The sequence below is a fragment of the Notolabrus celidotus genome, chromosome 1 (assembly GCF_009762535.1).
Source record: "Notolabrus celidotus isolate fNotCel1 chromosome 1, fNotCel1.pri, whole genome shotgun sequence".
Classification (NCBI taxonomy): domain Eukaryota; kingdom Metazoa; phylum Chordata; class Actinopteri; order Labriformes; family Labridae; genus Notolabrus; species Notolabrus celidotus.
Window position 1 is genome coordinate 38543503 of NC_048272.1, and position 144179 is coordinate 38687681.

The 144179-nt window shown below is 40.4% G+C and overlaps 6 protein-coding genes across 10 annotated transcripts; 4 read left to right on the forward strand and 2 right to left on the reverse strand.

The window, feature by feature from the left end:
- The first annotated feature begins 2329 nt into the window (after positions 1–2329).
- On the forward strand, positions 2330–12155 carry ift52 (intraflagellar transport 52 homolog (Chlamydomonas)). 2 transcript variants are annotated; one of them, XM_034683976.1, is made up of 14 exons: positions 2330–2450; positions 2708–2889; positions 3877–3964; positions 5160–5289; positions 5373–5448; positions 5545–5616; positions 5702–5828; positions 7776–7859; positions 8183–8251; positions 8337–8491; positions 11235–11322; positions 11471–11579; positions 11682–11827; positions 11915–12155. In XM_034683976.1, the coding sequence occupies exons 2-14, from the start codon at positions 2768–2770 to the stop codon at positions 11966–11968; spliced, it is 1320 nt and encodes a 439-aa protein (XP_034539867.1). In that variant the 5' UTR covers positions 2330–2450; positions 2708–2767; the 3' UTR covers positions 11969–12155. The 2 variants fall into 2 exon arrangements, with proteins under 2 accessions (XP_034539867.1, XP_034539858.1); XM_034683967.1 differs by having other exon boundaries at positions 2403–2558.
- A 3496-nt stretch (positions 12156–15651) lies between these two features.
- Positions 15652–28008, forward strand: mybl2b (v-myb avian myeloblastosis viral oncogene homolog-like 2b). The gene is made up of 15 exons (XM_034686806.1): positions 15652–15957; positions 18771–18867; positions 18967–19038; positions 19142–19234; positions 19322–19542; positions 20646–20778; positions 20860–20919; positions 21005–21217; positions 21405–21677; positions 21763–21905; positions 22200–22299; positions 22394–22504; positions 23982–24092; positions 24174–24305; positions 26992–28008. The coding sequence occupies exons 1-15, from the start codon at positions 15938–15940 to the stop codon at positions 27118–27120; spliced, it is 1908 nt and encodes a 635-aa protein (XP_034542697.1). The 5' UTR covers positions 15652–15937; the 3' UTR covers positions 27121–28008.
- A 1982-nt stretch (positions 28009–29990) lies between these two features.
- On the forward strand, positions 29991–43890 carry rpn2 (ribophorin II). Its single transcript, XM_034685228.1, has 17 exons — positions 29991–30097; positions 30425–30615; positions 32876–32971; positions 33181–33356; positions 33466–33541; positions 33672–33806; positions 33887–34063; positions 34152–34270; positions 35588–35693; positions 35893–35984; positions 36791–36905; positions 36985–37179; positions 37293–37379; positions 37501–37596; positions 38032–38107; positions 39520–39649; positions 43271–43890. Exons 1-17 carry the CDS (start codon positions 30085–30087, stop codon positions 43284–43286), a joined length of 1896 nt encoding a protein of 631 aa, XP_034541119.1. The 5' UTR covers positions 29991–30084; the 3' UTR covers positions 43287–43890.
- Positions 43891–46428: 2538 nt separating this feature from the next.
- Positions 46429–57453, reverse strand: ghrh (growth hormone releasing hormone). Of its 4 annotated transcripts, none has more exons than XM_034682466.1 (6): positions 57290–57453; positions 52016–52099; positions 51694–51784; positions 49960–50064; positions 46893–46997; positions 46439–46783 (listed from the first exon to the last, which is right to left on the reverse strand). In XM_034682466.1, exons 3-6 carry the CDS (start codon positions 51768–51770, stop codon positions 46621–46623), a joined length of 450 nt encoding a protein of 149 aa, XP_034538357.1. In that variant the 5' UTR covers positions 51771–51784; positions 52016–52099; positions 57290–57453; the 3' UTR covers positions 46439–46620. The 4 variants fall into 4 exon arrangements, with proteins under 4 accessions (XP_034538371.1, XP_034538357.1, XP_034538365.1 ...); XM_034682474.1 differs by having other exon boundaries at positions 57273–57453; XM_034682480.1 differs by lacking the exon at positions 57290–57453 and having other exon boundaries at positions 46429–46783; positions 46893–46961; positions 52016–52272.
- On the forward strand, positions 57314–67343 carry cdk5rap1 (CDK5 regulatory subunit associated protein 1). Its single transcript, XM_034682437.1, has 13 exons — positions 57314–58213; positions 58299–58402; positions 58483–58517; positions 59802–59902; positions 59979–60189; positions 60282–60402; positions 60536–60766; positions 60965–61062; positions 62176–62231; positions 63846–63976; positions 64097–64246; positions 64330–64470; positions 67080–67343. Exons 1-13 carry the CDS (start codon positions 57928–57930, stop codon positions 67203–67205), a joined length of 1791 nt encoding a protein of 596 aa, XP_034538328.1. The 5' UTR covers positions 57314–57927; the 3' UTR covers positions 67206–67343.
- On the reverse strand, positions 66880–85403 carry LOC117811944 (bactericidal permeability-increasing protein-like). Its single transcript, XM_034682449.1, has 16 exons — positions 85295–85403; positions 78786–78893; positions 78594–78708; positions 78374–78505; positions 76569–76724; positions 76398–76461; positions 72570–72630; positions 72400–72491; positions 72129–72305; positions 71990–72049; positions 70944–71111; positions 70458–70525; positions 70308–70350; positions 70168–70231; positions 68012–68088; positions 66880–67905 (listed from the first exon to the last, which is right to left on the reverse strand). The coding sequence occupies exons 2-16, from the start codon at positions 78886–78888 to the stop codon at positions 67864–67866; spliced, it is 1422 nt and encodes a 473-aa protein (XP_034538340.1). The 5' UTR covers positions 78889–78893; positions 85295–85403; the 3' UTR covers positions 66880–67863.
- Between the last annotated feature and the right edge of the window lie 58776 nt (positions 85404–144179).

A 144179-nucleotide genomic window follows, 5' to 3' on the forward strand; every position in this document is an offset into this window, starting at 1 on the left:
GCACTTCGTTACTTGACACCTCTGGTGCTCTGAGATAACAAAAAAAGCCTTGTATTAGACTCTGCCTCACAACATTATATCAGTCTTTGCTTTTGATTTAATTGCTTCTACCTACGATTTTTGTTTTTAACCTGCAACAAGTTTCCTGGTATGTTAACAGTTATTAATAGATTACAAACAGCACATTATGATCAGAGGTGTCTAATGGGGGTGCACACCATAGAGAGCTTTGGAAAGATATTTGTGAACATACTAAAGAATAATCATGCTAGAGACCTTTTCAAACACTGTAATGTACTGAACATTGTACTCAGAGTTTACAGGTCCTGGGAGGCTTCTGGAAAGGACCTACTCTTTCAAGAAGTCATGTGATGTATGTGCTTATCAGGTTTACAGTCACTCTGGTTTAGAAATGAAATTGAAAGTTAAATGCAGGTCCAGTGAAGAGTGTTTTACCCAATCTGTAAGTTCAGTTGAGTGAAAAGTTTTCACATGAAGATGTAAAGTCTGAACAGAAACCTGTTTTATTATGTTGCAATGTATTCAAACTAATAAACTGTGTCTGTAACACACTAGTTCAATCACACATTTCAAAAGACAACGTGCAAAGTAGTCAACACTAGCACGGTCATATAACTAAAAAGATCTTCAAAATATTCAGCTTGCCTCTTACTATAAGGTATACATCTTATGTTATGAGATTTCTATTATCATGCAACGTTAAGTGCTGGTGGCGTTTACTAGAAACACACCCACCTCAAAGGGAGCTGATTTCTAAGGTGTACTCTCAGATTGTTGCAGTTGATGATGAATTCACTTCTATCAAAACTAAATGTGAAAATGAATTAAATGGGAACTTGACAGAGGATTGGTGGACAGGTGCATTAAAAAGGGTTACCCCTTCATCCTGTGCAATGCTTAGTCTCATTCAATTTAAAGTTGTCCACAGGATGCACTTCAGTAAATCCAGGTTAGTAATGTTGTTCTGAAGAAAATGGACTCAACATTTAATTCATTTGATTTAAATAACGTATGAAGCTATTTCAGTCTGAAATCAGGATATAAAAGTCAATACTTACAGCCCTAGTGATTGTTCACCCAGCAGCATATTTCTTAGGTCTTTTAGCAAAAGTATAGGGGGACAAAATGTCCACAAGTAATATATTTTTTCCAAATGCACTGGTGTCAGAGGAGTACTGTGTACCTGTCACTGCACTGCAACCGTCTTGTGTTTTACATTTGTATGTTTATATTTGTATCTTTGTAGCCCTTTGTCATAATGTCTTGATTGAACCACTTTCAATTGGAATTAGGCCGTGGATTGAGGTTATATCCACTGAAACAATCCCTCTCTTGTATTCAATTTAAAGCCTAGTGGATTTAAAATATATACATCAGCTCATGTTTTTGTTCCCTTCCAGCAGCACCACTTCCATTTCTAAACAAATTAAGTTCTTCCTTCATTTGGGTTTAGTGTTCAATTGTTTTAAAATTTTAATTTAGCCATTTCCGACTTCTTTCTGCTCCTCTTTTCAATACTGTCTGATTTCTGTCTGTACACGCTGCACTGCAGTCTCATGCCCATATATGGACATTTGAGGGGTGTTTACCTATGTTAAATAGAAACAACTTGATCAAGTTTCCGGAGCTTTCATCAGTTTAAGGACTTAGGTGAAAACGATCCTACAGTTTAAACTTACATTCATGTTGTTTTATATTAAATGACCTTAAAATTCATTTGAATGATGATTGATACAGCTAATTGAAAAGGTCTCTTGGACGTTATAGACTTGTGCCCCCCTCTGAGATACACCACTGCAGCTTGCTGTGTTTGGACGAGGTCCTTTTCTAATCTCCATGGCTCCACCTGCAGGCAGAACTGCATCAGTTCAGTCCTTGTCCCTGACTCTTATCTACAAATGTATATAGGCTGAGATTTGGGGTCTTGTAGAGAATCTATTAATCTTTCTTTCAACTGGATAAAGCTTGATCAAATATGACACATGGATCAGGCCATTTTCTTTTTTTTACATCCTTGATTTCAATGTGACAGCTCTTTGTAACATTATAAGGGCTAAGCATTCTTAACAGGTACTTTTTACAAGTTATAATAAGACAGACATTCAAAGAGCATTTGATGACTGAGGAAGTAAAAATGCATTTAAGCAGTCAAAAGCTCTGAAAAAACAATGGAAATAAATGAATGACCTCATTTTTACACAGTACTAGTACTGACATAAAATGTCAGAAATTTAAATTGGGGTTGTTTTTGTAAGTTCACTGTCTGATCCACACTCCGGAGCAGATGGGGGCGGTAATGCACCAATAAGCTGGATGCCACCCGCCTAGAATGACGACACAGAAGAAGAAGACAGTCTATGGTTGTTATGTGATGAGCGCCCTTAGTTACCGTTTTTACCCATCATGCATCACGGATATGATAGTTGAAGGTAACCAAGACAAACAGCGTTACAGAGATGTTTGTTGTTAGCTAAACCTTTAGCTTTACTTCTACTGTTACAGTTGGTAGATAATTATCTAAAGCACCGAGAGCTAAGGTAAGGTAATAGCTACCAGCTGCTGATACTTTATCTATCTGATGCTAACACAGTGCTAGCTAGCATTCTTGCTATAAGTGACTGTTGTTACTGAACGCTCCGCAGCATCCAGTGACACCTGTGATGACTCTTTCTATTGTCTGTATCAGTGGTAGGAATGGGACCTGACCGGAAGTAAGGACTTTTAGAATAAGAGAAGAGTCCATATAATGATGGAGAAGGAACAGCACAACACCGTGGTCTTTAACTGCTCCAAGAGAGAGCTGTTCACCGCCAACAATGGGTACAAAACCATGCAGAAGAGACTGCGAGCTCAGTGCAAGATACACAGGTACGGGGTTAATTATTTATTCATTTATTTATTTATTTATTTATTTATATCAACAGGGACAGTGTACAGCAATTTAGTTGTACCAGAGTTAGCTAGGAGCTAATTTACATCTGTAGTCCCTGGGCAGGAGACAGAGACAAGGCTCTGTTAAAAACAAACAGTACATAATGTAAACAGCGACACAATAATACATAACCACTACAACATCAGGGATACATTCACATCAAAACTATCAACACAATATTAACATATAAATAGCTAGACGCACTACACTATGAAATTATATATATTTAAGTGTGATGAGTACAACATTGCATTGATTTTCGCCATGATTTCATCCTGGACTTAAATTCAGCAAAGCTGCAGCACTCTCTGATTTTTACTCCAAGTAGTTGTTGCTCTAACAGAGAGGGCCGAATTCAGAAGATCTGTGGTGTATGACACAGTCACCTCTATTTGCTGTCCTAGTTGTTCTTCCATTATCTGCACACAGTGATATAAACTCTTAATGGGGCAGCAGCCAGACCATTTATCACTTTAAACACTAAAGAAGCATCAGCAAAACCCACAACATGTTCAGAAGTTAGGAGCTTATACCTCTGTGTGATATTGCAGTAGTGGTAACTTTTAGCTTCTTGTCCAGTACCTTCAGTGTTTGCTTGTACAGTGATTTGATGGGAGCAGGTGTTGTTTTCCCAGCTTGGGACCAGCTTGTTGTGACACAGTACAACAGATGGGAAAATATAATTGCGTGCATGTATAGTTTTGCTGCATCAGTAGGGAGCTGGTTTCAGATAAACCTGAAGGTCCTGAGATTAAGTCTCAGTGTTACAAAGCTTTTTCACATGTTTCTTAAAGGACAGCTGTAAGTCTAATTCTGTCTAATTCTGTCCATTACTAACATGGCTACTTCCTGTGGCTAGATCTAACCTCTTAACAAATAATCTAGAGACAAATCCTGTTTTCAAAATGCTGTCTTTACCACAGCATGAAGGAGGAGCTGTCCCCTGAGAGGCTGAAGGGCGTCAAGCTGTGGATCACCGGGGGCCCAAGGGAGATGTTCACAGGATCAGAGGTGATGTATCAGAACACTGAATGTAAATGTAAGACATGAAATTATCAAATAACACGATCACCATGTTCTGTTCAGCTCCATCCAAATCCAAATCCAAAATACTCTATTCATCCCCGGGATGGAAATTTGTAAATAAAAAAATGATCAAATAAAATAGATGAAATAATACCAGAGTATATACAGAAGCTCAGAATAGTTAGAGTTACCTAAGTACAAATGCGCTGGGAATGAAGGAGATGTATAAAAGGATGTTAAAGTGACAGGGATATTGCACAGTGTATTGTACGGTTATTGCACAGAGTACAGGTTATTGTTCCGTGATCAGAGGGAAGAGTTGTACAGTCTGATGGACACAGGCAGGAATGACTTCCTGTGGCGTTCTGTGGTGCATTTAGGGGGAATGAGTCCATTTAACAGCTCTTGGCCCAGAAGATAGTAGAAATGAGAAGGACATAGGGTTACAAAAATCTGGGAATTTTCAAAGTTGGAAACTTTCCATGGGAATTAACGGGAATTTATGGGAACAAACCGTAACAAACCAAGAATTCACTACATTGAAGGTTGGCTCTTAATAGGGAATTTTAATATATATTTATATATTTTAAACCATCTGGTGGAAGGGACTTTGGGGATCTGTGGCCCTTGCACCTATAGCCTCTATCATACTCCAGATCCCACCATCATCAGTCGCCTCAGAGCACAACTGGTCCTTGTTCGGTAACACGCACACAAAGGTGCGCAACAGGCTCACAGATGTGAGAGTGGAAAAATTGGTTGGTATTCAGGCTAACCTGAGGCTCTTTGAGCCTGACACAGAGCCATCCTCAACAAGGCTGGACAGTGACACTGAAGAGGAAGAGTCGGAGTTGGATGTTGAGGAAGTGGACACGGAGGATCTTGGTGAGACCCAGGTAGAGCCCATTGCCTGAAAGGGTTTAGCAAAAATGCAGAGGCTAGGCTTGAGAAGCTTGAGGGAAGATGCTTTTTTATTTGCATTGTTGTCATTGCATTTAATTGTATTATTTTGGAAGGATGTCTGCTTATAACAAAACAAATATTTATGCTTGGATATGATACCTTTCCATTAAATTAACCTCAATTCCCAACCTCTAGCAGGACACCAGCCAAATAAAATGTATTGATCCTCTGTCCACTGTATTCAGCTCTAAAGTGTGTGCACTGTTTTATATTTCAGATGGAGACTCTGAAGCACTTCCTGGATGGAGGAGGAAACGTCCTGGTTATGCTCGGTGAAGGAGGAGAGAGGAAATATGGCACAAACATTAACTATCTGTTGGAGGAATACGGGATAGTGATCAACAATGGTGCACATTACACGTTGTTAAAATACATCTGAACTATGTAGTTATTGGTATTTTTGTTAAAAGTTATTTTTCTTCTACTGCAGATGCTGTTGTTAGGAATGTATATCATAAATATTTCCATCCCAAGGAAGCGCTTGTTTCTAACGGTGTATTGAACAGGTTTGTCATCAGAGCATACCTTTCTTTTGTAGCGAGTGTGTTTGTTTCTATGAATTCCTGAACCATCAAAGCAAAGTCTGCTTTTTCCTCGTGTAGAGAGATCAGCAGAGCTGCTGGGAAAGTGATCACAGGAATCATTGAAGAGGAGAATGTAGGAAACAATGCACAGTAAGAGTTTTTTCTCCTCTCTATAACATGAAACATCCGTGTTTTCAAGGGTTGAAGGTGGTCTTATCTGTCTTACGTCATATAGGGCTCTCACGTTTTCATATCCGTACGGTGCCACTCTGAACGTGATGAAGCCGGCTGTGGCTGTGCTTTCAACGGGCTCAGTCTGCTTCCCCCTTCACAGACCTGTCCTGGCCTTTCACCAAGGAAAGGTAGGAGACATAATGTTGATTTCAGACTCACTCTCAGGCCATACAATATTGTTTGTAAACTTGTTCACTGTTTTCTTCCATTTAGCTCCGAATGTCTGTCTGCCTGCCTCTATCCCTGTGACATAGGCCCAATCTCAATGTCCTCCCTGAGCCCTGAACCCTGAACCCTGAGCCCTGAACCCTGAGACTTGAGCCCTGAACCCTGAACCCTGTATCCTGTACCCTGAACCCTGAACCCTGAACCCTGAGCCCTGAGCCCGTCTTGACTTAATTGACGTCAGCTGGAAAGTGATTGAGGGCAGAAGGCTGTAAGGGCTCAAACCGTAGAACTGGGAATGGGAAAGCACTTTGAGACTTCTCATGTAACCTGCATGACGTAATGTAGCTCACCTTAGCAGCATTAAGAATTTATTTTGCACAATTTTTATTTTCCTCAAATTCAAGGCTCTTAAGGGATGACTGACTGACTGTCATGTGATCCAGGCTCTCCCATACAGACTGCTTAACCACACAATTTAAAATATATAAACTATAAATATATAAATTATACTGTATACACATATGTGTGAAGATTAATAGATTTAGGCTGTTTTCTTTATTTATACTTAGAGGCAAACTTTTTTGCCTGTAAATTTAATTGCAACTTCCATGCTTCTTTTTTACTGTCACACTTTTTTAAATTTCATGTTACGGTGTTCGTTTACCCTTCAATGCCGGGGAATCCCGTTTTTCACGTCACAATGCTATGATCTATTGGTAATTCCCTTACGCTAGGTCTGCAAAAATGCCCACTTACAGAAAAGGGGGCATAAAGGGCTCAAAAAGTCTGATAGAGACCCCTCACACACTAGATGATTAGACAGTGGGACAGCCCTAAGCCCTCACAGACTTAACAGGAACGCGCCTCAAAGTCAGTGAGTATGTGAGGGTGGACGTTGAGATTGGGCTATAGGCTGTTCGTTAGGCTGTTCCTTCTTCTTCTCGTCTTAAATGATTTACGTCAACTACACATCGCAAATTCTTTTTTTTTTTGCCAAATTGACATCATAACTGAATTTTCCCTCATTTTTTCCTAGAAAAGGCCTCAGCAAAAAACATCACAAACATTACAGTCCATCCAAATCTGGAGTCACACATTCTGCTTTTCATGTACTCTTTTTGAAAATGAGTAATTTTCTATGTGATGTAACCAAGCGGCAACCTCCAGTCTCAAAATACGAAGCGCATGTGGAAGTGCTTAAAACTGCAGTTCATCAAGCGTCCACTAGAGGCTGGCTGCAGAAACACCAGAAACCACATACACACCCATTCAAAGAAGGAATCTTTACAGCAGAAATAAACATGTTTACAGCCTGGTTCAAAAAACAGCTGCAGTCTGCAGAGCTAATTTTTCTATCAGCACACACTGTACAGGGGGGTGTTTTTTTTCTGACGCGATGGTTCAGAAGATATTAAGATTACAAGTTTTGCCTAAATAAGGACATGACTGACTTGATTGACAGGCGGGAACACTTAAGCTGTTGGCTAGGAGGCTCAAACCCCGCCTCTTTACCCCACACAAGCTCAACAGAATTCAAGTTGAGTTCAACATTTCCATTATTACTATACAGTCTGTGGCTATAACCTTAAATTAGAAGCATCTCTCATCTGAGAAAAATTGATACAAAAACCAAAAGAATTGTTTATTCAATAATCTGATCACCAAACAGGGGGCGCATCCCCATCACTAGGACCATGTGCGCTTTGTTTACCTGAGAGAGAAGAAGATTAAAACCCTGGTCTCACATGGTAAGATGGATTGAGTAAGAGCATCCAGCCTTCATAGATTTAAAGTCCTCTGTGGACCTTTATTGATATAATGTGTTCTAATGAATCTTTACTTGACTTGGTTTGAGGGACCCTTTCTGTTGGGTTTTGATGTTCAAAATGTTCTTGTGTCTTATGAAGGAGGCTGGTCAACTTGTGGTGTCTGGTTCCTGCCACATGTTCAGTGACCAGTACATAGACAAAGAAGAGAACAGCAAAATCCTGGTGAGTCCTGATGATTTTTCCTTTTATGGCCCTGTCACACCTCGACGATTATCCAGTGTTTTCCCAACGTATCAAAATTTCTCTAAAACGTTGACATAGGCTGAATGATTGATGTGTTTTTTCAATGTTGGGCGTATACATAGCATATTCATAACTTATGCCCAACTATAGTCCTTTTCTTTTTTATACGCCGCTATACGCTGGCTAAATTGTCATGGTGTGACAGGGCCATCAGACCAGTCACATGTCAGACGTGCAGAATGTTATTCTGTACTGACGTGGAGTTTGTGAATCATCAGTGTTTGTTTTCTTTTTCATCCTAGGATGTTGTGCTCCAGTGGCTCATGACTGATAGCATTCAGCTAAACCAGATTGATGCTGAAGACCCAGAGGTGAAAACATATACCCGTCAATTTAATGACGTCACTCTATTTATTGTAAGTGTGCTGACACCCATCTTGTCCTTTTATCCCTTAGATCGTGGACTACACCATGTTGCCCGACACAGGGTGCTTGTCAGAGCAGCTCAGGGTGTGCTTGCAGGAGGGCGATGAAAACCCCAGAGACTTCACCTCTCTCTTTGATATGTCTTTGTTTAACTTTTCAACAGACACTCTACCCCAAGTCATCAGGTGAGAATGCTGAATACTTATCTGAGTGTTAACCCAATGTGGGCAGGACTTGTTTTTTGAGCCACAGGTGAAAAAAGTTGTCCAGTCTTGTTTTTATCAGCTCAGAAATAAATCAAATGTCAAGTCCTTAATGTCAGCCAAAGATCTTCAGAAACTTATTCACGCTTTTATATCTTCCCGTCTCAACTCAAACATGTTCCCACATCTCCCTGATTTAAGCTCATCTAAACTGGCTGCCTGTTGATTTTAGGATTGATTTCAAGATTATGTTATTGACTTTTAAAGCACAATATGGACTTGCCCCTCTCTATATCTCTGAGCTTTTATCCTCTTATAAACCTGGTCTCGGTCTAAGATCCTCTGGCAGTGCTCTGCTAGCCGTTCCAAGGACCCGACTGAAAACTAAAGGGGACAGGTCTTTTTCAGTCAGAGCTCCTACACTCTGGAACCAGTGTTGCCAACTCCTCCGTGAGGAAAGTAGCTATTGGCTGTCCTAAAAAGTCGCTTAAAGTCGCTAAATGGCGTAATCATTTAATTTGCATAATTTGAATTGTAATCGGCGCTGCAGGAGAGACGTGTAACGTTGAGGGAGAAACAAAGAGGTTAAAAAACACTCTAAATATGTTTATAACTACACTGAAGAGTCTACAGAAATCAAAGTAAAACAACATTTTTCAACCATAACATTTTCAACATGTTTATTGTATACAACCTACATTAACTATCTAAATGGACCAAAAAGAGACAGTAGACGGGATCAGCCAGCGGCGTCTTCGTACCATAGACTGTATATATAATGGACAGCGTCGCTCCGCCTTTTCACATTGTACGGTTATGAAGCCAAAATATCCCGTTCCAGAACGCTGCCATCTTGTAAATTTTCTGCAGCCAGAGTCTGCACAGTAGGGAATTTGTGTGTTTCCACGGTAACAAGCTCCGCCCTACAGCAAACCGTTCCGTGCTCCTACGGAGTTTCTCTCTACGGCAGCTGTCAATCAAAGTAAAACCGGATGTAAAACTCTGATTGTTAACCTCTAATAACTAACGAAAAATAAACTTTTCAGAAAAAAAGAGGCCTTGAACACATAACACTCAAATAATAACTACATGTCACCACAGCATACAGATGTGAGAAACATTCGTACCACATGTATTTATTTTTTAAAGTTTGACCGCAGCTAGAGACAGGCTGTTTCCGAAACTGCCTGCTACATACTACCTACTAATGTAGTAGGCAGTAGGTATTGCCTACTAAATACTGTGTTTGAATTTAGTCTGTAGTATGACTGTTCTGTTGGATCTGTGTTGCAGTACGCTGGGCTAGACGTCATTAGATTTTCCGGTTTCGGAAAGCGGAAGTAAACAACAACGAAGCCGATAGAGAAACTGCTTCTTTAGCATCACTTATGATTTAAAAAGTTAGGAAGTGGTTTATATGTAATTCAATAAGCTTCACAGCACCCAAAAGGATTTCCTCCCAAAAAATAAGGAAAAAGAAAAAGCAGAATGAGCGCTGTGCATTGTGGGAAACAGTACGCGAGGCAGACTGGTCCGATGCATGCTGTGAAATTTTCTCGAATCAGTAGACATCCGGGGAGTTTTGGCATACTGCAGATTTTGCTCTTGTTCACATACTGCTTACTTGCTTACTACATACTGAATTTTGGCCGAATCAGTACATACTGCTAGTATAGTAGGCGGTTTCAGAAACAGCCACAGAGTTTTTGACCTATACTGCAGCCAGCCACCAGGGGGCAGACTCATTGCTGAAAGCTTCACCATCAGCCGAGCAAAATGCACCCCTGATTACGACTCACACGCAGGGGAGCATCCGGCTCGGCTGGTGGTGAAGCTTTCAGCGGAGTGTCTGCCCCCTGGTGACTGGCTGCAGTATAGGTCAAAAACTCTGTCTCCCCCATTCATTTTAATAGGGCTGCAGTCAAACTTTAAAAAATAATTAAACGTGGTACCAATGTTTCTCACATCTGTATGCTGTGGTGATTTGTAGTTATTATTTGACTGTTTTGTGTTCAAGGCCTCTTTTTTTCTGAAAAGTTTCTATACTGCAGCCAGCCACTAGGGGGTGCGGTTTTTGTGGCGGCCTCACTTTGAGCCGAGCGAGATGACATCCATTTTATATACAGTCTATGGTCCGTACATGCGTGATACATTAGCAGTCTGAATGATGAGGGATGAACGCCTCCAGCTTTGAAAGCAGCTAGGAGGGACTCACAGCAGCATCCACTGCTCGTTCAGTAGAGTAAGAACGATACATGCTTTCACATCAGTCTCCAAAAGTCTCCATTTAACACCAGAAAAAAAAAAAATCACTAGGTTTGTCGCTAGTCACTTTTTTGAAAAAAAAAAAAAAAAAAAAAGAGTCGCTATAGGGGTCTGAAAACTGGCTAAATATATTGACAAAGTTGGCAACACGGTCTGGAACAGCCTGCCAGAGGAGATCAGACCTGTGTTTCATGTCATTACTCGAGACACATTTTTACAGGAAAGCTTTTATGGTGTGATTTTATTTATTTTAGCTCTGATTTTAAAGGGTCTGTTTTATGTTTGTATGTTTTTAAGTTTCATTTTATTTTATTTTTTCCACTTCATTTTGCTTTGCACTTCTTTTTGTGTTTATTGCCCACTGTGAAGCACTGTTACTTGTATTGAAACGTACTATATGAATCAAGTATTAATATTATTGTTATTATTACATGGCTTATCTCAAACTCATTCTCTGCAGTGCTTACAAGCAACTAAATGTCAAAGACGAGCCACTGCAGCTGATCATGCCACAGTTTGAAACTCCACTACCACAGCTTCAACCTGCTGTGAGTCCAACTTCTGCATTCCTGCTGCAGCTGATTGTTTGCAGTTATATTTAACATTTGCAGTTATATTTAACATTTTAATAGGAACCTATATTTTCCCCTAAAACCCCTCATGTTCAAAACCAGAAGTTGATGCTCTGTTTTCTAGGTCTTCCCGCCTGCTCTAAGTGATCTGCCTCCCCCCATGCTGGACCTGTTTGATCTGGATGAAACGTTTTCCTCTGAGAAAGTGCGCCTGGCACAGCTCACCAACAGATGCAAGTTCTTTATCTGACAGAGTAGAATTATCCGAACAAGTCAAAATGTTGACCAAAGACATGGCTATCTGTGATCTTACTTTGATAAAACTGTCACCACAGGCACGGACGATGATCTTGAGTTCTATGTGCGGAAATGTGGGGAGATCCTCGGAGTGACTCCGAAGTTGGATAAAGATCAGAGGGATGCAAAGCACATCCTGGAGCACATTTTCTTCCAGGTTGTTGAATTCAAGAAACTAAACCAGGTAAGATCTCCGTAACCATGTGTCAGTAAGCTTACCATTTACTACTATGCATCCAATGCAACGCCTCTTTTTGTGTTTCCTTCACAGGAGCATGATATTGAAACAGAGGCCCGATTCACTCCAGTGTTACGGGATCCATGAACACTCAAGTCTTTGACAAAGATGGAAGTTTAGTCTGAAGTTAAAAGGAAGAACTGTCACAGGAGCTGAAGACTTTTACCCACATGATAATAAAATGTACCTGTACATAGTTAATATTTTCATACCTTTGTATTTTGCTTTACTAAAAAAGAACTATGTGTAAACAATAAAAGTCATTGATAATTTATTTTAATCTTTTAAAAGCGTTCAAATCCTTGTTAATGGATCCTGTGAGAGAAGTGAGACAGTTAGGAACATGGATTTCCAAGGTGAACACTGAATGCTTATGTTAACTCACCATCTTATCTTCAGAGGATCAGATCTTCATGGGGTTCGGACTCCTGGTCTGCTCCAGAGCACTGGCCTCCGTAAATGACCTGGGGCTGTTGCTTTCAGGTTTAATTAAAGAAACATCCCAGGACATGTTGGAGACAGAAGACTCCATGTAGGACTGGTCCGCATGAGCAGCCTTCTTCTGTTTTTGAAGGAGCATGTAGGGTGTGGAGGACATTCCCTGTAAAGGTATTGCCAGGTGACAGTTGTCGGTCTCCTGAGTGTTATTTCCTGAAGAAGCCAGAGAGGGAGAAATGGGATCTGTTGACTGGCCTAAGGTAGCCACGACAGAGAGTCGGGGGTCAAATCCATCAGCCACTGCGTCATGTGATGCTCTTGACGTGGATTGTTCAAGGAACGAAGACATCCAACTCTGTTCCCCCCAAAACCCCCTGTCCGGCACCATGGGGGATGAAGACTCCAAGCTTTTCAGATCTAGAGGATCAAATGAGAGAAACCTAGAATCACAACATCTGATTAAACTTACATCAGCATGTGTTTTAAGAATAACACCAGCGTTCCTACCTTTGACAGTGAAAGCCTTCTCCATGGTCTGCTTTGGCCCAGCTGAGCTCCAGGTGGTTTTAACTGCTCATGCTGTTTGTTAATTGACCCAGCTGGTGGCTGAGCTTCTTCTTCTTCTCTCATTTTAATGGCGGATTGCAAACCAAATTATAATGGTGCATAATGCCACCTGCTGTACCAGAGTGTATAACATCAGGGTTTTGTACTTCAGGTTACGTTCTACATGATGAAAAAATGAAAACAAATAACTAAATAATAAAAGAAAATAAAGCAACTAAGTCATATATATATATATATATATATTTATATATATATATATATATTTATATATATATATATATATATATATATATATATATATATATATATATATTTATATATATATATATATATATTTATATTTATATATATATATATATATATATATATATATATATATATATATATATATAATAGTAACAAATAAATGACTAATAATATTAAAAAAATTAAAGTAAATGAATAATAAAAATAAATAAATACATTAAATAATTAAATAAATTATATCAAGATGTGAACTTGTTTCTTTGGTGGCTGAGCTGGCCATCAGTATGAAGAAAGACAACACGAGGACCGCTAGAAATACAGTCAGTTTAACTTCAATCACTTTTTCTTTACTTTTTCAAAGGAAGTAAAAACACAAAATGTTATCGATGTGTTTTATTTTGACTGACATGGTTTTGAATTATTTTAGTTCCAGAAGAATTCAGGAGAAAAATGAAACTTTACTAAGGAGCAGACATTTCTTAATATGTAGATAAAAATATATGCAATATTTCAGATGCTAAGATGAAAATCCTCTCCAAGAAACTCATTAAAAATGTCTAATGTTTTATTTATGTATACTCTTTATTTTTTTATATCAATCAATTCAAAGGTTTTAAAGTATAGTTTTAGTTCTTGTAAATAAACAGGGAAATAGGGGGTGCATTTTTTTCATTTTACATTTGTGAATATGAAATTGACTGAACAGTATCATTACATTTACAATAAATTATTTTAGCTTTCTTTTCTTTTAAAGGTGCAGTAAGCCAAAACTCCCCGGATTTCTTTTTAATGGTTCTTTACCTGAAATATGTTTCCCTGGCATGTCTACAAACCCCCCGAAAATGAAAAAAATCCATTCTGCTCCTGTTTTGATTTCTCCACCTTTCTGTAAATGTGTGTGAAACGAGCCGTTTCAGACTTCCATGTTTTTGTTACGTAACAACAATATCCGGTCTGTAACGGAGTCAGAGCTCGGAGCTTGTTCAGCCCATAGACTGTATAAAATAATACTGAATCCCCCCTCCGTTTTTCATTACCTGCACAAATGTGTGCTAACAAGGAGCTTAGGAGGGAAGCATGCTAGTTGTAGGCTGTCTTAATAAACACAAAGGTCGGTTTTACTCCCCACGTCTGCAGATTTGAAGATCTAGTGGATGATTTTTATTTGTCATGGATAAGTGCTAGCGCTAATTAGCATAGCCACATAGCTACATGTTCATAGCTGTAGCTTAGTACCAAGACACACGTCGACATACTGACAAATAAAACAACAAGTAACACATAATCTGTGACCAATCCTTCAGAAAGGTCCTGCTGCCTTTCTGGTAGAGGTCGGTTTTACTCCCCAGGCCTGCAGATTTGAAGATCTAGTGGATGATTTTTATTTATCATGGATAAGTGCTAGCGCTAGTTAGCATAGCCACATAGCTACATGTTCGTAGCTGTGTACCAAGACACACGTCGACATACTGATAAATAAAACAAGAAACACTAAATCTGTGACCAATCCTTCAGGAAGGTCCTGCTACAGGCGCCTCTCCGTCAGGATCAGATTCAGAGGGTTGAAGTAACGTGATCTCTGAGCAGCCGTGTATATTCAGCCAACATGTAAACATTAGATCAACGTGCTGGAGAGCCGAGGGCACTTCCACTTCCTGAGGGGGCGTGGTCAGAGAGAAAACAGAGTGTTCTGAGGAGGACTGAAGAAGAGGACTTTTCAGGCATGCCGAAATCTGATTTCAAAGTGTTTTTTTGAGCATAAACTTTAAAGACATTTTTTGGGGACCTCTTAGACCAATATATATTGATGAAAAAAGCGTGATATGTCACCTTTAAATCTATCTTTTTCTCAGATACGCAATTTCCATCAATTTGCAGAGCGATTATACGTTTTTTTTTTAAATCAACATCAAGTCTGTATGCCCAAATATAATATAGGTCAGGGGTTCCCAAAGTGTGGATCAGAACCAGAACCCTTTGGGGGGTTGCGAAACACAAATGGGGGATTTTTTTTTTTTAAGTTATCTAAAAATAGTACATTTTACCCATTATAGTATAGTATAAGAAATATTGACAAAAATAGCAGCTAACCTTGAAATAAAACCTTGAAAATAGAAAATGTAATGAGTTTTCTGCCTTTCTTTTTGCCAGATGACTCCTAAGTTTCGGGTTAGTGAACAGTTAATTATCAAGTAGGTTAATTCATAACCACACAGGAAACACAGCCACATGCTCATATAGGTAGGGTCATTTTCTGCAGACCAGCTAAATGAAGCCACATTGAATCACTTTGAGGGACAGTGGGGGTCGCGAGGCTTTGGCACCTATATTTTGGGAGTCAAGGGCTGAAAAGTTTGCGAACCCTTGTTCCAAAATATAATAGGTAATAAGACTTAGCCTGTGGAGGGCAGCATTACACATTCCAGTGTACAGTCTGCCGGAATTTCATTCGAAGAAGAAGAACAAGACATTTTATTTTGAAGCTTCACCGGAAGTTGTCCATCAGACTGCTTGGCCCCACCTGGGCCCTGTGCGCACATGTAATGCGCAACTACGTCACCATCCGGCTGCTCCGATAGAGAAGGGCGCGAGTTAGAAATCAGGGAGCGCGGTCACACAGGCGCCCTGCTCCAGCTGGAAGCTACAGACCTTCAACACAGCAGCCTCCAGAACCACCAGCGGGCTCCTCCAAGATACAACAAACACGAGGAATAACACCTGACATACCTGAGTGTGCATGCACAGGACGAGGACTGTCAGCAGGACACATCAGGGTCTGACCTTAAACAACAGAAACCGAGGGAAATGTCCTGGTTGGCGCGCGGGTAAGAATCTAAGATCTAATGATCTTTGTGTTTTATTAAAAATGATAGACAATACCTCATTCTTCATTTTAACTCTACTGGAGGAATAGCATTCAGTCTGCTCAGGGCTGGTTTTTACCAGATCTAATAGTTCAGTGTAGGACTGACTGGTCTATGCCGCCCTTTTCATGATAACAGGGAGCACTATTTTAACTCCTGCAGCCCGTCCTTCACTGTGATCACTACATATTAAAACAAAGTAGGGTTTGGTAACTCGATGCATAGAGAAGAGAGTATCTGTGAAGTCCCTGCAACCAGAGGAATAAACCCGATAATCCAGTTTATCAAGCCCCACCACAAAGGCGTCTCAGGGGCTAGTTCCCTCTCTCTGTCAGCTTTGTCCCGGCTCATCACAGCTGTTTGTTCCCTCTCTCTGTCAGCTTTGTCCCGGCTCATCACGGCTGTTTGTTCCCTCTCTCTGTCAGCTTTGTTCCTGCTCATCACAGCTGTTTATTCCTACTCTCACTGTCAGCTTTGTTCCTGCTCATCACAGCTGTTTGTTCCCTCTCTCTGTCAGCTTTGTTCCTGCTCATCATAGCTGTTTGTTCCCTCTCTCTGTCAGCTTTGTTCCTGCTCATCACAGCTGTTTATTCCTACTCTCACTGTCAGCTTTGTTCCTGCTCATCACAGCTGTTTGTTCCCTCTCTCTGTCAGCTTTGTTCCTGCTCATCATAGCTGTTTGTTCCCTCTCTCTGTCAGCTTTGTTCCTGCTCATCACAGCTGTTTATTCCTACTCTCACTGTCAGCTTTGTTCCTGCTCCTCACAGCTGTTTGTTCCCTCTCTCTGTCAGCTTTGTCCCTGCTCATCACAGCTGTTTGTTCCCCCTCGCTGTCAGCTTTGTTCCTGCTCATCACAGCTGTTTGTTCCCTCTCTCTGTCAGCTTTGTTCCTGCTCATCACAGCTGTTTGTTCCCCCTCTCTCTGTCAGCTTTGTTCCTGCTCATCACAGCTGTTTGTTCCCCCTCTCTCTGTCAGTTTTGTTCCTGCTCATCACAGCTGTTTGTTCCCTCTCTCTGTCAGCTTTGTTCCTGCTCATCACAGCTGTTTGTTCCCCCTCTCTCTGTCAGCTTTGTTCCTGCTCATCACAGCTGTTTGTTACCCCTCTCTCTGTCAGCTTTGTTCCTGCTCATCACAGCTGTTTGTTCCCTCTCTCTGTCAGCTTTGTTCCTGCTCATCACAGCTGTTTATTCCTACTCTCACTGTCAGCTTTGTTCCTGCTCATCACAGCTGTTTGTTCCCTCTCTCTGTCAGCTTTGTTCCTGCTCATCATAGCTGTTTGTTTCCTCTCTCTGTCAGCTTTGTTCCTGCTCATCACAGCTGTTTATTCCTACTCTCACTGTCAGCGTTGTTCCTGCTCCTCACAGCTGTTTGTTCCCTCTCTCTGTCAGCTTTGTCCCTGCTCATCACAGCTGTTTTTTCTCCCTCGCTGTCAGCTTTGTTCCTGCTCCTCACAGCTGTTTGTTCCCTCTCTCTGTCAGCTTTGTTCCTGCTCATCACAGCTGTTTGTTCCCCCTCTCTCTGTCAGCTTTGTTCCTGCTCATCACAGCTGTTTGTTCCCCCTCTCTCTGTCAGTTTTGTTCCTGCTCATCACAGCTGTTTGTTCCCTCTCTCTGTCAGCTTTGTTCCTGCTCCTCACAGCTGTTTGTTCCCTCTTTCTGTCAGCTTTGTTCCTGCTCATCACAGCTGTTTGTTCCCTCTCTCTGTCAGCTTTGATCCTGCTCATCACAGCTGTTTATTCCTACTCTCACTGTCAGCTTTGTTCCTGCTCCTCACAGCTGTTTGTTCCCCCTCTCTGTCAGCTTTGTTCCTGCTCATCACAGCTGTTTGTTTCCTCTCTCTGTCAGCTTTGTTCCTGCTCATCACAGCTGTTTATTCCTACTCTCACTGTCAGCTTTGTTCCTGCTCATCACAGCTGTTTGTTCCATCTCTCTGTCAGCTTTGTTCCTACTCCTCAAAGCTGTTTGTTCCCCCTCTCTGTCAGCTTTGTTCCTGCTCATCACAGCTGTTTGTTCCCCCTCTCTGTCAGCTTTGTTCCTGCTCCTCACAGCTGTTTGTTCCTGCTCCTCACAGCTGTTTGTTCCTGCTCATCACAGCTGTTTGTTCCCCCTCTCTGTCAGATTTGTTGCTGCTCCTGACAGCTGTTTGTTCCTGCTCCTCACAGCTGTTTGTTCCTGCTCCTCACAGCTGTTTGTTCCTTCTCATTACAGCTGTTTGTTCCTGCTCCTGACAGCTGTTTGTTTCTGCTCCTCACAGCTGTTTGTTCCTGCTCCTCACAGCTGTTTGTTCCTGCTCCTCACAGCTGTTTGTTCCTTCTCATCACAGCTGTTTGTTCCTGCTCCTGACAGCTGTTTGTTCCTGCTCATCCCAGCTGTTTGTTCCTGCTCCTGACAGCTGTTTGTTCCTGCTCCTCACAGCTGTTTGTTCCTGCTCCTGACAGCTGTTTGTTCCTGCTCCTCACAGCTGTTTGTTCCTGCTCCTCACAGCTGTTTGTTCCTGCTCCTCACAGCTGTTTGTTCCTGCTCCTCACAGCTGTTTGTTCCTGCTCCTGACAGCTGTTTGTTCCTGCTCCTCACAGCTGTTTGTTCCTGCTCCTCACAGCTGTTTGTTCCTGCTCCTCACAGCTGTTTGTTCCTGCTCATCACAGCTGTTTGTTCCTGCTCCTCACAGCTGTTTGTTCCTGCTCCTCACAGCTGTTTGTTCCTGCTCCTCACAGCTGTTTGTTCCTGCTCCTCACAGCTGTTTGTTCCTTCTCATCACAGCTGTTTGTTCCACAGGGAGGATGGAGAGGAGGCCATGCATCAGGACACGGACTCTGACGTGGCGGACCCGAGGGATGGAGGGAAAGTGAAGGTGAAGTGGACACCAGAGGAGGTGAGAGCCAGGACTTGTCCCTGTGTTTACATGTTGTCTCTATGTAAACAATGGCTGCTGTAGGACAGGAGACGTTGTTTACATGCTGTGTGTTTACAGGATGACAAACTCAAGGCTCTTGTTCAGAGGCTGGGAACCACCGACTGGAAACACGTAGCTAACTACATACCCGTGAGTTTGTTTGTTTCCTGATTGCTGTACATTGTTTTGGTTGTTGTTTTCAAACAGATTCCCTTCCAGTGTTTTTCTTATATTTATTCTTTGTATTGCTCAGAGCCACACTGAACACCAATGTCAGCACCGTTGGTTTAAGGTCTTGGACCCCGAATTGGTAAAAGGCCCTTGGACAAAAGAGGAGGACGAGAAGGTAGCGGACTCATCGAGAAGTTTGAAAGTGAAAAATCAAACCATCTACGCAAAGTGTGTTTAAAACGGCTTCCTCCTCACACCACAGGTCATAGAGCTCGTAAACCTATATGGCAACAAACAGTGGGCATTGGTGGCCAAGCATCTGAAAGGCAGGCTGGGGAAACAATGTAGAGAACGCTGGCACAACCACCTCAACCCCAACGTGAAGAAGTCCTCATGGACAGCCGAGGAGGACCTCATCATCTACAAGGCTCACTGTATGGTCGGAAACCGCTGGGCTGAGATCGCCAAGCTGCTCCCTGGAAGGTAAATACTCTAAAGAAAAATAGTCTGAAGTTTTGTGTGTTAGTTCAGGGGTAGATAATCTCCCCCCTGAAAAGGCCCTGCTAAGGGGTTAGTACTTTTCAAAGGTCCCTGGGCTTTCGGGGGGCAGGGCCTGCAATACTGAACGTGCCTGATTAGTAGATTAACCACAGTGTTTTTATTCGGCCCTCCGTCCACAATAACATCACACACATCTGTGATTCACTCGATTTCTCTTTCATTAGTTTTTATTTGTTCTATCTTTTTTGTGTGTGTGTGTACTTTTCAAAAGAAGAAGCTGTGATTCTCTTGATTTAGCAGCTTGTAACAGTAGTCTTCTCTCAGCCCACCGTGAATGCGTCTCTCCCGGTGTTACGGTTTTAAAAGTGACCCTGTAAACTGGAGACCTTCAGCTGAGCGTGTCAGTGTTTGTGGAGTTTACACAGCTGTTGAAACACAGAGGGAGTTCCTGGGAATGCAAACTAGTTTAGTTTTCATTAAGATTTCAAAATATCCTCATCAGATATTTAATGATCGTCTAAAGACGTTTATGAGGGATGCATCCGGCTGAAAGTCGGCAGTTAACAGGGTCGCTGTTTAAACCAAAACACCGGCTGATCTCTGCCACGGCTTTTTGAGTTCAAAAGGATTTCAAAGCCGTGTTGAAACGTTTTTGCTACTCGTGCTTATCTCCTCTCACGTGTTGATTAAGTGAATCCATCTGTGATGAAATATAGCACCATCTAAAACAGCGCTAGCTGAGTCTCTTCATGCTAACAGGCTAACTGTTGTGTTGCTCATAATGATACTTGCCTGTCCGCCTGCTTCTATGGTGTCACCTGTGATGAATGCCATTTGTCTTTGTTTAACGCCCTCTACTGGCCTGGTGGTGTAGTGCATTTACTTTTTTTCCCCTCCATACGTCACTGGCCTGATTTGCACAATCTACCCAGGACTTCAGCCCGCGGCCAAATGCAGACAACAATGGGGACACAGGAACCTTTTAGTTCAGGGTGAAGTAGTTCTGGGGGCTAAAAGACCCCGGAACTCTTGGTCAAAATGCACCTTTGGACCTAAAGGACCCGTAATATGATATTTGTTTGCAGGACGGATAATGCAGTGAAGAATCACTGGAACTCCACCATCAAACGCAAGTTAGAGATGGGCTTCTATGCTGGGGAGGTTTTTAGACCAGAGGAGCTGGAAGAGCTGCTGGCTCGTGTTGGTAAAGATGTGCAGGTGAGCTCTCTTTCATCATGTTTTTCTCTAAGATCAGTGGTCTCACTTTAAACACTGACATACTGTCCTCTCATCACACAGACGCCCAGCTGTTCGCAAGAGGATCTGGACAAAGACCTGGAGCAGTCCACCCATTCTGCAGTATGTTACTTCTTCTGAATCAACATATGTATTCATGATGTTAAATTGCAGTGCTTTAATAGATGTCTTCTACGTTTTCCACCAGCTGCAGGAATCTTTAAACTCCACCTCTGGTGAAGCTGGCTCCTGTGAAGCTAGACCATCAAGAGCTGGGTCCTCCCCAAAGGACAGTTTGAGCCCCAAAACTGAAGCAGACAGCACAGGAGATATGAACTGCTCCAGCTGGGTGGTGGACAGCTCTGGTTTTCTCTCTCCCTCTGGCCCTGCGCTGAAGGAGGTGCTGGACATGGTGGATGGGGTATGTAGTCCTGCTGCTAACTAACAGATACACAGAGAGCATGTAGTATGTTCTGACTAGTTCCTTCTAGTGGCCGTATCTAACATAAGTTTCTGACCATGTACCCCATACATCTTCATGCTTAACTAAGCACAGAGTAGAGACCACATGTCCAGACTACAACAAAAACTGTCCCTTCTTCTATCAGGACCTTGATGGCTGGTGCAACCTTGCAGCCTTTGACCTGCCTGAGGACAGTCCAAGTCCGGAGCGCCACCAGTTCCGTCTGGAAGCCGGTGCCTTGCAGGAGTTAAGCAAAGGCAGCAAGGGTGAACTCATCCCCATCTCCCCCGGAGGTGTGACGCCACCCTCCACACAGATCCGGAGAAGCAGGAGATGCATCGCCTTGTCTCCTGACGTCAACAACTCCATGACTCCCAAGAGCACCCCTGTCAAGATCTTGCCCTTTTCTCCGTCTCAGGTAGGTCTTTAAAGGCTGGAGCTCAGTTTGGTGATGTTTGTAAGATCACATGAGATTGCTCACCTAACAGCACACATTGTTTTAGTTCCTCAACATGTGGACGAAGCAGGACACTCATGACCTGGAGAACCCGTCTCTGACATCAACGCCAGTGTGCAGCCAGAAAGCCATCGTTACAACGCCGCTGCAGCGAGACAAGACCCCTCACACTCAGAAGGAGAACTCAGCGTAAGGAACTTACAAAGACCTGTTCTAGTACCTACACTGCAGGTTTTCCACAAGTTTTACACTAGCGTTAGTACACTCACATTAGCACAACCCCGCAACCTGGGACTCATTGTTTCAGGTACAGGCTAGGAACCATGGTGCTGAGACTGTGGGCTTTCTTCCGTATCAGCTTTATATGAGTTAACAGATGTCAGGGTAGGAGATATTTTAGCCTGTTGGAGGGTAGACCTTATTATACTCCGTAAGGGATTGGTTTGATTCTGAGTTTCACAGTATGATTTTCTTTCTACGTAGATTTGTTACACCCAACCATAAGTCTGACCTCTGTACAACCCCACGGACTCCAACGCCATTCAAAAACGCCATGGAGAAATACGGCCCTCTGCAGCCACTGGTGAGTATCTCATGGCCTGTGACAAAGAAAGAGGTCAGAGTATGATTCATCAAAATTGCATCAATACCACCTGTCTTCTGTTCTTTAATCTCAGCCTCAGACTCCAAACCTTGAAGATGACATCAACGAAGTCATCCTAAGAGAAGCGGGGATCGACCTAGTCGTTTTACGTACGACTCCACCGGAGCAGAGACGCAAAACAATGGTAACTATGAGTTAGCTTTAAGCTTATTGTACTTTAGACATGTTTAAGTAGGGGGTTATGTATGGGACCCTACTGGGTGTGCAGGAATCTAATGCTGAAGGGTCTGGTCTTATCCGAAAAACTCAACTCATCTTTATACACTACCTGTCAAAAGTTTGGAAACACCTTCTCATTCAATGGTTTGTATTTATTTTAATTATTTGAAACACTGGAGATTAATACTGAAGACATCAAAACTATGAAAGAACATATATGGAATTATTTGATGAACAAAAAAGTGTTAAACAAAGCAGAATATGTTTATATTTTAGATTCTGTAAAGTAGCCCCCTTTTTCCTTCATGACAGCTTTGCACACTCTTGGTATTCTCTCAGTCTGCTTCATGAAGTGGTCTCCTGGAATGGTTTCTAATTAACATGAGCCTTGTCAAGAGTTCATTTGTAGAATGACTTGCCTTCTTAATGTGTTTGAGACCATCAGTTGTGTTGTTCAGAGGTAGGGTTAGTACACAATGGATAGTCCTATTTGACTACTGTTGTAATCCAGATTATGGCAAAACCAGATTATTTCATAGTTTTGATGTCTTCAGTATTAATCTACAATGTTGAAAATAATTAAAATAAATGAAAACCATTGAATGAGAAGGTGTGTCCAAATGTTTGACTGGTAAAAATCACCTTTCTTACGTTCAAGCATGCAGCCAAAAGTGCTTCACAAAAGAACAGAGAGACAGAAAACAACAGCAAGAGGCTAAAACAAGATGGAGGGAAGTGATATGAAATATAAAAAAATAAAAATAAATACTTAAAAAAAGAACAGAATAAAATAAAGACTAAAACTAAATATTCAATTTAAAATATGACATTAAAAAAACATAAGCATTAAAACGTAAAATATTATTAAATCTAAGATCAAGAAAGAAAGAAAGTAGAATTTGTTTAAATAGGTCATTAAAACTCAGTTTGTTAAAAGAAATGACTAGTTTGTAGTTACAGAAATAAAAACTAAGGATGAAAGATGTTTGAATCCATTTAAGGAGAGTAAGAAGCTAAAAAGAGGAATGTTTTTAGTCAGATTTTTTTAGAATTTATTCTCTAGTTTTGACGCAGTTCTAGGTCTTACATTAAAGACTGCAAGTCGAATCAGTACAGATGAAAGGTAACTCTTGTGAAGGCTGACCATTGGAGACAATGCGTACTTGTTTTTCTGCTTCACACGCTCACACCTTGTTGTTTGGAGCGTCTATGACTGTTTCACTGTTGGATGTCAGGCAGCTGCGAAGGAACAACTGAGTGTGAAATACTTTGACAACTTCAACACTCCCAGGGTTTTGCTGCCACCACAGTTCAAGAATACTTTGATCTCATATGTTGTGACTTTATTCTGAAACAGGGAAACAGATGATAAAATGTGTTCTTCTTACTTACTTTAACAGAAATTGTACTTAATCAACACTTTGGCTTCTTTTCATTCCAAGCACCGGCCTCCGATGAAGAAAGTAAGGAAGTCTTTGGCTTTAGATAACATGGACTGCCAAGTGACATCTAATCGCAAAGCCCTCAAAACTGAGTCCAAAAGAAGCATCAAGGTAAATATTTGAGTTAATGTCTTTTCACATCTGTAGATTTGATGCAAACTAATTCTGTTTGTCCTCCTTTTGTTGACACAGGAAGAGCCCATGATAGTTTCTCTCAACTCCTCATCATTCTGCAGCAAGAGGCATGAGAACATTTTGGATCAGGGCTTCCTTTTGGGACCGAGTGACAGTGCCATATTTCCCAGCGCTGTGGCTCCACTTCCGGCAAGTTCTTTAGTAACACTATCAGGAATCTGTATCTTCAACAGTTAAAGCCTCTGGTAACCCAAATCAACAAAAACTATCTACCTATGATATTTATAGTCCCATTTAGATGCTATTATATATATTTCAAATATTAGAACTGAACTTTAATCCATTTTAGGAATATTATCGGTTCCGTTTTTGATACCATTCTAACGCTAGGATGAAGAAGGCGGGGTTAACTCGGATATTTATGACGAAATAAATATCTAACCAATCAGAAATGAAACACTGAGTCACGTGCACACATGTTCAACAAAACTACTCCGCTCCTGCTCAGACCGTCTCCTGACGTCTCAGCCAGCTCCTCTCAGTGTTGTCTTAGCTGTTAGCTTGTTTGCTAATCACGTACTGTCTGTAATCTGTCTGTATGGCTGTCTCTCTGCTCTTTGCACCGCTGTGCTCGTGCGTCCCTGTCTGCACATCCACCGCTGAAGATGACAGCTTGTTGTCATTCTTCTATTTTCCTAACTGCTGTGATTTCAGGAAACTTTAGGACATGGTTTAGTTGAGCCGCGGCCAAGTGGCTAAAGCAGTCCCACGCATGCTCCGCTCATTTCCGAAGGACCGGTTCACTAACTTTCCCCAGGACCGGTTTACTAACTTTCCCCAGGACCGGTTCACTAACGTTCCCCAGGATCGGTTCAATAACGTTCCCCAAACAGCTCAGAGTTTAGACAAACAGCTCCGTCTGACACCCGGAGCCGAGCTCCTCTGCGTGCATATACCACACTTCAGCCTCGGCTGTTCCAAGCGTCCCATGGTCCTGATGCCCCGGAGACTACGGAGTGATAAAACTAATAAATGATAGAAGTCCTGATTCTGAAGTATTTTGTGACTCAGCACTCAGAGACCATTGTAAATGAATAATTTTCAGATTCTGGAGTTTTCATGTCTTTAGAGTCAGAGTCAGAGTCAGACGGCTCAAACATGCAGGCTGGGAACTCTCTCTTGACCTGTCAATCAAAGAGTTAGGCCACGCCCACACAGTCCTGAGAGATGGTCTGGGGTCTCATTTATAAAGGTTGCTTACGCACAAAGCGGGGCCTGAAATTGGCATACGCCAGTTTTCACACCAAGTTTGTGATTTATAAAAAAAAAAACTTGACGTGAAAATGTGACTACCGGTAAGCAAACCCAGGCGTACGTACATTTTAGAGGCAGGGGGAAATTGGCGATGCAGTTGGTGAGAGGGAGAACTGAAGTCAGATTATATTTTGATGCCTGTTACACATTTCATTCATTGAATAACAATATTAACAGACCCGTGTCACCATCATCACTAAAATCTACATATTCTATTTGAATGTGTGTCTGTGGTGAGTCGTTTCCAATAAGCTGTCATTAAAAGATAAAAGCGTGACTTAAAGTTCATCAAATATTTAATCAGCTTTGTCTCACTTTCACATTTTTCCAAAGTGTAGGGGAACAAAACGGGCCGTATCCTAACGTGTTTGTCTGAAGGTAAAAACTAAAGTAACATCAGAAGACGTAAATCAGCTGCAGAGCAAAGTGACAGTCGTGTTTTCAATGTTTCTAACGCTGTACAGAGTCACTGAGTGTAGTTATACTATTAATAAAGATTACAGTACGACGCATGCGGAGCGCAGAGACACGGTGATGGCTGCCTCACAAACTCATCACATCTTCCTCACCTGCATGTGTTTCCCGTGTTAATGAGAACAGTGTAGAGGTAAAGCCATGACCGGCTCTCACAGTTATTATCTCACATATCATCATAATCAGTCAAAGCGCAGGCCAACCTTCCCGTGATAAAACTAACACATGAAAACTTATATCACAGATCAAACTTCTGTCTGATAATATCAGAGAGGAGATCTCTGAAGGACGTGAGCTCTCTGTAATGTGAAGTAAAAGTGTGTGTCTGTAAACATGAAACACTGCAGTGAGACATGAGCGTAATGATGAATGATGGATGCTCTGGCACTGGTGATGTATACATGAATGCTGCAGCGACGTGGAGTCACTCCATATTTTTATTTTTTTATTTTATTTGTATTTATTTTGTGTCCCTCCTGCTGTAAGAAACAAACAATGCGTGCTCTCTGACCTCCGTTTCATTCATGAGGACCACGGTTTGTGTGACAGAAACTTTATCCTCTCCGTCTTCCTCTCTGTTGTTGCCGTGATTCACCGTGAGAACCTTTGATCTTCCGGCTCATATGTCTGCATGTTCATTCATAAAGCTCTTTGCATTGACCGTATATGGTTGAATGTGGGCGTGGAAATGACGGAATAAGAGGCTGAACTACATGTGCATATCTCAAGGTGGTTTGTGATTTATAAACGGAACATTGCGTAAAGTTTGCGTGCGAACAAATCAGAATTATTTTGGGCGCACGCCATTTCCGGGTTTTCGGAGTATGTACTCTTTTAGTAGGGATTCTATGCACTCTTTTATAAATGAGACCCCAGATCTGTAAAATAAGCAGTTTTTGAACAGTTTTTTCAGTTATGGATGTTTATTTTCACTGAGATTTTTGTTGAAGCCGGATTACACATTACATTTGGACATTCTATGTGAAATTTAAATATTCCATTTACGTTTTCAAAGGCTTTAAAAAGTATCACATCTCTGTTTCTCTGAATCTAACCCTGCTGTGATGATTGTTGTTTCTGTCCTCAGATGTCAAAAGAATGGGAGATGGTTGTTTGTGGACAAACTAAAGATCAGCTCATCATGACAGAAAAAGCAAGACACTACCTTCGCTCACTGAAATCCCATGCTCCCAACCGAGCTCTGATTCTGTCTTAAGACATCTCTCTTTTGTTCATCAATGTTTCACACAAGCTGATGTTGCTTTTGCTGTTTGTCCTTTACCTTTTGCTGTCGCGGTTTTTGGTGAAACAATAACGAGGCATCTGTAAATGCAGAGCAGTTTTTGAAGGAAGTTGTAGAAATCATTACACTGACACATTGTACATCTCTGTCAAACACTTGAGAGAGAATGTTGCTTTTAGAGTTTGCACTACTCCGCTGACCCTGTTCTTGATTCAAATCACAAGTTCATCACATTCTGTTGCATCAATGTCACCCCAGCAAGTTTAAGAAGAACCGTGAATGTGACAATGAAAAATCACAGCTATGTATGTTATCTGCTATCACTGAGAAGACATTACGTAATGTGTCTGTAATTGACCAGTTTTCTAGCTATTAAGAGTCCAAACACTCAACTCTTTATTTTAACTTGTTGAAACTGGAATGTGGATAAAATCAGACTGTTTGATCAGTGTTACATGTAGAAATTAGGGCTGTGTTAAAAATGTAAAGTGAGCATTGTCTTGTTCAGAGATCTGTTTAGGATGTTAATATAAAATATGAATGTTAATAGGCATATTAAAGTTAGAATGCCACACAAAATACGATGTCTGCTGAAGAAGCAGGAGTAACTGAAACCCCATCCATGTCTCATTAATGTGGCGCATTAATAAATTACATCCTGTACAACACAGTGATGAACATGCGCTGACATGTTTTATGCAATAACAGTAGTTGTGATGTTAAGGAGGCTTTGAAGCTGTGCCAGCATACATGGTGGGGTTGATATGTTATTTGGCACTGTAAATATTTAGTGTTGGATGTTTTTACCAAATCTTAAAGCAATTTGTTAAAAAAGAATAAAAGAACAATATGGGCGATTCACATGTTCCTTCTGGTTATGTAAATACAGCAACTAGCATGTCTACTGTAGAACATTTACACTGATCTTTTATGCTTTGACTAGTTTCAGTCACGAAGAGAATACATAATTGAGTCCCACACAAATTAACATGAAGAGTGACTGAATGATCTGGATTACAACGTATTTCACATCACATCATGGCAAATAAGGATTTTGAGTTTTGGTTGTGCATTATCTTGCTTTTTTTAAAACTTATTATAGATATAAGTCAAAGTGCAAGTTTATTGATGAAGTTGAGGCAATAACGCACAGATAGAATTTTAACAAAACATATAACTATTGTAATTATAATTATTGAAAAATGTAATAATAACGATACACTTATTATTGTTGGAAGAAAACAATTATTTCACTCATTAAAACGTATTAAAAAAATATGTCAAAGTACAAGGCTATTGATAATTATCTGTTTGACTTTTTTCCTTTTGTTAAAACATAAATAGGATCAATTTTAAAAAACAACAGGTAAAGCTCTAAACGAAACTTTACTGCCTTATAAACTCAAGGCAATAACTCAGAATGTTAATAAAATATTTAACCATTTTGTTATAAAATATATATGTTGATAAACGTAATCACAATGATACACTTATTGTTAGAAATCAAATTATGTTAATCATTATTTAATCATATCAAAAAATATAAGTACAAGTACAAGTTTATGGATAATTATCTGTTAGACTTTTTGCCTTTTGTGTACAGTGTAGAGAGATAGAGTGTTAATAAAATATATGACTAGTTGGAGATAAAAATAAGATCCTTCTCCAGTGGAAGTCCTCATTCCCAGAGCTGGACTACATATACCAAACAAATGACTAGCAAAAATATATCCCCAACATCTAACTTAATTGGATGTCCTTCCAATTATCAATAGTAAAAATATATAACTATTTTATTATAAATTATAATTATTGATCAATGCAATAATGATGATGTAGTGACCATTTGTCATAAAAACTCAGAGAATAATGAAAATATCAAACTCATACTTTAGCTTAACCTAATCAAAGGGTCATTGATGTACAGCGGGCATGTGATGTACGCAGGCAAAAGAAGTCCAATGTCTATGCAAAGTTCAGAGTCTCTAATGGTTTATTTTTGGAGGACAAGCCAGCAAACAAGGAACTAAGAAATATCACTGCTCCTGCTGCCTCTCTTGCTCTGGTAAAAAAGAAAACCAAAGGCCCACCCAGGAGCATGCTGGCCTTCTACTACCTACTTCCCTAAATAACCTCAGGTGCCCACAGTGCTACCTAATCATCAAACAAACAAAACAAACTAAAGAAATTATAAATATACAAAAAATCTAGATTTACTAAAAAAGTGACTTGAAAAAAGATATATCCCCAAAATCTATCTTTAATTAATTATAAAAAAGAAAAGTTTAGATAAATCAAACAATTAATACTTCTTATTAATTCTAAAATAAATACACAACTAAATACAATAAATGAAAAAATGATACAGTTTTATTATTATTATTTTTTCACTGAACATTTGACAATATACAACATATCTCGACAAGGATGTACACAGTAAACAAAACACAAAGAGCACATCCTAATCAATCCGGAAACAACGGAATCTGACAAAACCAAATAAAATATGCAAATATAACACATAAGGGGGAGTCAACCATCAACAACTACACTAGGTGCAAATCAATAAACAAACAAAAACAATTCAGGCATGTGACACATGCACAAAAAAACAAAAAATAAGGAGCAAGGAGAATGTAATAATAAAAAACAAGACCATAATTCAAAACAACAAGCCAGAGAAGTCACCACATATCCTTCCTGCAATCCCATTTGAATTACATCTCTTCAATTATCAAAAGTAAATCTTGAACTGATTTATGAAGCAGCTAAATGAGGGTTTATACACTTTCATAATTGTTAGAAGAAAAGAAGCGGACTATTTATTTCTTTTATTCTGAAATTTCAAACCGGATATAGAACCAGAAGTGACAACTGGCTTTCTAAGACACCGGAAGTACTCGTCGGTTTTGGTGACGCTGCATAAGACTGCAAGACATGGACCGGTCTAGTAAGTGAATTCATCGTATATTTGAGTGATATTTTACTGTTGGGCTGTTAATCTCGTTATTTAAGTCTTTTGTGCTCTAACAGGAAACTGCTGTTCTTTAAATAAATGTGAATAAAGACACCGTGCTGCAGTTTGATGCATGTTTCTGATGCTAGCTAGCTAAAGCCTTCGGAGGAGTGAGCGTTATCTCAGTGAATGAATGAATGAATGAATGTCGTATATGAAAACCCTCACAGGAGATAAAACCGCATCTGAATCTCAGAGGTGATATGTTATTACACCTTTAGACTGGTCTGTGGGTTAACTGGTGTCCGCTCTGTGTCGCAGGGTTGTTCGGGTTGATCTTCCTTAGCCTGGCTCTCTGTGGAGCTGACGCGCTCACACCTGCGCACTACCTCTCCCTGTCTGATGTGGCCCGGCTGCAGAACCTCCTGAGCCAGCACTTCACGGACCTGGAGTCCGCATACTACTCGGTTGTGGGTCTGTCCAAACTTGGAGCAACTGTCCCGGATCACACGGTAAAGAACCGCTCCTGAATGCGGAAGTCCGGATCCTCCATGGTCCAGATGTATAAGGACACACACTATAACACAGATAACAGGAAGAAAGAACAGATGCTTTTATTATGAAATCTATTCTTCTACAATACAAGGGCCTTTATTTATATTTCTATGTTCCATAGGCAAGTTTATGTACAAAGCAGCATTCATACAAAGAGCAATTCATAGTGCTTTACAGAGATACAGAAACACAACACAGTAACAATCAACAAAACCTCACAGCAAACACTTACAACATTTCAAATTTCATCATCTCATTCAGTTCAGACGATGTACGTTTAGTGCAGCCAATCAAATTTGATCTACTCTGTCTCTCTCTCTACTTATATAAGTTAACATACTAAATAGTGTTAGGTCTGTTTTTAATTATAAATAACCTGCCCCCTTCGCTGCTCTGAAGTCTGTAACTTGCAGAGTCTTACTGTCCCGCCGGACACAGAATCTCAACTGATCTCGTCTTAACCGAAATGAACCCTTTAATTATCGATTCATCTCAGAACTTCTTCCCAAGGATTAAGACACAGTGAATATTTTCTGTGTCAAGTCGCAACCGGAAGCTGGCTCAGACCTCTTGACAACCTGGCAGGGTGCCCTACAGCCCAGCAACATCCGATTATAAAATAAGACATTAAATTGAAAAATATGCAATTTAAAATATGTCATTAAATTGAATAATATCAAATTTAAAATATGACACTAAGTTGAAAAATATCATATTTAAAACTGACATTAAATGGTAAAATATATAATTAAAAATGACATTAAATAGTAAAATATATAATTTAAAATATGACATTAAATGGTTAAATATCCCATTAAAAAAGGACATTATATTGTAAAATATACAATGGTAAAATATGACTATAAATGATAAAACATCCGATTATAAAATATGACATTAAATTGAAAAATATCCAATTTAAAATATGTCATTAAATTGAATAATATCTCATTTAAAATATGACACTAAGTTGAAAAATATCATATTTAAAACTGACATGAAATGGTAAAATATATAATTAAAAAATGACATTAAATAGTAAAATATATCATTTAAAATATGACATTAAATAGTAAAATATATAATTTAAAATATGACATTAAATAGTAAAATATATAATTTAAAATATGACATTGAATGGTTAAATATCCAATATAAAAAAAGGACATTATATTGTTAAATATACAATGGTAAAATATGACTACAAATGTAAAACATCTAATAAAAAATATGACTTTAAATTGAATAATATCTCATTTTAAAAATGGTATTATATTGTAAAATATCCAATTTTAGAAATAACATTAAATTATAAGATATCTAATTAAAAAATGACATTAAATAGTAACATATATAATTTATAAATATTACATTAAACAAACATAAGCATTAAAACATAAAATATTTTAAAATATAAGATCAGGAAGGAAAGAATGTAAAATAGAATGAGTTTAAATATGTCATTAATTCTCATTTTGCATAAAGAAATAAAAAGAAAATCCTGAAAGTTTATCAGAAATGTTAAAAGTTTGTAGTCAAAGAAATAAAAACTAAGGTTTAAAGATGAGTCTGCATCCATTAGACAGCAGAGTAAGCAGCATGAAAGAGGAATGTTTTCAGTCTGGACCTTAATGTGGTCAGAGTCGGGGCTTGACTAATAATATGTGGGAGGAAACCATATGCAAGATTAACATTAGAGAACGAGAAGACTGTCACCAGAAACACCTCCTCTTACAGCCCATGAGGGATATTCTTTATCTGAAGACATTTCTAGCTGTGTAAACTTTGTGTGAAGCCTTTCATGTCGATACATCCTGCCAGAAAGTACAAACACTGTTAATAAATATATGACGGGACAAACATGTCGGCTTTATATCAAAACCACAGTTTCAACCCCTAATTGCAGATCTTAGATTATTTATTTAGGTTTCACAAAAATCACAGCCTTCAGTTGGGCAGTGGGAGATGAGGGCTGATAGGAGGGGAGCAGGTCAATCAAATTAATAATGGAGTCTCGAACGTCTCTAGTGATGGATTTAAATAACAATGGATTCACATATTTTTAAAAGTAAAAAGAGTCCCATTTGTACCGTGACCTGGAAGTCCTGGTCATTGTAACAAGCATTGAGTCACAATTCAGTCACTTGAATAATGCACATTAAATACATTTATGATTCTAAATGTTCTTGTGTTGAAAATGTTTGTTTGTGTTTGTAGGAAGTCTGCCAGTACATCAACTCTCAGCTTGATCCCACAAGTGTTGACTCCATCTTCTTTGCTGCAGAGACCAGTCAAGCGATTTCAGGATGTGAGGTATAAAAAAGACTCTTCTTTTCTGCGCTGTAGTCTTTCCTTTTGTTGAGAAGAGTTTAGTATATCCAGGAGGTTCATGATGCCTGGTTCACGATGCATCACAATGTTTTAGGGGGTCAAAATGCACACAAAATGAAAGCTGCATGTGATGTAATGAGTTTGATCTGGGAAAAGTGGACAATGCTTGATCATAATTGTTCACGTCATAGATCCCTGTGTCCAACGAAACCCGGGACATCCTCCTGGCAGCGGTCAGTGAAGATTCCACCATGTCTCAGATTCACCGGGCTGTGAGCGCCCTCAACTCTCTGGGGCTTCCTGTGGCTTCTCAGGAAGCTGTGGGGGCCTTGACCGCTCGCATCAACAAAGAGGACAACGTCATGGCGTAAGTGTTTGTCAGGGAGGGCAGTATCTTTGTGCTCATGAGCCAATCATTTTTTGTGGTATAATTTTCAATAAATCCACCTTCTCTTCCCTTCACTTTTGGGGGACAGGATCACCTTAGCTCTGCAGACAGCAGCTCGTCTGTCCCAGCAGGCTGAACTTGGAGGAATCCTGGAGGAGATTGAGGTGAGTCCTGTAGCTTCCTCCAGAGGGTGCTGTGTTGTTGTTTAACTCACAGCAGGACACACCTGACTCTGTACCGTGCACGGAGATGTTTTTTAAATCTGATTTAAGCTGTTTTTTGTTTTCCTATCAGGACCTGACAGCACGCCTGGATGATCTTGGCGGCATCTACCTCCAGTTTGAAGAAGGACTTGAGGCAACCGCCATGTTTGTGACTGCTGCTTATTCACTGTCCGATCATGTGGATATGGAACCCCCACTGAAGGAGGTATGATCTCTATACTTAAACAAGGAGTTGGCTTTTCTCTGCATGTTTTGATTCTATTCAAAGATGTCGTCTCCCCACAGGACCAGGTCATCCAGCTGGTGAACTCCATATTCAGCAAGAAATCCTGGGACTCATTGGCTGAGGCCTTCAGTGTGACAAGTGCCGCCGCTGCCCTCTCCAACAATCGCTTCCATGTGCCCGTCATTGTCAGTGCTCAGGGTCCAGCCACAGTGTCTCACAGCCAGCCAACCCTGCAGGTACAGCAGACAGAGATCAGTGAGGCTGCAGTCTTCTGCATCGCTCTATCAAACCCGTGATAACCACGTTTATCTTCCTGCTTCACAGCTCCTTGTTACTGATGTCATGTCTCAACCTCTGGCCACGGCCAATGTTCTGGTGGAATCTGCATATGCTGTGGCCTCCAAGAGCATCGTCCTCAGCCAGGCACCATTCACACTTAATGAGTAGGTATCACTGGAGAGAGATGTCTGTGCATGAAAATGTTAACACAAGCTTTTCACTAAAGCTGATAAAAATAAACACACATCCCCCCCATTGTGACACAAAGTTAGTACACTGTTCTCTGAAGTGTATTGGTGCATTTCAACCAAGAGTTCCGGGGTCTTTTAGTCCCCAGAACTACTTCACCCTGAACTAAAAGGTTCCTGTGCCCCCATTGTTTGCGTTTCGGGCTGAAGTCCCGGGTAGATTGTGCAAATTAGGCCAGTGACGTATGGAGGAAAAAAAAGTAAATGCACTACACCCCCAGACCAGTAGAGGGCAGTAAAACAAAGACAAATGCCATTCATCACAGATGACACCATAGAAGCAGACGGACAGGCAGGTATCATTATGAACAACACAACAGTTAGCATGAAGAGACTCAGCTGGTGCTGTTTTAGATGGTGCTATATTTCATCACAGATGGATTCACTGAATCAACACGTGAGAGGAGATAAGCGCTAGGAGCAAAGACGTTTCAACACGGCTTTAAAATCCTTTTTAACTCAAAAAGCCGTGGCAGAGATCGGCCCCCATAAACGTCTTTAAACGATCATTAAATATCTGATGAGGATATTTTGAAATCTTAATAAAAACTAAACTAGTTGTCATTCCCAGGAACTCCCTCTGTGTTTCAACAGCTGTGTAAACTCCAAAAACACTGACACATTCAGCTGAAGGTCTCCAGTTTACAGGGTCACTTTTAAAACCGTAACACCAGGAGAGATGCATTCACGGTGGGCTGAGAGAAGACTACTGTTACAAGCTGCTAAATCAAGTGAATCACAGCTTCTTCTTTTGAAAAGTACACACACATACAAAAAAGATAGAACAAATAAAAACTAATGAAAGAAAGAGAAATCAAGTGGATCACAGATGTGTGTGATGTTATTGTGGACGGAGGGCAGAATAAAAACACTGCGGTTAATCTTACAATCAGACACGTTCAGCATTGCAGGCCCTGCCCCCCGAAAGTCCGGGGACCTTTGAAAAGTATAACCCCCCAAGCAGGGGCTTTTCAGGGGGGAGATTATCTACCCCTGAACTAAATTTAGACCCTGGTTCCTCCGGTCGAAACGCATGTAGTTCCAGGGTAAAGTTCCTCCAGTTGAAAAACACCTTATGTGGGATGTTAATCTAAATGCACCTCACAGATGTTATACAACAGGAATATTTCCTTCTCTGTTGTTATTGTAGAGTTGTGTAGTGTGTTTGTCTTCATCAGTGCTTCCCTTGTTTTGGTGGAACGACACTAAATACATTTTCTCCTTTTTCTGCAGCGGCGTCTTTGAGCTGAACTTCATGTCTACCCAGCCAGCCAGTGGATATTATCAGTTCACTGTTGCAGTGGCAGGAGACAGCCGACTGGTTGCCAACCATGTGGAGGTAAGATCACAGGAGTGACATGGATCAGCCATTGGTTTACCAGTTACATATTAATTTAATCTTGAAGCCACGCCTTTTACAATCACTTTTATTGAGTCAGAGGTGGGTGGGTTCTTTTGCAGCAGTTAGCCTACTTTGCTGCCTCCATTCTGTTTCCATGCCCTGACTCTCTCCCTTTGTTTTGTGACCTCATCTGTAGCTTAAAGTGAAGGTGTCCACTGAGGTGGCCGTCAGTAACATGGATCTCTCTGTGGTGGATAAGGACCAGAGCATTGGCACCAAAACTACCAGGTCAGGAACAAAGTTTAAGAAATGATACCTTGTTTTCTGACCTGTAATATAATTAGAAAAATGTTAAAACATATTTTTTTTAATTTTATTTAATTGTATTTAATTTTATTTAATTTTATTTTTATTTTTATTCTATTTTATTTCATTTGATCTTGATTTGATTTGATCTTTTTTTATTTATTTTTATTCATATTTTTTTGGGATCTTAATTTTATTTATTTGATCTTTAATTTATTTCATTTGATCTTTATTTTATTTTATTTGATCTGTATTTTATTTTATTCATATTCTATTTTATTTTATTTGATCTTTAATTTATTTTATTTTATTTGATCTTTATTTTAATTTATTTGATCCTTATTTTATTTTTATTTTATTTTATTTTTATTTTATTCTATTTTTTTCATTTGATCTTGATTTGATTTGATCTTTTTTTATTTTTTGTATTCATATTTTTTTGGGATCTTTATTTTATTTTTTTGACCTTTCATTTATTTGATCTTTATTTTATTTTATTTTATTCATTTTTTATCCTTATTTTATTTATTTGATCTTTAATTTATTTTATTTTATTTGATCTTTATTTTATTTTATTCGATCTTTATTTTATTTTATTTGAACTTTATTTTATTTTTATTTTATTATATTTTATTTCATTTGATCTTTATTTTATTATATTTGTATTTATTTGTCCTTCTATTCATATCTTGACTTTCGTTTATAAGAGCTCTGTAATGACTGGATTTCCCTCCCTGGGATAAATAAAGTATTTCTGATCTTAATTCTGATTCTTCATTTCCACACAGAGTGGACTACCCCTCAAAGGCCAAGATCTCCTTCACAGCAGACAGTCACCAGAACTTTGCAATGTCCTTCCAGTTAGTTGACGTCAACACTGGAGTGGAGCTCACCCCTCACCAGGTACGACCATAAAAAGCAGCAGACTTCATGAACCCGTTACTCGATCCAGATTAAAACCCGTTTACTCTCTGTGTCACAGACATTCGTCCGGCTTCACAACCAGAAGACCAGCCAAGAGGTTGTGTTTGTGGCTGAACCCGACAACAAGAACCTCTACAAGTTTGAGTTGGACACAGCAGAGCGGAAATCTGAGTTTGACTCCATGTCCGGTACCTACTCCCTCCACCTCATCGTTGGAGATGCTACCTTGGAGAACCCCATCTTGTGGAACGTGGTGAGTTTGTGTTTGGACGATGTGGTAACAGGGTGTTTTATTGATTCTACATGTCACCACGCTGGTGATCAGTTATCTCTGAGCTCTGACGTTTAGTTGTAATCTCTCTGAAGGCTGATGTCATCCTGAAGTTTGTGGATGAAGAGGCTCCAGCCACCATCCAGCCCAAGACTCTTTATGTACCAAAACCAGAGATCCAGGTAACACTTGCCTTCACCTTGAGTGTATCAGATTTATACCCTTTACTTTATAATGATAGAGGATCAAGCCGCATGCAGAAAGTTTCAGTCCAGCAGTTGACATGCTCGTTCCTCTCTGCAGCACTTATTCAGGGAACCAGAGAAGAAGCCTCCCACAGTGGTCTCCAACGCCTTCACCGCACTCATCCTGTCCCCGCTCCTGCTCCTGCTCATCCTGGTAATATTGACAATCTTCTTCCATGACGTGTCACGTTTTTATTTTTAATGCTACAGCCTATATCAGGAAGTAATTAGAATCCTTGGTTAAAAACACGCCTAAAAAAAATCTCGTATTTTCATTATGAAGCGAACCCTTTTTTAAATAAGCAGTCACCTTTGTAATTACTGTTGAATGCACTGAACAGCTCTTCAGAAGAAGCCTTCGTACACAATGATTGAGGCTGCTGCATTAATATGATGCTTATTTTAATTTGACATCACAAAAGCTACGGCGTGTTTTTTTCCCTGGCATTTGTAGCGGTGAGTAACGGTTATTGTTGCCGTGAATCAACGCATTGTGTGCTAGGTGGTAAACAGTTTTTCAGCCCTTTTGTTTGCAGCTCTTTGCAGTGGATGAAATCTCATTGTCTTTTATTCCCCCTCTCGTCTGTAGTGGTTAAAGCTCGGAGCCAACATTTCCAACTTCAGTTTCTCCCCCAGCACCATTCTGTTCCATGTGGGACACGCAGGTGAGTCCCCACAAAGTAACGTGTTTATCACAGATACGATTGTTCTACAGACTCGTCATCTGCTGTTGTTCAGGATGATAAGTGAATTCCAGTAATGACTGTGTGACATCCTGCATCATCATAATTATTTTCAGCGATGCATTATTCATGAAATTTCACAACCAAACCCACAATGAACTCCGGATTAAATACTCCAGCGACCCCGACTACAACATCTGTGGAACATGAAAGAAGTTGTGTTCACGTAACAGCCCAGTCTCCAACGAAACATTACAAAGATTTGATCCATGTGATGAAAATCTGCGTTTTCATTTAGTAATGTCATGTAAATATTCAGATTTTGTTGCATTTGGTACACAGTGTTTCTCAATGTTACTTTAAAACCATCACTTAGATTGGCAAATCAAAATAATATCAAACATATAATACAAATAATATAAAAATAATAATAATAATAATAATACCAAAATAATGAAAATATCATTATAGAATAATGATATTAAAAATAATTATATCAAAATAACACAAATATAGTAATAATAACAATAGTAATATCAAAATAATACAAATACAGTAATAACGATAATAGTCATAATATCAAAACAATACATATATAATAATAATATCAATAATATAATATGAAAATAATGATAATAATAATGATAATACCGGAACAAAGCAAATATAATAATATTATTATTATATAATAATAATAATAATAATAATAAAATAATGAAAATATGATGACACAATAGTAATAATGATAATATAATAACAACAATAATAATGTAAAAAATAATGATGATAATAATAATAATATTAATAATTAAATAATACCACAACAAAGAAAATATATTAATAATAATAATAAAAACTTTTTTTATGGGGCATTTATTTCCTTTACTTAATATCACGGAGGAGAGACTGGACGACATGGCACTAAAGCTGCATTATAAAGAATTCTAGCTCAATGAGAAATACATCATGAGGAAACCTAAAATCACCCAACACAGCTGGGGAACCTTTGACCCCCTGTAAGAGTCTGTTACATTGTAGAGCTCCTGTGGGGATCTTTATCTGCCAGAGTTTTTTGATGAGGAATCTCATCCTGCTTCCTTAAAACACTGACACACATCACTCACTTTGAGTATTTGCAGTGGAGGCAGTTTCTTCAGAACAGTTGTGGTCTAACACCTACCCCCCATAGCGGTTACAAGCATTATAAAGTCTCGTCTGCTTTTATTGGTCATGAAGAGTCATTGCTGTTAACACCAGCTGGTTTCATACGTCTCTAAAAACTCCTCACTGGAGCTTTAAACCGTTCCTCTTGATAGTTATATTCTGAGTCGTGTTAACCATGTCAGATCTGTCTGGCCGTTCACACTCAACCCTGCTTTGTTGTTTCATTTCAGCCATGCTGGGCCTGATGTACGTCTACTGGACCCACCTGAACATGTTCCAGACCCTGAAGTACCTGGCAATTATCGGCGGAGTAACTTTCCTCGCTGGAAACCGCATGCTGGCGCAGAAAGCAGTGAAGAGGTACGTCTCCTGATGGTTCCTGGAACAAATGGTTCTTAGAGGGTCCTTAATCCCAGAGAGACAGCCTTGCCCCTTTCAGGTGATGAGGACTCGGTGCTTTGAGACCTCTTGGTAGTTCTTATCCTAAAAGCTGAGGAAAAGTGCCTATTCCATTTCAGTAGGTTCTGAGTGGGTCCCCAGAGGCTGATTTCATTGCCAGGCTCTCTCCCAGGAGGAAATCTCATGCCTACTTGGACCAGAGAAGAAGTGAGGCATTAAAATCTACAAGAGAGATTATCTAAGTGTGCAATTTCCTCACCATCAATATGTAGAGCCCTCAAAGGGTCAGAGTGAGCAATTTGTACTGTGTGTCATGGACTCAAGACATCACTCTATAATTGTTAACGTGTACTTCCTGCTCTTCTAGCAGCCTCTTTAACCCGTCAAATCAAATACAGTATTGTAATTAATTATTCCACAAACATCATGTTCTGCTGAGGACCTTTTCTCCTGCTAACCTCTGTCTCCTTTCAGCCGCTGCCTTTGTTTCTTTCTATCAACACCTTGCTGTCTCTACTCCTCTTTTCAGAATTGCCGCAGAGCAAAGTAGTAGGTTGGCAAAGTATAGGAGTCTACGATAAAGCCCCCAATTGTAACAAATGAGTTGGTGGGTCATCCAGGCTGAAGTAAGGGCATCCTCTTAGACCGCATCCCCAGTGCATTTTGATGGCTGGCAGAGTGCATGGCTGTGTGGTGCTCACTCATTCCAGCTCTGAGTGTTCACGTGTACTTGCCACCCCCCCCTCTGGTTACCTTCTCACTCATACCACCGTTATCATTACAACCATAGCCATGCTGGCACTTTGTGGTAACCCCTCCATTGTTGTGTGACCACCATGGTTGTGGTTGTGTCATTACATTGAGTGCCATGTTTTGTGTTGGTGTGCCAAAACAAAGAACTGTTCAGGGCCCGTATGCACGCCCAGCCATTACACAAACGGGATCATTAGTCTTAATGTACCGTTATGGAACGGCCCATTTGGCCGTAGCGTTAGCCGAATGCACGACTGCAAATAATCAGCAAATTAACTAATTGCGCCATGAAAGCGAGGCTTGTGCAAAATGTCATATGTCCAGGGAACCTCCTGGAAAACCCCTATCCAACAAATTCAAGTTGCGCATGCTTACTACACATAAACAGGAATAAACATGGCGAGCAATACCGGTGTGACTGAGAGAAGATCAAGAAAAAAACACATTTTCAGAGGGAGAAGAAATGGACATTTTATTACAAGAGTATAGAATAAAAAAACAGCTATTATCAGCAAGTCAATCCTCAAAGATAACAAACAAGGAGAAAGGGAAAGTTTGGCTGAAGATCTTGAACCAGGTAAATAAACTGCAAAAAAGGGTAGCTTCAATATAGGGTAAAAAAAACTGAATTCAAGGTGAAAATTTCTTCAAACTAGTGAAAGTATCCGTCCGTGCAGCAAGTTAATTTTACTTGATAAGAAATCTTAAATGAAATTGTTAAATCTAGAAATAAGCAGGCTCTGAAAAGTATTAAAAGGGTTGAAATAAGTAGAATATGCTGATTTTCTGCTCAAACTACTTGAAAACAAACTTCCTACAGCACAGTTAGGAGTGGAATATACTGAATATAAGCAAAGAAAATCTCATTTATTTATTTTGTTTACTTAATTTGAGCTAATTAAGGCCTGGGGACAGGAAAGACACCATTTTAAGTAAAAAATGACTCACTATTAGAAAACTATGATTACATGATTATGGTTTCTTGATATAAGCTGGATCATCTTAAAATAAACCTAATCCATCTTAAAACTAAAACTAAAATCTTTAAACCAGGTCTTATTCTTAGAATATACCTCTGAAATGTTTCTACAGAAACCACAACAGCAAGCTGGATTACTGGCAACATTTAATAAATGTCAGGATTAACAACATATAACATCAAGAACATATTAATAGTGGCTCAGGGTTGATGCATACTTCTAGACATGTAAAACACTCTATAGAGCCAAACCAAAACAGATATATCAGCCTAACATTGAGCAATCACATGATACAAGCGGCTGTAAATGTCTTAGGTTGGATTGCGAAGACAATCCACAAAAATATAAAATATAAAATATAACTATAAATTTAAGACGTCAAGAAAGTAAACAGATCTTTTAAGGATCTGCAGGAATCTCTGTGACCTATTTCAGCACCTGTTTTTAGAAGTCTGAGCCATCCGATTGAATAAATTGCGTCTTGAATAGATGCCTTATGTCTTAAATCAAGCAACTTGAAGTTGTTACTCAATCTTAAAACTAGTTTTATTTTGATGAGACTTTAGGTGAGACATCCAGTGTAGCTTATTTTGACAGTCATTCACTAAATTTAAGATTCATAGACTAATTGAGACACAAAAGACATGTTCATATCATAGACTGTAAATAAAAATGGACAGCGTTGCTCCGCCTCTTCCCGTTGTACTGAAGCCAAAAAATCCCTCTCCTGGGCGTTGCCATTGTGCAGCCAGAGCCTGTGAAGCTCCTGTAACGAGCTCCGCCCTACAGCGTAGCGTCACAAGACGCTGTGTGTCCTTTGAAGTTTCTCTCTACGGCAGCTGTCAATCAAAGCAAACCCGGAAGTAAAAACCCGTTTTTTAACCTCTAATAACTAACCAAGAAGAAACTTTTCAGGAAAAAGAGGCCTTGAACACAAAACAGTCAAATACTAACTACATATCACCACAGCATACGGATATGAGAAACATTCGTACCACGTGTATTTATTTTTTAAAGTTTGACTGCTACTTTTTTCTCTAGGCTGCATAAACATTACACAGAAGTGACAAAAACTATACTGCAGCCAGCCACCAGGGGGCAAACGCTCCTCCGAAAGCTTCACTTCCAGTGGAGCGAGATGCACCCCTGGTTCATAATCAATTTAAGATTCAACCATACATACAAAGATTAAAAACAAGCAAATAACTCTAAAAACAAGGCCATTCACCTACCTGGTCTCAATCTAAGGATTCAAATATTGGCAAGTGCTGAATTATTTACGGTGAGCGTGTGGTGTTTCTGAGCGCACAGAAGGAAACCTACAAAATAAAATAAGCAACATGAAAGCAGCTTTGCGCAACAAGCACCGCCACCAACGTGGTCCAGGTGGAGGACCACCTGTCCCCCCATTGAAGGATGAGGACTTGTTAACGGAGTTGTTTTGGAAGGATTCACTTCCTTTTCCAAAGGATTCGTTGGATCCCTAAATATCCATTGTCTTTGCATATTTGATCTTCAACAGTAACACATAAGCATGATGTCCTCCATCCTTTAAACAGCCTAACAGGTGTGGTAATCCTGCCGTTAGCACCTGTAATGGTGGGGTCTACCGCCATTCAATTCAATGCTTTGTTGAGGCGTTAACCTGGCTCATGCATACAACAACCCGTTTTCATCACTAATGGCTGGACGTGTATACGGGCCCAGGTCTTGGGCATATGTCATGACGACGTGTGTGTGTGTTTGTTGTGGATGGGTGCACATCAAAACGCATGAGAAACCCTTTGAATGGTAACGACTGAAGTTCACGTGATGTTTGTAACAACTTGTTTTATTCTCTCTTCCACAGAATTGAGAAAAAATAAGGAGAAGAAAATGAAAAGAGGACACTGATGAAGCTCATATTGTTTCAAAGGAGTCATCTCACATCACATCGAATCAGACTTAAACACGGCGTGGGAGTTCAAGAATTCAATCGGCAGTTTAAACATGCAGTTTGTCAGCGTTGCCAAATGGAAGGAATCAAGATATCACTGCATCTCTGAGGACAAACGCTCACACACAGATCCTCCCACTGAGGGCTGTAAAGCTACTGATCATTGCACTTCATCTTCCTGTGAGATTTGTCTTCTTATTGTCCAACATGCCAGCGTGTCCTGAGTCAGCTGGGTTTTTTTATTTGTGGGTTTTTATTTGATTTGTGGTTATATTTTGTACATTCCTCTGTTTTCGCTCAGTGCCCGTTTCACCTCATAGTAGAAGCTGATCGTGAAACCACTGGCAGGAGCACTGACACTTTGGATCTTACTACGCCAGTGTGTTAGCCTCATGTGTGCATCACATCAGGAGATTTGATAAAAAGTTGGTATCACCCCCCCAAAAAAATGTTAATAATGAAACATGGTCCATTTGAAGACGAGATGTTTTTGTAATGAGGAAGAGGAAATAAAGAATTTGAGGTGAATCAAAGTTTCTGCTCTTATTTTTTTGACTCAAGGCTTTGTGTTCTTCGCTTTTTCTTTCACATTTGGAATAAGTGGCATCTTGTTCTGCTTCAACTTAAAGGAAGAGTCAGTGAGTCTGTGTACCAATACCATAGACTGTGTAAATAATGGACGTAGTATCTGTGTCGTCACCCATCTGTTCCTGAGCGCTGTGTTGAAGCCAATTGTCAGAGGCAGCCATATTGGAAATGGTGAACTCAACCAAAAGAGTGTGACGTAAAGAGGCAGAGTTTGAGCCTCCTAGCCAACAACTATGTGTTCCCGCCTGTCAATCAAGTCAGTCATGTCCTTATTTGGGCAAAAACTCATAATCTTAATATCTTCTGAATTGTCAAAAAAATTCAACCCCTGTACAGTGTGTGATGATAGAAATTAGCTATGTAGAGCCAACCCTTTTTTTGATCCAGGTTGTAAACATGTTTATTTCTGTTATAAAGATCGTCTTCTTTGAATGGGTGTGTATGTGGTTTCCGGTGTTTCTGCAGCCAGCCTCAAGTGGACGCTCAATGAACTGCAGTTTATAACACTTCCGCATGGGCTTCATATATTGAGACCAGAGGTTGACGCTTGACCAACACCCAGTGTAGCAAAATGAATGGAAGTCACACCCACTAATTACATGGACTTATGTAGTCACTCATACATGAAGTCCATTCCTTTGAATACAGGAAACTTCAATTCAGCTTGGTCAGGCTGAAATATTTCTTTAATTCAAAAATCATTTGAGGATGGAAAAACTGGAGATGAAATCTAAAAGAGATCGTGTTCTTGAAGTTTCCATCTCAGCTGTTTAACACTCTGTGTCCAGTCTGTCTCAGAACCGCCAGTCACGTGACCAAGGTTTTCCCGCGGTAATTACTGAATCAAGGATTCTGACTTCCTGTCCCGCTCCATCTGCTCTGTGTCGTGCTCTGGCATCCGGCAGAACTAGAAGTCTTGCGTATCTGATCCATTGCGTTCCGACCTGCAGGATCTACACATTGACTAGAATAGAAACCTATCAGATCTGGTGCTGTGACGGATCGGAGACAGACCGGACAGGGATCCAGTTGAATTTGGCCATCAGTCCTATTCTTCTGCATCCAGAGCAGCATGAACTCTGAGGGACAAACATGCTGTTTCCTTGTAAAGGGCATTAACATGATGCCTTGATAGGTTCATGCTTTATGCAAAAACAATGACCCAAAGTCAGCTTGAAATCCACACTGGTAACTGGAACAGCCCCCTTTTGGAATCTTTGGACAAACCCACTTTCAACCCATCACTCAGTCCCTGTAGTTCCCTGTAGACCTCACATAAAGCCTCAGGATAGGTCATACATAGTTGGGCCAAACCTGACACCAAGGCTGTCTTGAAACCGCCTGCTACATACTACCTACTAATGTTGTGTGCTGTACGTACTGCAGTGCATACTGTGTTTGAATTTAGTCTGTAGTCTGTTCTGTTGGATCTGTTCTGCAGGATGCTGGGTCAGGCGTCACTGGATTTCTAGTTTCAGAAAGCAGAAGTAAACAACGACCAAGCTGATAAACTGCTTCTTTAGCATCACTTATGATTTAAGAAGTTTAGAAGTGGTTTATATGTAATCTAATACCCGTCAAAAAAGAAGAAGAACGTCAGCGCTGTGCATTGTGGGAAACAGTACGAGGGAGACTGGTCTGCCGCAGACTGAGACATGTTTCTGTATCAGTACAATATCCGGGTAACTTTGGCATACTGCAGATTTTGCTCTTGTTCACATACTACATACTGAACTTTGGCCAAATCAAAACCATAGACTGTATAAAATATGGATGTAGTATCCGTGACGCCACCCATCTGTTTCTGAAGTGCTGTTTTGAGGCCAATCGTCGACGGCAGCCATATTGCTGCTATCAAGCGATTTTGACGTAAAGAGGCGGGCTTTGAGCCTCTTAGCCAACAGCTACAGTGTTCCCGCAGGCAGCTGTGCCTCTCATTGGAAGACTTGTAATCTCAATATCTTCGAAACTGCTGCGTTAGAAAAAAATCCCCCCCCCCCCGTACAGTGTGAGCCGATCAAGAAATGAGCTATCCAGACTACACTCGTCTTTTGTACCAGGCTGTAAACATGTTTATTTCTGCTGTAAAGATCGTCTTCTTTGAATTGGTGTGTATGTGGTTTCCGGTACTTCCGGAGCCAGCCTCAAGCGGATCTTCGATGAACTGCAGCTTTTTAGCACTTCCGCATTGGACTCATATTTTTAGACCGGAGGTTGCTGCTTGATCAGTACGTACTGCTAGTATAGTAAGCAGTTTGAAGACAGCCCAGGTCTAATATCCCATGAACACGCATGGGCAGCTGGTTTATGGGTCAAATGAAGCCTCTCTATAAGCCCACTCAAAACCATGTTTTCAGTCACACAGTCAGCCTTTAACTGCAGCATCGAACTAGAGTGCATCCCATCAGGACTGCAGAACCAAACTGAGTTCAGATCAACCTCTGCTCTCTTAGTGACTTTATTGTTCAAGATTGAATTAAACCATTTTAAAACATACTTTAAGGTTTTCAGAGATTTTAGATGACTCAACATTTACAAAACTCTTTTTTTTCACAGCTTTAATGGGAATTAAAAAAAAAGACAAAATCATTTCCATGAGTAAACATCATGTCGGAGGACGTGTAAGAAAACAAGCAGTGATGGTTCTGAGGAATGTAAAAGAGTTCTGAGTGTTTTCAATAGAGTTCTGAGGTCCCAGGTGAGTTCATGTACCTCGGCCTTATGACGTCCCCGTGGACTCCTCTGTATCTGTGGTTGCTCTGGATGGAGGTCAGGTCTTCTTTGTAGGTCCCTTCATAAATCCCTGACTGTCGTTTCACGTAGCTCTCGCTTTCATCTCTGTAAGAAAGAAACAACTCTTTACATTTCACCTGAACACATGCTGTCAGGATGCTCCTGCTGGACTTTCATTGATTCAAATGAACACTGTTCCTCCTGTGTTACCCACCCGAGACGTTTTCCCATGATGGTCTGAAGAAACTTCCGGGCAGAGATTTGACCCAGGACTTTCCTGTAACTGTTAGTAAAGATGGCGTCAGCGTGGCGTCCTGAGCTAAAATCAGAAGGTGGATAATTTATATCAGTTCACTTATTATACGACAGTCATTTTGAGTAGCTGTCAGAAAAAGTAAAAATCAGGATGCAGCCTGCTTAGGATGAGTCAGAGGGGGGTCGGTCTCTGTAGCATTAGAAGTCTAAGTGCTATTTGTGACTTCGCCAAGGGTATGTAAAGGATAAAACGACGCCCTCACTGACATTTACAATGAAATCACTAAAAATATACAGTGGTGGCCAACATTATTAGAACACTTGGCATACTTAAGAGGTTACTGTTTTGTTGAATTGGCCTTTAAAATCCCCATAAAATAAATGAAATAACTATAAAGTCATCATCATGCTCTATAAATCATAGAATAGATCCATCATGAGGAGATTCAGGTCATTTTACTACAAAAAACAAGCTAGACCAATTTCAGCCAATGTCACACCATCATGTTCCTTCACAGAAGGAGACAAAGCACTCGTGTAATCACGTTCAGGTGTGATTGTGGTTAAATTGATGGCGATGTGAGAGTCTGAGGACACAGCTGCGTGGTTCTTCTGAAGGTAGAAAGCCTCTCCTGCTCATTAACCTCCTGAGACCCAAAAGAAAAAAGGTTTTGATAGTATTATTTTTTCTAGATAATATAAGTATTGTGGTTGAAAGAAACTTATTACAGCAAAAAAAATTCCAATATTGTTGTTTATTTAATTTTTATCATCTGCCCCTTGGAGTGGACATCAGGTCTTGGTAAGTCACAGAATGTAATTATATTATTTCATGGATTTCTGTATTTCTGTTAAGATTTCTGGACATTTCATGAACATTAAAACACTTATATAGTGGGAACACATCAGAACATCAACATGTCATTTTAAACTGCATTGTGTGTGTGTGTGTGTGTGTGTGTGTGTGTGTGTGTGTGTGTGTGTGTGTGTGTGTGTGTGTGTGTGTGTGTGTGTGTGTGTGTGTGTGGTGCGTGCGTGCGTGGGTGTGCAGGTAAAATCCTCTCAGCCTCACTCAGCCCTCTGCTTCCTGGAGTATGGAAATTGGTTAAACACAGCTGTATTTAGTCCTGCTGTCCACTACAAAGGACAGTGAATAAAAGTTGTGTTTTGAAAGGGTTAAAATTACTGTACATTTGTGAAATCTTACTAAATTGAGGTTAAGACACTTACATTGAAGAATCAATTTGATTATTAGCAAGAGAAACATGATATCTGCAACAACAAAAAAAAGATCCCTCACCTCCTTTGGTGCCATAACATGTGGAAGGTGAGATTGCAGCAATTTTGAAAAGAAAGTTCATGTGCTCTGTTGGCCACACCCCCACAAGTGAGACATCATTAGAAGGCCCAGGATGTCTTCTTCAGAGGACAGTAGGGTATTTACAGACTGCATGTATGGTGCTTAACTTAGATGGCTGAAATTCATGTCCTCCACAGAGGACAAAAATAAATTGTCGGGTCTCAACATGTGCTTGGTAACATCAGGGTTTTGTCACTGAGGCCACATCACCAATTGGTATAAATCCAAAAGCTCTAGAAGAAGTCTTGAACACATGTTGCTCTCTGAACCTGACTAAGGTGAAGAAGGAGCTAATGAGTGAGCAACAGGTTTGAGTAAAGGTCTTTTATGATGCTGGCTGGAGTTACTGCCACATAGCCAAAGACTTGAGATGCAGTCCAAGCACCGTAAAGTCCACTTCAGACCGCCATGATGCCACCAAAACACATCAGAACCGTGTAAGCTTTAACAGGAAAGTCAGTTTGGAATTTGAGTTCAGGTTAAAATATGTTTATATTATTTATAGGGTAACTATTTACATACAAGTTTATTCAAGTTATTATTTGTGTATTTATGATGGAATAATTATTTCTACAGCATCTTCTAGTTGGGACCAAAACATGTTGAATTTCCCCCTTAGGGGATGAATAAAGTACATCCTATTCTATTCTATTCTATTCTATTCTATTCTATTCTATTCTATTATATGTTGAATGTACTTCTGTGGTTCTAATTACATTTGCTTGGAGCTTGGTCATCCTAGCCTCTCATTGGTTGGTTCTGTGACGTGATTGAGTGATAAGGAAGTGTTGTTATGCTGATCCAGTGTGGCTAAAGTAAAGTGCTCATGAGAAAGTTATCCGTCTCCATCCTGCTGTTTCTTATTCATACAGTGACCCATCTACCACACATCAAGCCCTTATGTTACAACCGGTAGAGGTAGAAAAAATAAACTTTCAGACAGACGAGTGAAGCATCTCAAAATGTCAGCCTCAGGAACAGGTGACTTAGTGAAAACTGATGGATTCATGAATAAGAAAGTAGACCACAGCATCCTGGTGAGGCACAGAGTACCACCTGGGAGTCGTCTTATTGGGCCTGGATGTATTTTCCAAGAGGACAATGACCCTAAACACTCTTCTAACTATTGCCTGAACTACCTGAGACAGAAGAAATCTGCTGGAACATTAAAAATGATGGACTGGACCCCTCAAAGTCCCAACCTCAACCCCATCAAGCTAATGTAGGCAAGTTGGAAAATAAAGTGGACAGATATTGAACATCCAAAGGTAGAGTTGCAGAAGGCATGGGATCACATTAGTGTTGAAGTTCTCAGGAAACATATGGACACTATGTCAGAGAGATGTGTGCTGTGATGCTGCAGAAGGTGGACACCGAATATTAAAGTGGATAAAAACAGGAGGACTCGCTTCATGTGATGTATAACAGCTGCATGTTTCATGAACATTATGAAATGAAATGAGTTTTAGAGGCAAAAGAAGGTCAATACATTCAGATCTGTCAGGTGTTCTAATCATTTTGGCCACCACTGTATACATATAAATACACAGGAGGATCGATTACATACAAGATCTGGAATGGCTTTCATTGAGGCGTCTGTAGATGTTGCAGAATGCGGATTACGCAGGTCAAAAAAGCTCAAGTTGAATCTATATCACACACTGACCGTAACTCTGCTCGCTCCCTGGGAGATCTGGTGTCTTCCTCCAGCTGCTCTGCTGGATTCTTTATAGAGGAGGTCATCAGGATGGAAGTGTCAGTCTGACCAAACCTGAGAAATATCACCATAAATATTTACATCAATGTATTTATTCTGGCTTGTTAACTTATTCCAGACTGAGCAAAGAAGATAAACTAATTAATTTAATTCTGCATAGCTTTCACACCAAGCGTATCATATTTGATACATCAGTTTTTGAGACCTCTACATCGTCAGTGTGATATATTTTTCAGAAAAAAACTGATGTATCAATACAGATACATGCAGTGCACGGATAATCCACCAGGTGTGAGTAATTCATGCACCAGAGGGACGTCACTTGAGACATCCAAAATGGCAGCTGTGGATCAGAGATCCACTCGAGGTTTCTCAGAGATATTTTTTAACAATTTTAGAAAAGTTTGGATGAAAAAAACTTTCAAACTGTTACTGAAACTTCAAGAGGAATATTTACTGGATTGATGCAATGTAAAACTAATTAAAATTTCATAACTTAATTTATAGTTAAATCATGTTGAAAATGTATCAAAATTAATACAGCAGGTATATAAGGTCATTTATTTACAAATCTGTTAATCATCATCTTATTACATTTCATATATTATGCATTCCATAAAGCAACATACAGTCTTTTTATTATTTAAGAACATGTTTAAATGACATAATGAGGTATATTTAGAGTAGAAATTGAGATATTTATAAAGTATATTGTATTTTTATATATGTAACCTTCTGTATCATGATGATTGAGGACTGATTGAATGTTGCCATGGCTCCCTAGTAAATAATTATCTTTTGCTCATTGATTTCCACTAAAAACTGAACAATTCAGAGAAGAAATATACAATAAATTAGTTTTTTTTTGCTGTCTAGCAGATATAAAATATATATGATGTTGTCATGCAACATGGAAAAAAATAATTTCTAGGTTTGAAATTACTTTTGGAGGAAACTCAAAGTTTAATAGGCTAAAAATGTTGTTTTTATATGTTTTGTTTGTTTAAAAAAGAAGAAACTTTGAGCAAAAAAATTTCACCAAAATATCAGATGTATCAAATATGATATAAATTAAAACTCATATATGAAAATTGCTGTTTTATTTTTTATTTTATTTTTTGTCAGAAGGTCAAATAAACACTCAATTTTCAAAGAATTAGAATTTTCTGGCAATCATTTGATGGTTCAGGCTTTACAGGGTTGAGATAAGAACAATATCTCCTGCAGGATGATGTGTTCTACGGCTGCTTGTGATTAATCTCAATGTAACACAGTGATAAACGCAGACCTCTTAACCCTGTTTAGCATAATAAAAAGGGTTAAGTGGTCTGCATTCATCACATGGGCAGAGGACAAAGCTAACACATGCAAAGCAACCAGGTTCAAATCTTACACTGCATGTATCTCCTGGACTGGACACTGTAATCATCTTTATCTCCATTCTTTACACATTTAATTTTACTGCTTATGAATGTTGAGAATTCTACACATCTCAAAGATTTGAGCTGCTCTCTGAAATGTGGCAATATCGGCTTTTACTAAAATCAAAATTCATATTCTTCAGCCACCTTATAGTATTTCTATCTCTGCAAATCTGAGTCAACCAGTCCATCAGTGTTGCAGTAACTTGAAAACCACTGCTGAAAGATGAAACAGTGACATAAAGAGAGTTATCAGTCTTACCTAATAGACGGGTAAAGAGGTGAGCCTGATAAGGACATGACCAGGCAACAGAACAGCAGCAGTGCAGCTCTCTCCATCCTCACAGCCGGTCCTGGAGAAGAACAGACAGATAAATAAACGACAGGAGTGAAAATGATGTTAGGAACAACGCTGAAGCCTCAGTTCTTCTGGAGCAGCCTCATCGCTCTGCTCTAAAGTTTCTGCAGGAGAACAAATGTAGCCACGCTGGAATAAATTAACATGTGATAGAATATGTTAAAAAGTACCAGGACACTGACATGAAACCTGTGATAGAAATCAAAATCTGTCGTTTTGGAGTTACCTTGAAATTGAGCGTGAATTCTGAGTCCCTGCAGTCCCTCTTTATTTGTTTCCCTCCACTCTCATCTCTCACTGCCAGGAAAGACTGGACAAAAGAAAGAGAACAGTACTGTCATCCCTGTATCCATGGTCAGTTTATACTGAACCCGTGGCTCCAAGTCACTCCCACATCACACAGAATGAGTCTCCCTCTCTTTCTCTCTCTTTCTGAGCTGAGCTTTCTGCAGGCTCTCTCTTTCTTATGTTGTACCCCTGCTTCCTGAAAATCAAGTTTGCTTAATCAGCTTTTTTTTTTACAATTCAATTCAATTCAATTCAATTCAATTCAATTCAATTCAATTCAATTCAATTCAATTCAATTCAATTCAATTCAATTCCATTCCATTCCATTCAATTCAAAGGCCAGAGAGCAGTGGTCTAAGAACAAGGTCAGGTCAATAACTGCACAGCAGCAACATTTATATTATCACGTTCACACAAACATACGTACATTTATCCCAAAATATAAATTTAAATTTAAAATTAGAATTAAAATTGAAAAATAAGTGTGGGGAATGTGCCGTGGTTGTGATAGGATAGAGAATAATTTAACTGAGGTAAACATATTTACCAACAGAAGAATAAGGGAGTGATACTATGTGGGTGAAGGGGTCAAATGAACACAGTGCATAAGAAACCAAGTACAACTGGGAAAACATGTAAACAGTGTGTAAAAGAAAACTAATACTGAATAAATAATGTGGATAAAGTGATCACAGGACAAAAATAAACAGTAAATAACATGTCCTGGGTGAATAAAGTGGTTGTAGTGCATGATAGCAGATTGTACAATCAAGGTCAGTAAGGCACATAAAAATAAGAAATCTAAATATATATATGCATATGCATGCATGCACCATTAATTCCAAAGCAATGTGTAAATAGATGAGCAGTTTAAGATGATGAAGATGAATCAAAATGTAGGAAAAAAGACACTTTTCACTAAAAAGCTTTAGTTGTAAATAAATGGATTTAGGAAAATCAAGAAACATTTTACACATCAGTTTTGGAAAGTTTGGACAAATTAAAACTTTTTTCCCCCGATAAAACTAGTTAAACAGATTAGAAATACAGACCCAGAAGCATTATGTGAAGAAATCTTGAGACCATAACATCACAAGAAAATTGTTAAAAGTGTAAATAAAACAAGTAAGAAGTAGGGTCATTTTTCATATAACTCCATTCAGAGAAACTTAAACCTTTCACGCATAGCGGTCACTACAAAACACAGCCATTCAGAAGCTGTGTCCTGCGAAATACTTCTGTAGAAATGAGTAAATAATCACATACACTGCAAATCACTGGCCAGCTGCTGTAACTGTTCCAAGATAACATAAGATAGGATAGCACACAGAAGGTCAGATATGGCATGCAGCTCTGGGATGTCCTGCAAATCTTCTAGAGGACACTTGAAGGAAAACTTTTTAGTTACATCAAAACAATAATAATAAAAAACTCCTCCATGGGTCGCCACCTTAATGTGGTGGAGGGGTCTGGTGCGATGTGGATTGGGCGGCGGCCAAAGGCGGGGGCCTTGGCGGTCCGATCCTCGGTTACGGAAACTGGCTTTTGGGACATGGAACGTCACCTCTCTGGTGGGGAAGGAACCGGAGTTGGTGCGGGAGGTTGAGAGATACCGGCTAAATATAGTCGGGCTCACCTCTACGCGCCGCTCGGGTTCCGGAACCAACCTTCTTGAGAGGGGTTGGACCCTATTCATTGCTGGAGTTGCGCCAAGTGAGAGGCAGAGGGCAAGTGTGGGCTTGCTCATAGCTCCCCAGGTCTCTGCCTGTGTGTTGGAGTTTTCCCCGGTGGACAAAAGGGTTGTTTCTCAGCGCCTTCGGGTTGGGGAACGGGTCCTGACTGTCGTTTGTGCTTTTGCACCGAACGGCAGTTCAGAGTACCCACCCTTCTTGGAGTCTTTGGGACGGGTGCTGGAAGGCGCCCCGACTGGGGACTCCATTGTCCTGCTGGGGGACTTCAATGCTCACGTGGGCAATGACAGCGTGACCTGGGGGGGGGGCGTGATTGGGAGGAACGGCCTGCCTGATCTGAACTCACAGTTTGTCCATACCGAACACCATGTTCGAACATAAGGGTGTTCACAAGTGCACGTGGCACCAGGACACCCTAGGTCGCAGATCGCTGATCGACTTTGTAGTCGTATCGGCTGATCTGCGGCCGTATGTTCTGGACACTCGAGTGAAGAGAGGAGCAGAGCTGTCAACTGATCACCACCTGGTGGTGAGTTGGATCAGGTGGCGGGGGAGGATGCCGGACAGACCTGGTAGACCCAAACGGACAGTGAGGGTCTGCTGGGAACGTCTAGCGGGGGACCCTGTCAGGCTGATTTTCAACTCCCACCTCCGGCAAAGCTTTGACTGCGTTCCGGGGATGGGGGGGGAAATGGAGTCGGAATGGGCCCGGTTCAACGCTGCCATTGCTGAGGCAGCTGTCCGGAGCTGCGGTCGCAAGGCTCCTGGTGCCAGTCATGGCGGTAATCCCCAAACCTGCTGGTTGACACCAGAGGTGAAGGGTGCCGTCAAGCTGAAGAAGGAGTCTTACAGGTCGTGGCTGGCTTGTGGGACCCCGGAGGCAGCTGACAGATACCGGCAGACCAAGCGATCTGCGGCCCGGGCGGTCGCCGAGGCAAAAACTCGGGCGTGGGAGAGGTTTGGTGAGGCCATGGAGGAAGACTTTCAGTCGGCCTCAAAGAGGTTCTGGCAAACTGTCCGGCGGCTTAGGAAGGGGAAGCGGCCCTTTGTTCGCACTATTTACAGTGTGGATGGGGAGCTGCTGACCTCGACTGAGAGTATAGTCGGGCGGGGGAAGGAATACTTCGAGGATCTCCTCAATTCCACCAACATGCATTCTGAGGAGGAACCGGAGCCGGGGGATTTGGTGGTGGGCTCGTTCATCACTGGGGCCGAGGTCGCGGAGGCAGTCAAGCAGCTCCGAAGCGGCTGGGCCCCGGGGGTGGATGAGATCCGCCCCGAGTTCCTCAAGGCTCTGGATGTTGTAGGACTGTCCTGGTTGACACGCCTCTGCAACGTTGCATGGACATCGGGGGCGGTGCCTCTGGAGTGGCAGACGGGTGTGGTGGTCCCCCTTTTTAAGAAGGGGGACCAGAGGGTGTGTTCCAACTATAGGGGGATCACACTCCTCAGCCTCCCTGGGAAAGTCTACTCTAGGGTGCTGGAGAGGAGAGTCCGGCTGTTGGCTGAGCCTTGGATACAGGAGGAACAATGTGGTTTTCGTCCTGGCCGTGGTACACTGGACCAGCTCTACACCCTCGGGAGGGTGCTGGAGGGGGCATGGGAGTTTGCCCAACCAGTCCATATGTGCTTTGCGGACCTGGAGAAGGCTTACGACCGTGTCCCCCGAGGTATCCTTTGGGGGGTGCTCCGGGAATATGGGGTGGATGGCCTGTTGCTACGGGCCATTCAGTCTCTGTATTGTCGGAGCCAGAGTCTGGTTCGCATTGCCGGCAGTAAGTCGAATTCGTTCCGCCAGGGCTGCCCTTTGTCACCGGTTCTGTTCATAACTTTTATGGACAGAATTTCAAGGCGCAGCCAAGTGGCGGAGGGTTTCCGGTTCAGTGGCCTTGGGATTCTGTCTCTGCTCTTTGCAGATGATGTCGTCCTATTGGCTTCATCGAACGGTGACCTCCAGCTCGCACTGGGATGGTTTGCAGCTGAGTGTGAAGCAGCGGGGATAGGGATCAGCACCTCCAAGTCTAAGGCCATGGTTCTCAGTCGGAAAAGGGTGGCTTGCCCTCTCCGGTTCGGAGGGGAGTCTTTGCCCCAGGCGGAGGAGTTGAAGTATCTCGGGGTCTTGTTCACGAGTGAGGGGAAAAGGGAGCGGGAGATTGACAGACTGATCGGGGCGGCGTCTGCGGTGATGCGGGCGCTGTACTGGTCTGTCCTGGTGAAGAGAGAGCTGAGCCAGAAGGCAAAGCTCTCAATTTACCGGTCAATCTACGTTCCGACCCTCACCTATGGTCACGAGCTGTGGGTAGTGACCGAAAGAACAAGATCGCGAATACAAGCGACCGAAATGAGCTTTCTATCTGCAGGGTGGCTGGGCTCAGCCTTAGAGATAGGGTCAGGAGCTCAGACATCCGGGAGAGGCTCAAAGTAGAGCCGCTGCTCCTCCCGATCGAGAGGAGCCAGATGAGGTGGTTCGGGCATCTGGTTAGGATGCCTCCCGGACGTCTCCCTGGGGAGGTGTTTCGGGCATGTCCGACTGGGAGGAGGCCACGGGGAAGGCCCAGGACACGCTGGCGAGACTATGTCTCTCAGCTGGCCTGGGAGCGCCTCGGTATCCTCCCAGAAGAGCTGGTGGAAGTGGCCGGGGAGAGGAGTGTCTGGGCTTCCCTGCTGAGGCTGCTGCCCCCGCGACCCGGACCCGGATAAGCGGAAGAAGATGGATGGATGGATGGTATAATAATAAAGTTAAGTTGGTCATAATAATAATATATATATATATATTTTTTTTTTCATATTATTTATTCATTTAAAAAAATGTTTTATCTATTTTTTTGTATTTCCACTATTTTTTTCTTCTCTATTTATTTTGTATTTTAAATTATTATTATTATAATATTATTATTATTATTATTATTATTATTATTAGTATTAGTATTGTTATTTTCATTATTATTATGAGCATTATTATTATCATTATTATTATTATTATTGTTATTAATATTATCATTATTATTGTTATTATTATTATTATTATTATTATTATTATTATCATTATTATTATCATTATTATTATAATTATTATGATTATTATTATTGTTTTTTCCCATTAATTTACTTATCTTCTTATTTTGTTTTCTTATACAACAAAGAACATCACTTGTTATCATTGTTTACGTTGATCTTCTTAATGTGTAAAAGTTCTAATAAACAGATCTTTGAAAAAAAAAAGAGAATCAGAGCAGACTTTCAGTTTTAAAGTTTTCACATATTTCTGAGATAACGTTTCGTTAATTCAGTTAAACAAAGGTTCTTTTCCTCATATGAATAAAATAGGCCTCCGTAGCTTTCAGTGCTGATACTGTGCTTTCTTTAGTCTTTGTAATTCTTACTTTCACGTATAAATGTCTCTGAACATGAGTTACATTAAATGTTGAATAGTTATTCTACATTTTGGTGTTTTTTATATCAGCTTTTCGCCAACGTTCTTCTTCGGCGTTGTTTTACACGGACCTTAAAGTTGGACGTACCGGTGGGACATCTTTGACTGACGGACTGCTGAGGAACAAGAGGAATCCTGACTGTTATTCCCGTCTTTGCAACTTAGCAGGATACCACATCAAGCCGAGCACATTTGTCTGCGATGAGCCCCAAACAACATTATAATAGACCTCAGAGCGTCATACTGATTTTAATCATAAAACTGAGCCGCGCAGGCGCACTTTGGACAAATTACCACTCCGATTTTACGCGAGTGCAGCCAAATTCAGGCTCATACAAAACACGTAATCTACCTGAGAGTTGTCGCAGTTAAATGAACAGACAGTCTTTGCTAAATATCACTTGATGCATTTATATCAACGTTACAAATACACGTATCGGTCCCTTTAGTTTCAAAAATAGGCAAAGTACTCGTTTCCGGGTGCAATGACGTCTCCACGGAATGTGGAGGGAATCCTCTTGATTTAAAATCATCTTTGGCACCAGATGACATGAGCGTTCTGAATGTCATTTCCCCAAACATGAAACCAGCACAGCAGACACACTCTCAGAGGTTCAGTGAGATAAACAGGAGACCAAATGTTCATTAATTCACTGTGTGGCTGTAAAAGGTTCCACAGTTACTGCTGAACAAGACCGGAAGTCACAGGATCTCCAACTCCTAATAATGGGGCACTTTAAGACTTTGAAACCCTTATTCAAAGTTCCAAAGCACTGGGTGTCTTTCACGTTTACCAAACCCAGATGTTGTTCTAATTCAGCCAACACAAATCCAGCAACCAGAGAGAAGAGGAGGACTGTAGAGGAGTTCAAGTCCCAGCTGTCTTCTGGTCCAAGTTTTAAGAGTTTCATCCAAGCAGATCCCACGAGGAAGACTTCTGCAGCACATGGACAGTGGTCTGAAGAGAAGAGCTATCTTTCTGAGGACTTGGACTTGGGGAACTCAAGGAAAGGTCTGTTTACACAACACTGAAAACTATCACATGAATGTATACTGTTTGAAGAATCTAACCTGATGATGTGTTTGTAATGTTTCAGTGTACTTTGAGACGTATGGCTGTCAGATGAATGTGAGCGACACAGAGATTGCCTGCTCCATACTGCAGAGTAAAGGATACCACAGGACGTCTGATTTAAAAGAGGTACAGGAGGGATCTACTGTCATTCAACTTTAACATTAGTTTGGCAGATTAATAAACATAATGGGGTTTTCTTCTCACAGGCAGACGTTGTCCTGCTGGTAACATGCTCTGTAAGGTAAGACAGTTGGATTCATTCATTCATTCATTCAGATATCATGTTATCAAATATGTGTGTTGTCGACAATGACAGTTTCACTATTTATAAACCAAACTTACTTAAATTGCTATGTAAAGTTTTTATGTGTCCACACAAACCACACTACCGGGCAAAATGTTTGGACACACCTTCTCATTCAATGTTTTTTAATTATTTTGATTATTTTCAACATTGAAGATTAATACTGAAGAATTCACAGTCATCACAGAGCTCTTATAAACAGAATGTAAGAAAGTGAAAATATTATAGAAGGAATATAATAAGATATAAATACGTATAAAACAAAATAAAATAAAGAAAATATTAAAAAAATAGAATAAAATAAAATAAAAAACAAATGAAATAAAATAGAATAAAATAAAGATTGAATAAAATAAAATAGAATAGAATAAAATAGAATAAAGATCAAATAAAATAAAATAGATTAAAATAAAATAAAGATCAAATAAAATAGATTAAAATAAAATGAAGATCAAATCAAATACAATAAAATAAAATAAAGATCAAATAAAAAAATAGATTAAAATAACATAAAGATCAAATCAAATAGATTAAAATAAAATAAAGATCAAATAAAATAAAATAGAATAAACTAAACTAAAGATCAAATACAATAGATTAAAATACAATAAAGATCAAATGAAATAGAATAGAATAAAATTAAATAAAGATCAAATAAAATAAAATAGATTAAAATAAAATAAAGATCAAATGAAATAAAATAGGATAAATAAAGATCAATTAAAAATAAACAGAATAAAATAAGATACAGATCAAATACAACAAAATAAAGATCAAATCAAATAAAATAGAATAAAATGAAATAATACTAAAGTATATACAGAAGCTCATAATAGTTAGAATTATCTATGTTCAAAAGTGCTGGGAATGAAGGAGATGTATACAAGGATGTTTAAGTGGCAAAGCATGGCTCTGTACATTTCTCTGTGTCATACCTGCTCTCACCTTTGTTAGAATGAACATGTTTTCTGATGCACATCTGGTTTGATACTTACGTATGTTGAGCAAACTGAGAGAATAATGTTTCATACTATAACTCTGGTGTCTGTGTCACAAGTACACTTCTGAGGAAATTTTAACAGAGCATACGAAGATCTCTGACTCACATGTCGTTAGCCATCCAAGCCTTTCATGCATGTCAGTAACATATATTCTGTAAGAGCGCTGCACAGCATGACGGGAGACTTTATTTTGCACTCATTTTAATTATTTTGTTAACAGAGAGAAAGCAGAACAAACCATCTGGAATAGACTTCAACAGCTGACAGCGATGAAGAAGAAACGGCCAAAGAGCCAAGCACCAATGAAGATAGGAATCTTAGGTGAGTAAGTTCACCATGTGCACCCCTTTGAATGTTTCACAGAGGCTATAAGGATGTGTTTATGGTTCTGTTCCAGGTTGCATGGCAGAGAGGCTGAAGACGGAGCTCTTAGAGAGGGAGAAGCTTGTGGATGTTATTGCTGGACCAGATGCCTACAGGGACCTCCCCCGCCTGTTAGCCGTATCTGATGGAGGTCATCAGGCAAGCAACGTGCTGCTGTCATTAGAGGAGACGTACGCTGACATCATGCCGGTCCACCACACGGCTCAGGGGCACAGTGCTTTTGTGTGAGTGTGCAAACATCACCTCCTGGTTTTACAGCGACTGTGGTTCTAGTTTATAACAAGGAGACTCTGTGATTGGTCCTCTGTGCTGTCAGGTCCATCATGAGAGGCTGTGACAACATGTGCAGCTACTGCATTGTTCCCTTCACCCGGGGCAGAGAGAGGAGTCGACCCATCAGTTCCATACTGGAGGAAGTGCGAATACTCTCTAACCAGGTGAGTAACCTCACCAAGGTGTCGTCAGTGCAGCGTTCAGAAGTCAGGACTATCACTGTTTAAACTTTACTGCAGGTTAAAGATGTATCATGAATAAATATATGACTAGTGACTTGTCTGTGTGTTTCTGCAGGGAGTGAAGGAGGTGACTCTGCTGGGTCAGAACGTGAACAGTTACAGAGACACATCAGAAGAACAGTTCTGTGGTCCAAACATGACCCAGCTCAGCCGGGGATTCAAGACCATCTACAGAACCAAACAGGGAGGTCTGCGCTTCTCTGACCTGCTGGATCGGGTGTCACACATCGACCCTGACATGAGGATCAGATTCACGTCCCCTCACCCCAAAGATTTCCCTGATGAGGTACACACATTGTGATATTTATCCCCGTTTGGTGCAGATGGCAAACTGTCAGTCTCATCCCAGCCCAGAGCTAGTTTTGCTCATCACAAATGTAGATCTTTTTATCCTGTTTAATCAAACTTTGGAACAGAATCCTCATTCCTGCTTGCTTGCTGTGTGGAGTGAACTCAGCTGAAAAAGGCTTTCTGATGTTCACAGGTTTTGCATCTGATTGCTGAGCGGGGGAACATTTGTCAGCAGATCCACCTCCCGGCGCAGAGTGGGAGCAGCAGAGTCCTGAAAGCAATGCGTCGTGGGTAAGAGTCAAAGTGGGCCGCAGATAATTATTAATCTCTCTTTTGTACCATGCCTCAAAGGGAATTAAGAAGTCTTCAGTTCTTTTCCTGGTCCTAAATATTTAATTTTCTATGTCCTTTAAAGGTGCAGTGTGTAGAAGTTAGCAGCAATCTAGAAGAACAGATTTGGTGAAAATGGGATATAATATCTATAACTATGTTAAAATCTGTGTTCAATCACATACACTACCAGTCAAAAGTTTGGAAACACCTTCTCATTCAAGGGTTTATTTATTTTAATTATCGTTACACTGTAGATTAATACTGAAGACATCAAAACTATGAAAGAACATATATGGAATTATTGAATGAACAAAAAAGTGTTAAACAAAGCAGAATATGTTTTATATTTTAGATTCTGTAAAGTAGCCCCCTTTTTTCTTCATGACAGCTTTGCACACTCTTGGTATTCTCTAATTAACATGAGCCTTGTCAAGAGTTCATTTGTAGAATGACTTGTCTTCTTAATGTGTTTGAGACCATCAGTTGTGTTGTTCAGAGGTAGGGTTAGTCACAATGCATAGCCCTATTTGACTACTGTTGTAATCCAGATTATGGAAAAAACAGATTATTTCATAGTTTTGATGTCTTCAGTATCAATCTACAATGTTGAAAATAATTAAAATAAATAAAAACCATTGAATGAGAAGGTGTGTCCAAACTTTTGACTGGTTGTGTATAATAAATGAAACAGAGAACATAATCATTATACACGGCTTTATATGATCATACAAACGCGCATTTATCTTGAGGTAGTCTTATTTTCATCTCCAAGACTTTTATCATTAAATTACACACTAATATGTTTTAGAGATGTTCAGTTATACACATAGTTACTATCACTTCTCACTACCAATAGTTTGGTGCTGACAGTTCATGCATTCACCCAAAAAAGAGTCTGAATTTTATCATTTTGTGTTATTTTAAATTGTACTTCCTGTCTAATATAAGGCTGTCTTTAGGAGTGAATACATGTCATGACTGTGTCATAATACACAGAGAAGCGCCTGATCGAAAAGCTGCCTGTAACGTTTATGTGTTCTAATAATGTGTTATGTTTTATAATATTTGCAGCTACACCAGAGAAGCGTACCTCGATCTTGTGAGCAACATCAAGAGAATTATCCCAGGTAGGATCATTTGTTTCTTTATTGAGCACAAACAGAAAGAGTGAACACATCGTTGGCTCAGGAGAGGAGTGGTTGTCCAGGTTTTGGAGGATTTGCTGTTTGATCCCCAGCTCCTGCAGGATGCATTTAATAGTGTCCTTTGGTACAGTGTCTGAGTCCCAACCTGCTCCTGAGGGTGAAGCTGTCGATGTGTGAGTTAGGTTGAATCTAAATGAAATAAGACCGGTCATTGATATGCATTTATAAATACATAACACTCACTCAATATTCACTGTAGGCTAAAAGGAAAAATCAAAGGGAGGACAAAGTTAAGATATTTTACAAATGTACCCACAGTGCTCGTAAAACAAACTCAAACATCCTGAAATAAATGATCTCTCCATGGTTATAAATGTAACCCCTGTCAAAAACAGCTGTGAGGCCTCACACTTGTCATGGAGGCTGGCAGTTTTGTTGAATGAAGTAGTTACTCTTGGAAATCCACCTTTACTGTTTTAACCAGGTGAAACATTGAGGTTAACATATCTTTTTACCTGTACTGAGATCCCAACAAATCCCAACAAATGTTATCCTCAGACTCTTTACAAAAAGAGCAGGTCTAGACCGTACTCTATGTTCTATTATTAACAAAGACCCAACATCAAGACAGGATAAGATCCAGTCCCATCTTACAGACAGGACTCAGTCTGATCTCATCTTAATCCACCATGAGCAGAGCACTTTGCAGCATTTAGCATGTTACAGTGGCAAGGACAAACTTCCTTTAACAGGCAGAAACCTCCAGCAGGACCAGACTCATGTTAGACACACATCTGCTGAGACCGTGTTGGAGAGAGGGATAGAGGGAGATGAAGAGAGAGAGATGATAGTGGTGAGACGGATAGTAGTAGTTGTAGCAGCTGGAGTCTGGAACGTCCACAGTAGCAGAGATCCAGAGGAACCTACAAGACAAGGGAGCTCAGGGACTCCAGAAAGGTCTATAGTTGGTGACTTTAATAACCATTATTGATTGATTAATCGGCTGCAGGAGCTGGGATCAAACCGCCAACCTTCCGATTGATAGAAGACTGAATCTACCCACTGAGCCACAGAGCCGCACATACTGTGACTTTGTAATGCAGCTTAAAAAGACTTCCTGGTCATAATTCAGGAAACAAAAAAGAGATTGTACTGAAACATCACACTTAGCTATATTGAACCAGTGAGACATTTTGTATTGCACCTCTTACACCCTATGGCAGTGGACAGTTTGACACATAAACATGAACAACATCTGTGCAGTACAGTAACAGTAATCAGGGCTCTCGGTGCACCGCCACCTTATGTACTCAGGTGCTGGTCGGTTGCAGGACCATACATATGCGCACTGAAGTGACTTTACTGTGAGCGGAGTCCGTCTGTCAGTCGCTCCCTCAGGCTTACCCATCTTAATCACAGGTGCAGTCACAGCTGTGATAAATATATATAAAAATATAACTTTAAACATGTTAACCATTCAATATCGCAAAAATATTCGTATTCAATAGTCATTACTACAAAACAACTTCAAATACATAAAGTCATAAAGATGAAAAACAGTTGTTTAACATTAACTTCATGTCGTCTGTGTGTCAGAGGTGAGTCTCAGCAGTGACTTCATCTCAGGCTTCTGTGAAGAGACGGAGGAAGACCACCAGCAGACGCTGTCCCTGATCAGAGAGGTGGGCTACAATGTGGGGTTCCTGTTTGCCTACAGTATGAGAAAGGTGAGCATCTGAACACTGCAGCACTGTTCTGTGTTTAAAAATGATACCCCAGCCTTTCTTTTCAGAAGTATCCTCTTCTTTATATGGTTCATAGATGTCTGTGTCACTGCTCTTACTCAGAAAACTCACGCCTTCTATCGACTACAAGACGACGTCCCAGCGGAGGTGAAGCAGCGAAGGCTGGAAGAGTGTATCAGTGTTTTCAGAGAGGAGGCAGCGAGGGTCAACGTGGCTCTCATCGGAGGCACACAGCTGGTCCTAGTGGAGGGAGTGAGTACTGCACACATCTTGATCATGTCTGTCACAGGATGCTGTTTCCTGTCAGCTCATCTGGTCTTTGCTTTGTGATGCAGGAAAGTAAAAGGTCTTCACAGGACCTGTGTGGGCGGACTGATGGAAACATGAAAGTGATTTTCCCAAAAGAGGATGTGGCCGTCCATCCTGCTGAGTCAAACACAGCTCCAGTCCATGCTGGAGACTATGTGCTGGTGAAGGTAAGGACTGATCTGCAGACACAGACATCACGCTCACAAGTCTTAGAACACCAAGCGTATCATATTTGATACATCAGTTTTTGAGACCTCTACATAATCAATGCAATATATTTTTTCCGAAAAAACTGATGTATCCAATCAGATACATGCAGTGCACGGATAATCCACCAGGTGTGAGTAATTCATGCACCAGAAGGACTTCACTTGAGACATCCAAAATGGCAGCTGTGGCTCAGAGACCCACTCAAGGTTTTTCAGGGATATTTTTTCCCAATTTTAAAAAAGTTTGGTTGAAAAAACTTTCAAATTGTTTCTGAAACTTCAAGAGGAATGGTTACTGGATTATTGCAATGTAAAACTAATTAACATTTCAGAACTTAATTTATAGTCAAATCAAAATTGATAAAGCAGGTATATAAGGACATTTATTTAGAGACCTGTCAATCATTATTTTATTAAATTTCATACATTATGCATTCCATAAAGCAACATACAGTCTTTTTATTATTTGAGAACACATTTAAATGACTTAATAATGTATATTTAGAGTGAGATATTTATAACGTATATTGTATTTTTATATATGTAACCTTCTGTATCATGATGATTGATGACTAGTTGCATGTTGCCATGGCTCCCTAGTAAATAATCATCTTTTGCTCATTGATTGAACAATTCAGAGAAGAAATATACAATAAATACGTTTTTTGTTTTGTAGCAGATATAAAATATGTATGACGTTGTCGTGCAATATGCAAAAAAATAATTTACATGTTTGAAATTATTTGGAAAAAATGTCAGACACTCAAAGATGAATAGGCTAAAAATGTTGTTTTTATGTTTTTGTTTGTTTAAAAAATAAGAAACTTTGAGCAATACATTTACACCAAAATGCCTGATGTATCAAATATGATACAAATTAAAACTCATACATGAAAATTGCTATTTCATTTCTTTTTTTTTCTATTTGTCAGAAGGTCCAATAAACACTCAATTTTCAAAGAATTAGAATTTTCTGGCAATTATTTGATGGTTCAGGCTTTACAGGGTTAAATCAAGCCTAATTAGTATGGCTGCTAGTTCTTATAAATATGAGTTTATCAGAGAAGACAAACCTACTCTTTCTCACATGTCACTGTGTCTTTGTATGAATAGGTTCCTTACTGTGTCTTCCTTACACAACAGAAGAATGGAGAATTGGTATATCGTTCTCTATAAGGCCATTACTTCATGATCTGCTGTCTTATTTATGCTCTTCATTGGCTCCTAAAGTCGTCTGTGGCTGTAATCTTCTGTTTGTCATTCCCGGACTCACTCTATTTTTGGTAAAAGTGCTTTTAATGTTTTTGCTCCCTCATCCTGGTCTGAGCTATGAGCTCACCTAAAACTCATTTCATTAGATTGTAGGATTTTAAAACTAGGATAATGGATCATCTGATCAGCTTGTGCTCATGTTTTACTGCTTCACACTGATCATTTATGAATTGAGGTAATAGAGAACAAGACTAAACAATAGACAATAGGAAGAAACTATGTGAAACTTTTTATGCTGCTGTCTCAGACTCCCTCTTAAAAGAGACTCTGTATCTCAAGGGGACTATTCCTGCTAAAATAAAGGTTAAATAATGGATAAAAAGTTTTATGGTACACATTTTTTTACGTTTGAGAAAGATAAAGATTTGTTGCACAGAGGTGAAAAAGATATGGAAGAGAGAGCTCATATGAGATAAACACAAGGTACTTGTGCTGAAAGAAGGGATGAGCACTCAGTGAAGAAACCCACCCCACTATGCCCTTTACTGATAAGTTTAGTACCCTACCCCAGGGGTTCCCAAACTTTTCAGCCCGCAACCTCCAAAATATAGGTGCCAAAGAATCACGACCCCCATTGTCCCTCAAAGTGATTTAATGTGGCTCCTGATGTCCCCCAAACCCTGAGATAGAAAGGACGGATGGGGAGAGAGAGCCAGCACATCACTGGGGTTATCAAGTGGACTCCTCCCTTCACTGATGTTTCCTTTAGTTAGACCCACAACACCTCAGAGAGGCTAAACAGTTAACTCTGGAGTCCCAGAGCACCCCCCCCTCCATGCCAGAACCCACTGTCCATCACATCCACCAGCAACTCTCCCCACTTTAATAACCCAACCCATACAGTAGTTCCATGTTCAATGGACCCAGGCTCCTGGTAGTGACAACACTGATACTACCTACTCTAGCACCTGGACCCTAGCAGCCCCCAACACCCAATAAGAAGAGTCTGCAGCTAGATGTTAGAGGACAGGGGAGGCAAATGACAGTTTTTACAGCTCTAAAATGTTGCATTTCTTTTAGAACTCAATTTAAAGAATCTGAAATATAAAATCTCAATCACAGAAAACAAGCTTCTCATGGAAGAAAAATACAACAGAGTTTTTCAGGTTGTATTCCTTTAATTCAGACTCATGATTATCAGGGTCACATAAAAAATAAACAAGGTGAAAGATGACAAGAAGTAGTTTCCTGAGGACGTTGTATCACAATCGATAAGGTCTCTTCTGGTACCTTTAAGGATTTCCTCACCCTCTCACTCATTCTCTGATGTTTTGTACTTTGTGTCTATAATCCAGATATCGTCTGCCACCTCCCAGAGTCTGAGAGGCCGAGCCCTGCACCACAGCTCGCTGAGGAGCACAGAGAAGCACTCTGGACTGATGAACACCCTGCCCCTGTCTGAAACAGAGCTCAGACACTGACCTCCTCAGATGACGACACACAGAGGGTGTTTATACGGACATTTGAGTTGTTCTACTGTCAGATTGGACTGTGATGATGAGTGTTATTTATACAGCTGCTATCTCTCTACATATTAAACTGCTGAAGAGACCACAACATGTTCTGATGTTGAATCTAACTTTTGTTTGATAGACTCTTGTGTTTGATTAGTTTCATCTGAAGGTCATCTCTTTTCACGAGACTCCTCAAACTGCAGTAAAAATGGAATGAATGAAAACATGGTAGAATTGCTCTCCTGGCTGCAAAGTCATAAACTTTGAGGAATAATTTAACACAGGGCAGCAGCAGAACTCACTGTGATCTGCTTTTGAAGGAGGATATAACTGCTGTAAAGATTATTGTTGGGACAAAGAGACGACCCTGTCCTGTTGTCTGTGTCCTGTTATAAAGTTTGCAGCCCCCTCGGTGTACTGAAAACTGGTCTGAGTTCACATTGAAAGTAAAAAGAGTACAGGTGTGTCAGTTACATATTTCCCAGGGGCAAGGAGAAATAATATTTGGACTTGATTGTATTTTTTCTTTAAATATTTGATGTCAGGTTGTTTTACTCTGACCATCATCGTGTCTTCATGCCAGCCTGCTGCAGAAAAGAATCCAGGGAGTGTCCAGGAGTGCCTTTCAGCCCATGAACTGAACATCTGTGCCAATCAGCATGTAGTCCTGGACACAAATGAAGCACAGCAGCAGCAGTCAATAGCAAGATTCATGATAGTTCAAACAATAGTTGAAACATTGCTGCGGTAAAATAAATGAAAAGCATCCAGACCTTCAGGACCTGGAGCTGAGTGTTCACCAGCTTCATCTTTCCAAGAGTAGGGAGTGGATATCCCTTTGCAAGTTTTGCTGTGAGTCAAAATTCATACGTTACAGTGATATGACAGGAACATATGTTTCTCAATTCCTGAGTCAACTCCAACTCAAAGCAGCAAACCTGAGCGTGGACGTTTCTGGGATATGTGTATTGTGTATAAGAATATACTGCAGTACCTTCATATACACTGACCATCCTAAAACAAAGTTGGATTCAACAAAGCCAGTAGGTAAGAGCCTTCCGTCGGATAATTACTGCAGTGATGAATAAGTTTCAGCTAGCAACAACTTATTTAGCCCGAGCTGATGCGGTGATAGCTTCTCATGTCTTGATCAACATGTCAGAAGACATCTCCTGTGGTCGTGTGAAGGATGTTAATCTGTTTCAGAAGGGTCAAATTATTGGCCTGCATCAAGTGAAGAAGACAAGTCAGGAGATTTGTTAGGGAGCATAAAGGTTGGACTCAGGAGCAGTGGAAGGAGGTCATGTGGTCTGACGAGCAGTGGTGGACAGTAACAGAGTAAATGTACTTAAGTACATTTTTTGAGTGTCTGTACTTTACTTGAGTATTATTTTTTGGGGAACTTATTACTTTGACTCCATTTAAAGAAAAATATCCTTTTGACTCCATTACATTTCTATCAGTGCTCTAGTTACTCACTACTTTATCTTTGAAGTCAGCTCATGAATTTTCTTTTCTGAAATCAGATCCCAAAGACTGTAAACTGTTGGTGTCCTTGTGTTTGGTTTGTCTCAGTGGTGTAGCCGTACCTTGAGCGTAGATCAAACGTTCTTCAGATCAGTCCGTTCATTTAGTCGTGGTGATGATGGCTATGACTGAGAAGGATGATGATTCTCTACCTGAGCACCACGGCCATATTTTAAACCCACGTTTGAGGTTTTGAAATAAAGAATGATTGTTTGTATTGTTGTAAATCTCTGATCTGTTTACCACACAAACTTCATCACAGCCTACAAAACATCAGCATCTAACCTGAGAAAGCATGTGGAGGTCTGGAGCTAACACACTGCTTTGATTCCAGATGAACATGTAAACTTGTCTGTGCTTGTAGTTACTTAGTTTATATTTCATGGTAGACTTTTTAGATATAAAATCATGTTTTCTAGATAAACAGAACGGAGCAGAATGTTCACCCATGCATTCTTGACTGCACTCATGCTTTGTGAAAATACGTTTAGAGATATTTTAAAAAGAACTTTGAATACTTCAGTATTTTTAAAAGCAAGTACTCCAGGACTTTAACTCAAGTCAGAATCTGACTGAACAACTTTCACTTGTATTAGAGTAATGTTTGACCAGGAGGATCTATACTCTGACTTCAGTAGTGAAACTGTGGACTATGTCCACCACTGCTGACGAGTTCAGATTGACCCTGTTCAAGAGTGATGGATGAAGTGATGCACCCATCATGCCTAGTGCCTACCGTACAAGCCTGTGGGGGTGGTGTTATGATCTGGGGATGCTGCAGTTGGTCAGGTCTAGGTTCAGCAATGTTATGTCCCCCAAAGAATGAGGTCAGCTGACTACCTGAGCACTGAAGGACCAGGTCTTTCAGTCAGTGGAGTTTTTCTTCCCTGATGGCACAGGCATATTCCAAGATGACAATGCCAGGATTCATTGGCTTACAATGTGAGTGAGTGGTTCAGGGAGACATCATGTTCACACATGGATTGGCCACCACAGAGTCCAGACCTAAGCTCCATTGAGACTCTTTGGGATGTACTGAGAAGACTGCGCAGCGGTCTGACTCTCCCATCATCAATACGAGATCTTGGCAGAAAATGAATGCAACTCTGGTTGGAAATAAATGTTGTGACGTTGCAGAAACTTATCGAAACAATGCCGTATTCAAAGCTCAAGGCGGTCCAACGAAATATTAGAGTGTGCAACTTTGTTTTTGGATGGGCAGTGTATTTGAAAGTATGTCAGATAAAAGTTTGGATCAGCCGGCTCAGTCTGCTCAAAAAGACTTCATACGATAGCATTTGTTTAATAAAGAGAATAAAACGAGTGGAGATGAAATCAGAGTCAGAAGTTCACCTCAAACTCCCTGTGCGGTTCATATGACGTGTTTCCTGTAAGAACTCACCGTTCAGTTTGGGTATTACTACCAGCTTGAGGACCATTTGGAAGATGTTGTCGAGGGACCTGACCTGCAGGGTTCGGGGGCAGGGTTAGTGTGTACGCCTGATGTTGATGAATCACTCTGTGTTAGAATGCAGCGCTCACCTGAAACTCTCCAACATAACTGGTCCCCAGGGTCAGGTCCATTCTGTGCAAATGAGGGGAATTATTCTGTGACGTTCATCTTTACAGAGACCTTTTGGCCCCACTTTTCTCTCTGCTTAGAGCGTGCAGTGATTGTTTTTAGCTACTCACTTGTTTAGGGTGACAGCTCCAGCGAGACTCATTCCACTCACGAACACTCGGGCACTGACGCTGCTGTCCTGTAGAGACAACACGGTGAGACGTGTCAGGGTTTTTTTAATAAACACAGCGTCATGTCAAGTTTATTTATAAAGCACATTTAAAAACATAGCAGAAGCTGACCAAAGGGATGTACAATACATTACAAAAAAATAATTAAATCAATAAATAAAATATAAAAAAAAACAATGTGAGACCAAAGCAAACAATTATTTGAGAAAGAGAAACAGAGGACTCAAATGCTAAAATATGAAAGTGAGTTTTGACGCAAGTCTTAAAAGAGTCAAAAGAGAGGGGCGGCCCTGATTGAGGAGGGGAGGCTGTTCCAAAGACGCAGGGCCTTTACACTGAAAGCGCAGTCACCCTTCAGTTTAGATTTTGACCGGGGAACTGCCGGGTTCTACATCTTCTTCTACATCACGCAAGTGTGTCACTTACCAAGTTCAGGACAAAGAGAGGGGTGAGTGTGGCGTTGGGTTGGATGGCGTAGGCTGTCACTGCGCCGGAGGTCTGAATGGTGACATTGTTGGGTTCAAAGGTGATGACAGGATTCTTCACAGTCTTCACCAGCAGCTTCATCAACAGACCTGGGAACTGTTTGGCTATCTGAAAACACACAGACGCTAGGAGTGTAACGATTCATCTCCTATGATCCGACTACATCGATCTGTGCTCGGCAAGTTGGCCTTCCAGTCGACATATATATCGATCTAACAACATTTTAAAAGGTAATAAATGAATTGTATCCATACTAGGAAATAACACATTGGATTGGATTTGTTTTTTTTGCACTTTTAATGATAAAGACGTTAAACGTTACTCAATTCAGGCTGCCTGTCTGTGATGTCATCGCCACGCGCCAGCAGACAACAGAACATAGCATGGCAAAGAAGCTGGCGAGCGGGTAATTATCAAGCCACCATTGCGGTCCAGTGTGTGGAAACACTTTGGCTTTTGCAAAGACAGAGATCTTCTAAATAAGTCGCTCGCTGTTTTTAGGATATGTAAAGGTCAAGTTAAGTACCATGGCAACATGACAAATCTAGCCAACCACCTACTAAGGTGCCATGGGATTTCACACAACGCCGACCGTCCAGGCACCTCTTTCAGCGTTCCCACTGCAGCAGCAGTGCAAGGTAACATCAAGCTTCAGGCCTCACCAGCAATTCATTATTAATGAATTTATACCTGATGCCCTCACAAGAAACAACAGGAATCTAGGACTGTTCAGTATCAAGGTATTTATTTCACAGTCACAGTAGTTGAATTTTTGGCTGAAAAGTTAGTGAATCGATTTCAAGTCACTGAATCATTTTGGATTGTTCTAAATGATATCGTCCTTTAATCGTATCAGCAACCATGAATCATGATATGGATCAAATAGTTGTTAAAAAGAATCATTACACCTCGAACAGACACCCAGCTGACACACTGCCAGTGAAAATAATGCTTCTCTTAATATGTAAAGAGAAATGTGTTGTCACCTGTGGGACGAAGGCTCCAAAAGTCCTGGTGTTGAGTCTGATGGGAGAGCCTTGAGGGATCTGTTGTAACACACATGTCATGGATCAGTGTTGCATCATGAGTGTAGACAGAACAAGGAGTGAAGAGGAGGCCTCTCACCATGTCATCCGTGATGTACAGACTGAGGACTCCAGCTTTGCTGTAGACGAAAGCTGCCGAGTTGGCGGTGAAGGAGGACACACCGATGTACAACATGTCGTTGACTTCGGGGGGCAGGGCAAAGGCAGAGGGGGAGAAAGGAGGCTCCTGGTGCTTCGCGATGTTGTAAAATTCACCCTAAATAACAAATAACAGCAGAAACAGAGAAGCTGTGACGTCACCTGTCCACTCCCTGAGACTTCAGATATCGAAATACTTATCAGCTGTTTACCTTCAAGCTCAAGTCTACAGAAGATGTTGACACTGCAGGAGATGATACCATGGAGTATTCAATCTCTGCATACTGGTCTACCTTGGCTAAGACTGCAGGAGGTGAGAGAGTTTGTCATATATATCCAGCAGAGATGAAACATCCAAATATTTAACAAAGACATTCTTTACCGTTGAGAGTTTTCAACTTAGGATTCATATCAGACACAGCGTCAGCCACCAGAGGGCAGATCTGTAACGTCAAAGAACACAGGCTGAAGGGAGCTGGGTGTTACAGAGCATCTTAGAAATGTCAACAATGAGACAACAGCACAAATACTATTATCTTACATTTCATTTCACTGCACTCTGATGAAAGAATGGAGGAAGATACTGACTTACACGTTTATCTACTTTTAGACTCTGTGCCTTCTCATTCAGAATATGCTACTAATACAATAAAAGCTGCGTTTAAAGAGATATCTCGAATGCAGTCACATAAAAATGTCTTAAAAGCAGCTGACTCAGACTAACTTTGATAATACCAAACTTCTTTTATTTAGGAGTTTTCAGGAAGCCCGCTAAAACAACTTCCTTAAGTCTGACAATCCAGAGAGAGATGATTGTCTGCCTAACTTTACTGTCATAATGTCACAGGGTGCCGTTTGTAAAGCTGTGCAAACTGAAAATAACAGCTACAATCTCCACATTGAGCTCCAAGATTTTTTAAAGTCACTTTTTTTTTATCACATTTAGAGCAAAATGTTTGATCTTCATAATTAATGTTGTCGTGAAAAATATATTTAAGTTACAATCACTGTTAAATCCAAATGCTAAATCTAAATGTAAATGATAAATGTTAATTCTAAATTTTAAATATAAATGCAAAATATAAATGTTAAATATAAATACAAATGCTAAATCTAAATTTAAATTCTAAATATAAATATAAATGTTAAATCTAAATGTTAAATATAAATCTAAACGTTAAATGTTAACTTAAAATTTTAAACATAAATGCCAAATATATATCTAAACATTAAATATAAATCCAAATGCTAAATCTAAATGTTAAATATTAATACAAATGCTAAATATAAATTTAAATGTTAAATCTAAATCTAAATGTTAAATCTAAATTCTAAAAATATAAATCTAAATGGTCAATCTAAATCTAAACGCTAAATCTAAATCTAAATGTTAAATATAAATCTAAATGCTAAATATAAATGTTGATTATAAATATAAATGTTAAACGTTAAATATAAATCCAAATGCTAAATATGAATCTAAATGTTAAATATAAATCAAAATTTTATGTTAAATATAAATGTTAAATATAAATATAAATGTTAAATATTAAATGTTGCTCCAGAATAAAAGCATCTTAAAGTGATACAGATTACCCAATCATATTCTGTCAGCACTGACTCCTACAGGTTTATAGCCGGACTGCCTGCTGTAAAAATGCTGGACAGGCAGTTTTGGAGGCCATGAAGAGATTTCACAACGCTCAGAGTCAGAACTGACCCAGTCTATGGAACGGACAAGCTAAGTTTCTATTGCTAAGTCTGTATCGCTTTATAAAGCTTTTATTTTGGTATTTCTACTAGGCGGCAGTGTGAATTTGTATAATAGCCAAATATTTAGGATCGCAGAGCAACATTTAACATTCAGATTTAAAATTTAAAATTTAGTTTTAACATTCAACATTTAGATTTATATTTAACATTTGGATTTAACAGTGATTTTAACTTAAATATATTTTTCACTACAAAATTAAATGTGAAGAAGATCATAAATATTGCTCTAAATGTGATAAAAAGTGACTCTAATTCTCACTATGTTTTATGACGTTTTGGAGTTAAATGTGGAGAATGGTTGCTATTATTTTCAGTGTGCACAACTTAACAAATGGTGCCCCATAATAATGCAGATAACATTGAATACCTTAAGTACCTGTTAGAATTACTAATTAAAAAACAACTGTCTAACTCTGGTTCTTCACTTCAATTTTGAGCTACTTATACACACAAAGAGTCAATTTTTTTCTAAGTACATTATTCACTAAATTTTAGAGGGACATGATTAATATTTGACCCTGACCTGAAACTATACCAATGAGTCATTTCATTTAATAAGACAAATTACAGACGACATACTGCATCTAATGAGCCTCTAATATACGACACACTGTCAGAGATAGAACCAGTGGTATCCAACCCTTTTGGCTTGTGACTGCTCAACAGAAAAACTGGTTGAGTTGGGACGTTTGCCACATTTCTGATGCCTTCGAAATGTTGGTAGCTTTAAAATAACAAAGACATAACTTTTACAGAGTAACTTTCTGCAGTGAATCACCTCTCATGAGATTTAACTGGTAACCCCTTGGTTTGAAACAACGAAACTATTGTACTGCATAATAAGCATTTCACAAGTTCTGCTTCTACACTACAATGTGACTTTTAATCAGTGGTGGTCAAAGTACATGTCAAACATTACTCCAATACGAAAGTGAAAGTTGATCAGTCAGATTATGACTTGAGTTAAAGTCCTGGAGTACTTGCTTTAAAAATACTGAAGTATTCAAAGTACTTTTTAAAATATCTCTAAACGTATTTTCACAAAGCATGAGGTCAGTTGCTCCGTTCTGTTTATCTAGAAAGCATGATTTCATATCTAAAAAGTCTACCATGAAATATAAACTAAGTTACTACAAGCACAGACAAGTCTCAATTGTTCATCTGGAATCAAAGCAGTGTGTTAGCTCCAGACCTCCACATGCTTTCTCAGGTTAGATGCTGATGTTTTGTAGGCTGTGATGAAGTTTGTGTGGTAAACACATCAGACATTTACAACAATACAAACAATCATTCTTTATTTCAAAACCTCAAACGTGGGTTTAAAATATGGCCGTGGTGCTCAGGTAGAGAATCATCATCCTTCTCAGTCATAGCCATCATCACCACGACTAAATGAACGCACTGATCTGAAGAACGTTTGATCTACGCTCAACCGAGGTACGGCTACACCACTGAGACAAACCAAACACAAGGACACCAACAGTTTACGGTCTTTGGGATCTGATTTCAGAAAAGAAAATTCAGCAGCTGACTTCAAAGATAAAGTAGTGACTAATTAGAGCACTGATAGAAATGTAGTGGAGTTAAAAGTATGATATTTGTCTTTAAATGGAGTAAAAGTAATAAGTTCCTCACAAAATAATACTCAAGTAAAGCACAGATACTCAAAACATGTACTTAAAGGCCCTGTGAGGAGTTTTGAACTGGCTGAGAAACAGACTGAAAAAGATACCGATGCCTCTTTATGACCTTCAATAGCAAACAAGACCATCAGCAGCAACATTGACACCTTCTCTGTTGTCATTTTTAATGCCTGAAACCGTCCTGAGGGGGTAGGTGCCAGACCAGATGATGGACATTTAGCTTCAGAAACAGCCTTTATTTTAATGTTTCAGGGAAAATAATCACGTTGCCTTTTAAAGTTGACTGTCAAAAGACAGCAGGACGAGGTTTTTGTTGAAAACACTACTTTTGCATGTATAGGACAAGAGATAAGAGGTATCACTTAGTCCACAAGGGGGCGCCAGAATCGATACAAAACAAAAGTTCCTCACAGCAGCTTTAAGTACATTTACTTTTTTACTGTCCACCACTGGTTCTAAAGCTGATGTTTGTATAAATCTAATTATTAAGAGTAAGAGGATGTTAATACTTCTTCATAGTAAAAGCCCTAGCTAGGACTTTATTTGCAGAGAGTGGAGGAAGACATGCAGCAAATGGTCAAGGCCAGGAGTTGAACCTGCGACTGCTGGGATAAGGACTATACCCTCTGGACCCTCTGGGGCATGTGTTTTGACCGCTAGGCCACTGGCGCCTCTAGTTGGAACTTTTTGTTACGTACTGGGTGAGTCACGTGGAAAATGTATTTTATGAATATAACCCACGAGGGAGGAAGGTCACTGCAAACAAAGGGTTGAAGGCTGTACTTTGATCTTACCTGTTGCTGCAGAGCCTTTCTCAAACCTTTATCAATGAACTTGTTGAAGAGATTGTACAGCCAGCTGAAACAAAGAGTAACCACAGGAGTCAGGGAAGTATGAAGTGTATCAGGCTGAGAAGTCACATTTCATCCCCACATGAGTTCAGACACAGTGCAGGGTGACTTTACCTTGCTCCACCGTGGAATTTGATGGAGGCACTGCCCACTGTGGCTGCACAGTTAAGGTTACTGACGGTGGGTCGACCCGTCTCATCACTGTTGATAGCGATACTCGTAGTGATGGTAAGTCCCTTCACGGTCAAATCAAACGAGCCATGGTCCTTCCTTTAAGAGAGACGAGTCAATGCAGCAATCCATACACTAAACAAAAATATAAACGCAACACTTTTGTTTCTGCTCCCTTTTTTCATGAGCTGAACTCAAAGATCTAAGACTTTTTCTACGTACACTAAAGGCCTATTTTTCTCAAATGTTGTTCACCAATGTGTCTCTAAATCTGTGTTAGTGAGCACTTCTCCTTTGATAATCCATCCACCTCACAGGTGTGGCATATCAAGATGCTGATTAGACAGCATGATTATTGCACAGGTGTGCCTTAGGCTGGCCACAATAAAAGGACACTCTAAAATGTGCAGTTTTATCACACAGCACAATGCCACAGATGTCTCAAGTTTTGAGGGAGTGTGCAATCGGCATGTTGACTGCAGGAATGTTCACCAGAGCTGTTGCTTGTGAATTGCATGTTCACTGCTCTACCATAAGCCGTCTCCAAAGGTGTTAAAGAGAATTTGGCAGTACATCCAACCGGCCTCACAACCGCACCCCACATGTAACCACACCTGTACAGGACCTCCACATCCAGCATCTTCACCTTAAAGATGGTCTGAGACCAGCCACCCAGACAGCTGCTGGGTGTTGGTTTGCATAACCTAAGAATTTCTGCACAAATGGTCAGAAACTGTCTCAGGGAAGCTCATCTGCATGCTCGTCGTCCGTAACTGACTTGAGCGGGCAAATGCTCACATTGGATGGCATCTGGCACTTTGGAGAGGTGTTCTCTTCACGGATGAATCCTAGTTTTCACTGTACGGGGCAGATGGCAGACAGCGTGTATGGCGTCCTGTGGGTGAGCGGTTTGCTGATGTCAGCGTTGTGAATGGAGTGGCCCATGGTGGCGGTGGGGTTATGGTATGGGCAGACATATGTTATGGACAACCAGCACAGGTGCATTTTATTGATGTCATTTTGAATGCACAGAGATACCGTGACGAGATCCTGAGACCCATTGTTGTGCAATTCATCCACGACCATCACCTCATGTTGCAGCAGGATAATGACTGCCCCATGTTGAAGAATCTGTACACAACTCCTGAAAACATCCCAGTTCTTGCATGGCCAGCATACTCACCGGACATGTCACCCATTGAGCATGTTTGAGATGCTCTGGATTGGCTTACACAACAGCATGTTCCAGTTCCTGCAGATATCCAGCAACTTGGCACATTGAAGAGGAGTGGACCAACACCCCACAGACCACAATCAACAACCTGATCAACTCTATGTGAAGGAGATGTGTTGCACTGCGTGAGGCAAACGGTGGTCACACCAGATACTGACTGGATTTCTGACCCCCACAGACCCCCACAATACAGTAAAGCTTCACGTTTTTATTGTGGCTTAAGGCACACCTGTGCAATAATCATGCTGTCTAATCAGCATCTTGATATGCCACACCTGTGAGGTGGATGGATTATCTGGGCAAAGGAGAAGTGCTCACAAACACAGATTTAGAGACACATTAGTGGACAACATTTGAGAGGAATAGACCTTTAGTGTACGTAGAAAAAGTCTTACATCTTTGAGTTCAGCTCATGAAAAATGGGAGCAAAAACAAAGTGTTGTGTTTACATTTTTGTTCAGTGTACAAACATATAACAACAACAACACGTAACCCTGCAGGAACATAATCTTACATTAATCTGAGGTACTTGACCTTCCAGTTTCCATTCATACTGATGAAGGCGTTACCAATGGCCAGTCTGAAACCAGTCCCCGGTACTAGATCCACCTCGGACTGTGGTAGTCCCACATCCATTATCTTCATGCTGGAAAAGATGACACACGTCTAAGTGAGGGTTATAGAGGAAAACCTGTTTCTGACAGAAGTGACCAGAGGAGGGATTATTGCCTTACTTTGACAGGGTGTAATGGACCTTTCCAATAGGATTCACCTTCTCTGCCCCTGAGATATCTGGGACTTTAAGGGTTTTCAGTTTCTGCTGGACTGAAGCCATCCCCAGTTGTCTGCCTATAATGACATGCAGGAGACGGTGTTGATGAAACTCTGGAGAGAACAGTGTAACAGAAAGCTGCAGGGGAACTCACCGTATTCAAGACCTTTCTGAGTAAGTTTGACCTTCACTCCAGGACTGACGCTGATACTCAAAGGGATCAAAGCCAGCAGAGCCGGCCAGAAGAACAGAAACATCTTGACTGTTTGGAGAACAAAGCAGAAGACATGTCAGAGATAAATGTCTTTTTTATTAACATTACACTTTAACATCACTGGACAAAGTTCTGCTTTTATGTGCTGGATTGATATTGAGTTCCTCAAACACATAATTTAATCTCACTTCCCTTTTTTAGAGAAATGTTTCTCCTTTTTCTTGATGAATTATTTTGATTAACATACCGTCAGTATTCATATCAGAGGATACATGAGTGAAGATGAGGAAAAAAGAGAACTATTGTCCCTTTGACTCCCTTTGAATTCAAGAATTTATAGGTATATGACATGTGACAGGGAGCCCATTGTACGTCATAAAAATGTAGAAGGGATTTTTAAAATTCCCTTTTTATCACTTTCAGAGCAAAATTTTTGATCTTCATATTTAATTTTGTAGTGAAAAATATAATTAAGTTACATCACTGTTAATTCCAAATGCTCAATATAAATATAAATGTTAAATATAAATGTGAAATACAAATCTAAATGTTAAATAGAAATCTATATGTTAAATGTTAAATCTAAATGTTAAATAGAAATCTAAATGTTAAATCTAAATCTAAATGTTAAATAGAAATCAAAATGTTAAATCTAAATCAAAATGTTAAATAGAAATCTAAATGTTTAATCTAAATCTAAATGTTAAATAGAAATCTAAATGTTAAATAGAAATCTAAAGGTTAAATCTAAATGTTAAATTTAAATCTAAATGTTACATATATATCTAATTCTTAAATAAAAATGTTAAATATCAATCTAAATGTTAAATATAAATGTGAAATTTTTAATATAAATGTTAAATATAAATCCAAATGTTAAACATAAATCTAAATGTTAAATCTAAATGTTAAATATTTTATCTAAATGGTAAATATAAATCCAAATGTTAAATATAAATCTAAATTTTAAATATAAATATTATATGTTGCTCCAGAATAAAAGCATTATAAAGTGATACAGATATCCTAACCATAGTCTGTCAGTACTGACTCCTATGGATTACTAACTGGACTGCCTGCTGTAAAAATGCTGGATAGGCAGTTTTGGAGGCCATTAAAAGATCTCACAACGCTCAGAGTCAGAACTGACCCAGTCTATGGAACGGACAAGCTAAGTTTCTATTGCTAAGTCTGTATCTCTTTATGAAGCTTTTATTTTGGTATTTCCGCTAGGCAGCAGTGTGAATTAGCATATTAGCTAAATATTTAGGTTTGAAGAGCAACATTTAACATTTATATTTATATTTAGCATTTGGATTTAACAGTGATTGTAACTTAAATATATTTTTCACTACCAAATGAAATGTGAAGAAGATCACAAATATTGCACTAAATGTGATAAAAAGGTGACTCTAAGAAATTCTCACTAAGCTTTAATGAAGTTAAGGAGCTAAATGTGGAGACGTTGCTATTATTTTCAGTGTTCACATATAAAAAAAGAGAAATATTGTCCCCTTTGACTGAATGAATTCAAGTATTTATAGGTATTTGACATTTGACAGGGAGCCCATTGTGCAGTGCTTTTTGTGAAGAACCAGCAGTCGTGCAGTAATCAATAACCTTTAACAGTTTGTAGTATTTCATAAGCGTGTCATATCTTTTTAGATTTAAAATGATCATGATTAGTGACTTGAATGCTAATGCAGTGGATTAAAAGTGCTATATTTCCTTCTGAGATGTAGTGAAGTGTAAATATAAAGTACCATTAAGTGTAAATACTCCACTTGAAGCTGTCGGAATGAAAAGAGATAGGTAAGAGAATTGAAAAGTGTGCAGTTTGTTGAACCAATTACTGACTTTAAGGCTTTGGTGACACTTTTAAATTAACAGAAAACACTGTGAGAGCTTTCTAAAGTTCTAATGGACTGTTCACCTGTTCATTTATGCTGATTTAAAATGGTTCTATCCAGCTCCTTCAACATCGTAACAAACTTTGTCAGTTCCAAATGCAAGATAACACCAAGCGTATCATATTTGATACATCAGTTTCTGAGACCTCTATATCATCAGTGTGATATATTTTTTCAGAAAAAACCTGATGTATCCAATCAGATACATGCAGTGCACGGATAATCCACCAGGTGTGAGTAACTCATGCACCAGAGGGACGTCACTTGAGACATCCAAAATGTAAGCTGTGGCTCAGAGACCCACTCAAGGTTTTTCAGAGATATTTTTACCAATTTGTAAAGTTTGGATGAAAAAAACTTTCAAATTATTACTGAAACTTCAAGAGAAATATTTACTGGATTGATGCAATGTAAAACTAATTAATATTTCATTACTTCATTTATAGTCAAATCGTGTTGAAAATGTGTGTATCAAAACTAATACAGCAGGTATATAAGGACATTTATTTAGAGACCTGTCAATCATCATTTTATTACATTTCATTCATTATTCCATAAAGCAACAAACAGTCTTTTTATTATTTAAGAAAATGTTTAAATGACATAATTAAGTATATTTAGAGTAGAAATTGAGATATTTATAATGTATATTGTATTTTAATAAATGCAACGTGCTGTATCATGATGATTTTTTTTTTTTAAATCATTTTATTTTATTAAGTGTGCAGGTGTCCAAATACATCAGTACATCCTGTGATTCAAATAATTAGTCATCTTGATTCCAAAGAATAAAAAATAAAATAAAAATAAAAACACAACAAACAACCAAAAAAACAAAAAAAAAACAAAGAAATCAAATTTCATGTCATAGATCCTGTGCTGCTCATTCACATTACAGTTATGTTAACTTGATCTCACAGGTAGTGTGTATCCCTTACACCCACTCTGACATGTTTACACTTGTTCACCATACACCTTCACCGACATATAGACTCACACCAATACCAACACCAACACCAACACACACACACACACACACACACACACACACACACACACACACACACACACACACACACACACACACACACACACATACACACACACACACACACACACACACACACACACACACACACACACACACACACACACATACCAGACACACACACTTGCGCTAATACAACAGGTCTGAGGGGGGTTCCTTAAGGTGACTTCTCTCGTCTACAGAGCTTCATAAATCTTGCTCCATATACTGTCAAATAGTTTTCCTTTATTGCTGTCCTCCGATATGGTCCTTTCAATACTCAAATAATATTTCATGAGTGTTTTCCACATTTGAAGTGTAGGTGCTTCCTTATTTTTCCAAATAAGTTTCTTAAAAAACTAATGATGAAAACAGAATGTGACATCCAGAGGGGTGTCTAATTTTGCCACAGTTTCGGAAAAGACAACTCACGGGTGAGAACTCAACTTTGTAATCACATATTTTATTTAGACATCCATATTTCAATATCATTCCAAGTTTTCCTTATTTTGGCACAAAACCAAAAGGCATGTATGAGAGAGTTGCTGTGGGAGTTACATTTTAAACATCTATCTGAGCAGCTGGGGTCAAATTTATGAATTTTATCTCTGCTATAATACATTCTTGTCATTAGCTTATACTGGATTAGGCGCAGATTTTCATTAGTGCTTATGTTGTATGTTAGTTTTAAGCAATCTTTCCATTTTGTTTTTGCATCTACAGTATTGAGATCCTCATTCCATTCATCATATAACTTTTGTAACAGTTCTTCGTTGCTTTCGGCCCTGATAAGAATATTATACACAGCAACTACTAGTCTTTCCTTTTTATTTTTTTTATTTAGAATTTCCTCTAATTCTCTTGGTATTCCATTTTCGAGGTTGAGGTTTCCTGTTACCCAGTTTTTCAATTGTAAATACTTAAAAAATTGAGTGTCTATTAGTTGATATTTAGACTAGACAGTCATCAATCATGATGATTGATGACTGGTTGAATGTTACCATGGCCACCTAGTAAATAATTGTATTTTGCTCATTGATTTCCATTAAAAATTGAACAATTCAGAGAAGAAATATACAATACACCATTTTTTTTTGTTGTGTAGTAGATACAGAATATGTATGATGTTGTTCGTGCAACATGGAAAACCATAATTTCTGTTTGAAATTACTTTGGGAAAAATTTGAAGAAAACTCAAAGTTTGATAGGATAAAAATGTTATTTTTATATGTTTGAGTTTGATGTTTGAGCCTAATGTGTAACGTTTGTGTTTGTATTGCTGGAACTGAGCGGATGAGTACGGGGACACTGAGAGAGAGGTTAGCTCAGCATCCTGAAGTGTTTTCATTTTACAAACTGTGCAGCTGGTTGACTTTATAAATAAATGTAAATGCTCGTGCTGTCTTTGGATTATATACGTAATGTCTTTAGTTTTTTTAAAATTGTTTTGCCTCTAGAAGTTGTCACAGGGGATTAGATATCAAATGGGTTTTTTTTTTGCAGGAACTTAATTAGGATTCATATTTTCTGTCACCCAAATACAAACTTAAAGTGCTGAAAAGCACACTGACTGGGTGAATGTACTTTCCAGCACATTCTTGGGTCAGGGATTTCTGTGACTTGGAGGCTTGTGAAAGAGCTGACTGTTCGTTCTGTTGAAGGAACCACATGATCACATGATTGGATTAAGCTGAGATTAAAGGCACATTTTGTCCTTTGTGAAGACAAATTTTAAATTAGCATACAAATCTGTCATATTTTAAACAGTTAAAAGTCGCAAAGACACATGAAGACACATTTGCAGATTTCTAGTGTCAGCTGATGTGATGTCAGTCACAGTTTAGGGCTCTGTCAGTCATTCAGGATCATTTCACTACATAAAAACAGACTGGATAGTGTGGACAGGCTAATCTGGAAACATCAGAGACGTGTGGTGAGCTATCTGAAGGGGGTCTCAGTGTGGGTCAGGAGTGCAGGAGAAGGTGCAATATTGGATTTTGTTACATTTTGTTAAAATGGTTTAAAGGGATACTAATTCAAGAGAGAGATAATCACTACAGAAACCCAAAAACATCTCTCTCTGACCCAACACTGAGACAAAATCCTTCATCATAATACTCTGTACATTATGTTACATACAGCTCTGTAAAGCGCTTTGCAGTCTCAAGTTAGATATCTCACTGGGTACATATGACTCTAATATTTAACATTTAGTGTCTGTACATAGTGAACAAAGTTTACCAGAGTAAACTTCCTCATACACTACCAGTCAAAAGTTTGGAAACACCTTCTCATTCAAGGGTTTGTAATTATTTTAATGATTGTAAACACTGTAGATTAATACCAAAGACATCAAAGCTATGAAAGAAAATATATGGAATTATTGAATGAACAAAAAAATGTTAAACAAAGCAGAATATGTTTTATATTTTACATTCTGTAAAGTAGCCCCCTTTTTCCTTCATGGCAGCTTTGCACACTCTTGGTATTCTCTCAGTCTGCTTCATGAAGTGGTCTCCTGGAATGGTTTCTAATTAACATGAGCCTTGTCAAGAGTTCATTTGTAGAATGACTTGCCTTCTTAATGTGTTTGAGACCATCAGTTGTGTTGTTCAGAGGTAGGGTTAGTACACAATGGATAGCTCTATTTGACTACTGTTGTAATCCAGATTATGGCAAAACCAGATTATTTCATAGTTTTTGATGTCTTCAGTATTAATCTACAATGTTGAAAATAATTAAAATAAATAAAAACCATTGAATGAGAAGGTGTGTCCAAACTTTTGACTGGTTGTGTATAAACACAGACTAGGCCAGCAGAGCAGATCCTGATTCTGTGACATGCCTCTTGTCATAATTGTTTAATCATAAGAACTCTTTTCTGACACAGCCTCGTCAAAGCACATCATCAGAAACTCAGAGCATTTATTGTAATGAGGAATCTATTTTTAAAACAATCACACTGAATGTTACAAGTGAAAGCGGGATGGAGGAGCACATACTTCCTGCCAGACAAATGAGAATCATGAGATCGCTCTAAGAGAGTTTTGAAATCACCTCCTGTTCAATCGATCAATCTTTATTTGTATAGCGCCAAATCACAACAAACGTTATCTCAAGACGATTTTACAAACATAGGAGGTCTAGACCACTCTATGTCAAATTATGAACAGAGACCCAACACCAAGACAGGATATGACTCAGTCTTACCCCACCTTAATCCACCATGAGCATTGCACCTCGCAGTATTTAGCTAGTTACAGCGGCGAGGAAAAACTTCCTTTAACAGGCAGAAACCTTGAGCAGAACCAGACTCATGTTAGACACACATCTGCTGAGACCGAGTTGGGTCTGGAAAGAGGGTTGCAAACATTTCCACCCCCTGCAACAGCATAACTTTGTGATACGGTGACATCTGAGACATTTTTTATACAAATAAAGAAGTGAGCACAAATAAATAAAATCTCCACATTATTCTTTCATCTATCTTTACAGTGAACAGCCGCTCTTACCCAAAGCTGCAGTCTGTCCGGTTCCTCCTGATGTGTCGGTCTGTCTGCCAACAAGGCAAAGTGAAAGAAGAAGGGAGGCACATGGCCTCTAATCTACTTACTTAATCAGAAACTGAACTAGGGAACTATCTCAGATACAGCAACAATGCCTGAACCTCATATCTGTTATACCTCCACCGCCGGCCTCCTCCGCTCTTTTGTAACTTCCCTAAAATCACATAATACTAACAGTGATGTCAAAATGACTTATCAGACTGATGTTTGCATAAAGAACTAACTCTGACTGTGACACTTTGGAAAGCTTTGCATGACTGAACAAACTTTTCATATTACTCTCCTCTTCTGCTTCATAGTTACATGTATGGATTTCCATTGAAGTGCACATAAGAAGCTAAGCACAATGACACAGGAATATATTACCCAAGCTACTTCTCACAGAATAAATCAGTGTGACGTTGCAGGTGAGGAACAAAGAAAGAAAGAGACAGCTCGCACACAGCAGGACTCCAATGTTCCAATTTATTTCACCAGGTTAGTGACGTCTAGAGTGGATTTACTCTTCACTGCAAGTGTTGCAGCCACACTACACCATGCATGAGCATGAAATGATCTCCCTTATGTTGAGAATAAAAGTCAATCAAGTGCTTCCTTATTTCCTAACAGGAATAGAGCAACCGGAGAGCAACAGCTATGAACTAGGAACTGAGGAACTTCAGTAGCCCCTATGTAGGCGTCTGTCCCGCCCAAGCAGAAGAGGAACCATGCATGCTGTGAGTGTGCTATCACTCCTGATGTATCTATGTATTCATTGGTGTAACACATGCAAATAGAACATTGGCAGATACCATATCTGAAAACCTCTGAAGCAGCTTGTAATGGTCATGTTATGGATCAAAACGAGATGGATAATAGAGTCTAAATGTTGAATGTTTCCTTCTCAGCTCTGCAGAGACAGTTTCATTCAGCTGAGGATGAAAATCTCTGTAGACTAACTATAAGGTCTCTCTCTCTCTCTCTCTCTCTCTCTCTCTCTCTCTCTCTCTCTCTCTCTCTCTCTCTCTCTCTCTCTCTCTCTCTCTCTCTCTCTCTCTCTCTCTCTCTCCTGTTTTCTTTGATATATAGACAGAAAAACACCTGCTGGTATGTCCCGGGGCTTGAACCTGCCTCCTCTCCATTGATGCTCCAATCACAGCTTCTTGTTGTGAGAGTTTTGTGGGTTGGGAATTTTCTTTATAAGAGTTTACTTATCTGTGAACATAGATCTGACTGTGGGGCGCTGTTAGCCTAGCGGTTGAAGAGCACACCCTATACAGAGGCTATCCTCCTCATTCTCTGTCCCTCTCCAGCTATCCTATTGAATTAAGGCAAAATTGCCCAAACTTTCAAACCAAAACATAGATATGACTGTAAACATATTTTTCTCAGTTCAGACTTTGTGTAATTATAAAAATGAATTAGCTTTGGAGTCTTTAAAAAGACTTCGTCACAACTTCACCGTAAAGATATAAAGAGTTGGTCCTGAACATTTTTAAAGGAACATAACTCAGCTCTTAACTTTTTATTGATATATAGCTCCAACATGTGAAGCTGTTATAATTGATTGTACTTGAGTTTGTTACCAAGATGTCATGTGGTGCATGTAAAGTTCAAGTTGCTGCTCAGTCTGTTTTTGACTCACAGCCCTCTCCTGCCTCCATGAGGCGAGAGGAAGAATGACATGACAGAGTGTGACGCAGCTCCTTTCTAACATTGTAGAATCACAGTTGGACTGGGCAATGGTTCAATTCATATCATACAGCCTCTGATACAGCCTCTGATACAGTCTCTGATACAGCCTCTGATACAGTGGGTGAAAGTGCTCTGTAAAGGGAGAGTCTTCTGCAGCGATCACAGCTGCTGCAATCTTTCTTGATTTTGCAATGATTCATTTGGATTTTCTGTCCCTCAGGGCCTACATGTTACTGTTAATACAAAGACTCTATTCACTGTGATAACTCGTGCTTAGAGTACTTTCAAAAACACACGAGTGTGTGACAGTAAAGAAGAACTACTTTTCAGGGCTGTCAGTAAACATTTATGAGATGAAAACTGTAAATGGTTTGCCATTGAAGCACCCCCATAAAAACAACACATCCTCCTCTCCTAGTAGAGTTTATCATTCTTTGGTTCATTTCATGGTTTCATCCTTTTTCAGTTTTTCTGTATTTATTAATCACACCATTAATTTTTCAATGTCGTCAATTAAATGAATACCTGACCTCTCCTTTCTCTTGAGTTGCTCCCTCAAATAACATAATCTATCCCAGAATGACCTTCAACTTATAAAATTAAACATGCTTTGTAAAAATGTAGAGACAAAGAAATATGAAGGTGATGTAATTAAAGTGTTTCATCTAGAGCTGCTGGGGACACTGGCCCACGAGGGGTGTTCAATATATTTAAAGCTACTTTGAGGAGTTTTTTGATGGAAATGAAACAGACTGAAATTAACTGATGCTTCTTTATGACTCAATAGAAAACAAACAAGACCTTTAGTGACAATCATTCATCTTTCTTGGTGATTATTTTAACACCTGTATTCACTGCCAGGGGCGATTAACAGCAGCCTCAAGAAACAACATTTACAGAGCAAATTTTTGCAGTAGGTGCATTTTGACTACTTTTACCGGAAGTAAAAGGTTCCAGTGCCCCCCATTGTTGTCTGTGTTTCGACCGTGGGCTGAAGTCCCGGGTAGATTCGCCTGTTAGCATGAAAGAGACTCAGCTGGCGCTGTTTTAGATGGTGCTATATTTCATCACAGATGGATTCACTGAATCAACACGTGAGAGGAGATAAGCGCGAGTAGCAAAGACGTTTCAACACGGCTTAAAATCCTTTTTAACTCAAAAAGCCATGGCAGAGATCGGACGGTGTTTTGGTTTAAACAGCGACCCTGTTAACTGGAGACTCTCACCAGATGCATCCCTCATAAACGTCTTTAGACGATCATTAAATATCTGATGAGGATATTTTGAAATCTTAATAAAAACTAAACTAGTTTGCATTCCCAGGAACTCCCTCTGTGTTTCAACATCTGTGTAAACTCCACAAACACTGACACGTTCAGATGAAGGTCTCCAGTTTACAGGGTCACTTTTACAACCGTAACACCGGGAGAGACACATTCACGGTGGGCTGAGAGAAGACTACTGTTCCAAGCTGCTAAATCAAGTGAATCACAGCTTCTTCTTTTGAAAAGTACACACACATACAAAAAAGATAGAACAAATAAAAACTAATGAAAGAAAGAGAAATCAAGTGAATCACAGATGTGTGTGATGTTATTGTGGACGGTGGGTGGAATAAAAACACTGCGGTTAATCTTACAATCAGACACGTTCAGCATTGCAGGCCCTGCCCCCCAAAGACCTTTGAATAGTACTACCCTCCAGGCAGGGGCTTTTTAGGGGGGAGATTATCTACCCCTGAATTAAATTTAGACCCTGGTTCCTCCGGTCCAAAAGCATTTAAAGTCCCTAGTTCCAGGGTAAAGTTCCTGCGGTCGAAAAATGCCTAATGAGTGTTTCATTCGACTGTTAAAGAAAACAGAAGTAGATTTATTTCACCAGCAAAATAAATGAGATGTACCACTTTGTCCACAGAGGGCGCCAAAATCACACAATCCAAAAAGTTCCTTACAGGAGCTTTAATTAGATACACAAAAATAAAAAATAGGATCAAAAGATATATAGCAATAAGTACAAAATAAATAACAATATGGACAAAAATGAAACATGCACAAATATATCTCTTTGTGTCATTCAAATATAAATACTTTGACTGTTCTTAAAGCTCCTGTGAGGGACTTCTTGGATTGTGGGATTTTGGCGCCCTCTGTGGACAAAGTGGTACGCCTCATCTCTTTGCTGACCCTAGGAGTCAAACAATTCTCCTCCTGCTGTCTTTTAACAGTCCAATGAATCACTCATTGTAAATATTTGATCTGAAAAATGTTGTTTCTTGAGGCTGCTGATAATCACCTTACCTTACTCCTACCCACTGGCAGTGAATACAGGTGTTAAAATAATCACCCAGAAAGATTAGTTATTGTCACTAAAGGTCTTGTTTTGTGTTGTGTTTTTTGGGGTCATAAAGAAGCATCAGAATTAATTTCAGTCTGTTTCATAACCACTAAAAAACTCCTCACAGTAGTTTTAAATAGATATTAAAACGAGTAAAGCTAATGGGAGCTAACAGAGTTCTCCTGCATTCTGCTGCTGCATCTGTAGTGAGGTTTTGGGGATCTGTAAAGTAAATATTGACAACCAAAATCTGCATGAACTCATGGATCTTAAAGGTAAACCAAGGGCATGAGACCTTGTAAATGCTCTGGCTGACAAGTAATGGATGGCCCAGATAGCTAAGGCACCCTGTGGTCACACTGTGGGCAAACTCATTACTCCTACCTCAGGGGTGAAAAAGCCTCAAGGACATCCTCCACCACATTTCACTCACAGCACAAAGTCTTTTCTTCTTTCATTCCAAAGTGTGCAGCTCTGCTTCATCATCTATTTGACTGTACATGGGAACATCATGCTGCACGGACGATACCTTTTAACTAGGAACTGAAATCACTTAGAAGATACAGTTTAGTGATATCAAAAGAGATGAATGGTCATATTCTTAAAGACATCCCAGTGCAACAAGTGGAGCCTCCCATCGGCCTCCATTACAACAGGGTCCGTTTTTACTGGCCTGCTTCTTATAGTTCAAGTGTAAGAGGCTTTGGATTCAAATCTGCATTCCTGTATATGTGAATATGTAAGGGATAATGTATGGTTATTATTTTATCTATTTAAATGATTTATGTTTACAGTTTTTAAAAATAGTCCCAGTGATTCCTCGTCAGTTCTCGTTCCATGGTGATGGATTCTTCTCTGCCTGTTGTGGTGGATTGAACATGAAACTGTCCTCATTCAGCTCTCCTTCTTCTCTGAGCTCTGCGGTTCACACACCTTTAAAACTAATGTCACAACTTTGAACCCTGCTGCTATCATCACCACCGCTCATGGTTTAAGTTTCTTTGTAGAGATCGCTAACCTACAGTTTCTCTCACCTGCTCTGCTCCTTGATCATATTGCTGGACAGGATCCAATATGAAAACATCCGTAGCCTGCTGATTTAGCATGCTAACTGAAACTAGTGTTTAGCCGCATTGCTTACCAATATGATGCTAATGGAAGCTAACAGTTTTACCTCACCTTACGGTCTGTGGTGTTAAAAAGCAGAATGTAAATGTGTCTGAACACTTTTCCCTGGATTGATTTGACATAACGTGTGATCAGTTTGTCTCTGGTGTTGCTCATGTTAGTGAAAGTTAATAACCATTGTCAATGGGGTTTTGACAATCAGAATCAAGCATCTTACACAGCAGAGATCAGTAAGAAAGCAGCGTAATAAGTATATATATTATATATTATATATTATATATTATATATTATATATAAATATATAATATTATGGAATACTCTCCACAAACCTCTGAAGTAAACGGCCTGACTTGTGCTCTCACTTAAAGCCATGTCAGCAGTTTTGCAAGGCTGCACTCAGGCTCTGTGTCTGTCTCTGTGCATGTGAGTCTGCATGTTGTTAACTTGCTGTTGAAGTGGTTAGCTTCTTAAGGCTGATTTATACTTCTGCATTGCCCCTACGCAGCAGGGGTTGACACGGACATGAGCACCACATACTTGTGCATCGATGTGTCCGTGCCGCGCAGCAATTCTCCGCCGAAATGCCTAAGGGCAGTGTGGTCTCTCTGATAGCCGGTCGCCTGCTTCCGGCTCCGCTACAATCTCTGTTTACTTTTCCACAGCGAGTCAGAGCGTGTTATTTTAATCTACAGCTGATACATGTTGCTGTTTATCATACAGACATGATTACATGAAGAATAGAGAGGAGTCTATTACACAGCCGATGAGCAGGGATCACAGAAGTGCTATCAATGCAGGAAATACAATGCCAGTTACATTTTGGAGGAGGTGCACGTCAGCTACGTGCGTAGGCCTCTGTGTAGGTACGGGAGCTATGCAGACCTCGACTGCGTAGCCTATGCCGTCGATTCGACGCAGAAGTATAAATCAGCCTTTAGATCTGAGGGCTGCACACAGTGTAAACACTTTTAAAAGCAAACCCAAGACCGAACTTTTTAGTCTCACTTTTAACTGAGTTTTATTCTTATAACAGTTTCATTTATTTATTTATTTATTTATTCATTTATTTATTATCTAGTTCAAATTTTAATCACTTTTATTCTATTTTATTTATTTACTTATTTATTAAATTTTTTAAGTATAGCATCTAATTTTCTTCCGGTTTCCGGTTCGGTGGCCTTGGGATTCCGTCTCTGCTCTTTGCAGATGATGTCGTCCTATTGGCTCCATCGAGTGGTGACCTCCAGCTCGCGCTGGGACGGTTTGCTGAGTGTGAAGCAGCGGGGATGGGGATCAGCACCTCCAAGTCTGAGGCCATGGTGCTCAGTCGGAAAAGGGTGGCCTGCCCTCTCCGGGTCGGAGGGGAGTCTTTGCCCCAGGCGGAAGAGTTCAAGTATCTCGGGGTCTTGTTCACGAGTGAGGGGAAAAGGGAGCGGGAGATTGACAGACGGATCGGGGCGGCGGCTGCAGTGATGCGGGCGCTGTACCGGTCTGTCGTGGTGAAGAGAGAGCTGAGCCAGAAGGCAAAGCTCTCAATTTACCGGTCAATCTACGTTCCGACCCTCACCTATGGTCACGAGCTGTGGGTAGTGACCGAAAGAACGAGATCGCGAATACAAGCGGCCGAAATGAGCTTTCTCCGCAGGGTGGCTGGGCTCAGCCTTAGAGATAGGGTCAGGAGCTCAGACATCCGGGAGAGGCTCAAAGTAGAGCCGCTGCTCCACCGGATCGAGAGGAGCCAGATGAGGTGGTTCGGGCATCTGGTTAGGATGCCTCCCGGGCGTCTCCCTGGGGAGGTGTTTCGGGCATGTCCGACTGGGAGGAGGCCACAGGGAAGGCCCAGGACACGCTGGTGAGACTATGTCTCTCAGCTGGCCTGGGAGCGCCTCGGTTTCCTCCCAGAAGAGCTGGTGGAAGTGGCCGGGGAGAGGAGTGTCTGGGCTTCCCTGCTGAGACTGCTACCCCCGCGACCCGGACCCGGATAAGCGGAAGAAGATGGATGGATGGATGGATCTAATTTTCTTTTAATGTTTTAATATTTTACTGTTTTATTATCTTAGAAATGTATTTTGTTTTGGTGATTTTAATTTCCTGTGTTGAGTTTTAACATCTTATTTTATATCCAGTTTTTCCTCATTAACATATCATGGGAGCGTTTCATCAGTTCGTTCAGCAACTTCTTTTTCATTTTTTATTTTACTTATTTATTTTATTTGTATTGTTTTTTTTTTCTATTGTTGCATACAGTCCCCTCCAAAAGTATTGGAACAGTGAGGCCATTTCCGTTATTTTTGCTGTAGACTGGAAACATTTGGGTTTGACCACAGTCTATGGGTTTGACATCAAAAGATGAACACGAGACAAGAGATCAACATTTCAGCTTTTATTTCCAGGTATTTACATCTGGAGCTGATGCACAACTTAGAAGATACAATTATTTGTAAAGGAACACCACATTTTTAGGTGAGCAAAACTATTGGAACAGATACACTTAAAATTAATTAAAATGAATAAGACTTAATATTTTGTTGCAAATCCTTTGCTTGCAATAACTGTATCAAGCCTGTGATCCATTGACATCACCAAACTTTGCAACAAAATATTTTTGGTCACTTTTGATGTCAAATCCAAATGTTTCCAGTCTACAGCAAAAATAACGGAAATGGCCTCACTGTTCCAATACTTTTGGAGGGGACTGTATATTGTGTCCTTCACCTTAGGATTGTGCGGTGGGTTTGGGGTCAAGGCTGGGATCTTTTGTAAAATATATTCTATTTTAAATTGTTTTTATGTACAGCACTTTGTGTTACAATGTACACAATTGTATTTTGGCATGTAAGCATGGTAACGTGCAGATAAGCACAAAATATAAAGTACATCGGAGGCTGACGGGAATTCTATTAAGCCAAAACCCGAAAGTAAAGTACATCTCTTGCTGTACTCATTAAACTGAAGAACTACCATGAAACAAAGACACAGTCCTTCTGCATGTGTTTCTCATGGAGGTGATTTGAATTCAAAGTTAATTAAACATGATCATATCTCAGTTTCAACATTTGAAATCATCGTCATACATCAAAGCTTCTATTTCTGAACAGCCTCACTCTGGAGAAGTACAGACCACGCAGGCTCTGAGAACAGTGAAATAGAAAAGTTTCCTCCAGAGTCATAAAACAGCCTCAGCCTTGAATTGTCTGACTTCCTCCCACTAAGGTTGTAAACTGGTCAGTGCATTAGCAAGTGGACAAGTGCAGTGAATATCAATCAGATGACTCTGGGCTAACAGAGTGACGGCTGACCACAGAGAGAAAAAACTACAGATCAATAAAAGAGAGAGTGGTGGGAGGTGGAGACAGTTCTGAATAACGCTGCCTCAAACTTTGGCAAACTTTGTTGACATGCAGAGTTTTACAGCTTATATGTGACCTACAGTTATGCCTTCGTTACATCATATGAATGTTCTTTTCAGAACTTAATCATTACTCACATTAATAACCCACTGAGTTCAGGGCTCCACATTAGGTTTGATAATGCATCTTAATGATTGGACACTGATAGTGTTAGTGGGTGTTCTGGGCAGGAGTATGTGTCAGCTATGAGGAGACATATGCAACACATACGGCCAGAGGAGATGTGTATCTGCACTCCATGTGGAACTGATATGTTGCTTTGAAGGAGGATAATTCACATTAAAAATGATGGACCCTGTTGTATGGCATCCTTTATATTTTTGTCACTAGGGGGCAGCAAAAACAAGCTGTAATAGTTATCACTGCAGGGTCAGACAGAAAATACTCGCCTGTGGCCTTTGACTGTTGGGATAAAATCCATCATGCCACATAACACGATGGTGCTCAGACTAATAATCTTTGTTTTCATTTTTCTACTTTGTCATTTGCAAGAGCACAGTGCCTTGCTCACAGGCTTCTGGAGAGATGACCCATTAAAACAGAGATGGCTTTCAGGGAGGGGTCATGCTCATGTCAAAAACAATGTATAAGTCAATTTGTATACAGCCATCAAAGAGAGTACCTCACATCACCTCGTAATGTCTGCTCCAGGAGCTCTGTCAGACACAAGAGGAGGAAACTAGAGCATGCACTTCAACATAAACGGTTGTGATGCTCGCTCAGTCTGCTTACTTCTTATAAAGTGCATCTTCAGCTTGGCAGCTAAAATAACCAGAGACCCCTCCAACCCTGCACACCTTCCACTCCAGCTCCATCCCCTCTGGAAGACACTCTTGGACTATGTGACCTCTTGTACTCAGTTTAAAAACAGCTTCTTTCCAATGGCAATCAAAACACTCAACAACCCTGACAACTGACCTGAACGCCCCGCATGCTGGACTGGAGTCAGGCAAAACATGCTGAACTCAACTGTAAACACTTCCTTTTTTTCTATCTGTCTGTCTGTCTGTCTGCATGCCTGTCATCCGTCCATCCGTCCGTCCATCCATCTGTGTGTCTGTTCATTCGCCTGCCTTCCTACCTGCCCACCCGCCTGCCTGCCTGCCTGCCTGTCTGCCTGCCTGCCTGTATGTCTGTCTGTCTGTCTGCCTGCCTTCCTGTCTGTCTGTCTGTCTGTCTGTCTGTCTGTCTGTCTGTCTGCCTGCCTGCCTGCCTGCCTGCCTGCCTGTCTGTCTGTCTGTCTGTCTGTCTGTCTGTCTGTCTGTCTGTCTGCCTGTCTGCCTGCCTGCCTGTCTGTCTGCCTGCCTGTGTGTCTGTCTGTCTGTCTGTCTGTCTGTCTGTCTGTCTGTCTGCCTGCCTGTCTGTCTGTCTGTCTCAGTGATCATGTTTTTACCTCGTCTATAACTCCTTGCTTTTGTGGAGATGTTGTAAGACATTGTGCGTTGCTGGAGTCCATGCTGACCTGAGCTGTGTTGGGGCAGCGGAGATGACGGAGCCGCAGATCAATGGTTCAGTGTGTTGGGCATAAAAGGAGCAATGTGCCCCAGAGAGAAGGGCTGTCTGTGCCCCAGCGCCATGCAGCTGTGTGACCCGGGCACCCATCCATGCCCTGCGCTCCATACACTGTTAGTCCTCCTTCTGTGGCCAAAACACTGAAAGCTGTAAAATGTTTTCCATTGATGAGTGCACTGTAAAAACATTTGCTTCTGCATTTCAATGCTATAAATCAATATGTGTGAAGGGGGTTTAGGATCTGAGTCATTGTTATCTGATGTGTAATACATGATTTCGGAGACGAATGAGCAGAGCTAAGGGAGCAAGAGTGTCAGATCCTCTGTTTGACATATGCTCTCGCTTTCTGCAAAGGCTGCTACATAAACCCAGTGAAGCATCACCGGCAGCTTGGAAGATGTAATTTTGTGTCTACAGCTGTTAAATCCGTTTATCATGTGTTTAAAAGTGCAATGATCCCTGAAGTCTGTTTGAATTTCTGTCAGTTAGGTTTCAGAGCGAGCCAGGGGCTTTCTGAGGCCCACATGACTTCATGCTCAGCAGCACTCACAATAAGGTCTGTTAAATGAAAAGGGCCGAATGTTGGTGAAGGGGCATGAGTTCTACCCTAAAAGGGGGCGGGGTTGGTGTATAATGGGCGTGGTTTATATCATATAAAGGGGCAGGGCCTGATGATTGTGATTTGTGTTGAGGCGTTTTTTGACCAGAGGAACTTTACCCCTGAACTATGTGCATTTCAACCGGTGGACCCAGGGTCTAAATTTATTCAGGGGTAGATAATCTCCCCCCTGAAAAGCCCCTGCTAGGGGGGTAGTACTTTTCAAAGGTTATCGGGGGGCAGGGCCTGCAATGCTGAACATGCCTTATTGGTAGATTAGCCGCAGTGTGTTTATTCCGCCCACCGTCCACAATAACATCACACACATCTGTGATTCACTTGATTTCTCTTTCTTTCATTAGTTTCAGAATCAGAATCAGAATCAGAATCAGCTTTATTGGCCAGGTATGCTTGAACACACAAGGAATTTGACTTAGGTAAACTGTGCTCTGTTTGTACAAGGCATAAGAATAAGACATACAAAATAAAAAAAAAAATGTAATAACAATAACATCAGTTATAAATACAAAAGAACAACAAATAGGCATGACTAATATATACAGGCTAAAATAATATGATAATAGTGCAGTGCAGTGGTGAGTAGCAGAGGTAGTTTTTACATTAAAAAAAAATAGTAGTTAAATAATAAAAATAAATAGAAATATGGAATTCTGCTTGGAAAATTGTTGCATTGTATATTTACATGTATATTTACAGACAGTATTGATCCAAGTTTTTATTTGTTCTATCTTTTTTGTATGTGTGCGTACTTTTCAAAAGAAGAAGCTGTGATTCTCTTGATTTAGCAGCTTGTAAGAGTAGTCTTCTCTCAGCCCACCGTGAATGCGTCTCTCCCGGTGTTACGGTTTTAAAAGTGACCCTGTAAACTGGAGACCTTCAGCTGAACGTGTCAGTGTTTGTGGAGTTTACACAGCTGTTGAAACACAGAGGGAGTTCCTGGGAATGCAAACTAGTTTAGTTTTTATTAAGATTTCAAAATATCCTCATCAGATATTTACTGATCGTCTAAAGACGTTTATGAGGGATGCATCCGGCTGAAAGTCGGCAGTTAACACAGTCGCTGTTTAAACCAAAACACCGGTCGATCTCTGCCACGGCTTTTTGAGTTATACAGGATTTTAAAGCCGTGTTGAAACGTCTTGGCTTTTACCTTGTGAGGCTTGAAGTCAGTTATATTTGGAGTGGCATGACCTTTACTCTTGTCAAACGACAGGGCCTTGTGTTTACTAAAGAGGTGTGGCTGAAAATGTTTGTTACAGAAGGTGAGGAGGCGCTAATGAGTTAGCAAGAGGCAGGGCCCTTAGTAAAAATTTTGACCCGTGGAAGTGACTGAAATAGTCTGTTACAGTTAAAATGACCTAACTTTGCTGTTGTTGCTCATCAACCTTGAATATTTAAATATATTGATTCATATATTTAAATTTGAATAAACCAGTTTTGATAACCCAGCTCTGATCTGCCTCTTCATCATACGTCACACCCATGAACCTCTGCTTTATAACAGAGTGACTGTTGATATAAAAGAAGCCCTTGTTTGTGCCAGTCCTGGCCCCACAGGCTCAGTTGAACTTTAGGTGCTTATCATTATGCTGCAGTGTCCCCAGATTTACCTCACTCACCTGACAAATATGTGAGCACAGAGGAGCAGCAGATGCCCACATGAGAAATCAATCCTTCCACAACAGCAGTCTAAAGAGCCATCACAGTGTCAGGTACTGATGACAGGCTGCTGAACATTATCACCTGTCAGCCTGTGTAGATTAAAAAACACGTCAAAACCGTACAGCCTTACAAGTCTTTTAATGAGTGATGTATGAAAATCTCTCACATGACAAAGGGGATGATCTAGATAATTCTCATGTAGTTTGATGCTAAAAATTGATGTAATATATTAATATTGATAGTTGTATAAAATTATTATATATACGTATATACTAGAGACTGTTTCCTGATGAAAACTGTTTTACAAAGCTGGTTATTGATTGTATTATTCCAGTTGATGATTTTATCATCATGTTTTGTAATGCTCTCTCCATTGATCTCATTTGTCTTTTCTGTTGTTCTTGCATCTTTGATTGAACAGTCAGCATGGTACTGTGTGTGTGTGTGTGTGTGTGTGTGTGTGTGTGTGTGTGTGTGTGTGTGTGTGTGTGTGTGTGTGTGTGTGCGTGTGTGTGTTGATTTAATGTAAAATCAACAACACAACTGCTGATCTGAGTAAAGCCCCAAGCGCATGTAATCAAAATATTCTGCATGCTACAAACTAGGTTTATCAAACATATTTAGCACTTATGCCAATTCAACATTTCCTTTTATAATATTTATTTAAAAAATACCAAAGTTTGGTATTGTATCTTAATATGTTTTTGTGTCCAAAAAATGTGGAAATATCTTGTTATAACACTGACATATTTTTTTTTCTTCTCTCTTTTGTGGATCAGATGAAGAGCATTGCCGAGGTTGACATCTAAACACTTATAAGGATTAAAGTTAATCACTCAGTTAAATGTAAATTAAAGGCTAAGGGGTGTGACAATCAAAATGGTTTCAACTCGGTTTGAATTACAGGACCCGACCTTGTTGAAACTTTAGTTCAATATATTGAGCTTCTTTGTTTCAGTGCATGGTGGCTCAAATTTAAAACAGATGATCAGATGATGCAGAGCCTTTACATTTTTAATGGAAATAAATAAATATGTTGATTTTTTTTAAATAAAAAAAAAAAGATGGGTAAACTTATCGTATATATTTAGTCAATATTTCTCGTTATCTGTAGTGAAGTAAAGCAATATTTAGTATAACCATGTTTTTGGTGGGAACGGATGCTGTGAGGAGAGAAGTTTGAGGTTTCAGTGTTTTTATCTTTGGTTATGCTACATTTCATGCATTTCAAATCAACCAAACCAAGCCATGCCATGCCAAACCAAACCAAACCAAACCAAACCAAACCAAACCAAACCAAACCAGATCAAACAGCACCACACCAAACTAAACCAAACCAAATCAAACCAGACAAAACCAAGCCAAACCAAGCCAAACCGAACCAGGCAAAACCAAACCAAACCAAACCAAACCAAAACAGACTAAACCAAACCAAACCAAACCAGACTAAACCAAACCAAACCAAACCAGACCAGACCAAACCAAACCAAACCAAACCAAACCAAACCACACTACACCAGATCAAACCGCACCACACCAAACTAAACCAAACCAAATCAAACCAGACAAAACCAAGCCAAACCAAACCGAACCAGGCAAAACCAAACCAAACCAAACCAAGCAAAGCCAAACCAAACCAAACCATGCCAAACCAAGCTGAGAAAAAAACAAACCAAGCAAATCCAAGCCAAACCAAACCAGACAAAACTAAGACAAACCAAACCGAACCAGGCAAAATCAAACCAAACCAAACCAAGCAAAGCCAAACCAGACCAAACCGAACCAAACCAAACCAGATCAAACCGCACAACACCAAACCAAACCAAACCAAACCAAACCAAACCAAACCAGATCAAACCGCACAACACCAAACCAAACCAAACCAAACCAAACCAAGCCAAACCAAACCAAACCAAACCAAACCAAGCCAAACCAAACCAAACCAAACCAAACCAAAATGAGCCAAACCAGACCAAACCGAACCAAACCAAACCAGATCAAACCGCACAACACCAAACCAAACCAAACCAAACCAAACCAAACCAAACCAAACCAGATCAAACCGCACAACACCAAACCAAACCAAACCAAACCAAACCAAGCCAAACCAAACCAAACCAAACCAAGCCAAACCAAACCAAACCAAACCAAACCAAAATGAGCTAAACCAAACCAAACCAAACCAAACTGAGCTAAACCAAACCAAACCAAACCAAACCAAACCAAGCCAAACCAAACCAAACCAAACCAAATCAAACCAAACTGAGCTAAACCAGACCAAACCAAACCAAACCAAACCAAATCAAATCAAACCAAACCACCTGATATCTGTTCATTTACCTGTCCTTCACACCATCATCTTCCTCAGATACTCTGTGGACCTTTTGGTGAGATTATTATTTAGTAACTCATGATGTCCCTTGAGACTGAACATGTTGTTGAGGTTTGTGGGCTGCTGTTGTTGTTTTTACCAAATGTGGGCAGAGGTCATGGAGTTCAAGATGCCATGGCTGGTTTCCTGTGCAGCTGTGAGGGAGCTGTGCTGCTGTCTGCAATCATTGAACCTGTCCAGACACCGGCGCCTGGTGGAGCATGACAGGCGGGTCCCCTCTGACCCCCTGATGCTGCAGGTATGTGCAGACAGAGGCTGCAGATGGCACAAAAATAATCATGCAGCATGTTTATCCCAAGAATAAATAGGACATCAAAAATTGGGCGTTGCAGTCTTGTGTGTTGAAATGTGAGGAAGTTAGATTTTGTGTGCTCTTTACTGGTCGTGTCCTGATACACATAGGCCCTAAAAAAATATGATATAATACAATATAAAGTCAAACTTGGTGCAGATGGACTGGTTTGCCTTTGAAGGTCACATGGAGCCAACCGTATTCATTTAATCAGTTTCTTTAGAACTTAAAATAGCCCTTCAAATTTACACAAGCATGAAATTAATCATGATTCTTTAGTTCCGTTTATATGGGGTTTTTTTTTCGATTTACATCTGACAGACTGCACTTGAACTTTGACCTTTTACGTTTGTTTTGTAGCCACAGTAGCTTCCACCCCCTCAGAAAAGGTCATGTGGAATAAATAAAGAGAAGGAAGAGCAACGTCCTGGCCAACAGATAGCAGAGGGAGGGCCGAAAGGGAGTGAGACAGTGAAAAGACAGGATGCGGCTTTCCTCTCAGTCTTTTCAAAAACACTGTAAATCAGTTGGATGGCTCTTTTTATCATTTCACGCCACGCCAGGCTTTGTCACACAGAGGGAAATTGAATGGGATGTGACTGTTTTGCATAAACAGACAGACTAAGCACTACATTTTAGCAGCAGGAATAACAGAAATGGGAGATTTTCCCTGGTGCAGCGCAAAATAACAGCTTTTTTATGGGCATTCTGCATAATTAAATAGTTACCCTTCAAGTTGAATTAATGTGCTGAGGGGGTGATGCTATTTTGGGCATTTTGGGGAGGCATGGGGGTTAGTTAGGAGGGTGCACAGCAGGAAGCACTAAGATTTGGTTCTGGGCTTGCGTGGACACCTGGTAAAAAAGTGAATAAAATTGGTCTTTGGGGAGGGTGAAGAGGGGCAACTATAAGGCAGGAAAGTTTTAAAAGCTTATCTGTTTTTATTTCATTTTTAGCCGCAGCAAACAGCCTCATTAAAAAGGGAAAGGGAGAATGGGAAGAGAGCAGCAATCAGATCCCAGGCTGGCAACACTGGATTAGCCAGGAGCCTGGAATCCCAGAGAGTTTGATACTTTATACATGAAAAGAAATTATGAAGGAGATAACAATGAATACAACATTATTTACACAATTAACTGACAAAAATGGAAAAAATTAGAAAAATTGGCAGGTAGTTATGGGAGATAGAATCCCAACAGAGGGGACAAGACCCTGACGCGAAGTGGAGGCATAATCCTGCTTATTACCTGGCTACTTACTTAAAATGCAAGCACGTTGGTAAAAAACATTGATTAGAGGTTATTTTATTGATCTAAAATTAGTTATGTAAACAGTTTTGAAAAATAGTCCCAGTGATTCCACCAGTGTTGCCAACTTATTGACTTTGTCACTATATTTAGCGAGTTTTCAGACCCCTCTAGAGACTCTTTTTCAAAAAAGACTTGCGACAAATGTAGCAACTTTTTCTGGTGTTAAATGGAGACTTTTGGAGACTGAAGTGAAAGCATATATCATTCTTACTTCACTCAAGGAGCAGTGGATGCTGCTGTGAGTCCCTCCTAGCTGCATTCAGAGCAGGAGGCGTTCATCCCTCAGCATCCAGACTGCAAATGTATCATGCATGTACGGAGCCGCTGGCTGATCCCGCCGACCATCTCTTTTTGGTCCATTTAGATAGTTAATGTAGATTGTATACAATAAACAGCAAAATGTAATGTTTTACTTTGAATTGTTGTAGGCTCCTAAGTGTAGTTATAAACATATTTAGGGTGTTATTTAACCTCCTTTTGTCTCTCCCTCAATGTTACATGTCTCTCTTGCAGCGTCCATTACAAATCAGATTATGCAAATTAAATGATGACGTCATTTAGCGACTTCTAGCAACTTTTAGGACAGCCAATGTCTACTTTCCTCACGGAGGAGTTGGCAACACTGGTTCCTCGTCAGTGATCATTCCATGGTGATGGATTCTTCTCTGCCTGTTGTGGTGGATTGAACATGAAACTGTCCTCATTAAGCTCTCCTTCTCTGAGCTCTGCGGTTCACACACCTTTAAAACTAAACTAATGTCACAACTTTGAACCCTGCTGCTATCATCACCATAGCTCATGGTTTCAGTTTCTTTGTAGAGATCGCTAACTCTCACCTGCTCTGCTCCTTGATCATATTGATGGACAGGATCCAAGATGAAAATGTCCAAAGCTAACGTTTAAGCCACATTATTTTGATGCTAATGGAAGCTAACGGTTTTACCTCACCTTACAGTCTATCTTGTTAACAAGTAGAGGATAAATGTGTCAGAACTCTTCTCCGCGGATTGATTTGACATGATGTGTGATCAGTTTGCCTCTGGGGTTGCTCAAAGTGGTGAAAGTTAATAACCGCTGTCAATGGTTTTTGACCAATCAGAATCAAACATCTTACATAACTGGACTAAATAATCAGTAAGAGAGTCGGGTAATATGTATTTTTATTCCAATAAAGCTGCACATCAAGTTTTCACAGCTGCTCTTGTGTGTAAATTTATTTAAGCAGTATAGAAGAGATGAAAAGGTGAGTGGTATTTACACGATGTGCTGCGTCGGCTGCAGACAATTAGAAGAAACAGAAAAGGGCAGAGGAACTTAACTCCATTTGATAGGCTGGCCGTATGAAAACATCCGTAGCCTGCTGATTTAGCATGCTAACTGAAACTAGTGTTTAGCCGCATTGCTTACCAATATGATGCTAATGGAAGCTAACAGTTTTACCTCACCTTACGGTCTACTCTATGGTGTCAACCAGCAGAAGCTAAATGTGTCTGAACTCTTTTCCGTGGATTGATTTGACATGACGTGTGATCAGTTTGTCTCTGGTGTTGCTCTTGTTAGTGAAAGTTAATAACCATTGTCAATGGGGTTGTCAAGGGGTTTGACCAATCAGAATCAAGCATCTTAATCAACCAGAAGATCAGTAAGACAGCTGGGTAATAAAGTTAAAATTTGTTTCTTAACCAGTTTTAATCAAACTTACTCATTTATCTCTCCCTCTAGACCCTACTGTCATTATCAGGGTTCTGTTCAAACTGGCAGCATGATAGAACTATGACAACAATGTGATCAATACTCACCAAGATCAACATGGTCATATTTTTCTTTAGTCCTATGCTAATTGATTAGCTGCTGTAGTGAGTGAGTATAGGCCTGAGTCTGTTGTACCATGTGGTGAAAGTTAAGCCTTCAGTTTAGCTACATTTTAAACAAGAAGACAAGTTACGTCTACAAACAGGATCATTGTTATTGATCCTAAGCTCTGTTATATTCAGGTTTGTACCCAAGGAAGCAAGCTAACGTGTGGCTACAGTGGCTAAAGGGTGAAATAGCAGTCTGCAAACATCTAATGAATACCAGACTAAACCACAAAGATCTAATAGCCTTCTCTGTCACACAGTACCATATTCTGCAAGTGATTACTAACCATAGACCTTTCTGGAGTCCCTGAGCTCCCTTGTCTTGTAGGTTCCTCTCGATCTCTGCCGTAGACATCCTGCTGCTGTGGACGTGTCAGACTCCAGCTGCTACAACTAATACTATCCGTATCAACACTATCATCTCTCTCTCTTCATCTCCCTCTATCCCTCTCTCCAACACGGTCTCAGCAGATGTGTGTCTAACATGAGTCTGGTCCTGCTGGAGGTTTCTGCCTGTTAAAGGAAGTTTGTCCTTGCCACTGTAACTTGCTAAATGCTGCAAAGTGCTCTGCTCATGGTGGATTAAGATGAGATCAGACTGGGTCCTGTCTGTAAGATGGGACTGGATCTTATCCTGTCTTGATGTTGGGTCTTTGTTAATAATAGAACATAGAGCACAGTCTAGACCTGCTCTGTTTGGAAAGAGTCTGAGGATGATGTTTGTTGGGATTTGGCGCTTTATGCATAAAGATTGATTGATTGAATGAAGTATAAGAATACAAGTACAAAGGATCTTTTACTTTCAAATATCAGCCAGGTAGGACTCCAGCCACTGGATGTTTCTGCAGAACATCCTGCCCTCAAAGTTTACTTCATACTGACCCTGTTTGTTTAAGACTCTTCTAAGTCTGCGTGAAGATCCTATAGAGCCCTTCAGTCTGACTGTGAGCCTCTGTCACTTTGTGTTTATGATGTGGTCTACTACCTGCTTGTGTTTCTCTGCTCTCCATCGAGTGCCCTCAGGAAAGAAAACAGGGGAGCAGCGGGAGAGGGAGTGAATGAAATAATGATGATGAACCGTCCTATTTAAAAACATCATCATGAACAGCACACAGCAGCCATGTTTCTCATATGGTATGTGTTAAATTCTGATTAGAAACTTTCTGATAAGATGTAGATGCAGGAATTTGAAAAGAGAGCCTGTGAGAGCCTACATAGACCATCTGTCAGATGTAGTTTTGGGGGGCTGCAGTCCTGTCTACCCCCGAGCTGTGCAGAGGGAGATGGATTAAAAGTAGATGATGTGTAGCCAGGGTTTGTGTGGTTTCAGCTGTTTTTGTTTTCCGCAGTGCTTCAGCTGGCCAGCAAAGTGTGTGTTTGCACCGAGCCAAAAAACCCTGCATCCATGGAGTCATAAATAGACAAGTGTTTACACTAACATCATTAAAATGCAGGGATGGGTGAGGTGTGCTCACCTAGCTACTGTTGTTGAAAGATTCAGTTTATGTGGGTTTCACTGTGTTTGATCATGGTCAGAATTCTGCATCCAAGATTCAAATCAGTTTCAGCAGAACTTACTTCTCTCATGAACATCAGATTAGAGTTCTCCAATGTAGACTGAACCAGTAGCAGGTACTCTCCTGTAAGCAGTACCACCACTTCTAAATTGAACCCATGGGCATACCAGGACTGCTTACATCCTATCCACATCACAGCTTCTCTTTTTGATTCATACACTGTTAAAACGAAAATGCTGTGAAAACTCTAAATTTCAAGGCACTTGTCTGCACTAGATTTTTGAGTTTTGAGGCTAACTAGAAATCTTACATTTGAGCCAACTGATTAGTTTTTCTTGGCTTATCATTCATATGTAGTGTGATTTCAAATTTGAGTTCTACATACTAAGAAGTGAAAGTTGTGCCAACTTATAATTTCATGATTAGAAAATGTCCCTTTGTTACTGCACGTTACCGCACCGTTTTCACACTTGCAAGGTAGCTAGCTAATGTTCAAGGCGGCTAACTATTGGTAATGACCATGCCTTATTAAACTAACTAAACAAATTAAAGTTACATTAACCGGTAATCAATTCACCATCAACTGACCAACTGTAAAGCTAGAGTTTCAATACAAAACTCAAACCAAATACTCACCTTTAGGGCGATAACATCCACACAGGACAGGAGGGATGGCGCCACATGTGGGGACTTGAAAGTGTGGAAGATCCCTGTAGATTTGAGTTGGAGACCCCTTTCTTTGCCTGAAGCATACTCAAATAATTTAGCCGAGCCTTCAAGTTTTGCCAACCTAACTAATGTAATGAGACCAACTTTACACAACAAACTTCATACAGGTAGTTGAGATAACTACTTTGATGTAGTTTGAAACAAAACAGAACATTTTTTGTTTACTTAACCAAGAAATCATTTTCAGGCAAACAATTTCAAGTTTTCATTTTTACAGTGTATTAGCACCTACACTAAACCCTTGTGTCCCTTCGTTCTTTCATGGGCTTTTTCACAACGCTCACACAGTGAAGTCGATTTAATGTAACGTAGAGAACTTGCAGGTCTCAACAGCGTTAAGTAATCCAGGAAAATCTTAGTAGTAGATGACAGCAATGTTGGCCTGGCTCCAAAAGAGCACAATGAGGATCTGAATTGAAGCTGAGCTCTGATTCGTGTCCTCTTTATCTCGGAATTTATCTCCACATTCAAAGCTACATCCTTTTTCTTTCTCTTAAAGCCACTGTCCTCTCTTCCATCTGTCTGTCTCTGCTGGACTGTTTTTATCTCTCTCACACACCAAAGCTTCTGTATATTACTGAATAAGGGCCACCTATTGATTGACTGATTGATTGATGATTGGGTTTTTTTAAGTGTCCCTTATCCTCTTCTGAAGTAGTTACTACAGCCTGATGGAAACTGAATAGGAGCATGGTGATGCAGAGATGCAGAGGTTTGTCGTTTATTCTATAAATGTATGTTGTGAAAATCAGCAGATTCCTCTGGTATCTTTTATAAACTGTAGAGATTTAAAAAAAAAATGCTTATGATTCACTGATAGTGCGGCATGAGACATGCACCAACAAGTTAAGAAGAGGAGAACCAGCACGTATTTTGTACACTGTAGGCTCTGGGCTGAACCGTTATAAAATCTTTAAATGTTTCATCGTACATGAAGACTTCAAACAGCAGCTGTTAGAGGCACTACAGGTGGTTACAGATGATCACTGCGCACTCTACAGGATTTAAATGTACTGTGATCTTCTACCTGTTGGTTTTATCATTGAAAGTGTTGCACTATGTATACTATTTGGAACATTCAACTTTAACTAGATCATCCATCCATCATCTTAACTGCTTATCCCGTTCGGGGTCGTTGGGGACTGGAGCCTATCCAAGCTGACATTGGGCGGAAGGCAGGGTACACCCTGTACAGGTCGCCAACCACAAAGCAAACATGGAAAGACAGACAACCATTCACACATTCACACCTACTAGGGCCAGCCTGTGGCATAGGCAGTATAGGCAAATGCTAGGGGCGTTGGCCGCCCATAGGGGGCACCGCTTGCACCCCAAATGAGTGAGGAAGAAAATTTGAAGATAACAGGAAAAACAATATTGTATCTAATTTAATTTTGGATTAAATTGCAGAGTGATACCACTATACATTTAAAACCTTGTGATTCACTTTTGGTTTAAAAAAGAAATTCATAGCATTTTTGGAAGTCTATAAGTATTCACCTTTTTTTGTTTCATTGTTGTTTGTTTCTTTACACTTTGAAAGCTTAATTAGATAGCAAATGTAGGCTAAGTTTCAATAAGCATTTTGCTTCTGGCTTTTCAGTCAACAATTCATATTTTTGCTTTGTTTAAAGTGTCTGTACTGTGGAAATTATTGTGTTATATAATGCCTGAATAAATTAAATACTTACATTATGTATTTTGAAATTTATATATTTTTTCCTGCTAAATATGTGTTATTATAATTGTATAAATGTTCTTTTAGAGGTCATTTTATCTTAAAATAAAGAAAAAATGTAAAACATAAAACTGTATGTCAGTTTTCTTTAGCTGTACACGTGATGTGATTGTTGGTGGATTGGTGGAGTTGGTTACAACACAAGGGGCACCAGTTGAAATCTTGCCTGGGGCACCGGGTCGGCTAGGGCCGGCTCTGACACCTACGGGCAATTTATAGTGACCTTTCAACCTGACCTGCACGTTTTTGGACTGTGGGAGCAATCCTGAGTACCGGCAGAGAACCCACGCATGCACGGGTAGAACATGCAAACTCTACACAGAAAGGCACCTGCACAACTGGGAATTCTAAACTAGGAACCTTCTAGCTGTGAACAGCGCTACCTACTGCATCACCGTGCAGCTCTTAACAAGATCAATTATTATTTATATTGTTTACTATTTAAAGCTAGGGTTGGTAGCCACAGAAAACTAGCATGAATTTGAATGTAGCATTTCCTCAGGACTCTAACCCCTCCCCCCCTCCCCTCGGAGCTCCTCCAAAATGACGGCCCCGCTCACATGCATGAGCGCCGCTGATTCTTGACCATATGATGGTAACTGATTCAAAACCAGTCCTCAGCACATCATTTGTGTTTTGCACTACGTCAACTCATGTCTCACTCAGCGGTAAGAAAACACCAAAACATTCTCATAGTGAAAGTTAAAAACACAAACAAACATGAAATGTACGCTTTGCAGAAGGCGGGCAGAACGGCAGGACAGGATTTGATTGGTTTTGTAATTTGGCTCCTGATGGCAGGGATTGGTTGGTGTTTTCCCAGGTTTACTCCGGCTGTAGATAGCAGCTTTTTTTCACTCTTTTTTAAGAACACATTATGTATTGATTACGATTGGGACAGAAAGATAATTTTAACCAGTATAACAAAAAGTGTATCTAAATCTGACTACCAACCCCAGCTTTAAGGAAAGTGGGTGTTATTGCACACAGTAAAGGTTGCTGAGTATCTTTTCCAAATAATATAAGCAAGTGTAACTTATTTAGACAAGCAAAATCCTTTTTTTCACTTACTGTTCATTTAAGTTTCATTAAATTTAAAAGACTCTAAATGTGACCAGAGAGGGAACTTGAGATAAACCAGTTTGCAGACTTATACAGAGCTGAAATGGACACACGTGCACAAAAATCACCCCAAACTAAAAATGTAATATCAGTCAATCAATCTTTATTTATCTAATGCGAAATCACAGAAAATGTTATCTCAAGACACTTTGACAAACATAGCAGGTCTAGACCACTATAAGTCAAATTATGAACAGAGACCCAACACCAAGACAGGGTAAGACTCAGTCTGACCCCACCTTAACCCATCATGAGCATTGCACCTCGCAATATTTAGCTAGTTACAGCGGCGAGGAAAAACTTCCTTTAACAGGCAGAAACCTTGAGCAGAACCAGACTCATGTTAGACAGCCATCTGCTGAGACCGAGTTGGGTCTGGAAAGAGGGATAGAGGAGAATAGGAGATAGAGGGAGCAGTGATAGTGATGAGACGAGTGGTAGTAGCTGTTGACACTGGAGTCCAGCACGTCCGTATCAGCTGGAGTCTGGAATGTCCACAGCAGGAGGACGTCTACGGCAGCTCAGAGGAACCTTCAAGACAAGGGAGCTCAGGGACTCCAGAAAGTCTATGGTTAGAAACTTTAATGGGACAGGTAGGGTTAAAGTAAGTTAGTCTAATATGTTAGAAAAGAGCTGGTCTATAAAAAGGAGACAGTATCCGACCCATAGCAGCTGAAAAACATCTGATTTATTTAATAATTCTGCTCATTTGAATAACAAGAAAACTCAGCACATAGCAGGTTTGACTTGAAACTACATCAGAGTAAACACTGACACAACATGTTTTCAGTGTTAGCCTAAAGTGTGCCTTGTGTTGCTCCAAGAGGTATAATTTGTTGTTAGCTGTTGATAGGCACATCATTTAAAGAGTGCCCGGTGTGAAGGAGGGACCCAGTGTCCGCTGTGCTCTGAGTGTGTGTCCCTCTCCCCGCCCTGCGTCACTCAGGCCCATCGTGATGTTGTCAAAGGGGCTACACAACACTGCTCAACGTTAGATGCCACAAGAAGTCCCTAACACTGTCAAATAAATATAAAAGGGTGCAAATCTCCTGCATGTGTACAGGTGTGCATGAGTGTGTGCATGGGAAAGAGCACCCTCCCTTCGCCCCCTCCTTAAGACTTCAAGAAGAAAAGTAGAATCTCCCTGAGCGGTTCTTCTTACTTCCTCAGCCAAGAAGCTGAAGATATGAAAACACAGAGATTAATTTGGGTTATTGTATCAAGTTTGAAGTTTTTATTTTATTAGTGTGTCATACATACAATCATATGCCCACACTGCATGGGCTTACAGGATAACATATATTTGTACAGTCCAGGGTCAGAGCGCACAGCACATTCACTCCTTGTAAGGAAACTGAGGGAGAAAATTATAACAGAATAGAAGAAAATAATACAAATAAAAATGCACACTACTTACAAAGACTATCTTGTCTTCTTTTCCAGGCTTTTGATGTAAAATTATCAAGTTTAAACTCGTCAGAATTAAACAACCATTTTAGTTTTTGCACATCTGTCCACCACAATATTTCAGGAGTTTTACAGGCAATTTGTTGAAACAACATTTCTCTTAGGTCATCATAATTTGTACAGTACAAAAGAAAATGGGACTCTGTTTCCACTTCATTCAAATCACACATCTCACAGAGTCTGTTTCCTTCAGAGATATTTTTAAGTCGACCGACCTCAATGGCCAGAGGAACAATACTAGATCTGAACTGGGCAACCAAAGATCTTTGGCTTCTACATAAACTACGTGACATATAATCCTGGGATGAAATAATGCTTGATCTGCTATTATGTCCTTAGTTTTGGTGTGGTCAGAACATTTTCAAACCATATTACTTCATATTTCAACAAGAGCTCATCTTTCACAGGGTTAACAACACAGCACAGATTATTCCTGTAGATATACAACATGTCCACCTCCTCAAAAATTGAGTAAAGCTCTTTTGTCCATGGAGAGTTATGTATTTTGCTCCAAATAAATAACTTCTTATTTATTCTATCATCTGACATTTTTATTAGCCAATTCCACATCGGATCATTTCACATTTCGCTGTACAGACTCTGTACAGACTCTGGTACCCAGCCCATATCTAAGTAGTATTAAGTATAGACTGTAAACTGAACCTGTAATTGGGTATCACAACAACCATAAATATGTGTTGTGCAGACAAACCCAAATTAGTTCAAACCTGCTGAAGATAATGATCATGAGCAGGTCAAAAGTAGTCTGAGTCTTTATATTTTTCCCATTAAATCCTTCTCATAATATCTTTAACAGTAAATGCAACATTTAGACATGGAGGTGTAACACAGCACATAATATATCTGCAAGTACATTATTGCTGCACAGTATTTGAGGAAAGAGAATATTCTGTCCCTATAAATTGTAAAGCATCTAAAGGTACAATCACAAGCTTACATTTCAAACAGGATGCATCCTTACAGAGACGTTTAAGTTACTGCCCTGACTCCTGTGTCTGAGCTTACTCAGCCAATTGTGGTGATTACGTTGTGACCTGACTGCTTTGTTTATGTGTTAGTGTCTGATTGGCCATGAATATTCATTATAACTGTCCTCTGTTCATGTGTTTGTCTCCAATCCCTCTGAGGCCTGGTCATCACTTTCTTTCTTTACACCTCCAGCTCACCTCACTGCGCTGTTTTAAAGAGTCACATGCACTGTTGTTTCCTGCTGCAGAGGGATGCTTCATCATCTGTTCCCACACTCAAAGAAAGCAACACGGGTGTCTGTTTTTTCAACATAAGTTCAACATTTAGCCTCTATTATATTAATTCATGTTTAGTGGTTAAACATTTTTAAATCATGTAGTTTTAACATGACATGCAAAATCCTTCAAACTACAAGATTGCTTTATGTCAACACAACGTAAAGGGTTTAGGGAGAAATCCCATCTGCAATACCTCTCCAGAGCAGAAGGTGGCAGTAACGTGCGACATCTACAGTGGAGAAATGTCTTAATCAGTAAGCACTTATTTTAAAGGCTAACAAGTCAAGATCCAGATTTTTAGTTTGTCATTGTTTGCCTTCTCTGGGGAATAGTTCTATTCCAACAAATCCAGTCTGTTTTGTGGTCTTTTTCCAAGCCTGACACCTACTGGGGGTAAACTGAGTTGGCACGTTAAAACTGCTAAATGTAAACATTCTTGATATGTCAAAAATGTCTTATTTTCTCAGTAATTACTATTTTAGAGTTTATTTTCACATCATAAAAAGGTTTGTCTCACAGTTCAAATCATTTCTGATGATTGAACATACGGGCTGCACGGTGGTGCACTGTTGCCTCACAGCAAGAAGGTTCCGGGTTTGAGTCCCTGCTTGGGCAGGTGCCTTTCTCTCCGGGTACTCTGGCTTCCTTCCACAGTCCAAAAACATACTCACCAGGACCTGTAAGCACGTCCAGTCATTAGCGATGAAAACGGGCCGTTTGTACTAATGGTGAAAAATAAATCAGTTAGCAGTCTGCATGAGCCAGGTTAACGCCCAAACAAAGCATTACATTTAATGAAGGTAGATCCCACCATTACAGGTGCTAACGGCAGGATTAACTCACCTGTTAGGCTGTTTAAAGGATGGAGGACATCGTGCTTATGTCTTACCATTTAAGACCAAATATGCAAAGACAACGGATATTTAGGGATTGAACGAATCCTTTGGAAAAGTATGATCTTTGACGATTGACTTGCTGATAATATCTGTTTGTTCATTCTATATTCTTGTAATAAAATGGCCATTTCTTCTTCTGCTGAAAAACAATTTTTTCTTGATCTTCTCTCAGTCACACTGGTACCGCTCACCATGTTTATTGTTGTTTATGTGTAGTAGGCATGCACAATTCGAATTTGTTGGATATGGGTTTTCCAAGAGGTTCTCTTGATAAGTATGACGTTCTGCACCAGCCTCACTTTCACGGCGCAATTAGTTAATTGGCTGATTATTTGCAGTCGTGTATGCGACTAAAGCTACGGCCAAATGGGCCGTTCCATAACGGTACGTTAAGACTAATGACCCTGAACGGGCTTTCAAGATAATGGATGGATGGATTGAACTTACTTACTTTAGTTTTGTTCAGTCAGCATGATTAATTAGTGTTATTGTACCATTTAAAATTAAGTTGGACCCAAACATTGCAAATAAGTAATGGTAACGTCAACACTTTATGTTCACTCAACATATTCACAATTAGTTGGTTCAAACAAAACTGTGTCTTGCTAAATGAAAGCATTGTAATTAGGTGGAAATTCATTCCATAATTTTATTACGTTTCAACAAATTATTTCTTTGAGTGCATCTATAATTTAAACATTCTCGGTTTTCATTCCATTGAATTGTATTTTCATGGTGCACCGTGCATGCAGGTCTGCTGATGTGAACAAAGGGAATAAGCAAAACAGGAACAGCTATGGCTTTTAAATTCTACCCTGTACTGTATGTCCTCGGGGCAGAAGAGCTATTACCAACCCTGGTTTCAAACTCCTCGTCAGATACAAGCTGCCCTTGACACCCAGAGAGCAGAACCACACAGTTGTGCCATAAAAAGCTGCCACATTTTTCTGCTGAGATCTGAAATCTGGTTTTCTCATTTTTTTGGTTAATAACATTTGTCATGGACTTATGCAACTCAGTCAGTGAAAACTCCCAGTAATACAACCCTCAGGGGACGAACATATCCAAACCTAAAGATACAAATGAAAGGACAAACAACATTGTGCATACCTCCGTGGAAGGGAAGAGAGGTCACTGAACGATTTAATGAGCAAAATGAATCATGAACTACAAGCTTTGCTTAGCCTTAGATGCTTACTGAGATACTTTATTTAGTTCTCTCCTTTCCTTGTTCAACCTTACATCCCGGATCTGAAGAGCTATGTCCTCTGCATAAAACACTGTTTACAGTCTTGTTTCCAGATATGTATTTGCTGTAGCTTAGAGGGTAACAGAAGTATAATAATGTTTCTGCATATGCTTCCACATATACAGCACTATTAGCCCTGCAATAATGAAATCATCTGTTCCCTTATCAGTACTACATCAAACCCAGCTCTCCTTTCAGATAAACCCTGTCACTTGACTTGGCACAATGGGGAACTGATACCTCCGTGTAAATGCTTTTCATGGCCAGTTCCCATTATTTCTGTGAAACAGTGGATGCTCTGCCCTTTGTACTCACAGGTCCCATCTCTGTATGCAAAGGTAAGGGAGTAAAGCCTGCGTGTTGTTAGCAGTGGACTAAGTGATGAAATCAAAGAGATTGCGCCATCCTGACGACACTGCAAGAAATACCAGCAGCTCCTCTGATGTGCTGCTGGGGTTTTAAATATTTCATTCAAAGTAAGAGAGGGAATGTCCGCAAAAAGGGAACATCTTCACTTGTTCACTGAAACAAACATCTTCTCTTGTTGACTTACAAACTCAATACACTTTTATTATGGAGGCTTTCTCTCATTCCGCTGCCTCATTCCTTCCCTGACAGCATCACTGACACGTAGGCTCTGTGAATGCGGCTGCAGTGGAAACAATGTGGGATTATGTCACCTTGTTGGCTTATTTCCGCCTGTTTGTTTAGATTGAAGGACTTGTTGACAGAGGCGGATATTTCTGCAGGAATGACACAAGCCTTGTTTGGCTACGCATTCACCCTGAACACATTGCCCGACTGTACATGTGTGTGTGTCTTCCTCCCTCCTGACTCCTGCATCTGACAGCGTCCCTCCCTCTTGCTCTCTCTTCCTCCTCCTTCTCTCATTACGCTTTTCACCGGCAAAACACCGACACACTCCCTTTCCCTGTAACCGGGGAATAAACGCGGAGCGGCGGCAGGAGCAGGACTGAGCTACCCCCGGTGCGCACCATCCATGGTTCTACTCTGGATGCCTGTCTGACAGGAGGGTATGTTAAAATATTGATATTTTCCCTGCCTGTTTGTCCACGTCGTTATGAGCTCGGGCTTGGTTGTGTTAAACGATTTGTTGAATGTCGAGCTTTAACGCTTTCGAGATCTTTCCCTTTTACGCGCCATCCGTCAATGAATGCGGAGCTTTGTTTGATGCTCTTTGTGCTTTTATCTGCACTAGTACAGGACATTTATTCAAGCTGCGTCTGTGTAAAGACCATCAATTTATAACGTGGATGGACTTTGCCCGCTTGCCTGCCGTCCTCTGCTGGTGGATGGAGATCATTGTGGGAATGAAACAGGAGCGAGTTACAGCGTCGTTTTGGGCCCACTGGCTCAGTAAGTGTTGACATCCCACCTGCAACCGGGCAGTTAGACCCTCCCCCCTCCTCCCCCCACTGTCCCCCCTCTGCTGCCTGGAGCCGTGGACATCCTGTGCATAATGTGGTCACCCTCTGCCGTGATATTCAGGTTGTATTTTTCACGTCCTTCAAACTTATGCTCTGCCTCAGAGATCAGCTGTTGTCTGCTTGTTGTAGTTTGAGTACAGCCTGTAAGGCAAACTGGATCTGCAGTTGGCTTAGTCAGTGAATCCTCACACACACCCATCACTAATTATGCAACAGCCACACTGACAGTCACACAGTGTCACACCCTGCCATCAACACTCTGGTTTGTCCACACAGAGTGGTTGAATTAGCCTTGAAAACAAACATAAATTAACTGCAGCTCATACATTTGAGTCTTTGTGTCCTGCCTGTCATAATTATTCAGTGATGAGTGCATGCTGTAAACACAGGCTTCAGCTACAGTGGAGACATTTGAGGTGAAGCAGCACTCTGCTGTTTTTGCCGGCATGTTCAGACAGGTCCATGTATGGAAATAGCCTCACCTTTGGCCCCCTGGTTTCACCTGTTTGTGGAATTACATAAAGTATGGAAGAGGAATGTTTGAGATCTGCACATGTTGCCCTCACTTCCAGGATGATGGGACTCTTCTGTGTGGTTGCTTATCTCCTCCAGTTCTGTATTTTTTATCTTCAGTGTGTGTAAGCCTGAGTTTCTGCATTGACTCGTCTACAGAATGATGAGTTTTAGAGCCCACTGGCTAATATCTGACATAATTATAACCTCTGGATGGTACTTTTCAGGGCTTGTTGTGTAGCAATAAAGAACTCCATGCAGCTAATACTTTATTACACCCTGACTTCAGATGGAGTTGAACTTCAGCGGTGACGTCTACAGCAGATTGTTAGCTGCTCTTGCAGGCAGGGGTTTGTTCATAGACACCAGTTGAAGCCACAGTAAGTTTTCCGGCATATCGCCAATTACTGAAGAAACACTAGAGGACGATACTATTACTTCTGATACCTGAAATCTAGTCACACCTACAGGCTGATTTGTCACACAGATGGCTGTATGATGCTCTCTGGCACTTCATGAAAAGAAAGTGTCATCCCTAAGGTCTCTGACAGTCTCTCAGAATTAATTTCAGTACGTATTGTATCCAATCAATATTTATGGTAAATGCGGTCATTTAAAGCAACACATTTGTCAGTGCATTATATACGAGGCTGGAGACTATTGTTTCCTTTGCAGAGCTGTGCCAGCATTGCCTACATGTACCATGGTGTATTACAATCAGCCTCTGCCTTGATGTGCTGAATTTCTCATTTCTGGATGCCATTTTCGCTGTTGGGGAATGTAACTAGTTTTCAATGCAAGCAAATCCTAGCTAAAATTGCCTGTAATTCTTCTGGGCACTACTCCCAGAGACTCAAAAAATATCCTCAACAGTTGTATGCATTTTTCATAATACACGCAGGTCAGGTGGAGATAGATTAGGTTGAACATTGGTCAGCAATCCATTCAACAGAGCTTTATTATACCATGCTTCTGAGTGCCTTGTCATGTTGTTGCATCGGTGCAAGTCAGACCACATGAGGCTCAGTTCCTCTGCAGTACTCTGGCATGCTCTCTGCTGCCTCACAGGTGGGCCTGTGGTCCTCTGTCACACTTTCCTCAAAGCCTCACATACTGTCAGTCCCAGCTCGCAGCCCTGCTGTCACACAGCATTCACGCCGTTAACATCGGACACACTCCCGTGCCTGCTGTGTCAGCCTGCCAGCCAGCTTCCTGCTGAGTATCACCTGATGCTTCTTCCTCACAGGAACTGCCAGGGAGCCATTACCAGCAACACCTTCTCCAGTGTTTACGTATTAGTGCTGTGACATCGCTTTGTGATCATACAGAGTTCAGACACACTGAGGTGATCACACTTGGCTTTCTTCTTCTTACCATGGTGTAGACGTGCACAAAGTCTTGCTCCAGTGTTTGTGCGTGAGTTCAGATGCCTGAGGGTGCTGCTGGGATTTCTCAGCCCGGCATGCTGCCTACCACCATTTGCAATTCAAATGAGCATGTATGAGGCATCCAGTGAAGCCGGAGCAGCCCTCTGCTCCTCTGTCTCATTGGAGGCAATCATTACTTGCACTTGCAGGTTAACTCAACTTTTCATTGACTTCTTCACTGGAAATAGATCAGTGAGCATCATCTCTGTCTGACACAGCGTCATAGAGGAGAGTATTCCTCTGTGTCACATAGTTACCTTGTATGTATATACTGCAGCTCTTGGCACAGTCCCTGAATGCAGCACAAATGTGTGGGGTCACCTTGATTTAACAGTGACGATACCAAAGCATAGCACAGGTCGTGTGAACACGTCTCTTTCTCCTGCTGGATTTTCTGTGACCTGCCATCATTCTGTAGCTCTGTGAGTGCAGTCATATCTCTGCTTGTCTGAATTGAAGTGGCCGCACACATGCACAAACATTTACACACATGGGTTTGTACTCCTATACCTGTGGAGACACTTTAATGGCATGTCGTGTTTCTAAATTTAATCATCATGAACACTCACATGTGTATAACTGCAGCCTTTACCCTAATTTTAATGTGAACTGAAATCTAGCTTTGACTGTCTATTTTGCATTAAACCAACACATATTTTTAAACTAGTAACACTTATTTCAATAATCATTTACAGTGTTGGCATTCTGTGGTTGCCTCTGCAAAAAGTTGTTTCACCAACAGTGCCTGCCTTTGCTGTGAAGCGATCATATTTCCTTTATAAGAAAGATTAAAGAAGACGATGCATGCATGTAAGATTAAGCTACTGAATGTGCTTCATGTTTATTCTGGAAGACAAAATGTTGTCATAAGTTGTCAGGGCCAATGCACAAAAGGTGACTGTTTAATTGGTCTTCCTCATAGAAACAATGAAACCCCAAGAACAACACTCTTACGGATTAATTCCACCAGATCCGTGTCCAGTCCGTCTCTGATCCGCCACAGCACTGGATCTGATAGGTTTCTATTCTAGTCAATGTGTTAACTTCCTCTGGATCCGCTCCGTTGTCCTCCAGATCAGATACTCAAGACTTCTAGTTTTGCCATATGCCGGAGCACGATCTCAATCTCAACAGAGCAGAAGGAGCGGGACAGGAAGTCAGGCACCAAAACAAAATGAAAACATCCTGTTAATTTTCAGAATAAAACACTCTGTGTTATCACCAGATCGTATTTCACTTAACTACAACAACAAACCGTCATGATGAGCGGAGCCAGGCCTGGAGTCAACGGGTCAGAGGTTTTCAGAGGACCAGAAAGACAACATGGATGAGGAGAGGAGGAGGAGAATCCTTGATTCAGTGATTACCACGGGAAAACCTCGGTCACATGACTCCAGCTGTCCGGCAGTCCTGCTCCGTGCTGCGTTCTGAAAACACAACCAGTGGGTGATGACGGACGAGAGAGCGCAGAGCCGGACCGCACTGGATCGGACACGGATCTGGTGGAAGTCCTGGGTTTGACCACTTTTGTCCTCAGTGATAAATGCAGTTTAAATAGAACTGCTACCAACACACGGCTGGCCAGATGACACTAAACTGAAATCTCAAATCCCTGTTCCATTCTTTGCAGCACAAAATCATAAAGGTTAAGTTTTTTATAGGTAGGAACAAACAAATATATTATGAGAGTTATTTTCTCAGACACTGTAAAGCCTCTCCAGAGCAACAGAAAACTTAATACATGGTTTTGAAGGCTGATTCTAGTGCTCTGATGACTTCACCCTCTGCTGTGTGTGAAAGCTTCAGGGTGTGCCTGCTTGGATCAGACCTCTTGGCTCGTTGGTTTTGTTGGTGATAAATTGGAAAAGAAGAACATGGAGGATTCAAACTTGCCTGCAGAATGTGTTAATATTACATTCATAGCTTTCCTTCAGAAGAGCCTTTGTTTATTACTTTGATATTTGGAACTGATAGACTGCACTGTATTATTGATTGTTGGCTGTAATTTCAGTACTACAGTGGAACCAAAAAATAGTATTCTGGACACTCAGCAGGAAGTGTTGTGCAAGTGCAGGGTGTCAGTGATGCACTAGTGTACAAACCAGTGCAAGCTACAACGAAGGATTCATGTTTCTTCCACAAACAAACAACACCAATTTCAAGGCAACTGTCTGCACTAGATTTTTGAGTTTTAAGGCTAACTAGAAATCTTACATTTGAGCCAACTGATTAGTTTTTGTTGAGATAACTTATCATTCATATGTAGTGTAACCTAAAGTTTTGAGTTCTACATACTAAGAAGTGAAAGTTGTTCCAACTTATTATTGTTTGTTCAGAAGATGTCCCTTTGTTACTGCACGTTACAACACCGTTTTCACACCTGCAAGGTAGCTAGCTAATGTTCAAGGCAGCTAACTATTGGTAATGACCATGCCTTATTAAACTAACTAAACAAATTAAAGTTACATTAACCGGTAATCAATTCACCATCAATTGACCAACTGTAAAGCTAGAGTTTCAATACAATACTCAAACCAAATACTCACCTTTAGGGCGATCAAATCCACACAGGACAGGAGAGATGGCGCCACGTGTGGGGAATTGAAAGTGTGGAAGACCCCTGGAGATTTGAATTGGAGACCCCGTTCTTTACCTGAAGCATTCTCAAATAATTTAGCTGAGCCTCAAACCTATAATTTCAAGTTTTGCCAACCTAACTTATGTAATGAGACCAACTTTACACAATAAACTTCATACAGGTAGTTGAGATAACTACTTTGATGTAGTTTGCAACAAAATGGAACATTTTTAGTTTACTTAACCAAAAAATCATTTTCAGGCCAACAATTTTAAGTTTTCATTTTTACAGTGTAGTCACATCAAAGTACGAAGCCAGGTCTAGCACACAGGGACCTTGTCTCTGGCTTGAATCTCTGTTTCTCAAGCTCAAGTTTGTTTGGTATTATTAAAAAGTTTAAGACCACCTTACTTAGTAAATCCAACAACAGTTATCACAGCAGCTGGAAATGAAATGAGGCCTGATCAGAGTGCTGCAGTCACTGCAGTCCTGTCCAAGCTTGTTATAGGTCAGACTTTGACATCATATAGTTTCATATGTAATCATATGATGTGTCTACATTTTCATTTAACATCCACAGTTGTTTGCAGTAGTCCAATCCCCCCTTCCTTCCTCTAATGAGGGCCTCTTCCCAAGCCGGTTGCATCCCTGTTGCAGTGTGTTTGATCAGGGATTTATCTCTTTTTTTGGTTTGGTTGTTACGAACACAACTATGGGCGATTTTGTGCCTTCTTCTGGTTGCATCATGCTGTCTGTGCTTGGATGTGAGAGGAGAGAAAGAGCAGCTCTTTCATGCCATGAGACAATTTAATTTCGACATTCTTTTTCCCACCTTCAGTCGGATAGCTCTTCACACTTGATGGGCGGAATGGCTCTGTCCTTGTGAAGGGGAGACAGGGAGCTTTACCCCGAGCAGCTGCAGCTCAGCGTGCCTCAGCCTTGTGATTACAGTGAGTCAGCAGGTCCTCCATTTTTTTTCTGTTTCCCCCTTTGCATATCTACTCTTGTGTCCATCACTCCCTCACTGCTGCCCCATTCCTTTACCAAATCCCCTGCCTCTCCATGATGAGACTCATTATGTTGTTGTCTGGCTTTGATCAGGTGCAATGATTTCTATAATGCTGCTCATTTTGTCAGCAACAGTAAAGCAGGATTCATATTTCAGGCAGTGGAATACACGTGGTGAAATGCTCACACATGACTGGAATCATCATCTCTGCGTCACCCCTGATCACCAATTTTGTTGCATATTCCTGCTGTATGGTTCAATTTAAAGTAATCCCAACAAACGTTATCTGCAGACTCTTTCCAAACAGAGCAGGTCTAGACCGTACTCTATGTTCTATTATTAACAAAGACCCAACATCAAGACAGGATAAGATCCAGTCCCATCTTACAGACAGGACTCAGTCTGATCTCATGCCTCTGCCGAACATGAACTGGTGGGACATCTACGCCTATTGCAGTTTCCATATGTTGTAAGCAACTAGCTGCTAACTGCAATAGAGCAATTCTTGAAGACACTTATGGGCTGGGCCTTCAAATTTTTCACACCAAACCAGTTTTATCATTTTTTTATAGATTTTTTGTTTAAGAGGAAACAAACAACTACAAATGAAAATGAAATGAAGCAAACACATTTTGTAACTTTGTCATTTTTAGGTTATTTTTGTTATTTATTACACTAATTCATGCTTCTTATGAAGTTGTACAGTACACTGTGTTGGATTTGGTGTATATATGTTGGGATAACTACACTATATTAAAGGTGACATCATGCAAAATGGACTTTTTAATGGTTCTCTACCTGAAATATGTTTCCCTGGCATGTCTACGAACCCCCCTGAGAATTAAAAAAATCCATTCTGCCCCTGTTTTGATTTCTCCACCTTTCTATAAATGTGTGTGAAACGAGCCGTTTCAGACTTCCATGTTTTTGTTACGTAACAACAATATCCGGTCTGTCACGGAGTCAGAGCTCGGAGCTTGTTCAGCCCATAGACTGTATAAAATAATACTGAATCCCCCCTCCGTTTTTCATTACCTGCACACATGTGTGCTAACAAGGAGCTTAGGAGGGAGGCATGCTAGTTGTAGGCTGTCTTAATAAACACAAAGGTCGGTTTTACTCCCCACGTCTGCAGATTTGAAGATCTAGTGAATGAGTTTTATTTGTCATGGATAAGTGCTAGCGCTAGTTAGCATAGCCACATAGCTACATGTTCATAGCTGTAGCTGTAGCTGTGTACCAAGACACACGTTGACATACTGACTAATAAAACAACAAGAAACACAGAATCTGTGACCAATCCTTCAGAAAGGTCCTGCTGCCTTTCTGGTAGAGGTCGGTTTTACTCCCCACGTCTGCAGATTTGAAGATCTAGTGGATGATTTTTATTTATCATGGATAAGTGCTAGCGCTAGTTAGCATAGCCACATAGCTACATGTTCGTAGCTGTGTTCCAAGACACACGTCTACATACTGATAAATAAAACAACAAGAAACACTAAATCTATGACCAATCCTTCAGAAAGGTCCTGCTACAGGCGACTCTCCGCCAAGATCAGATTCTGGATCAGATTCAGAGGGTTGAAGTAACGTGATCTCTGAGCAGCCATGTATATTCAGCCAACATGTAAACATTAGATCAACGTGCCGGAGAGCCGAGGCACATCCACTTCCTGAGGGGGGTTGTGGTCAGAGAGGAAACTGACTGTTCTGAGGAGGACTGAAGAAGAGGGCTTTTCAGGCATGCCAAAATCTGATTTCAAAGTGTTTTTTTGAGCATAAACTTTAAAGACATGTTTTGGGGACCTATTAGACCAATATATATTGATGAAAAAAGCGTGATATGTCACCTTTAAGTTGATGATAATAATTTAAAATTTTTATTTCACTTTAATTCCCAGCACATTAGGTGTGCTTTTTGTTTGTATTTGCAACATTTGCCCATAGACTGTATAAATAATGGACGTAGTATCCGTGACGTCACCCATCTATTTCTGAAGCGCTGTTTTGAGACCAATCGGCGGTGGCAGCCATATTGGAAATGTTGAACTCAACATAACTTCTGTTGAGCAAGTGTGACGTAAAGAGGCTCCTCGCCAACAGCCACAGTGTTCCCGCCTGTTAATCAAGTCAGGTGTGCCTCTCATAAAGGAAAACTTGTAATCTTAATATCTTCGAAATTACCGCGTTATAAAAATTCAACCCCCGTACAGTGTGTGCCGATCAAGAAATTAGCTATCCAAGCTACACTTGTTTTTTGAACCAGGCTGTAAACATGTTTATTTTTGCTGTAAAGATCGGCTTTTTTGAAATTGTGTGGTTTCTGGTACTTCCGGAGCTTGATGAACTGCAGTTTTTAGCACTTCTGCATTGGCCTCATATTTTTAGACTTGAGGTTGCTGCTTGGTCTTGTTGTGAACTTTAGTTGCTGCAGTTGTTCCATGAGGGCGAGGTATCGTGTGCTTCCCACTGTGTCCCTTTTTGTCGTAAGCCATGCAACAGGAATATTATTACGCTAACGTTGGCTTCGTCTTAGCAGGTGTTTTAGGGCCTGTCATAGAGAGACATGTTTCTTCCACTGGGTTGCATGCTGAGTAATACAAACTAATCAACAGACCTGTTTCGTCTGTGTTTGAAATAAAGGAGATGAAATCTGTATTTTAAAACTGGGGAATGAGAACTGGCTTCATGCAGAGTTGGATCATTTGAGGAAAGAGAGCAGTTGTCACGTCTTTAGGGAGCTTTATTCTGCTTCCATTGTGATCTGCAGTGTAAATACTTTGCTCAAGCTATTCTGGCCTCTTCCAACAAACCACGCCAGCAGCCATTGTTTTCTTTTGGCCACTTTACACTTGGCAGTCACTAATTAAAGCCTCTGAATTCAACAGTTGTAGGGAAAGGCTATAATTCCATTGTTAATCTGTGTCCATTTAACTGATGAAAGAGTGAGTGATTGCCTAAACGTTGAACAACATAAAAAGCTGATGAGTGGTGGAAATGAGTAACTTTTACATGCAACAATACATTTAACAGGATTAAACATTAGAGTGTTAAGAATGAGTTCATTTGCAAAAATAAAAAATTTGTGCTTTATGAATGGTAAAGTTGCAGGTATAGGAAAAGTTTCTTAATTAGTGTTGTGTGACTGATGATCCCATGGTAGCTGTGCAGCGATTAAAACATGGCTGCAACTGCTGTGTGGTTAACGAGATATGCAGCTCCAATAAGGAGGTGGCTCCACTCTGACCTCTCCGTTACATTTCACTGGTAATTAGACTAAAAGATGATTGTGCACCAAATGCTCAGCGAGGCAGGAGGCTATGGTCTGGAAGCAGTCTTTGGCTGGCAGTCTGATGGTCAGACATCCACTACTACCTCCCACTGATACGGATGATTGTTGAGGGTCGTGCTGGCTTTGTTTGTCACATTGGTCTAGGGAGAAGTAGATAGACACACGACTCCCAGTCCCATTGGGCTGTCTTGTTGCTCCTAAACTGGTCAGACAGGTTGAAAGGCAGATCCAGGCACAGCAGCAGTCATTACTCCACTCTGTGTACACTCACACCTGGTGTGTGTGTGTTTACACTCCGCAGTTATAATCTGTGGGAGCACGTGATGAAGGCCCTGTGTGTTTTCTGTGTGGCTCATGCATTTTGGTTTGTTGCAACAACTTGCTTGTTGGCGTATTTGCAGCTCAGTGAAGGATAAACTGTACTGTACACACCACACAGGCACCTTCAACACACAAACACACACACAAAGACACACACATGCAGTCAGTCTGGTCTACTAGGCAGAACATTACATTTTTGGTCACACTTTTTCCACTGATCCATCAATTCCCAAAATGTGACAGTATTGGACCACCTGTGACAAACATATCGATGTTTTTGTTGCTAACAGCCATTACTAGCTTCTTCTTACTCTGCTGTGTCATCCCAGTACATTGGACAACATTTTTCGACAAAGTGTGAAAGACCGGAGATTTTCCAAGCATGGCAGAATCAAGACACCACTGCCCCAGATTTGAGCGTTGTGTAGTTATAAAGAATCTTTTTTTCTTGTTGGCCCCCTACTGGGTTGTGAGCCTTGGTTTAAATACCACTCATGTAGGATAATATTAAAGCACACCATAATTACGCTATAAAGAGAGTCACACAATTACTTACAGCCAGACCTAGGCCTCAATGTATCTGACACAGATCAAAGCTGTGCAGAAATAAAAGCTATCAAAGAGTCAAAGAGATGTCTCCACAAAGTGATCTTGATTGTATAATTATCAAGGTATTTAATTCATTTATTAGGATTATTATTTTATTACGATTCTATCTCATTTTCTAGTACAGTAGTTTGAACAGAAATTTTAATTCCAATTAGCCGACAAGTCATAAGGGAAGAAAATACTGAGAAAAAGTTCAAATTCAACAAAGTTTATTCAACACAGGATCACAGAGTCTAATGGCCCTGTCACACCTTGGCGATTCAGCCAGCGTATGCTGGTGTATAAAAAAATTTGAGCGTATGCTGGGGTACGCATAAGTGCATAAGTTATAGGTACGTTCTGTATAAGTTAAGAGCACGCTGAAGCATGCTGGCATACGTCGTAGTACGGTGAGGAAGTATGGTTCATACGTCCGGCACACGCCTGCCATAAGTTGTAGTTAAGTTCTGCGATGGTTGACACTAGGGATGACCACAATTAATCGATTAATTGATTGTTAAGAAATTTCTCGAAACACACATTTTTGATATCAATTTTCCGGCACATGGAACAAGCATCATGTGGTCGTATATTACACTCATCTATCAGGGAGGTGTTTTAAGTTTAAAGCATGTTTCGATGTGAATCAGCTGTTAAAGGTGTTGAGCACAGCGGAGACGCTCAGCTGGCGGCTGCGGCTGTGCGTCAGGTCTCCACGTGCGCTTTTTAAAAGAGGATCAATACAAAACTGCTGCCAACAACAACACGGACACAAAGGTTGACAGCTTTAAACAGGATATTTCCCACCTTTGGATACGAAGGCAACAGACAGGTGGGAAATTCTGGTACGCTACGTTTACAGAGCAGCAACATCAGAGCCGTCTGGGCTTTTCTCCAGCGGGACTGATTATGACCCGGTTGCGCTCCTGGCTGACACCTGACCGAATACACATGTTTATTTCTCTCAATAAGAACGAGTAGACAGAAAACTGGACTCAGTGAGTCTGAAGTACTTCTCTGTTAGTATTATGAGACTTCACTTTATAAGATTATGTCCGCGGAGAATATTTTAATGAGCCTGATCGTTGATATTCTGCGTGTCAAACATGTGCCCGTATTCAATCCCGTCAGTGATATGCATTTTGTTGCTGTAGAAAATACAATTTAGGGGGAAAACAACCTATTTGGCATTGTTTTTGAGGTAAGAATAATAATGTTTTTTTTATCAATTAATCGATAATTGATCGTTAACATTTCCAAAAATCGATCACGGAAAATACTTAAAATGTACATCCCTAGTTGACACACGTTCACACACGTAGAGCTGTGTGTCTGCATGTGTGTGAGTGTGAGAAGCCTTGAAGCCCTCACTCAGGGTCAAACAGCAGAGCCTCTGAAACAGAAGCTGAAGCCAGCATGTCGGTTTCTGGTGGTGATCAATGATAAAGCTGTTGTTGTTGAATTCAATGAAGTTCAAAATGTGACGTTTTTGAAAGCATTGCAGTCAATAAGTGTAACTTCCTGTAAAGAGCAGAGGCTGTGTTCCTGCTGGTTTCACCCCTCTGACACTCTCCACAGCTCATCATGTTCTTACAAAGAGAGACTGCAGAGTTTTTTATAACACACACCTTTTTTAATCACCAATGAAGAGCATCTCATTTCAAAACGTGTACATCGTCATTAACGAGCTGCAGCCTTTTTATACACTTCATCTGCGTTACTACGCTGCTGCACGCTCTGCACAAGTGGACTATAGTTGGGCATAAGTTATGAATATGCTATGTTTACGCCCAAAACTGAAAAAAACATCAGCGTATGTCAACGTTTTAGGGGCAATTCAATACGTTTGGAAAACGCTGGCTAAATCATCAAGCTGTGACTGGGTAAACAATGTTTGCTGAGTGTGTCTAACATTAGCAGAGCTAGCAGCACCATCCTTCGGTTCTCCCTGAAGGGTAACGATGTCCATGCCTGGTTACAAAATGCTCTGATTAAATTAATCAGAGCAACTTAATCTTCATTTTCTTAGTCAAAATACTTCCAAACCACGCAACACTACGAGTCACCATCTGTCATCTGTGCTTTCTTACAATACGAGTCGTCATCAACCTGAGCTACAGCTACTGCTAGTGGCTGCTCTACAGCTCAGAGAGACACAAATTAAAATATTAATAACTTCTTTAACTAACGAGTCATTCTGATGTTGAACAACAGTTGTGATGACATTAAATTGTGTAGTCGACTTAGGGCTTACATTTCTAATAATAACACAAAAACACTAAAGATCTGATATAAATACAGTTAGCACCAATGGTGGTCTGTCAGGAGGAGAAACTAACCACACTCACACTATCATCGCTATCACTCTCTCTCTTTTATTCCCCTCTATCCCTCTCTCCAACACGGTCTCAGCAGATGTGTGTCTAACATGAGTCTGGTCCTGCTGGAGGTTTCTGCCTGTTAAAGGAAGTTTGTCCTTGCCACTGTAGCTTACTAAATGCTGCAAAGTGCTCTGCTCATGGTGGATTAAGATGAGATCAGACTGAGTCCTGTTTGTAAGATGGGACTGGATCTTATCCTGTCTTGATGTTGGGTCTTTGTTAATAATAGAACATAGAGTTCAGTCTAGACCTGCTCTGTTTGGAAAGGGTCTGAGGATAACATTTGTTGGGATTTGGCAATTTATAATAAAGATTGACTAATTCATTATTAGAGATACAATGTTCAGGTCTAGAGCTGCTGCTAGCACTACAACAAAATGACTATTGATAGTTTTAATATTTTCTTTGCAAAATGAAATTAAAAGCAAAATTGAAGTATAAAGGGCGTGAAACAGCTTCAGCAGTCACTTTTAAGAGAAGTGGAGAACTTTTGTAGCATGGGTGAGAAAAACAATGAAATTGTGATTGTTGGGCATCGCCCAGACCCTAAAATTCCCGGGTGTTTTTTGTTTATAAATCGTCTTTTGTGATTTATTATTATTGTTGGTTGCCTTGTGGTCTGGTTGAAGTAAATTCTTTTGGGATTTAGCTCACACTGCGTCTAAAAGGGCTTTCCAAAGACAGTTAAACATGAACCCACACATTTAACTGGATTTTCATGCAACTGATGCAGAACAGAAATGATCACGGCAAATTACAAATAATGAGATTGAATTTTCAAAGAATAAGCAAGTTGCTACACTTACACAGACAATAGCTCTAAAATAATTTGGATAAACATCTGCAACACAATCAAAAGTTTCAGGGTTGAAAAGTCCACTTTTGAAAAATCACACTATCTTTTTATCATCCTTTCACTTTGTAAGAATTAGCACTTCTTCTCAGCTCACTGGGAGTTACTAATTGTAATCTTCTTCTCCTGCAGTGTATCCATCACAGCTGAATCAGCTGCGAGCTCTGTTGTTCCTCTTCACTGCATTTTTCCTCAGTGTGCCAATAAACGTCCTCTCACCTCATTAATAAGCTGCTTGATTTATAATCAGACGAGGAGCTCTCATCTGCAGCAAGCTTCTTTTTTTTTTAAACACATCATACACTAATGTTGCTGCAGTAAAATGATGTGGCCTTTGCTTTGAGTGTTTCAATAAACCAAGAATACTCTGCAGAAAGTCTGGAGTCATGCTGTTCAGTAAGCAGTGCTTTGTGATGGGAGCGTTGTGTATTTGTGGTGGTTTCCTCTCGTCTGACTCTGCTGTGTGGTGCGTGGTGTTTGATCACATATATTTGTTTGTGTTGCACAGAACTCTTACTTGTCCATCTCACCTCAGCTTATTGGTTGTGAGGCTGCTCCTCGATAGCAGATACCCTCATTGTTTTTGGCGTCAGCATCTCTCTGTGATAGTTTGTTTTGTTTCGTCTGCAGGCTGTCTTCTCATTGTCGCACCGCTTTAAGAGCTGTTTACGCCAGCAGAAAATGTGTCACCGTGCATCCCGACCATTCATGGATTTCTGTCATGCATTGATTTTTGCTGCTTTGTTTTAATGTTGACAGCAATACTGAGTGGCTCTTTTATAATTCATGTCATGATTGATGCCCCTCTGGTAGCTGTTTCCATGCTGCAGTCTCTCCAGACATCTCACGCCAGCAGCACACAGCCCTGCCAAACACTCCAGCACACAGATTAAGATGCTTGGTGTTAGCTTTCAGCTGCCATTTAGCGGAACCACACTTGGTTTTCCACATAGCAAGTGTGCTTGGCAATGAATGATTGTGCACAAAAAGTTAACAAGACAAAATATTCCTGAGCGGTATTGACTTTCTTTTTGAGCCTGAGTCTCTCTGTGCCTGTCCCTGTCTGTGCTAAAACAAGCAGCATTGTGCCTCTTGTTCAGCATCTTTTCAAATCCTCTGACACTGACACCAAAAACACAGAGAGCTTCTGTAGCTTCCTTTCAGCCCCTGCACTGATCCTAATAAGGAGATGAATGGGGCTATACAAACAGTAGAGTGAAGCTGGGGACTGGATGTATGCCCACTGCCTCTCTAATTTACGCTTTTTCTCTATGCGCTGAGGGAGAAATGCCTGCGTCTGCCTCCTCTGATCTACTCCTGCTTGCCTGTTGACCTGGACGGAGGTCAGTTAGGTGTGGACAGAGAGAGCCACACGCCTGGACTTGGACAGCTATGAGTTTACGCACAGACACTATTCAAACTTCTCTACAAATCAGAGAATGGCATCAGGAAGAAGACTGGCATTTTGAGCTGGTCAGGTTTAGGGATTTACTGTAGTCAAACTGGCCTGGCCAGTGTTTAGTAGTTCACAACCATCAGAGAGCAGTACATCAGTTTGCTGAAGAAGCAGAAGAAGATTCTTCTGTTGAGAGTTTTATTATTTGTGGGGGTGTTATTTATCTCTTTGTGTATGGCTGCTACTTGGGCAGGATCAGCAAAGAGAAGGAGACAATAATGGTCTGAAGAACAAGGACAGCTGATAGGAGAGTTAAAGAGCACTGGATAAAGACCGTCACTGAACAGATGGAGATCATTTAGGGATTACTCACATATGTGATTAGTTCCCCTTGACAGCTGTGTACAGTGGCTGTTTTTATGAAGTTGATTTTGATATGCAGATGAATAAAGTTTATAGAATTACGGGTGTGATACAAACGGCTATTCAACTCCAGCCACCAGGCATGGGCTTACAATTTAGAGCAGGGGTCCCCAAAGTGTGGGGCGAGACACCAATGGAGGGTCGTGAGGTGTCTTCCAGATTTTTTATTTTTTTTAAGTAATCTAAAATTACCCAATATTGTAAAAATATAGACAAAAATTGTAGTTACATTTTAAATAAAACCCTGCACATAAGTACATTTAATTAGTTTTCTGCCTTTCTTTGTTGCCAGATGACTCCTAAAGTTAGGTTTAGGGTTAGCTTACAGTTAATTATGTAGGTAAACTAATTTTGAAGTATGAAGTAAATGAAGTATGAAGCAACATTTAACCACTTCGAGGGACAGTGGGGGTCACAAGTCTTTGGCACCTATATTTTGCGGGTAACGGGCTGAAAAGTTTGGGAACCCCTGATTTAGAGGACATCAGGACTGGGGCACTGGTTTGGCTTGGTTGGTAAAGCAGGTGCTCCATGAACAGAGGCAATCAATCAATCAATCAATCAATCAATCAATCAATCAATCAATCAATCAATCAATCAATCAATCAATCAATCAATCAATCAATCAATCAATTTTTATTTGTATAGCGCCAAATCACAACAAACGTTATCTCAAGACGCTTTTATAAACAGAGCCGGTCTAGACCACTCTGTGTCAAATTATGAACAGAGACCCAACACCAAGACAGGGTAAGAATCAGTCTGACCCCACCTTAATCCACCATGAGCATTACATCTCACAGTATTTAGCAAGTTACAGCGGCGAGGAAAAACTTCCTTAACAGGCAGAAACCTCGAGCAGAACCAGACTCATGTTAGACAGCCATCTGCCTCGACCGAGTTGGGTCTGGAAAGAGAGATAGAGGAGAATAGGAGATAGAGGGAGCAGTGATAGTCATGAGAGGAGTAGTAGAAGCTGTTGCCGCTGGAGTCCAGCAAGTCCGTATCAGCTGGAGTCTGGAACGTCCACAGCAGGAGGACGTCTACGGCAGCTCAGAGGAACCTACGAGACAAGGGAGCTCAGGGACTCCAGAAAGGTCTATGGTTAGTAACTTTCAATGGGACATGTAGAGTTAAAGTAAGTGATGTGGGGGTTGGGGGAAAGGGGGTGAGATAGGATCCCAGTTTGTCAGTGCACCAGTTCCCCCCGCAGTCTAAGCCTATAGCATCATAACTAAGAGCTGGTCCAAGCCTGAGCCAGGCACATCACTAACACACTAAACAGGGGATGTTTTTCTACGTTTAGGCCACAGCTGACTCGATCATAGACTATAAAGATTTTGAGCCTCTTAGCCAACAGCTACAGTGTTCCTGCCTGTCAATCAAGTCAGCTGTGCCTCTCATTTGACGACTCATTATCTAAATAATCCTCGAAATTGCAGCGTTAGAAAAAATTCACCCCAGTACAGTTTGTGCCGATCGAGAAATGAGCTGTCAAGACTACACTCGTCTTTTGTACCAGGCTGTAAACATGTTTATTTCTGCTTTTAAGATCGGCTTTTTTGAATTGGTGTGTATGTGGTTTCCGGTACTTCCGGAGCCAGCCTCAAGCAGATCCTTGATGAACTGCAGTTTTTAGCACTTCTGCATTGGCTTCATATTTTTAGAACGGAGGTTGCCGCTCGGACTCGACTAACAGACAGGCACACTGTAGCTGTTAGCAAGGAGGCTCAAGGCCTGCCTCAACTCCACCTCCTGGCCTCATCTTAGGTCGACTGAAAGTTAGCTTGAGTCAGCATTTCCTATATGGTGGCCATCATTGATGGGCTTGATAGGCTAATGGGTGAGGTCACAGAGACTACGTCCATCATACAGTCTATGATCAGAAAGAGCCCATCAAGATAGTTTGAGTATTTAATCAGGATGCCTGCTCGATGCTTTCCTTGGATGCTTTTGGACCCTGGGAGTAAAAGATTGTGTATCTTATCTGGATAGAGAACGCCTTGAGATCCCCAGACAGAGTTAAAAAATGTTGTTGGGTAGGGAGACGGATGTCTGGACTAAATTGCTAAGTCTGCTGTCATTATGACTCAGCTTCAAATAAGCAGAATACTTTGGATATATGGCTGTAAAATATGCTTTAATTTAATTGGACATGGATCAGACTTTTAAAGTCCTAATGGAGGATTGGCTTACAATCTTGGAGGAAGGCGAGACAGTAGGAATCCTGCCAACCTCTGCTCCAACACTGCAGAGATGATCAGCAGAGAGCTTTCACTACCACCAATTTATTGATCCTGTAACAATGCCATCACTTATCAATTCTTAGATGGTTGTTCATGTTGGAAGTGTTTTTTGTGGTAGACCATGAAATCCATGAACAATAAAAGCCTTAGAATCCTTTAAGTGATTTTTTTTTTGCTTCTGCTTAAGAGTGGGAAGCTCTCACAGTAAATGCTTCCCTTGTAGAGTGGTTTGCATTTGCACATGTTGTGTAACGGGTAGGAAATGTGGGAGTGCACTGTCACATTGCTGGGGTTATATATATATTTCAGTTGGTCCTTGGTAGCAGGAAACAAACAACATATCTTCACACCTAATGCTTAAATTGTGCAGAAAGAGAATGAATCATGTGCAAGTTTCCCCCCAACTGTTCCAACAGGGCAGGGTGCAGACTGAAAGTCATCAGACCTGTTCCCAAACCCAGAACTAATGTTCAGTTTAATATGCCAGCTTCCTTTTACCAACCTTACAAGAGCAGGCCAGACTAGTGACTGCAGGAAGAGCTGGACTCTGTACAAGGGAGGGGGATTCTCATCACTTTGTTTAGTCTGATAGGAAACATGATTCTGTCTACTCCTGAATCATTGCTCGTTAGCATTAATCATAGCTTCATCTTCCTCATAGAGATGTAATTGATACTGATTCTGAAGGCCTGTCTGACCTGTATCTGTGTCTATCAAAGAAGCCAGCCTTGAATCTGGCAGAGACGTTTTAAGTTCACACAAACTCCAGATAAGGATTGAAGAGCAGCCTGCCAACCTGGTCATAGAAATACCTGTGATGACAAAGACCTCTTGAAACCCTCTTGTGCCAGCACCATGGAAACAATGCTCTGCAAAGTGCTCATTGGAGAAGAAAGCTTTTCTAACGAGAGGTTCAAGTTGTGAAACAGTGAGTTCGAAACAACTTTGTAAGGTTTGTTGAAAGGAGTTTAGTCTGGGTTAATGAGCACTTATGCAAGTAAGTAGGGGTGTAATGATTGTTTCGATTCGTATCATGATTCGTGGTTGCTGATACGATTCAAGGATGATATCGGTTCATTTCGAACGATACGATCTGAAATGATTCAGTGACTTGAAATCGATGCAGTAACTTTTCAGCCAAAAATTCACCCAGTGTGACTGTGAAATAAATACCTTGATACTGGACAGTCCTAGATTCCTGTTGTTTCTTGTAAGGGAATCAGGTACAAATTAATTCTGGGTATAAACAAACAAGTAAACAACAATTAATGGCAAATTCATTCACATTTTATTTGAATGAAGTGCAACCAACACTTCAGGTTGAATTAACAGGAGGTTAACCTTTTCTGCTCTCATTTCAATATTCAATAAATGTTCAATACAAGTACAGTAAGTGCAACCAACATTTCAACAGTAGGTTTACCTGATAGTTCTGCTTTTGTTTGTCAACATAAAAATAATACAGTATTATTTTCAAAAATAAAGAGGTGCCTGGACGGTCAGCGTTGTGTGAAATCCCATGGCGTCTTAGTAGGTGGTTGGATAGATTTGTCATGTTGCCATGGTACTTTACTTGACCTTTACATATCCTACAAACAGCGAGCGACTTATTTAGAACATCTCCGTCTTTGCAAAAGCCAAAGTGTTTCCACACACTGGACCGTAATGGTGGTTTGGTAATGTCTTGCTCGCTGGCTTCTCCTCTGCCATCCGCCATGCTGTGTTTTGTTGTCTGCTGGCGCGTGGCGATGACGTCACAGACAGGCAGCCTGAATTGAGTAACGTTTAACGTCTTTATCATTAAAAGTGCAAAAAAAAACACATCCATATAAAGTCTGCAGTGCTTAAATCCAATGTGTTATTTCCTAGTATGGATACAATCGATGTATTACCTTTGAAAACGATAGATAGATAGATCGATATATGTCGTCCGGAAGGCCAACTTGCCGAGCACAGATCGATGTAGTCAGATCATAGGAATATAAATTGATACATTGATGTAGTAGAGTGATGGGAATTTCTTTACATAGGAAGAAAATGATGACCTTCTGTCTCACACAGGGATAAAACTTAGCTCTCCTGGACGAACATCCTTCGTTTGTTTCATCATTACAACATTCAAAGGTTTTGCTTCAATTACAAAGTTTGGGGTTAATTAAAAATAAAATGGTCTATGATTTAAGGTCTATGGTTAGACTAATGTGCACAGGTGAGTGACCACAAATTAATGATGGTGTTGATAAGCAGGTACATGATAATATCTAAGCTAACATCCTCAATGAGTGGTGTAATGTGTGAATACTACAGACGCTGACAGTAGACCTAGTTGGCATGAGCCACTTAGCGTCATTAGCTGAATCGATAAATAAATGTGATATCAGTACACGAGGTCTTGACTGAATCACTGTGTTGAAATAGCTCTCAGTGAATGTAGGATTAGGCCATGAGGCACAGAAGCAGCTGTTTTAATATAATTCTGTAATATTTGATGATTTCCACTTGTGCTGGTCACACTGCTGATATTTTTGTGATGCTGACAGATTGGTTCAGGCTTTTTTTTATTAGTTGTATTGTTGCTGGCCTTTCAAGCTCAGTATATGAGTGCAGAACATCTGGAGAAGAGCTTTCAGAAGAGCTTTGAAAGTATAGTTTGTTTTTTTGTGTCTGTAAGTGGATAAAGGTTTTCTTCCAGCAGAATGATGATTGAGTCTGTAATCTGCCGACTGTGTGCAATACTCCTCCATCCGCCTCCACATCATTTCAGCCAAGATGGGCTGCATGCTGCCGTTAGAATAGGAGAAGAAAGGATCAACAAACAAAGCAAATTAGATAACTCAAACACTGTCTCGATGACGCATGTGATATTTTGCTGAGATCAACACGCCCTCACTGCAGCTACAGCTGCACGGACACATAAACAAATATAATGGAAAGGTGGAGCAGGGCAGGACCATCATCATTCAGTTTTCTGTGTTGCTTTGTGTCATCACTTAATCATGTAACACTGCCTGAAAACCACATTTATAATTCATATTTATTACATTCACGTTTAAATATTTCATGTCTGGGGAACCATTTCTCACTGACTGAAAAAATCATCTTCAAAAAATGTACTGCTAGTGATGCTGTGATGGATTTTATTAGGAAGTCTCACTTTTCAAAGATCAATGTTTATGTAATTCTAATTCATATTCACATTTTACCGTCAGACTGGACTGTCGACTGGAAATCGACTCACTACTTCAGCGAATGAGCTGCAAGCTGAGTACCAGTGGAATATTCAGCCCAACCACTTTCATCTTGTATTATGTATTTGTCTTTGACTCCCACTAACCCCTCTCTGTCCTGTTCTCTGCTGCTGACTGCCTGTGGCTGCTCGTGTCACATTCATAATAGACATGTTTATTACTGGGGCTAGTTGTGGGTTTAATTACTTGCTGGTAGAAAAAGTGGAACCACTGTAGCATGTTATTGGTGGTGTCCTGCTGTTCTAATCTTCTCTGTTGATTCGAGCCTTTATTTTCTGAAAAAGTCACTCGTAGGCACACAGAGAAGACTGTCCTGTTTGGACTCATATAGAAATGTGTTTTATTTGTGTGACGGCTATAAACAATCAGGAGATAACTTACAATTTCTCTCAACTATTGCTTCGTCCTTGCAGACATGTCTCCCTCTTGCCATTCACTGTCTGCCTCCCTCCACCCCCGCTGCTCCCCTTTTAGCTGCTCTGACTCTTGCTTGTCATTGCTTCTGTTTGCACACTTGATCCAACTGTGTCGTTGTTAAAAACAGACATGCATGAAGTTAAAAAAAAACAGCTATTGCCGTTATGGTTAGCCAACACTAACCTGATCAAAAATTCAGCTAATTCTGAGTTATACCTTCAAGTTGATGTCCAAAACTAGCTCTTATTTGCTCTATTTTGGTCCCCACCTACTCACAGGTGGACTAACTGGATTTTAGGTGTTTGGCTTGGGTACTTTGATGCGTCTGTTAAATGCTGATCTGCAACAAAGATTTGTCCAGCACTTTTTCACTGAAATAGCTGTTGTATGAAATTTTCTTATACCAGAACAGTTACGTTTCAGATGTAGATCCTGTATCGAGAGAGACATCTGTCCTTCTCCCATTTCCTCCCATGTTTGTTGGTTTGGTGCAGCCTTTGAGTTTCCTAAATGGACTGTATTCCATTGAGTGTTTATTTTCATCATCTGTGCATCTTTTCTCAGAGAACATTAATAATTCACATCTTGTTTGCTTTTTGCTTTTGGGGCTTTTGTTGCACTCCTTGCAGTTACATGGGGAGTGTGCTTGTCATCAGCTCTTCACCTCACTGCTGACTGTCTCTCTGGTAGTGGAACACTACCCCCATAGATGACAGTCAGAAACAGACTGTCATACTGAGCCAAAATTAAATTAAGGCATATTCATGATGTTAAAAAAGTCATATTTAAAAATACACATTTGGAGTGGATTATGGTTTGTGGTGTTGTCCTCTGGGTGGGGTTCCAGTCCTGCTCTCACACTGGGTAAACTGGAAGAAGGACAGAGAGTTGGATAGTTAATGCTGGCTGCGCTCTTTGAATTATGCATGAAAGCTTCCAAAATAAAAGGACCTGTGAGCCTGCTGAGGTAAAACTAAGTCCCATCATGATAATAATCACTTAAAAAACATCTTGATCTTCACTGCACTGATCCTTAAGCTTAGATATAGACAAGGGATGCTCAGTAGCAACTAATATCCCAGTTGCTAAAACAGAAATTCAAGTTTCGTATTATTGAAAAACATTCAACATTACTGAGCACAATCTGTTTGACACGACTGAACTGTCTGACTAAAAGGATCCCAGAGTCTGCAGTTAAACTAGGTCTGCTGAGTGTGGCTAACATTAGCAGAGCTAGCACCATCAACCTCCTTGCTGGTTAGCATCCACATGTCTGTGCTTGTTTAGCATTGCTCTGGTCGAGAGGTTATATGCTAGTTTAACCAAACACAGCCTGCATACAACTTTAAGAGATCAGAGTATAACCAAACCGTGCCACGACACAAGCAGCAGTCTGTCATCTGTGCTCGTTTACATCTGGGTAGTAGAGCATTATAGCATTATGGCAGTAGCCATTTTTGGGACTACAATAACAGAATACTACTATTTGTTCAACCTACTGGTAATTCTGGTGCAGAGAGTGACAATGTTCAATCATTAAGGCAACTAAACGGGCACATTGCTTATCTGGGGGTTAAAGTTTCAAGTTATTAAAAGGGGCATTAGCCTCATCTAAGTACTCTATAAATTAAGGATGGGCATTGCAAGCCAAAATACTATTTGATAATTTGAAATCATCTATTCAACAATTATTCCAATAATTCCCCCCCCCCCCCCCCCCCCCCCACACACACACTTACACACACACACACACACACACACTTGTACCATTAACAGCCCGTTTGTGTGGCAGTCTCGTTAACCAGCTGCAGGACGAGGTGCTGCTAGAAGCGTGCACAGACAGCATCTGTCTCGATCTTTATGTCCGTGTTTCTGTGACGCGGCGTGGCGTGTGTGTTTACATTTTACAGCCATGCTCAGTCTCTGGAAATACGTGTACAGTAGTGAGAGATTCAGAAACGGAGAAAATCACCGCGACTGTCGCTAATGTTTTCTTCTTCTTTTTCTATTTAATGCAGATAGCATTCTTCTTCTTCTGTTTGGTAAATTTGGTTAGCAAACAGCTTTAAGACGCTCTATAGCCACCGTCCGTCAGGGATACCGTATTACAACCAGACACCAGTAAAAACTCTGACAAATTTTACTTTTAAAATGAGAAAATATTCAAAGTAACTCTCTGATCTTTACAAAATGAACGAATATTCGAAAATTATTGCTCATCCCTACTGTAAATACAACTTTGCATGTTCTTAATTAGGATCATGCTATGCTCTCATACATCATCCTTGTTGTGTTGTCCTGAAGAATTACTCATTGGCTAACATAAACCAAAACTAAGTTGCAGATTTTTCCCCTTACTTTCTTATTCAGTTGATTTGTGTCTTTTCCATTTAGGATCAATAATCCTCTTTGCCAGACTGGATCGCTTTTCTTCTTCAACTATCTTTATGTGATGCTTTCTCAGCGGCAGGACAAGGCCATCACTACATATCTCTGCGTTTTACATCAGAGGTGGCGTAATAGAAGGGTTAACCGTCCTGCCTTGAACAGGATATGTGAGAAGGACTGAGCGTTTATTCTCCATGTTACTGTGATTTTGTCTGTCTGTATTCAGAATAAAAAAAGAAGACAGAAAAAAAAACTATTTGTAGCTTTGTGTTTATAAAAGGAGCCAACGAGCCTTGTGCCAGTGCTGTTCTGTCGCCTTTTGCTGGTAATTATGACTGCCATGTAGTCCTGGACACAGCCAGGACACAAACAAAGCATCATTTGGATTTTTCAATGGGCTAACAAACAGCTAAAGAAAAGGCTGCAGTGTAATCTGGATGAGCTCTGTGAAATCACAGTGGTATCAGTGCTGCCTGGCTATGCTCACATGAATGTTTGGGAACATGTAAGATGAATGAGTTCAGCAGGGCTTCCATATCTCTGTGTTGGCTCATTTACATCGTTTATTCCTTTATCCATGCTCGTCATGCCCACATTCATAATTCATGCTTATTATACTTTCATATTTTCATATTGCATGGTTTGATTATCCATTTGTCAACGAGTCATGTCCAGTGTGGGTTTGTTTTGTTGTGTTAATATTTAATGTCTGCAGATTGATAGTACGTGGCCTCAGCACATTAAGAGCTCTCAGTCGTGAGATTGGCAAATGAAAAAATACACTTTTCTATTAGTGCTAATCTGTTCTGGTTTTGCCTTCTCACAGTACAGAATTAAAGACAAGATGTTCATCTAACTCACATAAATAAGTCTGAAGTCTTGCTACAGAAGTTCTGCAGAAAGACAGAGTGTGTGTGTGTGTGTGTGTGTTTGTGTTTGTGTGTGTGGATCAGAAGTTTAAGATTATTTTCCCCAAAATTGTTTTTCTCTCAATTTGTTGAGAAGTAAGACAGCCTCACTTTCAGATTGATAGCTATGCTAATTGAAGAATATCAAACTCAATTAAACTCATTGACTGAAACTAAAGTGGACGTAATGGACCATGAGAACTGTTCATTTCTGTAAATAAGTCAAGTGTAAAGAAGATGTTTGAGTTAAAAGGTTTCCTCATGGCAGAAACAGGAAAGTGCTACAATATAAACACTTTTCAACTGTAATCCTCAGAAATTACATGTTTCTCATACAATCTGTATGACAATATGTAATCCCCTACCAGGTCCTGAATGACACTGACTGAAACTGAACTTTACAGACCCTGACACACTGACAGTTTCATGCCACACTCACTTTCAGGCGCTGAGGGGAGGCTGACAGTAAAGGTGCATTTCGACCAAGAGTTCCGGGGTCATTTTAGCCCCCAGAACTACTAGATCATGCTATATTTCATCACAGATGGAGTCACTGAATCAACACGTGTTTAAGTGTGTTTAAGGAGTTAAGCGCAAGTAGCAAAGACGTTTCAACACGGCTTTAAAATCCCTTTTAACTCAAAAAGCCGTGGCAGAGATCGGCCGGTGTTTTGATTTACACAGCGACCCTGTTAACTGGAGACTTTCAGCCGGATGCATCCCTCATAAACGTCTTTAGACGATCATTAAATATCTGATGAGGATATTTTGACATCTTAATAAAAACTAAACTAGTTTGCATTCCCAGAAACTCCCTCTGTGTTTCAACAGCTGTGTAAACTTTACAAACACTGACACGTTCAGCTGAAGGTCTCCAGTTTACAGGGTCACTTTTAAAACCGTAACACCGGGAGAGACGCATTCACGGTGGGCTGAGAGAAGACTACTGTTACAAGCTGCTAAATCAAGAGAATCACAGCTTCTTCTTTTGAAAAGTACACACATATACAAAACAGATAGAACAAATAAAAACTAATGAAAGAAAGAGAAATCAAGTGAATCACAGATGTGTGTGATGTTGTGGACGGCGGGCGGAATAAAAACACTGCGGTTAATCTACCAATCAGACACGTTCAGCATTGCATGCCCCGCCCCCGAAAGTCTCGAGACCTTTGAAAAGTACTACCCTCCAAGAAGGGGCTTTTTAGGGGGGAGATGAACTACCCCTGAACTAAATTTAGACCCTGGGTCCAACGATAACGCATGTAGTCCAGGGTTAAAGTCACTAGTTCCGGGGGTAAAGTTCCTGCGGTTGAAAAACGCCTTCAGACTCTGTTTATTATCCAAAAAAATCCACGCTATAACAGGTTGAATTTACAGTTAAAGGTTTGGTGAATGGAAACGGGAATATTTAGCAATATCTAACAGTCAGACTCAGTCATATTAACACTATGAAGCTTCAGTGGCAGTATGTTCAGTAGTATTTCAGTTTCACACAGTCCTTGACAGTTTACCTTTGTTTCCCCTCTTCCTTTATTCACAGTTAGCCTGATTTGCAAACACATTTACTATTCATATGTCATCTTCACTCCAGGCAGTTTTATATTCAAATGAGAATAACAGTGCTGTTAACCTGTGTAATGAAAAGACATTTAAAAACAGACGACAAAACGTAGTGTTACGTAAGCCAAGATTGATCAGTGATGCTATCCGGCTTTCCCATGATAATAAATACTGAATATATTCAAAGAACACCAAAGTTCAAGATTGATTTTAATATTTCAATGACAGTTTATTAATACTTATATAATTTTCAACTCTAATATTTAACTACTGCCTGGAGTACACTTACTTAGTTTGAAGAGGACAAGTGAAGCTGCAACAGTCCTGAGAGCACTTCCTGTCTCCCTTGTCCCCCCCTCCTGAATGTCACCTTCATGCCCTTTTTTTTGGCTGTATCACACTCTACTTTCCCCTCAAGGTATTCTTATTGAAGTAAAAGTCCCTTCCCCCTCCACGTTTTATCTCCAATGTTGAAACTCCCCCCATGAACCGTTTTTTTTTTTGCTGCTTATACTTAAAGAAAGGAATAATGCTGCAGCATCACATCAGAGCTAACGAATAAAAACAGACTCATTCTTAAAACCAGTTCCTGACAGAACGAAACAAGCTTCAGGGTGCTTCACCTGGTTTGGGACTTGTGTGGTGTAAAGGGATCATGCCAGCATCAGTTGTGCTGACTCAGCTGGGTGTGTGCTCGTTCTCTAGTGTTTATATTGCGGTTGCTTTCCTTGAACAATGCTCTTTGAGAAAGGAATGTACACTGTGTTGCATTTTGGCATTATGTGAAAATGTTTAGTTACTTTAAAGAAGTGTGTGAAGTGAACAGTGTTTCACCAACAGTTTTTCATAATCACTGTCGGTGTGGCATTAAGGAGGGTGGAATGGATCATTTGTGAATGGCGCAAGTGTCACCTTTGTGTGCTTCCTTTTGGTACAACTGTCTAACTCAAATTTGGGAAAGCTTGCATTTCACTAGCAAGGACCACTTCACACAAGGATATAAGTTTGAACATTTAATGAGTTATTTGTGCGTAGTGTGGCCCAGCAGAAAGAGACGCAGGATGGGGGTTCTGTCTTGGCGTTATCCTGCTGAGCTGATCTTGACCCGGGTTGTAACTGGAAGTGGACAAAGGGCAAAGAAGAAGCAAGCACAAGTTGAGTTGGAGGGGATAAGGAAAAAGGTTAAGTGAAGCAGAGAAAGGTGAGGGAGGGTGGGTTGAAAAATCACAGACAAACGGTTGGAGCAGGCTGGCTACGTTTAAGTAGGCTTGTCAGGTGGGGTTTAGGCGTGGTCCTGCTCCTGAATTTAAGTTAACACCTTAACTTCATTTAATGAGGAGTGTCACCACAAGTGATGTTTCAAGCTGTTACCCTTCATCAGATATGAACAATTAAGGAGACACACCTCAATATATACACACACAACCTTTGATCACCTGATAGGTCACGTGAGTGGAAAATGTAGTACAAATTATACAAATATATATTATACATATATTATATATATTATTATACTTCCACCATCATTCCACCAGTGAACGGTCTTTGCAGCCAGCCTTCTTGTCAGCAGCCATCTTTGTAGTTTTCTTGTCACAGCTCATCTACATCCAGTTTTATCATAAGTGCTGCCAAGGAGCAGATTTTCTTGACAGCTGCTTCATTGCCCAGTGAGGCTTTATATTCCTTCTGCATCACAGAGGCATAACAATCTAAGTATGCAGTTTACTCACTTTCCATGCAGCCCGGGGATACACCTCACAATACTGGAAAATCGAATGAATTTACAATGATTGTCAAAAATCACAAAGCAAATGTTTGTACCATTGTGTACGGGACAGGCAGCCCGGGTAGTAACATTAGTGTGGATCGCTCTTCAGCTCTCTGTCTCCCTCCCACCCACCCAGCACACATTTGGTCAAGTGTGCAGTGGATAGGGAAAACAATCAGGCCTGCCAGTATAACACTGCACTTAACTTAAGCGCACATGAGCCTTGTTTAGAGTTAGGCCAGTGTGTTTGTGCTCAGCACTGGGTGTTGTATTTTAAAGGTGACATATCACACTTTTTTCATCAATATATATTGGTCTAAGAGGTCCCCAAAACATGTCTTTAAAGTTTATGCTCAAAAAAACACTTTGAAATCAGATTTTGGCATGCCTGAAAAGTCCTCTTCTTCAGTCCTCCTCAGAACACTCTGTTTTCTCTCTGACCACGCCCCCTCAGGAAGTGGATGTGCTTCGGCTGTCCAGCACGATGATCTAATGTTTACATGTTGGCTGAATATACACGGCTGCTCAGAGATCACGTTACTTCAACCCTCTGAATCTGATCCAGAATCTGATCCTGACGGAGAGGCGCCTGTAGCAGGACCTTTCTGAAGGATTGGTCACAGATTTAGTGTTTCTTGTTGTTTTATTTATCAGTATGTAGACGTGTGTCTTGGTACACAGCTACGAACATGTAGCTATGGCTATGCTAACTAGCGCTAGCGCTTATCCATGATAAATAAAAATCATCCACTAGATCTTCAAATCTGCAGACGTAGGGAGTAAAACCGACCTCTACCAGAAAGGCAGCAGGACATTTCTGAAGGATTGGTCACATATTCTGTGTTTCTTGTTGTTTTATTTGTCAGTATGTCGACATGTGTCTTGGTACACAGCTACAGCTATGAACATGTAGCTATGTGGCTATGCTAACTAGCGCTAGCACTTATCCATGACAAATAAAAATCATCCACTAGATCTTCAAATCTGCAGACGTGGGGAGTAAAACCGACCTTTGTGTTTATTAAGACAGCCTACAACTAGCATGCCTCCCTCCTAAGCTCCTTGTTAGCACACGTGTGCAGGTAATGAAAAACGGAGGAGGGATTCAGTATTATTTTATACAGTCTATGGGCTGAACAAGCTCCGAGCTCTGACTCCGTGACAGCCGGATATTGTTGTTACGTAACAAAAACACGGAAGTCTGAAACGGCTCGTTTCACACACATTTACAGAAAGGTGGAGAAATCAGAACAGGGGCAGAATGGAATTTTTTCATTCTCGGGGGGTTTGTAGACATGCCAGGGACACACATTTCAGGTAGAGAACGATTAAAAAGTCCATTTTGCATGATATGTCACCTTTAAAGCTGTTGTTGGTAGGAATGGTGTAAAAAACATGACTTTCTTTCTGCTGTGTTTGGAGGAAAGGTCATAATGTCCATCAGTACTCATCGGTAAGTGGAGTGATTTGAGACTATGCGAAATGTCTGCGTTTTCCAATGCCTTTGAATCAAGCAATGTTATTATTTCCCTTGTTCCCGTTATTACAGACCAATCAAAGCTAATCTCCAATCCTTTGTGCTGATTGGTTGAGGGGCGCCCTCTACTATGTCCTCCGATTGGTTATGATTCCGGCACTATCATGAGCGCGCACAGAGAGGGGAGGGGGGTTCTAAGAGGAAATCTGGTTGTGAGGAATAGTGTTGACATTCAAAGTCCCTTTCTCTGAACAGATGCTTACTCTGTTACTACCAACAACAACTTTAATACAGGTTTTAAAACAACTTTTTAGCAGCTACAGCTAATGTACTCTATGTTAGTGAGACTAACATTAATTAGCTGCACTAGCATAGCCCAACAGTAACTGAGTAGTTGGAAAATCATTTA

What these genes read in the sequence shown, in the direction of transcription:
- ift52 (XM_034683976.1), top strand. Translation starts at nt 2,768, where the DNA reads ATGATGGAGAAGGAACAGCACAACACCGTGGTCTTTAACTGCTCCAAG. An exon ending in AATGTAGGAAACAATGCACA is followed by an intron (nt 5,617 to 5,701) that starts GTAAGAGTTTTT and finishes TACGTCATATAG; the next exon opens with GGCTCTCACGTTTTCATATC. An exon ending in AAGAGAACAGCAAAATCCTG is followed by an intron (nt 7,860 to 8,182) that starts GTGAGTCCTGAT and finishes TTTTCATCCTAG; the next exon opens with GATGTTGTGCTCCAGTGGCT.
- mybl2b (XM_034686806.1), top strand. Translation starts at nt 15,938, where the DNA reads ATGTCCTGGTTGGCGCGCGG. An exon ending in GCCAAGCTGCTCCCTGGAAG is followed by an intron (nt 19,543 to 20,645) that starts GTAAATACTCTA and finishes ATTTGTTTGCAG; the next exon opens with GACGGATAATGCAGTGAAGA. An exon ending in ACTCAGAAGGAGAACTCAGC is followed by an intron (nt 21,906 to 22,199) that starts GTAAGGAACTTA and finishes CTTTCTACGTAG; the next exon opens with ATTTGTTACACCCAACCATA.
- rpn2 (XM_034685228.1), top strand. An exon ending in ACAGCCAGCCAACCCTGCAG is followed by an intron (nt 34,064 to 34,151) that starts GTACAGCAGACA and finishes CCTGCTTCACAG; the next exon opens with CTCCTTGTTACTGATGTCAT. An exon ending in GCACCATTCACACTTAATGA is followed by an intron (nt 34,271 to 35,587) that starts GTAGGTATCACT and finishes CTTTTTCTGCAG; the next exon opens with CGGCGTCTTTGAGCTGAACT.
- ghrh (XM_034682466.1), bottom strand. Translation starts at nt 51,770, where the DNA reads ATGGAGAGAGCTGCACTGCTGCTGTTCTGTTGCCTGGTCATGTCCTTA. An exon ending in CCTCTTTACCCGTCTATTAG is followed by an intron (nt 50,065 to 51,693) that starts GTAAGACTGATA and finishes GATATTTCTCAG; the next exon opens with GTTTGGTCAGACTGACACTT. An exon ending in AGGGAGCGAGCAGAGTTACG is followed by an intron (nt 46,998 to 49,959) that starts GTCAGTGTGTGA and finishes TTCTGATTTTAG; the next exon opens with CTCAGGACGCCACGCTGACG.
- cdk5rap1 (XM_034682437.1), top strand. Translation starts at nt 57,928, where the DNA reads ATGGGGCACTTTAAGACTTTGAAACCCTTATTCAAAGTTCCAAAGCAC. An exon ending in TGCGAATACTCTCTAACCAG is followed by an intron (nt 60,403 to 60,535) that starts GTGAGTAACCTC and finishes GTGTTTCTGCAG; the next exon opens with GGAGTGAAGGAGGTGACTCT. An exon ending in AGCTGGTCCTAGTGGAGGGA is followed by an intron (nt 64,247 to 64,329) that starts GTGAGTACTGCA and finishes TTTGTGATGCAG; the next exon opens with GAAAGTAAAAGGTCTTCACA.
- LOC117811944 (XM_034682449.1), bottom strand. Translation starts at nt 78,888, where the DNA reads ATGTTTCTGTTCTTCTGGCCGGCTCTGCTGGCTTTGATCCCTTTGAGT. An exon ending in TTGGAGCCTTCGTCCCACAG is followed by an intron (nt 71,112 to 71,989) that starts GTGACAACACAT and finishes GTGTGTTTTCAG; the next exon opens with ATAGCCAAACAGTTCCCAGG. An exon ending in GGAGCTGTCACCCTAAACAA is followed by an intron (nt 70,351 to 70,457) that starts GTGAGTAGCTAA and finishes TCATTTGCACAG; the next exon opens with AATGGACCTGACCCTGGGGA.